The sequence below is a fragment of the Tenrec ecaudatus genome, chromosome 15, assembly GCF_050624435.1.
Source record: "Tenrec ecaudatus isolate mTenEca1 chromosome 15, mTenEca1.hap1, whole genome shotgun sequence".
In the NCBI taxonomy this organism is placed as follows: Eukaryota; Metazoa; Chordata; class Mammalia; order Afrosoricida; family Tenrecidae; genus Tenrec; species Tenrec ecaudatus.
This window is the reverse complement of record NC_134544.1, coordinates 66,333,210-66,471,852: the sequence shown is the minus strand read 5'-3', so window position 1 is coordinate 66,471,852 and position 138,643 is coordinate 66,333,210. Positions and strand designations below refer to the sequence as shown.

General features: G+C 40.6%; 3 protein-coding genes across 4 annotated transcripts; 1 reads left to right on the top strand and 2 right to left on the bottom strand.

Annotated features, from left to right (window-relative positions):
- Positions 1 to 24,234: 24,234 nt before the first annotated feature.
- On the top strand, positions 24,235 to 97,748 carry AFG3L2 (AFG3 like matrix AAA peptidase subunit 2). 2 transcript variants are annotated; one of them, XM_075532579.1, is made up of 17 exons: positions 24,235 to 24,430; positions 29,948 to 30,047; positions 30,393 to 30,470; positions 32,124 to 32,227; positions 32,379 to 32,531; positions 36,733 to 36,807; positions 43,392 to 43,513; positions 62,363 to 62,636; positions 65,755 to 65,892; positions 73,966 to 74,119; positions 76,692 to 76,799; positions 76,895 to 77,020; positions 80,254 to 80,364; positions 83,443 to 83,558; positions 88,995 to 89,195; positions 90,566 to 90,760; positions 94,367 to 97,748. In XM_075532579.1, the coding sequence occupies exons 1-17, from the start codon at positions 24,314 to 24,316 to the stop codon at positions 94,607 to 94,609; spliced, it is 2,415 nt and encodes an 804-aa protein (XP_075388694.1). In that variant the 5' UTR covers positions 24,235 to 24,313; the 3' UTR covers positions 94,610 to 97,748. The 2 variants fall into 2 exon arrangements, with proteins under 2 accessions (XP_075388694.1, XP_075388693.1); XM_075532578.1 differs by having other exon boundaries at positions 24,236 to 24,430; positions 43,389 to 43,513.
- Positions 97,749 to 100,588: 2,840 nt separating this feature from the next.
- LOC142427327 (tubulin beta-5 chain) lies at positions 100,589 to 121,755 on the bottom strand. Its single transcript, XM_075532580.1, has 4 exons — positions 121,603 to 121,755; positions 121,006 to 121,114; positions 119,127 to 119,237; positions 100,589 to 101,838 (listed from the first exon to the last, which is right to left on the bottom strand). Exons 1-4 carry the CDS (start codon positions 121,657 to 121,659, stop codon positions 100,772 to 100,774), a joined length of 1,344 nt encoding a protein of 447 aa, XP_075388695.1. The 5' UTR covers positions 121,660 to 121,755; the 3' UTR covers positions 100,589 to 100,771.
- Positions 121,756 to 127,406: 5,651 nt separating this feature from the next.
- Positions 127,407 to 127,766, bottom strand: LOC142427488 (small ribosomal subunit protein uS10-like). The gene has a single exon (XM_075532735.1). It carries the CDS (start codon positions 127,764 to 127,766, stop codon positions 127,407 to 127,409), a length of 360 nt encoding a protein of 119 aa, XP_075388850.1.
- Positions 127,767 to 138,643: the final 10,877 nt, after the last annotated feature.

The following is a 138,643-nucleotide window of genomic DNA, read 5'->3' as shown; positions in this document are numbered from 1 at the left end:
ATTCAAACCATCATGGGAGGCAAAAAGTCCAAATTCATAGCACCATTTGTAGGAGATTTTCTCTGTGTGTTGGCTGTTTAGACAGAACATCCTTGTTGCCATTCAGTTTCTGTGGACATTGTATTCTTTGGAGATTTCCTGCATCCACCAACCTTCTCCTGGGCCTTGGAGATTCCCAGTGCAGGAACTGAAAGTTGACTCACAGTTGCCAGGGGCTAAGAGGGGTATGAAGATTAGTGGAGAATATCTAAGGATATGGATTGATTCCTGGGCAGATGGAAATGTTCTAAAATGGACTGCAGTGATGTCTGCAGAGTTTTGTGAACTCCTTAAAATAATGGAATGTTATACTTTAAGATTAAATTCTCTTTCAATAGAGTTGTCAAAAATGGGCAGAAAGAGCATGATGAGAAGCTGGTAGCATGCCACAGCATGGGGCATGGTAGTAAATGGTGTAATATAAAAAATTACTCACATTTGGGGAATATATCAAAGGTAGACTGGAGACTCGCCTGTAAGACATAGCAAGAGGTTATTTTCACAGCCCTGCCACTATCATTGTCAGCTGCCCCACCCCCTGTCCCACCCCTCACACCACCTCCAAGCCTCACTCTATCTGTGTAGGTCTCATCGCAGGAAACCCAGAGCCAGAACACGTAGCTGAAAGAAACACCATCACCTCACCTCAAGTGGTAGACATTTGGGTGAAGAAGCCTGAGATACTGGCACCATCATGGGAGCATCAGGCAGGTGAGAGGCCTTGTGCTAGAGGAGCTGGATCACGTGGAAGGGCCTACTCCACAGCCTGTTCTCATTTGCATTGCCTACCTGCTAGGCTTTCACCGCCTGACACTTGCCTCAGCTGCGGACACAAAGGAGAAGAAGCTTAAATGGCTGGTGCTTGCTTCCACAAGACATGGTGACTCGATGAAAGAATATTACACTACTATGTGGGAAACCTAAACTGCCACTGCTTTCTCCCTCAGAAAAGCTGGTAGGTTTGAACCGTCAACCTTTTGGTTAGCAGCCACGCTGTAATGTCTTATCCACATAAATTCTAACCATCGTGGGAGGCTAAAAGTCCAAATTCATAGCACCATTTGTAGGAGATTTTCTCTGTGTGTTGGCTGTTTAGACAGAACATCCTTGTTGCCATTCAGTTTCTGAGGGAGAAAGCAGTGGCAGTTTAGTTCCGTAACGATGACAGCTTGGGACCCCTATGGGCAGTTGGACTCTGCCTTATGGGGTCACTCACTACAAGCTGGGCTCCGTGACAGTGTTTTTATGTTTTTGTTGTTTCATGGGAGAGACCTAGGACGGTTTTCCTCATGCCCAGCTATAGCACTTGTTTGGCATTCAAGGTTTGTGTTGTTTAAATTGTTGTGAGCATTTAGACTAGGGCGGACTAGAAAGAAAGGAGGCCTGACAATCTACTTCTGAAAAGCAGGTCATGAAAACCATCTGAATCACCATGATCCAATCCACTGCTAGGCATAGGGATGGTGCAGGATCCGGCAGCATTCCCTTTGTGCACGAGGCTACCATAAATTGGTGTTAGCTTCATGGCAGTTAACAGCCAGCGGCCATCATTTTGGGTGTTCTTTCTGCAGTACTACACATACACCCACACAGAAGGTTGATCAGAAATTGTTCCTGACCTAGTATGCAAGGTGAGGTAACATTCTTTACTCATAAATTGGATGGGTGGCTATTTCCAGGCTAATGAAGGGTGTGAGACTGGAAGAGATTTGGTGACAATCCAGAACTAGCTGAGCTAGATTCAAACCCAGGCTTCCAGGTATCGCAACTCAGGCTTATGACCAAGAACTTTCACAGAGCAGGCTTGAGTGGAGTCCCAAAAATTGGAGGGGGATGAGGCAGAGGCATACTAGCCCTAGTTCACAAGGATGAGCAAAGTCCAGGAGAATGGTAGTGCAAAGCAAACTGGGGAAGGGCAAAGCCAGGTGGTTCCGGGAGGCATAGAGCTGGTAGAAGCCCGGACTCCAGACCCAGATATTTGATTCACTTAAGCCAAGGGAATAGAAGTCCTGGTACTCCAGTGTTTAAGAGCTCAGTTGCTAACTGAGCAAGGTCAGCAAGGCTGCAGACTTAGAAACACTTTGGAGCAATTATCTATCCCAGGGGCTGACAAACTGCAGCTCAAGAGCCATAAGCTGCTCTTTCGGTACATACATGTGGCTCTGAAATTAAATTGAAAAAATTTAAAGGACATTATTCAGATAATGGTGATTTTGTTTGTAAAAATATATTTATGGCTCTTGAATAATTTTTAAATTGTTGTGAAGGACAGGATTGGCTCTTGTGCTCAGCAGTTTGCTGCCCTTCTAGTCTGTCCCATAGGGTCACTATGAATCAAAAGGGACACAATAGCCAGTGGACATTAAGGAGGCCTCTGTGTGAGAGAAGATGTGGCATGAGAGACCCTTGGAAAGAGATCTGAGTTCGGGCAAATGACTGTATTAAAGGATTACTGGTAGGAGGCACACAACGTGTTGAACTTTATAAGGGATTCTGTGGGAGCTAGTGCTGGAGAGGTTTTCGGCTGTCACAAGAAAGGAAAAAAATTGCTTCTGTTGTCCTATTTTGGGAAGTGAAAGGGTGAGTTTGACTTGTTCTGGGATTCATTATCAAAGCAGATTTTTATCTCTCATTCTTGCACTTTGACCATTTAAGGAAAAAGGGTAACATTCATCTCCAGCTGCTTCAGGATGAGTTGGGGTGACATCATCATAGGGGGCAGCATAGGAGAGGTACTAAGTAGCAAGTAGTAGATTTTAGAATTGGGTAGAAGCACTTGAGAAGCTAAAGAAGTGGCTGCTGCCACAAGCGGTTAGTAATGAAAGAAAGTAAAGGAGTTGTAGTATGCAAAGGGTGACTTAATGTTACAAAAAAGATTGCAAGGGGGCTGAGGATGGTCATGAGCCCATATCCCCATGGGAGCTTGCTGATCCAGGAAGAGTACTTGCATTCACAAAGGTGAGTGGGCTCATTCTCAAAGCTGGGCCATTCTTCTCTGTATACATCCAGATAATGTCCCTTGAATAGGCCTTGGAGGAAGGAGGGTTGGGCTAAACCTGTTCCTAGGTTGTTGTAGGACAGCTTTAGCTGTCTTCTGGTAGTTGCTTGGAAATTCGTTGTACTAAACATGGGACAGAGATGTGAAGGCTGGCTCTAGGTTGAAAGAATAAGACAAGGTTTCTAGGAACGGAAGTCCAAGTTAGGACTGGGACTAGGGCTATGTATGAGATGATCTTGTGCTGAGGTTAAGGTTGGGTTAGAATTGTTGAGTGGCGTTTATGTGATGGAAAGGGAATTGTTAAGGTAAAAAGGCAGAGCGGAAGAGGAATAGAGTAATGTTAGCAGGTTACTCACAAGTCACCAGATAGCAGCAGAACAAGTAAGGAAAACATTCCTGGCACGGGTAGTCCTGCAAGAGCCCTTGGAGGAATTCATCTAAGAGAATTTCAAGGAAATGTGTGCTGAGCACTGAGGCAGCATACGGTCTTGATATATGAGTGGGTACAAAAAAAATACAGAATCCTCCCCCCCAAACTCTGTATATGGACTTGATATACAAAGGGGAACTCCCCCAAAATAGAATTCTTTTTCAAAGCTGTGTATTTACATTTTTTTATAAAACAAACTTGTCACTATCAAAGTATTCTCCATTACGCTTAATACGTTTGTCAAATCAGCAATTCCACTCTTGGAAACATTTTTGTTTGGATGGCTGGCAACACCTTCCTCATTTATTTTTCTTCACTTCTTCTCCATCGTCAAATCACTGTCCCTCTGTGGTAGTTATGTAATCATTTGTCAATTTGAGGATTAAGAATGTAGGAGTGGAGTCTAGCCTGTCAATCAGATCATAGCCAATAAGGCCTCTGTGTGGGCATGGCCTTCTCCTGAGAATTCTGGGAAATCTGGTATTTCTTCCTTGGAGGAGGGAGATTCTCTGTCACACCCTGGGAGACATAGCAGCTGACAAGACACCTGGGCCCACCTTGATGCAGCCCTGGGTGCTGGAGAAGCCATGCAAAGACTCCGGCCAGCGCTGAGATGTTTCAAATGCCACTGGATCAAAAGACTTTTCACCCACTGGCCTGTGATCCTCTACATTCAACATCATTGCATGTGTTTCCTGAGTCCGAAGAAGACTTTATAGATTGGTATCGGACAAATGGGCTAATATTGGACTTATGGACTTGATCTGGACTGGGCTGGGATGTTTTCTCAATGTTCAATTGCTCTTGTATATACATCTCTTTCTTATATACATGTGTGTCCATGGATTTGTTTCTCTAGTCTACGTAGACTAACACACCATTCATGTCCCTCTTCATTTGAGAAAACAAACAGAAGTCACATGGAGCAAGGTCAGGTGAATAAGGTGCATGGGGCAAGAGAGGCATGCTGTTTGGGGGCAAAAACTGGCACACTAAGAAGGCTGCATGAGCAGATGTATTGTCGTGGTGGCAAATCTACTCCTCCGTCTGCCACAAATCAGGACTCTTTTTGTCACATGCTGTCATTCACTCTTTCCAGAGCCTCTAAATAGAACGCTTGCTTAACAGTCTGACCTGGTGGGAAGGACTCCAAATGCATTACTAGTCGACATGTTTGTCCTTTCGGGAAGTTGATGGGCAACCTGTGCGAGATTTTTGTCATCAATTGACATTTCACCTTTTTTGAAAAAAAAATCACTCGTACACTTGATTTCCCCCCACCTCCCCAACACTGTCCTTGGAAGTTGTGTTCAATAGCACAACCGTTTCTGTGGCATTTTTCCCATATGATGGCCAATGGACCACAGACCTTGGGCAGTGTCAGTCCTTTGCTATGAACCCAAGTTGATCTGTAGTGGAGGAGGGCTGGGAGGGTTCTAGGAACTTAGATGTTTGGACAATTCATTTTCCAGTGTTCTTTTCACCCAAAGGTCAGTCAGTCGAGATGGAGGTCTAAGGTTGGGACATTACTTGACCCAATGTATAGTTACTTTAAACGATTTTTTAAAATATCAATTGTTTGCCAACAATCTTTTTGTGGAGTCACTCCTTGGTCTCTCTAAATATAGAATCATGTCATCTGCAAATAGTGACAGTTTCACTTCTTTGCTTCTTTGTATACCTTTGATTTATTTCTGTTGTCTAATGGCTCTGCCTAGAACCTCCAGCACAATGTTGAATATTCTTAGTAATAAGTTAGGCGTAGGGGAATTTGGCCTGAAAAGTGGTGTCTATGTTATGAAAGCAAACTAGTTGCCATTAGCCAAGGCTTTCTAAAGAAACTAATAGTCTTAAAAAAAATTTTTTTAAGTAACAAGAAGTTGTAATAAAACCTACTGATTTGCATCCTAAGAATCCCCCAGGAAAAGATAGCATTAAAAGATAAGTTCGCACTCCAATCTAGTTTACAGATCTGCTTCCAGACATTAAAAAAGGAAAAAGAAAGACATTACAAGAGTTGGGGATAGTTCCGGAAACTTAATGGGTTTTGAGAAATCAGGGGGAAGTGGTCTGCTCACAAGAAAGAAATTTAATAGAACTTTGTGGTTTCTCATCATTAAATCTGGTCCTTATAAATTAAGGGAGCTAAAATAATTCCTTAAATTTTTAAGGTTGAAATGCCTACAACAGACAAAAACAAGGATATTCCAAAATCCTCAAAAGTCATTAGACTCTGGCAACTTTGAATATCATACATTTGGTACTTGTGACAATCTTTGCTTATCATCTTTTGCCAGAATCTTACAAGTTATGTTTGTCTTAGTGAATAAGAACAAAATGTCTAAAATGCTGCAAAAGTACTAGGCACAAAATCTTAGTACATTTGAAAGGTGGTTAGAGTAGGGACAAAGAAGGGTTGTCTTCCCGAAGGCTGCACTAAATGAAAATTACCTGTCCATGTCACAATAAAGGGGTTGGAAAGAAATCAGGGACATCAATTAGATACCTATGGGGAAAGCCAAACAGCATGCACAGACTAGGGCCACCTACGCGCAGGTGAAGCTAAACCTGGCCACAACCTGGGCACATGATATCACACAGGTGAGCTTAAACTCAGCCTATAAATAAGGTCGACCAATATCCTCAACCAGGCCTCCCTAGCCAGTGAGTCTAAAAGCCAGCCACGGGCAGGCCACAGCCTCTCTTCCCTTTCTGGTGTGCTCTGTAAGCAGAGGGTCGGGGGCAGCTTCCTCCTTGGCCTCTGGGCATTTCCTGCTTCCACCTTTGTGGTTTCATGCTCCTGTTGCAGTATTATTTTTTTTTTCTGCAAAGACTTTATTTTGGGGGTGGGGAGAGGGGGGCACGGCACTCAGTCCTTCTTGGCAGCGGCCTTCCTCATGGCGGCCAGCACGTTGCTCAGCTCCTCTCTCTTCCTCTTGGCCCGGATATGTGTGGCCACCCGCTTCTTGATGAACTTCAGTGCCTGCTTGCCCTTGGAGACCTTGAGCAGCTCCATGGCCCTTCGCTCGTAGGGTGCGAAGCCGCACACCTCCCGGATCATGTCCCGCGCGAACTTGGTGTGCTTGGTGAGGCGCCCGCGGCGGCGGGTGTGCCTCGGCTTGCTCACGTTCTTGGTCACCTTGTGGCCCTTGGCGAGGCCCACGGCCACAGGGTAGCGCACAGCCATAGCTGCGACTCTTCGGTGGGTGCCGCGGGGGAAGCTGTTCCAGTATTCTTTCCACGTGTTTCTTCGAGTTCAGTGAGAACTCCTTCATGGTCCCCACCCAGCCTTGTGTGCTTTCCAGAAACCACGTGTACTTTTTGAGATTTAATACCTGAAATTTCCTTTTTCTCCAAAAAAGTCACTTGGATTACAAAAGTGCTTCTGCTGCAGGAATTCTTTTGGCATTGCCAAGCAAGAACTGAAGTAGACCACTCCAGGAACCTAACATATCTTTCTCACCTAAAGAAAGTTCCTGACTTGGTGGCCAAAGCGGCCTGACAACTGAACCTGGAATCTGTGTGCTCCTCTAAATCAGCTACCAATCAGCCCCTCCTCGATGGATGACTCACTTGCAAGTGCAATTTGATTATCCTCATATGGACTACTTGCTATATATTTTTTATCTAAATTAAGAATGCCTCGGCGACACTGTCACAATCCATGACAAGTTCCTATCATCTAATGCAATGTGGGATTTAAAACCCCCATTTGAAATTGTCACTTAATTCTTCCTCCCACTTTCAACTTTCACAAGTTGTATGTCATGCAATTAAGATTAAATTATGGACTAACATTCAGTAACCTCACTACTTCTAATATCTCATTGTAATCTCTCTTGGAGTCTAGTTAACTGATTACTAATGTGACACTCAGTCATTAAAACAATATGCTACTTACTTTTCAGAGAAAATAGGTGTTTCGTAGCAACGTGCCAAGCCTTTCCTTGAAATTTAGGTTGGTGGTAGGTGGTGCCGAGAGGGTTATGACAAGCTAGTTGAAACGGTTTTACATGTTGTAAAATGAAAGTAAGGAGGAAACCCCTCAGTTCAACATTCAGGTTGGGTTTTGTCCTTTTATAGAGCTGTAGTCTCTAGTTGTGCAATAGTTGAATTGGAACAGTTTTTGAGAAATCTATAAGTCATCATGGGACAAATAGACAAAGGTGCTAAGGAATGAGAACACGGTAAAGTTGCTTAAACTCTTTGGCCAATGTGTCCCCAAACAATAGCTGCTTAGGACTTTCGTTTTACCAGCCCAGCAAAGTAGTCTGTAGTCAATACTTCCTGCACACAGATAAATAATACAGGAAAGGTAATGCAGGACCTACTCTCAATGTGTCGGTTAGATTGTATATCCATTTGAAGCTTGAAGTGTCGAGGTGCAGTCCAACCTGTCAATCAGGTTACAGCCTGATGATGCTTCCTTGGGAGCATGGCCTTTTCTGTAGAAGAGACTGTGAGATCTTCGCTCTCTGCTCCATGGCACTTCCCATTTGCTGAGACTCTGTCTACCTCAAGGGATAGCCCCATGTGAGCAGGTAACCCTAGAAGTGGAAAAACCACCTGGGAGCCATTGGCACCCTACCATATTTCCACCAACCTTGGATCCATGGGACTCTGCACCCACCAGCCTATGATCTCCCTGATTCCTGCTTCACCCTTCTGTGTCATCTGCCGACAGCTATGTGAGTCTGAAGAAGGCCCCCAGCAAATATTGGACCCATACACTTGAATTAGAATGGACTTGGATGCCTTTATCATATAGTAAATTGACTTCTTGATATATGGTTTTTCTTTCTTATATATGGATAAGTGTCACTAGCTTTGTTTTTCTAGACAACCCAGGCTCAGATACTCGGAATCAGACAATAGCTACAATAGACACAGCTACACACTATAACACCCCTACAGGCACCAACGTTTTTGAATAGCTACCATCAGGAACTGACACATAAGCTATATCAACTTTTACAAGGGATAATAATTATTTTAATCTTTTTTCTTCTCATAGGATTATCTTGCACTGCTGCCTCACATATAGTCGAGGAAAAATTATTTGGACCAAGGTGATAAACAGAGGCAGTGAATCAACACTACAAACTCTCCTGGTGACTGCAGACAAGATGGTATCCAGTGAAAAATCACCACTGTGAGTTGAAAGCACCATCCTGAGCTCTGCTAAACCCTGGTCAGTTTTTAAGGCACTGCTTTCAGCTTCTAATCAAGAGGGGAAAATGCATAATTGCCAGAAAATCAAAGGCACCTGTTCTTCAGAACACTGCAGTCTGCACCCAGAGACTTGTCTCCAGCCTATGTTTTGGGTCAATCCCAAAACCTTTTTCAATACTCTTATCTACACAAATATTTCTAACCATGAAACTACACAAGTGAGCAAGAAAAATCCTAGAAAAAAACTTAAGAAATAATGTGCTTATAGAAAGAAACATGGATATGGATAGACAGACCGATACACATGAATTAAAAAGTGTGGTTTAAAAGTGTCCTCAGAAGACAAAGATAAGCAAATGTGAAGAAAGCTGATGGTGCCTGGCTATCAAAAGATATAGCATCTGGGGTCTTAAAGGCTTGAAGATAAACAAGCGGCCATCTAGCTGAAAAGCAACAAAGCCCACATGGAAGAAGCACACCAGCCTTTGTGATCAGGAAGTGTCGAAGGGATCAGGTATCAGGCATCATAGAACAAAAAATGAAAGGGAATGCAGAGTGGAGACCCAAAGCTCATTGGTGGGTAACTGGACATCCCCTTACAGAAGGGTCACAGGGAGGAGATGAGCCAGTCAGGGTGCAGTATAGCAACAATGAAACACACAACTTTCCTCTAGTTCCTAAATGCTTCCTCCCCCCAACTATCATGGTCCCAATTCTACCTTATAAATCTGACTAGACCAGAGGATGTACACTGGTACAGATAGGAACTGGAAACACAGGGAATCCAGGACGGATGAACCCCTCAGGACCAGTGGTGAAAGTGGTGAAGGGAAGGTGGGGTAGAAAGGGTGAACAGATTACAAGGATCTACATATAACCCCCTCCCTGGGGGACAGACAATGGAAAAGTGGGTTACCGGAGACAGATAGTGCAAGACAAGACAAAATAACAATAATTTATAAATTATCAAGGGTTTGTGAGGGAGGGAGCTGGGGAGGGAGGGGAAGGGGTGAGGAGCTGATACCAGGGGCTCAAGTAGAAAGTAAATGTTTTGAGAATGATGATGATGGTGGCAACAAATGTACAAATGTGCTTGAAACAATGGATGTGTGTATGGATTGTGTTAAGAGTTGTACAAGCCTCCAATAAAATTATTTACAAAAAAGAAAAAGTGTCCTCAGAGTTACAATATATAGAAAAGAGGAGTTATCTTTTGTTGCCCTCTCATTTCAGTCTGTTGGACCAACTGTGGGATTATAAAGAGACTTTATCCCAGCTGTGTCTCCCCCAAAGACATGCAACATTAGGGCTCTTTTGCCAGCATATGGGCGGAGGTCAGATGCTTAGAGACATCCTCCCTGAAGGCATTCAATTGCCAAACAGGTAGGCCCTGCTCCCTACTGTTAAGAACAATGGGCTACTCCCTAAAGGTTTGAGATTAGCTTGGTTCCTGTAGGTGGGGTTCACACCCTACTGATAATGGTTTCTATGGAGATCCAGAGAACAGATCAAACCGGCTCAGTGACCTCCAAAGTTAGGCTGCCATCCTGAATCTAGGATCCGCCCATGTTGTCACATGTATACCCCCAATCCCTCCTCTTCCCATTGTGTGTATATCCCTAGATTGTCCCCCTCTCATTGCTGTATAACCTATAGTGCAATCCCTTCCTGTGACTTATGTCTTTACCTGTAATTAGTGGGCTTGCACTCCCCGCCAAAGATAAATAGGCCTGCATTAGCAATAAAGAGCTCTCCTCCCTTGACCTCTAGCCGCTCCCCCTCTCCTCTCCAGTCCTTGCTCCCCTGTTCCCTTTCCCTTTGTCCTCCTAGCTCCCTGTTCCTTTCCCCCTTGTCCTCCTTCCCCTCCTGGTCCTCTCTCCACGTGGACCACCAAGCAGAGCCGAGGTGAGCATGCTACCATGAAATGTGTCTGACTCCATTATTTCAATCTCTTTTATCTCTCATGCTCTCTATGACTTTAATATAATCTTTATATATCTCAATGGTACAATTGTGCCTATCCAATCCATGATTAGTGGCGGCAGTCTGGTACCCCTACCAACCACAGACCAACCAACCCCTTCCTATTATAATAAATCTTTAATTAAGAATCTTTGAGGGGGGAAAAAAGAATCTTTGAGAATAAAGTAGGAGAGGAAGAATGTTTAGTAAAATGGTCAGTTAGTCTTGACCTTGCCCAACATAACACTGATGGGTTGTGTATCTGTTCCTCACCCCTCTTTTGTTTTGTCTCATCATGACTGAGAATTTCCCTAGGACAACCTTTGATATGACGATCCAATAAGTTTTGAAACCACAGACCCAGCTGATTCCACGGAACCCTAGACTGCAGACCATGAACAAGTCTATGCCTTTGAATGACTTAGCTTCAAGTATCTCCACTTACTGTAGAGTAGTTTGGGAGAGATGTCTACTCATATAGGCAGGGTGAGGATACTCTATGTCCCATATAAATAAGAACCAGCTACAAAAGGAGAAACATCCACCCCTGATCCCATGACTATGAGTGTGAAATGAGACAAAACAAGGGAGTGAAGGTGGCTATTTGGACCAAGCATATGCAGAGTACATGATAACACTTTGGGACTATATTTTCCAGAAACTTGCAGCCCCAATGGATGTTCCTGGGATCTCGTGCATGTGCAGGAGTCCTTAAAAATGCTTGGTATGCATGAGGGGGACAAGAAATATGGAATCAATTTTCTATTTTCTAGGAGTCCCTAAATAAAATTCCCTTGCAATGACTTACGTCTTCCATAAGTAAATATTTCACTTTGTAAGACAAGAGCTCAATTTTTGTAACAGTAGTGCTTATTAAAAAGGCATATTTCTAGGTGTCAATTCCTAACTTGGCGTCCCTGGTGTGAAACTCAAAAATTTACATGTTTAATGAATAATCTAGGTAATTGTAATTCTTAGGAAAAAAGTTTGTGAAAAAGTACTGCACTCAGTACTCAGTGCTCTGAGAAAATAGGGACTAAAAGTTATTCATCTTTATTTACCCTGGATCTGTTTCAGTACCTGGCAAATAGTAGTCACTTGATAGTGCTTGTTCAAGGCGTCAAGAATGACTCTGAAGGAGTTATGAACCTAAGAGAGGTTTAGTCTTCTGGCAGATTGAAAAAAACCCCAATATATCTACAAACTCAGACAACAAGTCCACTGTATTTTGAACCATTTGTCCAGGAAGCTCTATTGCCCTATAGGGGAATTTCGACCAGTGCATTTTTATCCATTCAGATTCTATATATTGAAAGTCCATGTCAAAACTCCATTTTTACAAGACTCTACTGCAATAAATAGATAAGGTTGAAAATGATGAGACCACAGTAGGTTTTTAATTAAGAAAAAATTCCATCTCAAAAAATTAATTAAAATTAAATTAAATCTCCCAATAAGTGGAAAGTTTTTAAAAGGCTTATAAGCTGTTTCTTTCCCACTTGCCATTGTTGATGTTTCATTATTCCAAGACTGGAATCAAAGTGAGATTCCATGTTAATTGCTCTTCAGAAACAGTGGCTCAAGCTCTATTCTGCAGACTTTACCTATCACACAGTCAGACTAAGAAGGCAGGCGGTAGAGATTCAGTCTCATGTCACTAGGATCTAGGTCTTCTAAGATCTGATGTATAGAATATTATTGAAATTCAAGCACATGTTTTCTAATTATTGAAACAAAGTATATCAGTGTGACCTTTTACTTGCCATGATAGATGCTTTTATATAATTCTCCCCAAACCCTAAGTCCAATTTCTGAAGCAAGTCTCTTCAACGTATATCTTAAACGTCCTTCAATATGGATTTCTTTTTGGCATTTCATTATAGCACACACAGCTTTTCATCAGAACTTTAGCAAATTATTTCCTTACCAACTTGCAGGTCTTCTCATCACGTCCCCGGCACTGCAGCAGTCTACTCAGAGTGTCTGTGACTTACGGGTCTATTGATCAAAGCAATCATCATTTTTCTTGCCAGAAGACATGATTGAAACATTCTAAGAACTTGTCTTGAATGCATACACTGTGAACTTGTCTTGAATGCGTACACTGTGAACTTGTCTTGAATGCGTACACTTGAATGCGTACACTGAATGCGTACTTTTAGAAGAGTATCTGATAATTATGAAATGACTTAGTGATTGAAAATAGTAAAAATCCACTGCTCTTGACATTAACACAAATTGAATCATTAGCAACCTCGTGCCAGTGTCACAATCCATTCTTTATTCATTTCAAAGAAGATATTAAGGGGGCAAATTTTCTTTAAAAATTCCTTACCTGATGGTCATCACCTGGAACATCAGCCCAAACCAGGGGTCATCGAACTTTTAAACAGGGGGCCAGTTTTCTGTCCCTCAGACCCGGACAATCGTCTTTTTAAAAAACTATGAACAAATTCCTATACACACTGAACATATCTTATTTTGAAGTAAAAAAAACCAAAAACGGGACAAAAACACCCAGTGGGCCAGATATTTATCCTCGGCGGGCTGCATGTGGCCCACGGGGCTGTAGTTTGAGGACCCCTTGCCCAAACCATGACCACCATTGGAAAATAACATACTAACTTAACTTTATAAGAAACATGACATGAAGAGTGTTAGAGATGAGCTGTGAGAAATACTGAAATCATTAAAAAGCAAACAAAACCCAAGACTATCCTTGTTAATGTGTTTGAAGATTTTTAAAATGCACTCTGCACTATTGTCTTAATGATTTACCAGCTTCTCCTGCCACCAAGTGGGAAAAGTAGATATAGCACAGCTCTGTATCACCTACTTCAATGACCTAGTCTGGAAAATGCTGGTACAAAATGACCCTTAAACAACACATATGTGAATTGCACGAACACAGGCCTGCTTACTATTTATGACGAGCTCTAATGTTACTGGAATCTGCTACCAATTGAGCGCACAGTCACATCCACTCCCATCAAGTTGATTCTGATCCCCACAGGGTTTAAACTGTTACTCAAGGGACAACTTTTTTTTAATTTATGTTGAGATTAGCAAATAGCTTTCTTTTAATTATTTTTAACTTTTTATTGTCGTTTTTGTCAAAGTTCATAGAGCACATTCAATTTTTATTCAACATTTTGAGCCCTGGTGGCATAGTAGCTACCAGTTGGGCTTTGATCCCCATGGTTGGCAGTTCCAAACCACCAGCAGCTCTGCAGGAGAAAGACTGGGTTTCTACTCCTGTAAATAGTTAAAGTCTTGGAAACCCAAAAGAGCTTCCTATGAATCAGCATTGACTCGATGGCAGTGAGTGAGTATTCAACAATTTATACACATTTTATTTCATGACACTAGTTGCAATCCTTAATGTAGTAACACTTTTCCAACTTTGCCACCATTTTCAGTCCTCCTTATTTTCCATTCCTTCCTGCCCTTTGAGCTTTTTTTCTTTCTTTTCCCCACTCTTAGATATTTGCTATATTTCCCCCCCACTAAATGAAAATGTAAGTCAAGATACTTAAATATCTTAATTTTCAAATACATAACTCAAATAAAATGGCACATTAGATAACAGAAAAATAAGTAGAATATGAGAAATCAGAGTTTTTATGCAATTTTTTACACTAAATCTGGCTAGCCCAGAGGATGTACACTGGTACAGATAGGAACTGGAAACACAGGGAATCCAGGGCGGATGATCCCTTCAAGACCAGTGGTGTGAGTGGCGATATGGGTAGGGTGGAGGGAGGTTGGCTTGGAAAAGGGGAACCGATTACAGGGATCTACACATAACCTCCTCCCTGGGGGATGGACAACAGAAAAGTAGGTGAAGGGAGACTTTGGACAATGCAAGATATGACAAAATAATAATTTGTAAATTATCAAAGGTTCATGAAGGAGAGAGGAGGGAGCAGGAGGGAGGGGAAACAATGAGGAGCTGATGCCAGGGGCTTAAGTTGAGAGCAAGTGTTTTGAGAATGATGAGGGCAATGAATATACAAATGTGCTTTACACAACTGATATATGTATGGATTGTGATAAGAGTTGTATGAGGCCCTAATGAAATGATTTTTAAAATTTTGGGACTAATAATTCATACAAAATGTTACATGTAATCCTTTCTATTGGTCTAATTGTTTTTCCCTCAATAGTTTTATATATCATACAATTCAATAGTTCAATCCTTCAATCATATAAAGGAGAACTGTACAATCATTACTACATCAATTTTAGAATACCCCCCGGCCCTTGGTTAATTCACCTTTAAACTGAGTTGTACAATCGCAATCAGTTCTAGTGTTCCTTCCCCCCTCCCGCCTTCATTATTTATTCCCCTCTTTGTCACCCACCACCCATCCCTGCATCCCCTATAAAACTTGTATCAGTTATTACCACTATGCATCCACTCCTTCTGTGCTTCACAAGTGAGAAAACAAACAAAACAATAAAAAAACTCTAACTAAGGAGGTAAGGATAAGACAATAATAATATAAAGATATAAATATAAATAATGAGTAATAAGAAAAAGACCCCCATCAACATTTAAGAAATTTCTGTCATGGAACGAGTAAAAGATCCTTACACCCAGAACAAATTCGGGTCATATCTATAAGGAGGTCAACTGGCCAAGTATTGAGTCTGAGACAGCATAATCAAGATCCTAAGGCTGTTTGAGACTCTTGCCGGTGACTAGAATGGATCTACCAGTGGTTGTCTGGTTAGATACTCTGAAGATGGGTTTTGGTCTCCCACTGTCCTCCATAGCCATCTAAAAATTGGGTGTTCATAATTTTAGCTTTGGTACTTTTCTCTTCATCATATTTGAATTTTGTAATTGTCATCTTTGGATCACACAAGCTGGTGTGCTTCTTCCATGTGGATTTATTTGACTCCTCACTTAGATGGATGTTTGTTTGAATACAAGCTGTTAAGATCCCCAAACTCTATTCTGATTAATAACCTGGCACCGACTGCTTTCTTCACCACACTTTGTTGTGGCATCTTTATCTTCGGTGATCATTTCATGATGGTGAGTGTCGAGCAGAGCCATGTTATCAGAACTAATTGTTCTTGAATTAGGTCTAGAGTTAGCAAGGAACCTAGACTCCATCTGCTTGTCCATGAAATTTATATGTCTCAGGTTTACTTTCGTGGTCTTAATATGACCAACTATAAGACCAACTGCACCAATAGTAGCCATAAGCCAACCAACAATCAAACAGAACACACACACACACACACACACACACAGGAAAAAATTTTATCTCAGACAGCATTGCCCTTCAAGATAGATCTTAAAATGTCCTTTTTTTCAATAATATGATGCCATTCCTCTTGAATTTGACCTTCTTGGCATAGTAAACTGTATATTGTCTGATTCAAAATGGCCAATATCAGTCCAATTCAGTTCACTAATGATTAGGATATCTTTATGTAGTCCATTTTATTTTTCACAACTTTTAATCTTCCTAGATTCATACTCTGTATATTCCAAGTTCCAATTAATGGATATTTGGTGCTGTTTATTTTCATGTGAGTTATGCCTCTTCTGCAAATGAAGGTCCTGAAAGAAAGCTTCGTGTCATTCTGGTTGAATCTTCTTGGGGAAGGCAGAACTTCCTCAATCATATTGTGAGCACCCTCCAATATGACGTGAGAGGCTCATCTTCTTGCACTGTATCTGCCAATATGCTGCTGCTTCTCTTAAGATTTTCACTTTCTAATTCCTCAAAAGTGGACAGCTTATTCCTTATTCATAATCTGTTAATTTTACTCAAGCCTGGTCATCTTGGATGATCCTGCTGGTTTTTTTAAATACCAGAGACAGTTTTCAGTATCACAGTAACATGCAAGTTACCACAGTATGACAAACTGACAGACAAGTCAATAGGTGGATATCATAAATCAAAGTAGATGGCACAGTTAAAGCTGACCTATATAAAATGACAATCACAACAATCTTTAAAGTACTCCCCGGATCAATCTGAGGGTCCAACAGAAGCAATCAGTTGTACAAAGATTTCCATGTGTGTATGACCTGCATCCATTATAAATGAATCCTGGCAAAACACGTTCTCTCTCTCTCTCTCTCTCTCTCTCTGATTCCTGCATTTGTCCTATTTGGTATTCTGTTCTTGGGATATGAGAAGCTTCAGCTTGTTGTCTGACCTGCAGATTTTATATTCAACAATCCCCACAAATCCATGAGCCAGTAATCTACTGTCTGACCCGTAGTTTCAAGGCTTCCCAGTATCGTAATTGTGTGAACCATTTACTTGAAACAAATGTCTGTCTTATATACTTAAATATACGCTTCACTGACTTTGCTTCTCTGGAAAACTCAGCTTAAAACATTTGGTACTGACTGATTTTTAGAGGAGGAAAATCTTAAGTATGAATCTTTCCTTATGGTTATTACTATGACTAGTCTTAAAGACATTAATGACTCTCTTTACAGTAGTAAAGAGGGTACTTCTAATCCATAGGACGCAAAATATCTCTACCACTGAGTGAAATAATGCTCATTGGAGCAACAGAAAAGACTTGGGATAAGCAAAGAACTTCTTAAGAAGAAGAATAAAATAGGAGGCTCTCACTCTCTGTTCTTAAGACCTGTTACAAAGCCACAGAGTCAAAACAGCCTGGTATTGCTACAATAATAGGTAGTAGACCAATAGAACAAAATAGAAAACCAGCAATCAATCCATCCACCTCTAGACAATTGATATTTGACTATGGACCAAAAACATTAAATGGGAAAGAGAAAGTCTCTTCAACAAATGATGCTGGAAAAATTGGATCTCCAACTGCAGAAAAATCAAACACATCCCATACCGCACCCATGTTTACAAACGAGCTCAAGATGGGTCAAAGACCAGAGCCCCGAACATCATCAATGAGAAAATAGGGACAAACTGAAGGGTCCTATTGCAGGGCATAGGCATCTTTTCAAATATAATGAAGGAAACACACACCGCAGAAGGCAAAATATGTGTATCAAGAGACTTCATCAAAAGAGTAAAAAGAGAACCCATGGGATGGGGAAAAAAGTTGTTGAGAACAACACAACAGACAAACTTTGCTACAGCACCCATATCTTCAGTGACCTCTTTAGAAAGAGGAGCATCAGCAGGACCATAGGAGAAGAACTAGTTGCTTTGTATTTTTTAATATTGTTTGTAGTGGTCTTTCATTTTTTTATTCCGTCTTTGTGTCTTTGTTATTATTACTTCACTCTTTTTCATTTTATTTTTGTTTTTTGCTTATGTTAGAGTTCCCAGTGTATGAAACAACAGTTGCCTGTAGGTAATGCATTTACTTTTCAGCTGCTTGTTATGATCTATCACAGTACCAGTATACTAGGCAGTTTTGACTACAGTGGCTAAGTAGTAGGTTTTTAGGTCAGGTAGTGCAAGGCCTTGTCAGAATATCCAGCCTTTGACAATCATGGTGTGTCCATAGGCGCAATTGTAGGGCAATAATATATTAAAATTATAGTCAAGTCAGAGAATAGGGAAGGTAGGAGAGAAGAGAAAATAAAGGAGTCAGACACATTTTATAGTAGCATGCTCATCTCCAGGATGGCCATGATCTCAGCAGCCAGGTCTGCACAAAGTGTGGGGAGGAGAAGAGAGAGAGTATATTTCTGATCAAGGCTTATATATGCTAAGGGTGTGCAAGCTCCCCTGATTATAAGTGACCCCACACATCACAGGAAGGGGTTGTACCATAGGCAAGACAGCAGTGGGAGGGGGACGATCTAGGGGTGTACACACAATAGGAAGATGAGGAATTAGGGGTACACATGTGACAAGATGGGCGAATTCTAGATTCAAGATGGCAGCCTAACCTTGATCTGGCCTGACTTATTCTGAGCACCACTTCAGGGAAGCAAGCTACTATCCTTATCAGCTGGGAGTGAGTCCCATCTATGGTGGGACATGTAACAGGTGGGGTCTGATTGCTCTATATGGCTGAATGCCTTCAGGGAGAATACCTCCAAGCAGTTAACCTTCCAATGCATTGGCAAACAGCATGACAACCTAGGAATAAACCTTTCTGTACCCCACAAGGTCTCACCTGGTTTTTCTTTTAAAGTAGCTATTTGCTTATCCTGGATCTCTTCCCTCCCCATGCAAAGTTGATAATTAGTTTTTCCATTTCTTTAAAGAATGAATCTGTTTTGGGTCTTCTGGTGCCTGTTACCTGATTCCGTTGACACCTCATGATCACACAGGCGGGTGTGCTTCTTCCATGTGGGCTTGTTGCTTCTCTGCTAGATGGCATCTTGTTTAATGTCAAGCCTTTTAGACTCTAGACACTATATCTTTTGATATCCAGACACCATTGGCTTTCTTCATCACATTTGCTCATGAACCCAACCTGTCCTCAGCAATTGCGCTGGGAGAATGCCACAGAATGCCAGGTTGTTAGAACAAAGTGTACTTGTTTGAGGAGGGCTTAAGCAGAGTCCCAAAGTCCAGCCACTTCTTCAATATATTGCCATATACATATATGTACATAAGCCAATATCTCTATTTTTATGAATTAATATATTTACATAGGTGCACATCTATGTTCATACCTCTATCCATAGCTTTGCTTCCTAGATCTTTCTTGTTTCCTTTTACCTTCCTCAAGCCCCATCATCACGCAAAAAATATATTGTTGAAAACTGGGGGGTCGGAGCAAAGACTCAAAGCCCATCTGGAGACAATAGGACATCCCCTCACAGAAGGATCACAAGGAGAGATGAGTCAACCAAGGAGCAGTACAGCACCAATGACACACAATATTCCTCTGGTTCTTTGAGGCGTCCTCACCCCCCACTATCATGACCCCAGTTCTGCCTTTTTGTTCTGGCTAGACCGGAGCACGTACACTGGTACAGATGAGAGCTCAGGACACACAGAATCCAGGTCAGATAAACCCCTCAGGAACAGAAATGGGAGTAGCAATACTAGGAGGGTAGGGGAAAGGTAGGGGTAGGAGGGGAGGAAGGGGGGGACCAATTGCAGTGATTGTTGGGTAACCTGCTCCCCTAGGGGGATGAACGACAGAAACATGGATGAAGATATTAAAATAGTAGCAATTTATAATTTATCAAGGGGTAATCCCAATAACTTGTGAGACATTCCTGTCGATAAGACACAGAGTTATGCTATAGTCCTGGAGCTCAAGGAGCCACATGAAAACACACGCCAGCTCTGAGATGCTTAGACTGCCACTGGATCCACAAGACTTTCCACCCACTGACCTGTGATCTTCCTGCATTTGGTGTCATTGCATGTGTTTTGTGAGTCTGATTGGTATTGGACATATGGGCTAATATAGGATTTATAGATTTGATCTGGACTGGGCTGGGATGTTTTCTCGATATATAATTGCTCTTCTATATAAAGCTCTTATATACATATGCATGTCCATGACTTTGTTTCTCTAGTCTACCCTAACACAGTCCCCTTGGGAGCAAACACTGAGGAACTGCCGATCTTAGCAGATACTACCAAGCCTTACAACAGGCACTTTCTACCAGGAAACTTTCTCTCTTTCCAGATCCCCATTTTGGAATCAACCACTTCTCTCCTTTGTCTCTCAGAGACTAAATTACACAGGAGACTTTTGCAAAGGGGACTTTTATATGCACATGTTCACATCTTATGACCAATTCTTCCTGGGGAGGCATGGAGACAGAACATTGTTCTGGTACAGTGAGTTCTTGTGGCATGGCCCTGCTTTATACTTGCCTTCATGACGAGATCTCTGAAGATAAGCAAAGGGTGCTGCAGCAAAGTCTGAAGAAAGCAGATGGTGCCTGGCTATCAATTAGAATATTGTCTGGGGTCTTGAAGACTGGTATTCAAACAAGCAGCCACCTAAGTGAGGCATCAACTAAGTCCACATCCAAGAAGCGCACCAGCCTGTGTGATCCAAAGATGACAATAACAAAATCAAACTCTGATGAAGGGGGAAGTACCAGAGTTCAATTTGTGAACGCCAAATTTGTAGAAGGCTATGAGGGACAGCGAGGGCTCAAAATCCACCTGCAGAGGATCGAGTCAGATTAAGACTCTGGCAGATCCCTTTTGCCACAGGCAAGGGACTTGAACAACTTTACTATCAGACAGAGATTACTGTAAACTTGATTATGGTATCTCAAACCATGGTATAATATGATACTTAGTTACCTTTCTCTTGACCCAATCTGAATTTGCTCTAGGCTTAATAGTTCTCAATTGTTCCATGACAGAAACTTCTCCGGCTTTTAAAATATTATTGGTTGTCCTTTCTTACTATTAATTTTTATCTTTGTATTATTACTTTCTTTGTTTCATTTTTTTAAAATTGTTTCTGTTAGGTTTCCCAGTTTATGAAGCAGAGGAGTGGCTGCAATAACTGATGAAGTTTATTGGGGATGGGAGTTGGGGTAGGGGTGGGGGTAGGGTGAAAGGAATTGGGGCCCAAACAGTAAATGCAGGAGTGGGGAGGGAGCTCTAGAATTGTGATGATGATATACATATATATTTAATTTTAAATATATATTTAATATATATTAAATATATATATATATTTAAAGCGCCTTAACTATGGAAGTGTATGATATGTGAAATTTATATCAAGAAAACTACTGAAAGGTAGGATGATTAGGGATAGAGAGTTTTGTCTCCACCAAATGCCTTCGTTAAACGAAAATTAGCAGCCCATGCCACAGTAAAGGGGTTGGGAAGAAATCAGGCACACATTAGACACCTATGGGGTGATCTAAAGCTGTGCCCAGTTAAATCTCCACCTGCACCTATATGACCTTAGTCTGAGCATGTGCAGCTTTAGATATTCCACCCACCCCACACCCCACCTGACAGAGTGGCCTGCTCTCACTCAGTCTGTGCTATTTATCCCTTCCTATCCCCATGATGGGGGTAGGGGGTGGGGGAGGGCGCAGTGAGGTTAGTGGCCGTTATTAGTAGTTGAATTCAGGTGCACCTATGACACAATGCACGTGTGCCCTCTTGGGCTTTATACTCTCTCTTCTTATTTTGGTGCCAGGACACCTGAGGGCTCCTCTTAATGGCCATTTTCCACGTGGTTTTTCATGCTCCTCCAAAGTGGCCATCTTCAATCATGTGGCCTTGCATGCTTTCCCGAGGTAGTGTGTACTACCTGAAACTGTAGTACCCCGAATTCCCCTTTTTCTTAGAAATGTTACTTGAACTTACAAAAGTGCTTCTGCCACGTGAATTCTTTTAGTGTTGAGGAGCAAGAATTGAGGAAACCCATCCCAGAAACCTAACACTATTTAAAAAAAGAGAGAGAAACCAATGTTGATCAAAGGTTACCATGGGTGAGAGAAGGAGTTTTTCATCAGGGGGCATTGAGTTTATGTTAATAGTGGTGGAATAATTTGGAAAATGATATCAATAATAGTTTCACAACAGAGTATAATCAGTGGCACTAAATTATACATTTAGAGATGTTGAATTGGAAAATGTTTTGTTGTGTATATTTTTGCCACAATTTAAAAAACACACTGCTAACAATGAGTACAAGGGAGAAGAAAATGTTCTAAAATTGATCGTGGCAATGATTGTACAACTCTTCTTGATATGACTGGACTATTGAATTGTATGCTATATGGAAGAAGTGCCAATAAAATGGTTTTTAAAAATGTTCTGTTATTTCTAATAGCTCAGAAAGGAAAAGCCTTCATTTATACTGCTTGGACATGTCATGTTTTGGAAAGATTTACTCATAACAATACTCTGCTTTAGCTCTCAACTACATCATCTTTCACTAACACCCCGGGAAGTATACTTCTGGGTCTCGAGACAAATAAGCAGGATCTACTGAGACACATACTAAGGGTCAGGATGTCTCCCCAGATAAGAATTTCTTTTGTCTTTGGAAACTCTGTATATCAGTGTTTACCAACCAACGGGACAGGACTTTGCACTCTAGGATATGTTAAACCTACAATATCTGTAGTCAATGCCACAATCTTTATGCCTACTCCCTTAAGCAACACACATGACAAGCCCAAAAGAGCTGGGCCACTAACCTCTCTTCATTTGGAGTCAGTACTATAGCGGGAACAGTAGGACAAATGTATGTTAACTTTTCTTACAGTGCAGGCTGATTGGCTGATCTTCCAACAGGTCTTGTGCAATTGGCTGGCTTTCCCCTCCTTCCCTTTTCAGGTATGAACTCTCCTGTACCCCAGTGATCATGGTGTTTTTGTGTGTGTGGTCAGCAACACCCCCCCCCCCCCAAAGCCACACTCATTGCATCGAGCCAATTCAAATTCACAGCAACACTATAGGACTGGATAGAACTGGCCACAAAACTAAGGGCCAATTCAGTCAGTGTGGGGAGTGTGAATGTTCCATTGTTAGCTAGATGAAGCTGGCAAAAAAAAAAGGTGATGATGTCAGGAATCTGGCAAAAATTGTTACACAAAGGAGAGGTGGATACATGTTCCACACATACCTACCTCTCCAGCACAAAAGATGGTGAAAGGTAGATAAGTCATATTTTCTTATCAATGGATATAGGAAAGGCTGGCAGAAGAAAAACAGGGTGTTCACTCTACCCTCAGAATAACTGAATGGGCTCTTGGGTTTGGGATCTGAGACAGGAGTGCAGTATGAAGTATAGGGTGCTAGAATGCACATATCTGGAAAGAGGGGGTCCACTACAGAGGACCAGCCAATAGCAGAAGATCCACCAGAAAGCCAGCTTATGGTGGGAGGTGCCAATTGGCAGAATATAACTTTTGCCCGGCCTTTTAGAGTAGCCAAGGGCCCTTTGAACTGTTTTTCTGAAGTATCCCCTTCAATAAACTCACTCTTTCTACTCAAACGTTTTCTCTGATTCTGAATTTTCTCCCTTGCGTGAAAGGAAGAAATGAGGGGGCTTGAAACTTTGAACCTCCTCCGCGTGACAGTCTTTGCCTGGCCCCACCCTTCACTATTTCTCACTTCCATTGACAAGGAACAGTGTCTCATATGCCCTTCACCTTTTTTTGTACTGGACAGTCTATCCTGACACAGCGACCCCACAGGATGAGAAGAACTGGCCCTGTGGGTTTCTCGTAGACGAACTGGTTAGAGGAGTAGAAAGCCCAATCTTTCATCCCCAAACTGTGGATGATTTCAAAGTGCTGATCTTGGGGATCCCAGCCCCACACGTAACCACTCCGTCACCAGCGTTCCTTCCGCATTTGGATAGGCACTCTGTTATTTATTTAACAAGAAACTGAGCGAAAGCCAAACTCTCAGAAGCGACTTCCCATTGCCGAGACCAAAAAAATCCCGATCGTGTAAGGTACAACGACCTTCACTCGGTAGGCTCCACCCGCTAGCCCCGCCCCGGGTTCCCGCCCCAAGGAGGGTGGGCCTGGGAAAGCTACCGCCTCGGAAGGAGAGCCGCAACCTGGACTTCCGCGCCTGCGCTCCAATCTGCAGGAGCCGACATTTCTGAAGCTGAAGAGGGCTGTGGGTTCGGAAACGTGCCCTTCTGGTGGCGTCATCACGCTGGGCCCGCGTTGCGTCCTCACGCTGGGCCCGCGCTGCGTCATCACGTTGGGCCCGTGCCGCGTCCAAAGGACCCAGGCTTGGGTTTGCCGGTGGCGCCAAAAGTTCCCGGCGTGCCTTCCTCCGCACGCAGCACGCCTGCGCAGCGCTCCAGGCAGCAAAGGAGCCATGGCGCTCCGGCGTCTGTTGCTTCCCGGCCGGGGCGGCTGCTGGCCCCGCGGACTCCCGCTGCTCTTGCTACCTGGCGGCTGCGCGGGCCTACACGAGAGGCCCTGCCTCCGGACGGTGAGTCCCTTCGCCTGTGCCCAGCGCCCAGGCCGAGCGGTGCGCCAGCGCCAAGGTCACCGCACCGCTTTTCCGTCCACCCCCCCCTCCCGCCGCCGCCGCCGCGCCTACTTTTTGCACTAGTGAGGGCCCTTTTTCGTGGCAGTCGAGCCCAGGATCCTCCGACCTGATTCTTTACCGGACTGTTTCCAAAAGCGCACTTGCACTTGTCAAATGGAGTTGTCAAGGTTTGGAATCACTCCTCTCCAACGCACTCGATTCTTGGTGTTTCAAGTGTCTTCTTGCCAGCGCCTTCTAACATCACCCAGGATGAACATGTCCTACAAATAGGGTAGCTAAGGCCTGAAATGTTAACGGGCATGCCTATTTCGGCCATTGGTCAACACGCTGGCAAAGTGTGTATGTGCATCAAGAGTGGGCATCTTGAGCATGAGGTTGGAGCACAGATTTTGCGCTCTAACTGTGGTTGTTAGGTTGTGTTTAGATGCCCGTGCCCATTTGGTTCCGAATCAGAGCAACCATACGTACATCTCACAATCCAACTGCCCAGGCTTGCACCATCCTCACAGTTATGATTGATTTCTCGTGTTGCAGCCACTGGATCAATCGTTGTTGAGGGTCTTCCTCTTGCTTGCTCACTGACCTTTAACCAAGCATGATGCCCTTCTTAGGTCCTGGTCTCTTCTGATGACATGTCCAAAGTATATGAGAACAACTTTTACCATCCTTGCTTCTAAGGAGGATTCTGGTTATACATCCTCCAAGACAGATTGTTTTCTTTTGTCGGTCTTTTGTATATTCAGTATTTATCACCAGTGCTATGATTAAGGCATCAAGTCTTAAAGCTCCCTGTTACTATACTACTGCAATTACTTTAGGATTATCATGCACAGTTATCTGTATTCGGGGCTTTGCTTTAGCATCTGCGAAGTGATTGAAAATGCCGTGGCTTGGATCAGGTGATCCTGAGTCTTCAGTGACATATTTGCTCTTTAATACTTTTACAGCAGATTTGCTCAGTGCAATACATAGTTTGATTTATTGACTGTAGCTTACGTGGATGTTGATCGTGGATCTAAGTATGTAAAAAATCCTTGACAATTTCGAGCTTTTCTCCGCTTGTGATATTTGTTGCGAGAATTTTTTATTTAACATTAAGATATAATCCATATTGAAGGCTGTAGATTTTGATCATCAGTGTGTGAGTTGGATCATATCTCAACTAGACACTCAAGACTAGGGGTGGAATGAAACCTGTGAATCAAGTGGTAGCTTGATGATCCCTCCCTGGGTGTGTCCTTTTGTATAAAAGTGATGGACTCTGGGAACCGCTCTCTTTCTGTCCCTCCATCTTCCTGCCTGCTGGAACTCTGCTTGCCACAAGGAGTGACCCCATATGGACCCATTGACCTGAGAACTGGGGGTGCCCTGCCAAGTTTCCACTGACTTTGGATCCATTCAACTCTGCAACCACCAGCCTGTGATCTTTCTGCTTCCCAGTTAATCATTCTGCATCACCAGCATGTGGCTACTGAGTTTGAAGAGGAACTTAGTGGACTAGCATTATACTTAGGGACTTGAGGTGGACTGGGCTGGGATTCCTCCTTGATTAAACAAATTACTTTTTGCTCTTCCTTTTGCATAGATCAGTGTCACCGATTTATTTCTCTAGACAACCTGGCCCAAAACAATAAGTGTTTCAAGTCTTCAGTTTACAATAAGCAAGGCTGTTTATCAGCATATAGCATGTTGATATTGAGCCTACCTGTAATCTTAATGTTGCATTCTTTATATAATCCATCTCAGAGTATTTGTTCAGTGTACAGATTAAGTAAGTATGGTGACAAAAAGACAACCTTGATGATTCCCTTGTCATGTCGGAACAAACACTTCATCATGCATAGGTTCTATATGAGCACAATTCAGTGTTTCGTCTTCCCATTCTTCTCACTGTAACTTGTTATGATCTCCACAGTAAATTCCTTTAAAACACAAGTAAACATCTTCCTGATATCCAGTGCTTTCGAACAAGATCCATCAGATGTTAGCAACACTCTCCCTCATTCCTATAGGGTTGCTGTGAGCCAGAGTTGACTCCACTGTTGGCTTGGTTGATAACCTTATAGTGTCCTGTGATACCGCAAACTAGCACAGTGGTTCAGACTCTGGAACCAGTCAGACAGTGTCTGGCTTGGCCATTTTGCTAGCGGATTCTAGTGGAAGTTAGCTTAGTCTCTTCACTGAAAACCTACTACCATTGACTCAGAGTGACCCTGTATGGCAGAGCAGGACACCATAGGGTGTCTGAGGCTCTATTTTTTTCCACTTGATCATAGCCAGAAGGCCGAGAAGTGATGGGGCTCTAAATTTTTAAGGAAGCCGACTGAGTGGCTCCCTCAGAGTGGCTTGTGGGTTTAAACTACCTACCCATTGGTTATCAGCCCCAAACTTAATACACTGCACCACCGAGAGATCCTTTCTTCACTTGAAAGATGCAGTAATGGTACCTGCATTTGCTTATTATCTTGACTCTTTGAAGCTCCACAGCCATTCTCAGATTGAGTCCTTAATTATCTTCAGCTCTTATTCCTTGCACAAATCCCTTAGAAGATTCTTGTTTCACATCCATTATCTTGCTCTAATCGTTTTCCCCCTATCGGTGTATGTTGAAGGAGCCCTAGTGGTGTGGAAGTTAAGCACTCAGCTGGTGCTAAGTAAGGATTTTTTGCTCTGTAAAACTCTAGGAGCTAATGTAAGTAACGGAGAGGAATTACTGAAATCCAAATGAAGGCTGAGCATGATAGTAGGACAAGAGCAAAGTAAAAGGAAATAGAGGAGAGAAGCAAGAGCAAAGGGCATTTATAGAAGTTTAAATAATAGCATGTACATATGTAAATATGTTTATGAGGATGGGGAAATAGATCTATGTGCATATATGTATAGGTTTCGTATTAAGGTAGCAGATGGACATTGGGCCGCCACTCTAGTACTCCCTCAATGCAAGAAGACTTTGTTCTATTAAACTGGCATTCCGTGATGCTCACCTTCCCGACACAATCGCTGAAGAAAAAGTGTTCTGACTACCTTGACCGTTAGCAGCTTTTGAGGTCGGGAACTAAAAGCCCTCCTACTTTGCTCTGCTTATCCTGTGTCTCTTTCCACATATAAAGTTGATTTTATTTTCCATTTATTTAAACAAAGAGCTGGGCTCCTAGAATTTATTTTAATCTTTTTATTAGGGGCTCATACAACTCTTATCACAATCCATACATACATCCATGTGTCAAGCACATTTGTACATTTGTTGCCATCATCATTCTCAAACATTTGATTTCTGCTTGAGCCCTTTGAATCAGCTCATTTTCCCCCTCCCTTCCTACACCCCCCTCCCTCATGAACCCTTGATAATTTATAAATTATTATTTTGTCATATCTTATACTGTCCGACGTTTCCCATCACCCACTTTTCTGTTGCCAGTCCCCCAGGGAGGAGGTTATATGTAGATCCTTATAATCGGTTTCCCCTTTCCACCCCACCCTCCCTCCACCCACATGATTTTGCAACTCTTCACCACTGGTCCTGAAGGGATCATCTGTCCTGGATTCCGTGTTTCTGGTTCCTATCTGTATCACTGAACATCTTCTGGTCTAGTACAGCCAAACATGTAACCCACTACAGCACCAGGACTCTAGCGATTTCTTTACTTTGTTCATACCCTAAAGAAGTCAGAGCTGTGGTACAAACAGACATAAGCACACCCGGGTTCATCAACCACTATTCATAATAGCAAGCAGATGAAAGCAACTTAAATGCCCACTAGTAAAATGGATAAGTACTGTTGAAATTGAAAGACCTCATGATACATTATGTTGCGGCATTTTTACTGAGTGAGGTTTGTTATAAGAGAAAAAAACCCCGGCTTTCAGGTATTCTCGGCAGGTGGAGGGTGGGAATATCTCCTACGTGTACTGTGCTGCGAGGCGTGTAAGCTCCCATGGGCCCTCTTGGCAACATTCTCTTGTCCTCTGGCGCATTCCTGCTCTTGGTTCGGTTCTGAGTGCTTGGATCAGGATCCTGTTCCAGTATTTTTTAAAAAAGAATTTTTTTATCAGGATAAAGATTTTTCTTAAAAAAAATTTTTTTTAAATAAAGATTTGTCATACCAAAACAGAAACATACTTTGAGGATTCCCAGGCCTGGGAGGGCAGGAGAGAGCAGGGAAGTATACTGTGACTCTGACGTAAAATGGAAAGTTTAAAACAATATTATTCAGATAATGGTGGTTTCATTTGTTTGCAAAAGTATATTTCTGGCTCTTGAATAATGTTTAGATTATTGTGAGGTTTAAATGATTGGTTTGCCAGCCCCTTGGTTGGAGAATAGACAGGTGTCAGCCAAGGCGAAAGGGAAGGTAATATTCCAAGATGAAGGAAAGGAAAAAGGGGGAGGGGTTTACGGCAAGATATTGAGAGGTTTGAAAAGTTATTTAATTATTAAATCCAAAAATGATTCTCTGAAACCCCCATCTAGTCATTATAAAAAAGGTTGGTTTTTTAAAAAAAAGTTTACTTGAACTTTATTTCTGCCAAATTGGATATATCTTCTCAGTGTGTCTTGCCAGTGATTGCTTTTAACTGATCAACTAAAGATTTAATAAGGCTCTTTGTTGGTTCACATTATACTAGAGCAGGGGTTAGCAAACTGCAATTCGTGGCCCATATGTGGCACTTTTGGTATTTTCATGTGGCTCTGCAGTGAAATTTAAAATGAAATTTCATAGATTCTTAAAGGAATATTACTCAGATAATGGTGATATCATTTGTAAAAACAAATTTATGAATCTAACAATTTTTAAATTGCTGTGAGGGACAGGAATGGCATTTCCATCTCAAAAGTTTGCCGGCATCTGACCTAGACCATATACAAACAACCTTTCAGCAGCATATGTTATATAAAGGAAGGAGACATTGATAATGGGGCTTCTATAACTAAGGTTATCGGGAAGACTACTCAGATGCCTTTAACAAATATTGCTAATATAAGGATAATTAGTGATGTTGGTTGAGAACTTATTTTTGAATCAAAGTAAGTTTATATTTATAAGCAGAATTATAATTATGCTTGCAAGCTACGTTTTTGTAATTTCTGGTCAATGTCTTACAATGTCATAGACCTTGCAGGCAAATCAGTATGAAGCAGCAGTTTTCCTGTGGCAGAGTTTGGCTTTTGGTTGCTAACTCAGTATATGTAAATGTGTTGTTAGATAATTGTATTGGAGTTGCATTTCTAAAATTTATATGATGTTGAGGTATTCTTCTCTTCTGGATAATGTCCTGTGGTTTTGTTGCTAGACTTAGAGTAGAAGTGAGTCCATCGTAAAAATGTCCCTCATCTTATGCTAGTCTGTAACCATTTGTTGAAGGAGGACACAGTTCATCCCTTCACATCGGAAAGTCTCTTTTTAATGTTGTGCTGTGATGTAATCTTCATGCTTTCGTTTACGTGTCCTGTTTCAGCTCTATCGGTATGCTATAGCTCAAGCAGCAACCCGCAGAAATTCTCTTCTTAGCGATGTCATTGCAGCTTATCAACGAGTCTGCTCTCGACCTCCGAAAGGTAAGTGCTTCAGCATGACCGTAACATGAAGACTTGTGCTTCAGATCTCTTCATTTCTGCCTCCTTTTGTAATCTGCTCGTCTACCTCCACTTTGTCTGATTGCTATGACAAAAATGGGTCGCTATAACTATAGTAATGACACACTTAAAATGGCATGAAATTGATGTGCACGGATCTTTTTTAATTTAATACCCTTGGGTTTTAAATTAAACTCTTTAGACACTGATGTATTCCTATAATGTACTTTTGTTATTATATTTCAATGATGTAACTGTTTTAAAAACAAACATAAACACTGATGAATTTTAGTTTGAGGGTGTGTACATTTTCTCTTTTTCTAACAGGATTTGAGAAATACTTTCCTAATGGAAAAAATGGGGAAAAACCTAGTGAACCTAAAGAATTTATGGGAGAAAAAAAAGGTACTGGTTAAACAGATTATGTTTGGATTTCATTTTTCCCCTAATATATGCTATTGATAATTATGTTAAGTCAGTTGTGAAACTGTAAGTTACAAGTACATTAAAATTCCAGAACTTGTGTTTCATTGTATCTTATTACTCTGTTTATATTGCCATTTTTCAAATTGGCGTAATTCAATCTGTGAAGTCATGTGAGAGGTACTGTTTGATTAGACTAAAGTATTTGTCACAAAATATAAACCATTAAAGAAATCTCAGAAGTCTAACATATATGAATTATTAGACACATGTTGTAAATTTATGCACTATTTTTCTAACTGTTCCTCTGAGGATTTCTTAGGATTGGAGGCCATGTGGGGCACACCAGGCTTCCTGTCCCCCATTTCACACATGTGATAGTACTTAGCACAATACCTGCACACGTAGCATTCGGTTGTCATTTTCAGTTTGTTTTTGTTCTTAGGGAAGTGTAAGGAAAATTATAATGCAGCTTTTTTTAAATGTATTTGTATACAGAGGATCAAAAGCAAAGCAAGGGAAAGGAGAAGAACTGTCATCCATGATTCTAGATTGGAATATTGGTGTAATAGTGGTTTTTTTCCCCCTAACAGAATTGAAGGTAGTTTTTAAATCTTGGTTTTGGGGTAGATTAATGATATTTGGTTCTAAAATCCAAATGTTCGGTCCCCTTTGCCTGTGTGTTGTTCCCTTATGGAGTAAGTGGCTCCTCTGTGATTCCTGATCCTGAAATTTGTCTGGGCTTATCCACTGTGTGCTTCTCTGCAACGCCGGGCTGCACAGAGGTGCAGAAGCTTCTTGCTTGTTTCACAGTGGGGAGCCCTCTCATGAGGCTGTAGTGCCATGCAGTCATGAATGATGGCTTGGTGCCTGGAGCCACCATGCTGCTGCAGTAGGAAGGCTTTCTCCATGGTAGTTGAAGTTAGGTGATTAGTGTTTGTGGGTCACAGTGAGGATAGAAAAGTAAGAAAAGAAGGAAGAGGGTAGGAACCGTTTCCAGATTCTTGCAAACTGTTACTCTTTGCCATGGTCTTTATTCGACCCATAGCTACCCTATAACTATCCAGGGTAAGTCTGTACAGGGAGCCCATAGCTCTTGTGAGGAGGTTTTGGACTGCTGACCTTAACAGTCCATTCCTTGCCTAACAGCGCCACTAGTGCTACTTTGCAAACTACAGAGGGCTAGCTAATTTTCAGAGTATGTCTTTCTTACAGAAGAAACTGTTAGCAATGTTACTTTGTAGGCATGTAAGAGGGGAACCTGGACTTTCTAACTACAGATTGGGCTCAGGAATTCACTTTACTCGTTCAAATATGGACAGTGTCATTTAACCTGCAACAAGCTATTCAACGAGTTACTTAACCTCCGTAAGCTACAATTTCTTTGTCTAAATAGTAGGTATAGTAATAGTGAGCATACAGAATTGTTAGGTTATTGTACAGATTGACTGAGAGACTGTATGTGAAGGACTTTTAAGCCCTCCTTGAATGTTGTTTGTATTCGTACCATGCATTATTGTACTTTATTAGTTGTCATTTTGTACTTTGCAGGATCTTGAACTGTATTAGTAAAAACATTTTTGAAAGATAAAAAGTCTTGCTGTGCTTTTATGTATGTTGCTTCTTTATGAACAGAATCAAAGCCAACTAGTACACCGAATTCTTCTGGAGGAGGAGTTGGTGGTGGAAAGCGAGGTGGCAAGAAAGATGATTCTCACTGGTGGTCCAGGTTCCAGAAGGTGTGATTCCAAACTGTGTGTTAATGTTGAGGGTACATTGATGGCTATGTGAAAGATTGGAGGACACCAATAATATTGGGAGGGATTTGTGTCTTACAGATCACATTTAGAAATTTTTTCTTCATAGAAAATTTCTTATCTTTTGTTCCAGGGTGATTTTCCATGGGATGACAAAGAATTCAGGATGTATTTTCTTTGGACTGCTGTATTTTGGGGCAGTGTCATGATTTATTTTCTGTTCAGGAGTTCTGGGAGAGAAATTACTTGGAAGGACTTTGTCAATAACTATCTTTCCAAAGGAGTAGTAAGTATTTTATTGTATTGGTGGCTATAGTTGTTCAAAAGGTGACGTTCAGTAGATAAATGAAGTTTGTTCATTTTAAAGTTAATTTTTCACACTGGAATTTTAAAAGTTCTGAAAAGTACTACAACCAAAACCCTTCTTGTTTTGATCCAATAGTCCCCATACTTACTACATAATCATTTATTTCCACCTACACGTAATAATTTTGGAAATATGGCTTCAGATTGCTCTTCTTGGCAGTTTTCCATGTGCTGTTGCCATTTTTTTCCTTATGCCTCAGCTTTGCTGCAGCCTGCCCACCTCCTCCTTAGTGCTCTGTGTCTTTTTTTGAATTAGACCCCTGGCCTTGGAAATGGACGCACAATAGGATTAGGACTGTGTAAAGGAACACCAAATGGCTCTGAGCGAGGGTCTGAGGAAAGCCCTTGGACTGATAGGTTTGTCTCCTGTGAAACGTAGTTTTGGCTTTTACCGAAGGTGGTTGCATAGTTCATCATATTTTAGATGCATGGTGATCAAAGATTCTATAGAAGAACCTTTATCAATAGGAGAGAAAGACAGAACATAATTTCATATTCTCAAAGACTTCAGGCAATATGAGCCCCTAAAACTATTGCCCCAAGATAATCATTAAACCTTAAATTAAACATTTTCTCGAAGTCTTCTTCAAACTGTAGAGGAACTTAGCTTAGTGAAAAAAAAAAAGTCTGCATTATGCTCTGTTAAGAACTATCTACGGTGGAATCTTAACAAGTTAATGGCAACTCAAAAAATTAGATAAGAGATTTAGGGAGCACTGTGTTTCTGTTAATGAGAGAGGAACAACTCAGGATAGGACCATAGCGGTTGTTACGTAACTTGAAGAATGTAATTCATTGTCACTGAATTGTACATCAGAAATTGTTGGTGTTTTCCTGTGTTAATGTGATCCCACCATCAGTTGACTATTCCTGGCAGTTCCCCATCTGCTGTTGCCATTTTTCTCAGGTGCCTCAGCTTCTTATCCCTCCTGCTCCTTCTCCAACAGCAGTGTAATTTTTTTTTATGATGATGTTATGCTGTTGATTGTAAAACACATTCTTTTATATACAAATAGGAAAATTTAAAGTTGCTGAAGAAATTAAGATATGCTTTGAATGGAAAACGTATCCCAATTTTTGAGATATTAAAATGTGAAAAGCGAACATCTTAGAATTATGAAGTAGAATAGGAGTAAGAGAATGAGGATTAGGCCTCCTCTGGAACCGGGAGTAAATTACTTAACCTCTCAGTACTTTGATTTTTAATTAATGAAATGGGTAGCTCAAAGATGAGATAAAAGTACTTACCAAAGTATTGTAAAGAACCCACATTTTGGTTTCAAAGGTCATACAATAATGTGAGAATGGAAAAAATGGAAATGGTAATACTAAAGAAACGAAACAAACCAAACCTCTATTCTGATAAAATATGTAACAGGTTTGTCATTTTAAGTGTATTTCAATATGGGATTCCCTGATGTTATTGCCTTCACCATGCTGTGCTACCCCCACTACTTTCCATTTTCTACAATGCTGACATCACCTCACACTGACGGTCTTTGTTCTGTCCCCAAAACTCCTCTCCCTCTTCCAACTCCTGTTTACTGTTGGGTCATTGGGTCGGTTCTGTTCATTGGACACCATAGTTTCCATGATTCTGTGCATTTGCTTTTTAAGAAAATATATTTTATGTTTGTGGGATCATACACTGCCCTTTTGTTTCTGGCTTATTTCATTCAGCATAGTGTTTTTAGGAAGACTTAGGAATGTAACACATATCAGAATTTCATTTCTTTTCAATGACTGAATAATATTTCATTGGTTATGTATGTCACTTGTGCTTCAACCTTTTGCTCATTGTCAACAGTATTGCAGTGAACATTGGTGTAGTAATGGTCACATTTTTTGTCAAATGTTCATCTTCGGGGAGCCAGGATTTTGTATCCATAATTCCTAGGTGTTGTGGGGGAGGGGCTCAGCAGCAGCACCATCCATGCGAGGCGGGCAGCAGCAGTTCCTTCTGAGAATGCTAATAGACACTCTAGCTCCATTTTCCCCCTGATCCACGAGCTTCTTTGAAACAATTTACTATTGTGTCAACCACTTTGGGGGTGTGGGGGTATGGTGGGGAGAAGACCGAGAACTTCTAGACGTGCCTTTTCAGATGGGACTACCTTTAAGAACGGTTAATTCTCTACTCCTAATGGAGCACCCTTGCTTTCCATCTTTCACTGCTGCCTCGAGACTTCTTTTCTTATGTTATTATTCTGATGTATCCCTTAACCCACAGTTCTGTTATTCGTCCCCCTCCAAGGGGGTTATGCATCCATCATTGCTATTAGTTGTCCCTTCCCCTTCCCATGCCCACATGGAATCCTTTCTCCCATTACTATTTCACTTCTGCGGGCTCTCAGACAGACTGACAAAGTAGACTAACAGCGACCACCTAATACAGAGGGACAAACAGGTCAAAGGAGTCTTGTTCCTGAATCAGAATCCTTGGGATGAGGTTTTTAAGGATTCTATTAAGAATCCTTTCATCTTGAGAGTAGAGTGCTTGGCTACCCATACTAAAAGTTCTGATCCGGAACATAACAGCTGAATCTTTGTAAAAATGAGAATAATGTGAACTAGAACCTCAAGTTTGTAAAGAATCCAGGTTTTCAAGACTTTTTGTGGTTGTAGGAGTCCCTGAGACTATAGCGCGAACCTTGAAATGAGTCCCTGCGGTTACCTTTAAGTAAAGTAACAGTTTAGCCATAGAGTAAAGATTATTACTCTTGAGTATTAAGTTATTTTTTAAAAAATTATTAAGACCAAAGGCTCAACAGCTACTTTTAAGCACAGATGAGAAAGTTGGGATCAGAGAGATTAAATAAATGAATGTGAAATAACTAGAACAGAAATAATGAGACTTAACACAATGTGAAGAATGTAACCAATGTGACTGATATCTAGAAACCCGAATGGGAGCAGTTTTGCAGTGTATGTGATCACCAACAAAAGGGGGGAAAATAATTTTGTACAGTTGGGAAGTTATAGAAAAAAAACAAACAAATTAAAACCGTTTTATGCCCCAAACTGGCAAAAATGAAACCATTTTGTAATACTAATTGAGAGTAGAGATGTAGAACAACGGGCATATTTTCTTGCTGAAAATTCATTTAAACAACCACTTTGGAGAGAAGTTTGGCGATATCTAATGACACTGAAGATGTGTATACCCTCCAATCCAGTGTTAGAATATCTATGTATAGTTCTGTATCCTAGATAAATTTTTGAAGATGTATCCGAGAAAATATACATGGGAACATTCCTAACAGCATTGTTTGTGATCGTGAAAACCTGAATGTCTGGTTTCAGGTAGATAAAAACTTGGTATGTGTTCATGAAGTAGGATACCATGCAGAATTGGCATGCCAACACAATAAACCTGGTAAGAGTTAAAGAAAGAAGTGGTTAAAGAATACATACAAAATGAGACTGATTTTAATGGTTAAGAGCTGGCAAATGTAAGTATTTGTGTTAGGCCAGGTTGACTAGACACTCATATATGTGTAAGAAGGATTTTTATATCAAGAAGTAATTATATATCAAACAAACAACCCAGCCCAGTCCAGCTGAAGTCCTAAGTCCAGTGCTAGTCCCTGAGTCAGATCTTAGTCCGTAAGTCCCTCTTCAGACTTTTGTAGCCACATGCAATGATGCAGAATGCAGGAACATCACCGGTGGGTGCAAAGTGCGGTGAATCCAGGGGCAGGAACTCCGACAGCTCTCCGAGTGACTCCATAACAGGAGTGAAGGCAGAGAGACAGAGCGGCCCACTGACAGTGAGCCATTTACCTCAGGGGCCGTTCCAGTGAGGTCATGAAGCTCTGCGACCTGATTGACAAGCTAAACTCTACCCATATCTTCATACAGGTGCCATGTTGGTGCAAAAAAACCCTAACCGTCACAGTATTGCTTAGGGTTGCATATGTAGTGTACAGTGTCAGGACGTGCTCTGAGCTGGTTGGCTCACACCTGAGAGAGGAGGGAGCGTTAGTGGGACACTTGGACAGCTTTTATTTGCAATGGTCTTGATAATAGTGTTTGTTCTCTTTTGTATTTCTAACATACCATGTGCTTTTAAAATGATTGTTTCAAATATTTCCAGTAAATTTATATTATTAAAATTCTAGGTGGACAGGCTGGAAGTCGTCAATAAACGTTTTGTTCGAGTGACTTTTACACCAGGAAAAACTCCCGTTGATGGGGTAAATTATTTTAATTATTTAATTGATATGAATTAACATTTCCAGTTTTAAAACTGAAAAGATAGCGTTCACACACATTGCCATAGATCTATACCAAAATAGACAGAGCAGTCGCGTTACGGTCATTAATGTGGGTGAGTGAGAATGACTTGCTTCGTACGTGTTAGTGATGCCGGGATTGAGTCGGTGGAGTTTTTGTTGTTTTATTTGTGGTTGAATATTCGACTGTACACGTAGGCAACAGTGAATAAAAGCCCAATTTTCAATATTCAATATATTCTGATTTTTCAAGACTGAAATGCAGTGTTTTGTTTAGGGGAAAGTACTTTTAAATCCTCATTGCATGTCTTGAGGCAGATATTTTCAAATTAATTCAAGTAGCATTCTGATAGCATATCTCTCCCAATTCTTTTATGATATGTTAATATTGATTTCTTTTCCTATTTAAAAAATATTTTCTGTCCAACTAATTTGGCCCCTCTCTACTTCCTGATCTAATTGAGTAGGTTGCGGGGATTATGGGGGGCGGAAAGGAAAGGCGGGCTAGAACGACTCCCAGGTGGTGTCCACTCCTCCTTCCTTTGCGTGTTATCACCCCATCCTTGTCACCTAGATGTCCTTTGGTGGCCACTGTATCTTCCCCACCCCTCCCCACTCCCCCAGCCCCCACACCAGATCGCAGCCAGACTGAATGTGTCCTCCTCTAGGATAACTGGTTTAATCATTTCCTCATGGTCTGTTTTGAAAGAGCAACATTTGAGGCCAAATAAGAATTAAGGGTAACAAGAGCTATTTTTAGCATTCTGTCAATAAGTTTTTCAATACAGTCATATAGCACTGGTATTACTATTACTTTTGCCAAAATTATTTTAATTTTCTTGCTCCCCCCACCAACCTACCTTATGATGAAATGTTTGTTAATAATTATGATACCTGTTTTTTCTGTTTCCCCAATATTTGGTGCCAGGAATTTAATAGTCAATTCCTTTGAAGACGTTCATTTGACAGTGTGTGTATCAGCAGTTTTAGACGCATGCGTATATCCAGTAATTTTACTTCTATAACTATATGCTAGGGAAATAAAATTAAGTGTTTATGTAGATTTCAATTCAGGCTTGTTCTTAAACATTTTTCACCAAGTAGATATAATGTAATATTGGTACCATGGTTAATATGTGGGCAGGGAGCAGGCGATGATTCTTGTTTTGCTTTAAGCTTCCATGCTGGAGCAGTGGTTCTCAATAGGGCAGTACTGTTCCCAGGGGGAAAGTGCATATTTCAGGTAACCTTGTCTTCTAGTAGAGGAGCCCTGGTGGTATACTGGATACTCACTGAGCTGCCAAGGTTAGCAGTTCAAAATCACCAGCCACTCCTCAGGAGAAAGAGTAGGCTTTCTCTCCCTGTAAAGAGTTAGTCTCAGAAACCCACAGGGCCAGTTATACCCTGTCCTATAAGGTCTGTCTGTGAATCAGAATCTACATGTTGACTTTGAAATTGGCTTGGTTTTCTAGTGTAAGCATGCATGATTATATACATATTAAAGTTAACCCCGTGTTTAAATTACTTTTATGTTTCTCTATCGGTTTTGTATTGCTTTCTTTTTGAAATTGTACGTGTGTTTCAAGATCATTACACCAATGTAGGCCTCACAGTGCTAGTAGTGTTCATCTCTTGGTGTTAATGTTGTGGTTACTTTTTATTGCCTTTGTATTTCCTTAGTTGGGTACAGAGAACATGTATTGCTTAATAAATGAAAACTTTTATTTTGAACTTTCAGAAATGTTTATTGAAATTTTAGTGTTTCACTGCCTATAGAGTAGTGATTTTAATGATTCCTGATTCTGATAGACTAGACTTCAAATTGGTTCTACTAGTTACTAACTAAAATAACCAAACTCACTGCCATTGAATTAACTTCAACTCTTAGTGATCCCATATAACAGGGTAGAACTGTGTTTGTGAGTTTCTGATGCTGTGATTTTTTGTTTTAAATTTCATTGGCATATAATTTACATGCCATGCAATTCAGTAGTTCAGTCATATTAAGAAGAGTTGTACAATCACCACCACAATAAATTTTACATTTTATTCTTTTTTGTACTCATTGTTATTAGCTCCCCAGCTTCCCTCCCCAACCTCACCTGCCAAAGCACTCCAAAACATTAATCCAGTTACTGTCTCTATAGACTTACCTATTCTTGAATGCATATACAGAAATTTTTAAAAAATAATCTCTAAACTAATACCAGTAAAACAGAGGAAAACTTCAATAGAAAAGAAAGAAAAAAATCATTTAAAAAAAGAACAGATTGAAAATGGGTCAAAAGGGAGATCAAATGATAAGATATTACATGATAGCCTAACTATAATTGCCAGAATTGACTTTACAATGATCTTTGTGATAGCAAGGCTGTTGACATCCCTCGACTATATTCAGAGCGGATTCAATGGAGACTTAGTTCATGTCTGGATCCTGCAAATGGTGGGCTTCCACTGTCACCCATAGCCTTTTGCAAACAGGTGTCCTTAATTTGAGTCTGAGACCATTTCCTTCTTTGGATTTGGGTTTAATTATAGTCCTTGGATAACACAGGCTGGTATGCCTATTTCATGTGGATTTAGTTGATGCCACACTTAACTGGCTGCTGGTTTTAAGATAAGCCTTTAAGATCCCAGACAATAGTCTTTCTGGTATCAGGCTCCATGTGGTTTCTTCAGCGTACTTTGCTATGGCACCCATCTTCAGTGATCTTTCCATGAGGGTAGCATCAAGTGGGTCCATGTCATAAGAACCAATTGTTCTTAGATTAGGGCTAGAATTAAGGGTGAGTCCCAAATCCATTCGTATATCTATGGTTTAAATATGTCTCTGGTTCATTTTAGAAATTTCATTGTAGTTTTATTTTACAGAACTTTAGGGATCATCCCATTGGGGCCTAAACTAATTCTACTGGTAATATCATTAATTTAATCACTGAGAATTTAAAATACTGTTGAGAAAAGAAAATTACATAAGTATTGGCCAGCTATGAACTGAAGTACATGAATTGCTGACTTATATGAACAGAATGTGACTTTTTTTTGAAAGAAAGAGCTTTATATATAGAGTAATTCGACATTAAGAAAACATCCGAGTCCAGCCCAGATCAAGTCCATAAGTCCGTTATTAGCTCATATGTCCGGTACCAATCTACAAAGTCCTCTTCAGACTCACGAAACACATGCAATGAGGCCGAATGCTGGAAGATCACAGGCCAGTGGGTGGGAAGTCTTGTGGATCCAGTGGTGTTATACGCATCTCAACACTGGCAGGGGTATTCACGTGACTCCTTCAGCTCTATCAGCATAGAGCATTTCTCAGGGAGTGAGTGTATGTCCTACCTCCAACAAGCTATTTATCTCCTTAGCGGCTCCAAATGAGGTCATCAAGCTGCAATCTGATTGACAGGCTAAACTCCACCCCTTCAATTTTTTAAAAAATCATTTTATTAGTGGCTCATACCACTCTTAATCCATACATACATCAATTGTGCAAAGCACATTTGTACCTTCAATGCCTTCATCATTCTCAAAACATTTGCTCTCCACTTAAGCCCCTGTCATCAGCTCCTCATTTTCCCCCTCCCCCCCCTCCCTCATGAACCCTTGATAATTTATAAATTATTATTTTGTCATATCTTACACTATCCGAAGTCTCCCTTCACCCACTTTTCTGTTGTCTGTCCCCCAGGGAGGAGGTAATTTGTAGATCTTTGTAATTGGTTCCCCCTTTCCACCCCACCCTCCTACCCTACAGTATCGCTACTCTCCCCACTGGTCCTGAAGGGATTATCTGCCCTGAATTCCCTGTGTTTCCAGTTCCTATTTGTACCAGTGTACATCCTTGGGTCTAGCCAGATTTGTATGGTAGAATTGGGGTCATGATAGTGGTGGGGGAGGAAGCATTTAGGAACTAGAGGAGAGTTTTATGTTTCATCATTGCTACACTGTACCCTGACTGGCTCGTCTCCTCCCCACGACCCTTCTGTAAGGGGATGTCTAATTGCCTACGGATGGGCTTCGGGTCTCCACTCCACACTCTCTCTCATTCACAATGATAAGATATTTTGTTCTGATGATGCCTGATACCTGATCCCTTTGACACCTCATGATGACATAGGCTGGTGTGCTTCCTCCATGTGGGCTCTGTTGCTTCTCAGCTAGATGGCCACTTGTTTACCTTCAAGCCTTTAAGACCCTAGGTGCTGTATCTTTTGATAGCCGGGCACCATCAGCTTTCTTCACCAGAATGTGACTTTTTACAGGAGTAGAAAGCCTTACTTGCTCCTGTGGAGTAGCTGATGGTTTTGAGCTGATGACCTTTGGGGTAGCGCAGATGAGATGTGCTTGAATGAGTCAGTAAACAATCATGATTATGTCATGCCCCATTTTTTTTCTTGAAGTTTTTGCCGATTGGACTTAGGGGATCTGACTACATTTGCACTTGTTTAAGAGGCTGCAGTAATGGGCTCAAATATAACCACTGTGAGAGTGGTGCAGTACTGAGTTAGGTTTTATTCCATTGTGCACAGGGTTCCTGTGAATCAAATCTCTGATACCTTAGAACAAGTACTGCCTGGCTATTTCGGAAAGCAAAGCTACCTTGATTTCTCACAAATTTCAAAGGTGGTTTTCGGAACTGTGAGCTAAACCAAGTTCTTTGACAGCTATTATTAGGGTCTTCATTGGTTCTCTAAGAAGGCAGTATCTCAGTGATTTGGATCTCTTGCTCTGGTGCCAACTGCCTGAGATTTCAACCCCTGCACTTTGAGAAAGCCACCTCACTAGATCTTGTCCTTTGAAAATGCAAACAGTAAGATTTGGGCCTCAGCTAGTGAGCATTAACATGGAACTCTTATTTTATTGGTTAATAATGTTTTTTAATTTAAAAAAACCTCTTAATTATTTTATTAGGGGCTCATACAACTCATCACAGTCCATACATACATCCATTGTGTCAAGCACATTTGTACATTTGTTGCCATCATCATTCTCAAAACATTTGCTTTCTACTTGAGCCCTTGGTATCAGCTCCTCATTTTCCCCTCCCTCCCCGCTCACCCCTCCCTTATAAAGCCTTGATAATTTATAAATTGTTATTATTTTGCATTGTCTTGCACTGTCTGATGTCTCCCTTCACACACTTTTCTGTTGTCCGCTCCCCAGGGAGGAGGTAATATGTAGATCCTTGTAATCAGTTCCCCCTTTTTCAACCCTACCCTCCCTCCACCATCCCAGTATCGCCACTCTCCCTTCTGGTCCTGAAGGGATCATTCACCCTGGATTCCCCGTGTTTCCAGTTCCTCTCAGTACCAGTGTACATCCTCTGGTCTAGCCAGATTTGTGTGGTGAAATTGAGGTCATGATAGTGGGGGGCAAGGGGAAGCATTCAGAAATTAGAAGAAAGTTATATGTTTCATCATGGAACTTCTTTACTGAATGGTAACATGGGACTTTGATGCCTAATGGGTTATACATTGGGTTGTTAACCAAAGGGTCAGTTGGAATCCCCAGGTATAGGATTGCTTTTAGTGGAATTGATTTGATGACAGTGAATTTGGTTTTGGTGTTTTTAATATAGCCATTGTTCAAAGTCCATCACCTTTCCCACTCTGACTCGTAGTTGTAAAATGGAGCACAGCAGAGATCGTCTCTTCTGATTAGATGCTGGTAGTTTTTTTACACAGCCCTTGGGTGGTACAGGTGGTCAATGTACGGAGCAAAAGGCAGAGGCTTGAATCTACCCTTTAGAGAACTGAATAACCAGCTACTGAAAATCCTTTGGAGCACAGTTTTGACTGCTGAGCGAGTGGTGCATCATATTGAGTCAACCTGCAACTTATTTGGTGCCTTCCTAAGAGTTGCGATTGAATGAGCTAACACTTGTAAAGGACTGAGAATGCCTGACATTTAGCAAGTACTCAACAAATTTTAGCTGCAGTTACTGTGTCATACTAGTTTTTTTAATTTCGAAAACTGCAGCTGAAAATACTAAAATAGAGAAAAGAACACATATTTCTCTATAAAAAGGATTATCTTCCCAAATAGCATTTTAGTGTTGTTTACTAATAATTACCGCATCAGTAAAACCAGACTTAAGAAAAAGAATGCAGTATTCTTCACTATCTGAAACATTCTTAAGAAGTTGAACTCTATTTGTGGGAATTACATAGAAAATTGTCCATAACAGAGGGGTGGGAGGAAACAGATGCAGAGTTGGAGAGAGGACTAAAGAAAATCAAAAGGGTAAACTTGACTTTCCTAAGACTGATGAATTTATAGGGACAGCACGTAGAGTAAGTGTTCTTTGAGGGTACAGTGGGCCGGGGCGGAGGGGAGGTTAAAAGGGATCCAATGTCAATGAGTCCCGAAGGAAAAGAATGTTCGGAAGCTGATTGTGGTAGCGATCAATAATACTGCTTGATGTGATTGAACTGTGAATGATACATGTATAAACTCCCGATTTCCAAAAGGAAACCGAACTGTTGGTAATTGAGCCTTTTGTGTTTTCACTCTTAGAATGTTGTTTTCTGTTTTTATAGCAGTATGTGTGGTTTAATATTGGTAGTGTGGATACCTTTGAGCGGAATCTGGAAACATTACAGCAAGAATTGGGCATTGAAGGGGAGAATCGCGTCCCTGTTGTCTACATTGCCGAAAGTGATGGGTAAGCAGTGGTTTTTTTGTCTTAAACAGCACTATATACGTTTTGAATTAGACTCTCATTCATTGCAGTAGTAACACAGAACTAACAGTATTAATAATTACAGGGTTTTTAAAAGAAAGTTAGTTGGAAGTTTTTAAGAACGCTAACCTGACAGCAAGGTGACATTCCAATGAATCCTGTTCATTTATTATCAGTATCTTCTCACTTCTTACCCAGTAAGAGACTTTGACTAAAAAAACCACATTAAATAATTATGCTTTTCCCTCTGCGCTCAGATATAATGATAATATATCACTTGGGTATTTAGTGTACATACATGGTGATTTTTTGTTACATTGTATTAGGGGCTCATACAACTCTTTATCACAATCTGTACATATAGATACATCACATCTGCACATTCTCTGCCCCAATCATTCTCAAATCATTTGCTCTCCACTTAAGACCTTTGCATCAGGTCCTCTTTTTTTTTCTCCCCTCCCTTCCCGCTCACCCCCCGCTCACCCCTCCCCCCTCCCTCATGAGCCCTTGATAATTTATAGATAGTTATTTTGTCATATCTTGCCCTATCTGGAGTCTCCCTTCACCCCCTTCTCTGCCGTCCATCTCCCAGGGAGGAGGTCATATGTGGATCCTTGTAATTGGTTCCCCCTTTCCAACCCACTCACCCTGCACGCTCCCAGCACCGCCCCTCACACCCCTGGTCCTGAAGGTATCATCCAAAATGGTGATTCTTGGAAGAGGAATTAAACGGTTGCCAGCATAAGTGGTTTTTTAAAAATCATTTCATTGGGGGCACATACAACTCTTATCACAATCCATACATCAATTGTATAAAGCACATTAGTACATTCATTGCCCTCATTTTTCTCAAAACATTTGTTCTCCACTTAAGCCCCTGGCATCAGCTCCTCATTCTCCCCCTCCCTCAAGAACCCTTGATAATTTATAAATTATTATTTTGTCATATCTTAACACTGTCCAACATCTCCCTTCACCCACTTTTCTGGGAGATTTTATGTAGATCCTTGTAATCGGTTCCCTCTCTTGACCCCACCCTCTCAGCATTGCCACCCTCACTCCTAGTCCTAAAGGGATCATCAGTCCTGGAGTCACTGTGTTTCCACTTGCTATCTGTACCAGTGCACATCCCCTGGTCTAGCCAGATTTGTAAGGTAGAATTTGGATCATGATAGTGGGTGGGGGAAGGAAGCATTCAAGAACTAGAGGAAAGTTGTATGTTTCATCGTTCTTACACTGCACCCTGACTGGGTCCTTTCCTCCCTGTGACCTTTTGTAAGGGGATATCCGATTTTTTGTTCTGATTGATGCCTGATACCTGATCCCTTTGACACCTTGTGATCGCACAGGCTGGTGTGCTTCCTCCATGTGGGCTTTGTTGCTTCTGAGCTAGATGGCCGCTTGTTTGCCTTCAAGAGCATATGTGGTTTGTTATTGTGTGTGTGTGTGTGTGTGTGTGTGTGTGTGTGTGTGTGTGTGTGTTGTTTGAAAAAAGTTTTATTAACATGTAATTCACATACCATACATTTTAATGGTTTAAGTATATTAAAAAGTATAACCAATGCCAAGATCAATTTTAGATCTTTTTCTTTATTCTTGTACTCATTATTAACTCTCCATTGCTCCCCCTTCCCATGCCCCTTCTCATAACTCTTAAGCTTTTAATCCAGGTACTGTCTCTGTAGATTTACCTATGCTGGATTTCCTATTAAGGAAAACATACAAACACTCCCCTACCCTGCCAACCAATAATTACAAAATAAACACAGAAAGACCTCAACCTGAAAGCAAGCACAAAATAATAAAATCTAGAACAAACTTTAGATGAGTCAAATGGGAGAACAAATGATAAGGTGTTAAATTTTAACCTAACTACATCAACCTCTGACCAGTTTGCAGTGTCCTCTGTCTGACAGTGAGGTTGCTCATATCCCTGGTCAGTGGTCAGAGGAGTTTCTCCAGAGGTTTTATCCTCATGAGAATGCTGTCAGTGAATTTGGGGCTTTCACTGTCATTCACGGCTTTCTGTAAACAGGTCTCCAGTTTTGGAATTTATTGTGTACAGTCCTTGGATCACACAAGATTGTCTACTTCTTCTGTGTGGTCTTACTGGCTGCTTGTTTTAAAACAAGCCTTTAAGACCCCAAACTGTTCTTTCTGAAAGCTGGGCAAGTAAGAACTCACTGTTTTTAGATTAGGGCTTCTGATTATGTGAGACCTCAAAATCCATTCATATATTAATACTTTAGATCCATTCAGATATTTATACTTTATATTCCTGGTCCACTTTAAGTATATCAATCCTGGTTAATATTATAAATCATCCCCATGTGGTAATTCTATTGATAGTTTCATGGGATAGAATTTAAAATACTGCATAGAAAAGGTATACAGCTGATTTTTAGACTGAAATGCATGGATTATTGACTTTTTCAGATTTAAAACTCAAATGACTGGACACCATTACAAATAATGAGTGTTGGGGCTGGAGCAAACCTTTCAATAGCATTTATTAATGTAGACCTGTGCCTGTCGGCCTAACACATCATCATAAAACAAAGAGGGTATGAAGATAAGCAAATACATGGTAGTCTTAGGTTGCCATTTATTGGGCACCCTCAAAACAAAAGATTTGAACCACAGTCTAATGACTTCCAACTCCATAGCTTGCTTTCTTTTCACACTAGGACATTTCAGCCTTAAAGTCCAAGGGAGTATGTCAGTTCTGTTAACCTGCTACAAATGTGTTTAAGGTGTTTGCTTAGTGGGACTTCCAAATCAAATCCTTTCTGGTGTGGTCAATAAAAATTATTGTTCACTTTAAAAGAAATAAGTCCTGGTTGTCTATAGCACAGTCTTGGTCGCCCAGGACTGGATAGAAACTCAGTCAAAATACCTAATTAAGATGACCCCTTCAGGACCATAGGTGAGAATGGTGATACCTGGAGGGTGGAGGGAAGGTGGGGTAGATAGGGGGAACCGATTACAAGGATCTACATATAACCGCCTCCCTGGGAGATGGGCAACAGAAAAGTGGGTGAAGGGAGACGTCGGCAGAAAAATTATTATATATATATATATATTATATATATATGACATATTATCCCTTGGGTAGGAGAGGTATCTTTGTGAATACTACTATTTTTATCTCCAGTGGTGGGTTGGTTTACCTACCTACAGAGGTAAAATCACTTCCTCTGAGACAGATCACCGTTCTACCCTATACCTCTGAAATAGAATTTCCATTAAAGTTCACTGAATACCCTTGTATTTGTTGATTTGGGGTGTCAATAGAGCAATGCTATATGGCAAGAAGTGATTCGTTTTCTTCTTCCCTTTCTTCCCCCACCTATGAAATTGATCCCAGCTGAGGTGAGGCCCCTCTGACAAAGTAGCTGTTAAACTATACCAGTTATGTACAATGATGGGGGAATAGAGCTATGCACATGTATTTATTTATAAAGTATTACCCTAGCAGATGGACATTGGCCTTCCATTCAGTTACTCCCTCAATGCAAGAACGATTTGTTCTACTAACACGGCATTCTGTGATGTTCACCTTCCCTCACATGATCGCTGAGGACAAATGAGTGCATAAGCAAATGTGGTGAAGAAAGCTGATGGTGCCCAGCTATCAATAGATACAGTGTCTGGGGCCTTAAAGGCTTGAAGATAAACAAGCAGCCATTAACAGAGAAGCAACAGAGCCCACATGGAAGAAGCATGCACACCAGCCTACGTGATCGCAAGGTGTCCAAGGGATCAGGTATCAGGCTTCAAAAACCCAAAACAAAACAAACAAGAAGCATATCAATGGGAATGAGGGGAAAGCAGAGTGGAGAACCAAAGCCCATCAGTAGTCAATTGGACATCCCCTCACAGAAGGGTCACAAGGAAATGAAGAGCCAGTCAGGGTGCAGTATAGCATTAATGAAAACACAATCTTCCTCTAGTTCTTTAATGCTTCCTCGCCACACCCTCCCCCCCTACGCCCCCACTTTCATGACCCCAATTCTGTCTTACCAATGGTATAGATAAGAGCTTGAAACACAGTGAATCCAAAACAGATAAAGCCCTCAGGACCAATAAGGGGGAGCAGCGATACTAGGAGGGTTAGAGTGGGGTGGAGAGGAACCAAGGGGAAAGAGAGCAGGATGGGTGAAATGGGATGCCAGTCAGTGTAAAACTTGAGGGGCGGGGAATTTATAGATTGTTAGGGCCTTGGGGTGGGAAGGAGGGTAGGGGATGGAGGGGAAAAAAGAGCTGATGCCAGGAGCTCAAGTAGAAAATGTTTTGAAAAAGATGATGACAACATATGTAAAGATGTGTTTGACAAAATGGATATATGTATGGATTGTGATAAGAGCTGTAAGAGTTCCCAGTTTTAAAAGAAGTACCAATTATGAAGTGATACATGGGTCATGGCAGGAACCCTGGTGATGTAGTGATTACAAGCAGGGATGCTAACTGCAAGGTCAGCAGTTTAACCACCAACTACTTTGAGGAAGAGACAAACTTTGTACTGCTGTAAAAAGTTACAGTCTTATAAACCTACAGGAGCGATCTACCCTGTCCAAAATTTCTGAATCAACTGAGTATCAATGGGTTTGGTTTTGGTTTTATGGGTCATGAGCATTAAGCAGGCACACAACTTCATTGCTTAAGAAACTGGACTAGAAGATTACATGACCTGAGATCAGATGCCTGTCATTATCTTGATGTTTATCCCTTTGTTAGTGGTCTCATGTAATAGCTGCCCTTTTGTGTTTGCCTAATTTTTCTCAGCTTAATGGTTTCCAGGCCCATCTAGATCATGAAGTTCTTCATGGTCTCATGACATTTGTGTATGTGTGTGTACCAAAATTTCTGTATCCATTCCTCTTTTGATGGGTTTTGTGCTATTTATAGCTCCTTAATTGTGTGAACTATGCTGCAGTAAACCTGAGAGAGCATCCATTAATGTGTTTTTTATTTCCTTGGACTCTCTACCCAGCAGAGGTATTGCTTTGTTGTATAGAATTTCTATTCCCAGTTTTAGATAGACTTCATATTTCTTTCCACAATGTTTTCGCATATCTAAAAGCACACTAGAAGTATTTGTGTTCCTGTGTCTCCGTACCCTATCTATCATTTGATGTTTTTGTATTTTTGTATTGTATAAGGTGACAACTCATAGTTGTTTTGATTTACAACTCCTGGATGGCTAGGGATCGTGAGTATTTTTCATGTGTTGTTAGCTATTTGAATGTCATAATTAGTGAAATGTTTGCTCGTGTGTTTTATTGTTTTAATCTTATTGAGGTGTTGCAGATAGTGTTGTTAGGTGCCGGCAAGTCAGTTCTAACTCTTAACAACCCTACGCACAGTAGAATGAAGCTGCTCAGTCCTGCACCATCCTCAAAATTGGTCCTATGCTTGAGCCCATCTTTGCAGCCCTTTGTCAAGCCCTATCTCATTGAGGGCCTTCATCTCTACCGTGGCCCCTCTAGGCTACCAAACATGGTGTCCTTTTTCAGAGACTGGTGCCTCTTGAAGTATGTAAGATGAAGCCTTGCCATCCTTGCTTTTAAGGAGCCCTCTGGCCTTCATCCAAAACACATGGGGTTGTCCTTTTAGCAGTCTATGGTACTTGCAACATTCTTTAGCACCGCAGTTCAAATGCATCGATTCTTCTTCGGACTTCCTTATTCAATGGCCAACTTTCACAAGCATATGAGGCAATGAAAAGTACCATGGCTTGGGTCAGGTGCACCTTAGTCCTCAAAGTAACATCCTTGCTATCAGTACTCTAAAGATGTGTTGTGCAGCAGATTTACCTTATGCAGTGTGTCGTTGGAGTTTGACTACTGCTTCTATGAGCATTGATTGTGGATCCAAGCAAGATGAAATCTTTTAACACCTTCAAACTTTTCTCCATTTATCATGTTGTTACTTCTTGGTCCAGTTGTGGAGATTTGGGTCTTTTTATATATTATATTTAATCCATATGGAAGGTTGCAATTCTTGATCTTCATGAGCAAGTGCTTCAAGTCCTAACTTTCAGCAACTAAGGTTTCATCATCTACATAGCTCAGGATGTTAATAAGCCTTCCTCTAATCCTGATGTCACGTTCTTCTCATATACTCCATCTTTCTGATGACTCGATCAGCATATAGATTGAACAGTTGTGGTGAGAGGATATACATGATGCACCCTTTTCCAGATTTTAAACCATGCAATATTCCCTTCTTTTCACACAACTGCCTCGTGATCCGTATACTAATTGTGCATAAGCAAAATGAAGTTTCCTAGAATTCCCATTCTTTTTAAGATTATCCATAGTTTGGTATGGTCCACACAGTCCAATGCCTTTGCATAATCAATAAAATACAAGTAAACATCTTTCTGGTATTCTGTGCTTTGAGCCACGATTCATCTGAAATCAACCATGATGTCCCATGTTGCGTGTTCTCCTGAACCTCTGGCAGTTCCCTGTCAATATACTGCTTCAATTGTTGGATGATCTTCAGCAAAATTTTTCTTGGCATGTGATATCATTGATATTGTTGTATAATTTGAGCAGAATGTAGATTTTAAAATCTAGTCCCTTATCTTTTGTCTTATTGATAAAGATTTCTTTCCCAACTAGTGGACTTTCTTTTTACTCTCTTGATGAAGTCTTTTCGTGCATATGAGTAGCTTATTTCAGCCTTTGTATGTACTTCTTTCTTATATTTTGTAGTTTGGGTATCCCCTGAAAGAGGGCCTTTAAAGTTTGTTCACTTTTCTTACTGATGATCTTTATGACACTGGGATTTACATTTGGATTTGTGATTCATCTTGTGTTTATTTTTGTACATGGTGCAAGGTGTGGGTCCTGTTCTGTAACTGGAGGTCCAATTTTTCCAGCACCATTTATTGAAGAAGCTGTCTTTTTCTAATTAGCAAAATTACAGTTATAAAATAGCAACGAGAATGTTATGGTTGGCGGGAGGCGGGGGGGCCGCCGGGGTCACCACAACATGAACTGCATTAGAAAGGTTGAGAACCACTGCTTTAGAAAATAAAGTTGGGATTTGGGTCAGAATTGTTTTGCATATTGGAGAATGGGAGGTAGGATTGACATTTTTACAATTTTGTCTTCCTATCCATGAACATGGAATGTTTTTACATGTGTATAGGTCTTTTATGTTTTGGGAGTGCTTTTTTTGTAGTAGTAATAGTATGTAGTTTTCTTTGTACAGGTCTGCTGTTTCTTTGGTTAGGTTTATTCTAAGCATTTCATCTTTTGTGTGGTTATTGTAAATGGTACAGTTTTCTTGATGTCTTTTTTCAGATCTCTCTTTGCTGGTATATCAGAATCCAATTAATGTCTGCTTGTTAATCTTGTGTCCTGCTGCTTTACTAAATGCCTTAATTTTTTCCAACAATCTTTTTGTGGAGTGTTTGGGATTTTCTACATATAAAATTATGCCATCTGCAAATCGTGAGAGTTTCCCTCTTTTGCCCAATTGTATTCCCTTGATTTCCTTTTGTTGTCTACTGATTCTGGCTAAGCTTTGATTAGTAGTGATAAGGTATTTCTTGTCTGGTTCCTGTTCTCAGGGGAAATGCTTTAGTTGATCTATGTTGAATGTGATGTTGACTCTTGGATATATAGCCTTTATTGTGTTGAAGAATTTCCTTTCTATTTCTATTTTATTGAGTGCTTGTACCAGGAATTAGTGCTTGATTTTGCCAAATAGCTTTTCTTTGTCTATTAATGTGATCATGCGATTCTTATTTTTTGCCTCGATTATGTGGTTGACTTTTTAATGTTGAACCAGCCATGCATTCCTACTGGGGAACCTACTTAATAATAATGGATAGACTTTTTGATATATTGCTGGATTCTGTTGGCCAGAATTTAGATGTCGTTTTCTGCCCTTTGGGGGTTTTGCCCAGGGTTTTTTGCGGGGGAAGAGGGGGGTTAGTGCCAGGGTTATTACGCTCAATTCACAGAGTGAGTTTGCCGTCTCTTTCTATATTCTGGAATCGTCTTTGTAGAATTGGTCAGAGCTCTTCTCTGAATACTTGGTAGAATTCCCCCATGAAACCATTTGGTCCTGAGTTTTTGGTTAACAACCTTTTATATTTTTCCATTTATTATTGATCTATTGAGGTTTTGTACCTCAGTCTATGTTAATTTGGGTAGATGTTGTATTTCTAGATACTTCTCCATATATTCAAGGTTATCAAACTTATTGGAGTACAAGTCTTTTATAGCAATGTGTTATTCTGTTTATGTCATTTGAATATGTTATTCTTCCCTTTTCCTTTGTTAAGTTTGCCGGTGGTTTGTCGGTTTTTGTTAATCCTTTCAAAGATCAACTTGTTTTGATTTTTTAAATTGTTTTTCTGTTTCATTTTTTATTTTGTTTTACCTGTAATTTGGAGGAGTTATGTTGTTTCACTTTTTCTAGTTATTAAAGGTTTTGTTAAGGTGCTGGTTTTGGATCTCTCCTTTTTTCATGTTTGTTAATTGTTATAAATTACTCTTGTTGTGTCCCAAAGGTTTTGGCATGTGGTGCTATTGTTCACATTTGTTTTAAGGAGTTTCTTTCTTAATTTCATCCCTTAATTAGTGTATTTTCCAGTCTTTTTTTTAGTCATTTTTAAGTATTGTGTTGTTCAGTATATATGTGCATGGCTTTATGTTCTTTCTGTTGTTCATTTCTAGTTTTATTGCATTGTGGTTTGAGAAAATACATGGTAGGATCTACCTACTGTGTTGTTCAGTAGAGTGCTTTGTATATGTCTAGGAAATCAAACTGGTTGATTGTATTGTTTCTTTCCTGATGATATGCCTTTCCTTGCAGTCTAGTATTATTACTGGCCTGTCTATTTTTTCTCTTCAACTCTAAGGATTTGAATGATATATTTTGATGGTCTTTCATTTAGGTCATGTATATTTACTATGCTTATGTCTTCTTGTTCACTTGGTCCTTTAATCATTATGAAGTATCCATTTTAGTCTCATTATGCTATTTTATTTGAAGTCAATTTCATGAGAGATTAAATTATCACTCCTGATTTTTGATGTTTACAATTGGCTTGGTAAATTTTTCTCCATTCTCTGATTTTTAGGCTGTTTTGGCATAATGCTTATGTGTTGGGCTGTTAACCATAAAGTCAGTAGTTCAAATCCACCAGTTACTCTGTAAGAGAAAGGGGAATCTTTATTTTCTCATAAACAGTTAGTTTCAGTAACCCACAGATGCAGTTGTACACTGTCCTGTGAGGGTCACGAGTCAGAATTAACTTGATTGCAGTGAGTTTCGTTGGATTTTTTTTTTAATGTTTGAGGTTAAGGTGTGTTCCTTGTAGGCGGCATGTAGATGGGGTTTGTTTTCTAATCTAGTCTGCTACTCTGCCTCTTGGTTGGTGCATTTAATTCACTGACATTCATTTTCATTCATTATTGATATATGTTGCTCTTATTTTGCTGTGTTTCCTTTTTTCTTTTTGGTGGTTTCATGGATTTGCTGTTATATCCTGTAATACTGTATTATTTGGTGATGGTATTTTCATTGTATTGGTTTCTGGTTGTTAGTGTCTTGTATGTTATTCTCAGGTTCTCGGCTATTGTTGATTCTTTGTCCATAGTCATTTCATTAGTATTTTTTCCTTTTGCTAGTCTTGTTTTCACAAATTCTTTTATTTTTTCCTTGTCTAGAAATATCTTTATTTCTCTCTCGCATTTGAAAGTTAATTTTGCTGGATATAGAATTCTTAGGTGGCAGTTATTTTCTTTCAAATTTTATATATGCCATTCCACTGTTTTTGTTCTTGTACAGTTCTTTCTGAAAAAAATCCAAGTTTCTCCTTACTCCTTTGTCGGAATAGTTATTTTATCTGTTGTGATGTTGGGGAAATTTTCTTCCATGATTTTTTTTAACAATTTATTAGGGGCTCATACAATTCTTATCACAGTCCATACATATACATACATCAATTGTATAAAGCACATCTGTACATTCTTTGCCCTAATCATTTTTTTCTCCTCTTTTCTTTTTTTACATTTTATTAGGGACTCATACAACTCTTATCACAATCAATACATATACATACATCAATTGTATAAAGCACATCCATACATTCCCTGCCCCAATCATTCTCAAAGCATTTGCTCTCCACTTAAGCCCTTTGCATCACGTCCTCTTTTTTTTTTTTCCTCTCTCCCCTCTCCCCCCTCCTTCATGTGCCCTTGGTAATTTATACATTGTTATTTTGTCATATCTTGCCCTATCCGGAGTCTCCCCTCCCCCCCTTCTCTGCTGTCCCTCTCCTAGGGAAGAGGTCACATGTGGATCCTTGTAATCAGTTCCCCCTTTCCAACCCACTCACCCTCCACTCTCCCAGCATCGCCCCTCACACCCTTGGTCCTGAAGGTATCATCCACCCTGGATTCCCTGTGTCTCCAGCCCTCATATGTACCAGTGTACAGCCTCTGTCCTATCCAGCCCTGCAAGGTAGAATTCGGATCATGGTACTTGGGGGGAGGAAGCATCCAGGATCTGGGGGAAAGCTGTGTTCTTCATCGGTACTACCTCGCACTCTAATTAACCCATCTCCTCTCCTAAACCCCTCTATGAGGGGATCTCCATTGGCCGACACTTGGGCCTTGGGTCTCCACTCTGCACTCCCCCCTTCATTTAATATGGTATATATATATACATATATGTATACATATACACATACATACACACACATATATCTTTTTTTTTTTTCCATGATGCCTATGCCTGGTCCCTTGGCACCTCGTGATCGCACTGGCCGGTGTGCTTCTTCCATGTGGGCTTTTTTGCTTCTGAGCTAGCTGGCTGCTTGTTCATCTTCAAGCCTTTAAGACCCCAGACACTATCTCTTTTGATAGCTGGGCACGATCAGCTTTCTTCACCACATTTGCTTATGCACCCATTTGTCTTCAGCGATCCTATCTTGGAGGTGTGCAGCCAATGATATGATGATTTTTTTTTTTCTTTGATGCCTGGTAACTGATCCCTTCGAAACCACTCGATCACACAGGCTGGTGTGTACTTCCATATGGACTTTGTTGCTTCTGAGCTAGATGGCCGCTTGTTTATCTTCAAGCCTTTAAGACCCCAGGCACTATCTCTTTTGATAGCCGGGCACCATCAGCTTTCTTCACCACATTTACTTGTTCACCCACTTTGGCTCCAGCAGTTGTGTCGGGAGAGTGAGCATCATAGAGTTCCAATTTAATAGAAGAAAGTATTCATGCTTTGAGGGAGTGTTTGAGTAGAGGCCCAAGGTCCTTCCGCCACCTTAATACTTAACCTATAAATATAGACACATAGATCTCTTTCCCCATCCTCCTATATATATTTGCATGTACATGTCTTTGTCTAGACCTCCATAAATGCCCTTTGACCCTTGCTCTTTCCTCCATCTCCCTTGACTTTCCTCCTGCCCTACTACCATGCTTCATCGCCACCTGGGCTAGAGTATACCTCTTTTCTAAGCAACCTTACCCTTGATCATTCCCACCAGGCCTGCCACTCCCCCCTCTCTACCATTTGGGGTCCCATGTTTTTCCCTTGTCCCTGTGTTTGTTAACACCACTTCCTTACACCCCCCCCCCCTAACCCACCACCCCAAGTCCCCCCGGAGCTGTCAGTCCCGTTTTTTTTCCTCCAGGTAGTTCATCCAGCCTGTCCTATTCAGACAGACCTGTGGAGACACTAACATGCACGAAAACAAGACAGAGGAAAACAAAGCAACAGTATACAACCAGACAACAAAACAACAAAAACAAACCACTGACAAAGAACAGAACAATACAGTTCACAAGAAAAAAGCTTGTAGTTAGTTCAGGGATCGTTTGCTGGCCCTTAGGAGCATTTTCCAGTCCAGTCTGTTGGGGCACTACGCCCTGGCCCCAAAGTCCACTTTCAGCATTCCCTGGGGACCTTGCCACTCCATTCCCTTGCTGTTCCGCTGCACTCCCCCAGTGCTTTGCCTCAGTGTGGTGGGATCAGCTCAGGTGCAATTCCCACACTGTGTCTCCGGTGCTGTCCCCTGTATCGCCCTTAGTCACTGATTGGCATAATTTCTCATAATGGGGCCAGCCATGTTGTTCTCTCTGTGGACTGGCTGCTCTACTCAGGAACATCATCCTCATGGCCTGGTGGGCCAGGCTTTGCTCCACTCTCTCCTCCTGCCCCTTCATCTGCTCCCGTGTGCTCTGATCAGATATGTTCATCTCCCGGAGCTGCAGAGTCAATGTCCTTTGGAACAAAATCTTTTCGGGGGAGGGGCAGGACTTCCATGATTTTTTATGCTATCTCTCTGTAGATCTTTGGTTCTTTTTACTGTGGAGAACGATAAAATGTAGGTTATTTCTTTTGATAGTGTCCCACATCATTCTTAGGATTTCTGCAGATTCTTTTGCCTTTTTTTGTTGATTCTTTCTCTCATCCATTGTAGTTAGAGTAATTGTCCTCCTGCTACTCAGTGGCTGAGTTTTCTTTTCTTCTAACTCAGGTCTTTTGCCAAGTTGAATAATTCTATTACTTTATTGTTTCTTTTCTAGAAGCAGAACATTGTCAGAAATCAGTTAATTTCAGTGGGTAAATCTAATGAACAAGTCTTTTTAAAGTGTTGAAAATCAAGAAGTTTACTTTGTTAACTAAGGTATGCCTGGCTCAACCCATGGTATTTTCAATCGCCTATTATGCATGTGAAAGTTGAGCATTGAATAAGGAAGACTGACAAAGAATCACAAAGAGTATTGAGTTCCCATGGACTGCCAATGAACAGTGAATCTGTCTTGAAAGAAGTACAGCCATAATGCTCTTTAGAGGGAAAAATGTCAAGACTTTGTTGTCCGTTCTTTGGACACATTGTCAGGAGAGACCAGTTCCTGTAGAACAGTGGTTCTCAACCTTCCTAATGCCATGACCCTTTAATACATCATGTTGTGGTGACCCCCAACCATAAAATTATTTTTGTTCCTATTTCATACTAATTTTGCTACTGTTATGAATTGTAATGTAAATATCTGATCTGTGGGGTGTATTTTCAGTGTTAACAAATTGAGCATAATTAAAGCATAGTGATTAGTCACCAAAATAATATGTAATTATTATTGTGAAATATTTATTTCTAATTACAAATAAAATTTTGTCTTGAAGCATGGTATAATATAACAACAGTAAGCTATATTGTTAATATAACAGTCTTAATACAACAACAGTAAACTACATTTCTACATTTTGTGACAGTATGTGTAAAAAGCCATCATCAGTGTGACAGTTGAGATCGCTTCTTTCTTACCACATCCAAAATACTCGGGGCAGTCTTTGCAAGAGCACAACGAAGATCATCTCCCACAAGTCTACTTCTGTATTTAGACTTGATAACCAACAAGATGGAAAACCCTGTTTCACAAAGCTATGTTGTTGGAAATGGAAGAAGAAGGTGCAACACAGTCTCAGACAGAACAGGATATCACTGCAAACACTTGATCCAGAATTTTGTAACTGGCATTGTAGAGACATTAGTTGTCGCTGCATTGCTGTTAATAAGTTCAATGAACTCCTCTTGTGCTGTCTCAGGAACATCTTCAACTTTGACTGTGAATGGGCTTCTGGCAAGTGCAAATGGAGTGTCAGGTAGATTTGGAAAGTGTGAAATTTCATCTGCAAGCATGTGCAAGGTTTCTTTCAGAGAAATTATCATCATAATCCTTTGTCTGGTTCAATATCATGTTCCTCAAAGAAAGCAGATAGGTAGGCAACATGTAAATTTTATTTTCACCAGTGGAGAGGGCTGAGGGGCTGGCCCCAAACCCAATTATGTGGACCCCTGCCCCTGTAGAGGAGAACACTGAAGCTGCAGCTCAAGGAGAGGGACATGTCTGATCAGAGAACATGGGAACAAGTGAAGAGGAAGGAAGAGAGAGTGGAGCACATCTTGGCCCACCAAGCCTTGATGATGATATTCCCGCTCAGAGCAGCCAATCCACAGAGAAGACAATATGGCCGGCCCCACTATGAGACACGACATCCCTCACTGACCCATAGCCCCACAGGAGACAACACTGGAGAAACAGTGTGGGAATTGCGCCCCATCTGGTTCCACCACATTGAGGCAAAACACTAAGGAAGTGCAACAGAACAGCAAGGGGAAAAGAGTAAGGAAATCCCCAGGTAATACTAAAAATAGACTTTGTGTCCAAGGCGTGGCACCCTATCTGACTCAACTGGAGAACACGCCTAAAGGCCAATAAACAGTCCTTGAACTAACTACAGGCTTTTCTTTCTTTTTTTTTTTTTACATTGGCTTTTTGTTATTTTGTTTTCTTTTGTTGCTTGGTTTTGCTCTGTCTTATATTTGTGCATCTTATTATCTCCCCAGGTTTGTCTGAATAAGATAGGCTGGATGAACAATGTGGAGGAGAAAACAATGGTACCACACTTCTGAGGGGACATGGGAAAGGTGGAGGTGGGGGGAAAGAAGTTGTGTTAACAAACCCAGGGACAAGGGAACAACAAATGATCCAAATTGGTGGTGAGGAACGTGTAGGAGGCTTGGTAGGGCTTGATCAAGGGTAATGTAACCTTGAGGAATTACTGAAACCCAAGTGAAGGCTGAACATGATAGTCGGACAAGGGGAAAGTAAAAGGATATAGAGGAAAGAACTAGGAAGCAACGGGCATTTATAGAGGTCTAAATACAGGCATGTGTATATGTAAATTATATATATGTGGATGGGGAAATAGATCTATGCATATATTTATAGGTTTACTATTAAGGTAATAGGTGGACTCCCTCAATACAAGAATACTTTGTTCTAGTAAACTGGCATTCATGATGCTCACCATCCCAACACGGTTGCTGAAGACAAAGCAGTTACACAAGCAAATGTGGTAAAGAAAGCTGATGGTGCCCAGTTATCAAAAGATACAGCATCTAGGGTCTTAAAGACTTGAAGGTAAACAAGCGGCCATCTAGCTCTGAAGCAATAAAGCCCACATGGAAGAAGCACACCAGCATGTGTGATCACAAGATGTTGAACGTATCAGTTATCAGGCTTCAAAGAACAAAAAAATCACACTTTCCTGATATGATCCCTGGAGACAAATGGATGCATAAGCAAATGTGAAGAAAGTTGATGGTGCCCAGCTATCAAAAGATATAGCATCTGGGGTCTTAAAGACTTGAAGATAAAACAAGCAGCCATCTAACTCAGAAGCAACAAAGCCCACATGGAAGAAGCACACTAGTCTGTGTGATCACAAGGTGTAAAAGGGATCAGGTATCAGGCATCAAAGAACAAAAAATGAAATCATTGTGAATGAGGGGGAGTGCAAATTGGGGACCCAAGACCCATTTGTAGGCAACTGGACATCCCCTTACAGAAGGATCGCAGAGAGGAGATGGGGCAATCAGGATATAATTAGCAATGATGAACATACAAGTTTCTTCTAGTTCTTAAATACTTCCTCCTCACCCCCACCCAGTGTCATGATTCCAATTCTACCTTACAAATTCAGCTAGACCAGAGGATGTACACTGGTACAGATAGGAACTGGAAACACAGGGAATCCAGAACAGATGAAACCTTGGGGACCAGTGGTGAGAGTGGCAATACTAGGAGGGTGGGGTGGAAAGGGGAAACCGATTACAAGGATCTACATATAGCCTCCTCCCTGGGGAATGAACAGCAAAAGTGGGTGAAAGGAGACGTCAGACAGTGCAAGATGTGACAAATTAATAATTCATAAATTATCAAGGGTTCATAAGGGAGGGGGATGGGAGGGGAAAATAAATGAGCTGATACCAAGGGCTCAAGTAGAAAGCAAATATTTTGAGAATGATGACAACAAATATACAAATGTGCTTGGCACAATGTATGTATGCATAGATTGTGATAAGAGTTGTACGAACCCCAAATGAAATTATTAAACTTTTTAGAAAAAATAAAAATTTTATTTTCATCCGATTTTTTTTTTTTTTTTTTTTGGCCAAAGCTGAAGTTTCATTTGGGATGATCGGATTGTTTCAGGCAAATCTAGGCATATTGCATTTGGTCCTTGCCGTTAAAAATTTAACTCATGTAAGATGGCAACAAGTAAGCTATGTTCTGGGCTTTACTTTTATCACTGAAAGTGCTTTCTGATTAAAAAGCATTTTGAGTTCATCACAAAGCTTAAAAACACGTTAGAAAACTTTTCCTCTCAACAACCATCTCACTTCAGTATGAAATAGCAGAGCATTATTAAGTACATCCAACTCATTGCACAGTTGCAAAACATTCAGCTGTTTAAAGTGCTCACCTTTACAAAATTGACAAAACTTATGATGCTTTTCATTACTTGTAACTCTTTTGGCAGCATCTTCATTGCTAATATTTGCCAATTAATCGTACAGTGAGTTCCGATGACTTGGTGACTCATACAGTACCAAACATTGAAATCCAGATCAACATCCTAGTATAGCTGGAGCACCATCTGTAAACACCACAAACCTTGTGCCAAGAGATCTTATGCTCTTTCAGAAATGAACCAACTGTGTCAAATACATCACGTGCAGTACTTGTTGTTTCAAGAGATTTGCCAAAAAGAAACTAATCTTTTAAGTCGCCATCATCAGTATACCTCACGTAAACCAGTAACTGAACATTTGGCAATGTCTGTAGATTCATCCAACTGCATGCTAAATATTGGAAATAGAGCAGATTTCATTTTCCTGGATTGCCTGATCAAGAATATCAGCAGACATGTCATCTATTCTTTTCTGTGGACAGTGTCGTTAGATAAGGAAATTGCAGTCAGTTTCATAAATTCATCTCTGAGCATAACTCGAACAATGTCATTGGCCCCTGGCCACAGCAAATCCTCAGCAATGCTGTGAGGTTTCACAGCTCTGACGATTCTGAGTGCCACCAAATATGAAGCTTCAACGGCTGCTATGTTTTGTTTGTGGTACTTGCCACCAGTGTCAAGCCTGGCTTTCTTGAGTCCATCAGCTTTGCTTATAAAATAGTTGGTATCCTTGCTAGCAAAGCTCGGATGCTTGCTATCAAAATGGCATTTTAAATTGTTCGACTTCATTGATTCGGCTGATATAACTTTCCCAACAAATAACACATTGTGGCTTCTCAATTCCTGCTGTAAGTGAGGTAAAACCATACTGTAAAAAATCCTCACTATATTTTCTTAAGGTTCTTCTCTACAAGATCCATTGTTATGGGATGGCTTGCTAATGAAAATAATATATGACAATAGCTTTAATAATACAAAAGATGATAGATTCCATAGTTTAGTCACTACAGTTCATTAAAGTTTTCCATGATTTTAACATGCCTGTAATTGTCATAGGGAGCAGTATTCACATCAACCACAGCTGAATACAAAAAGACTGATCAGCATCCAGATTAAGTTCCCATGGTACAGATACTTTTTTTCCAGTGGTTGATGAATTTATAGTACATGATTTTACCTTTGCCCAGTACTTATAATTCATGAAATGTCGTTTTACTTCCAATGCTTTTGCTTTCAACACAGCAGCTGCTTTCTACACCGTAGCTGCTCTCTACACTTGCGTGACTGGTCTGCATAAGTACATTATGGTGCCAAGCCTGTCATATAAACCTGTGTTTGTATGGGTTATATGTGATGGGGTTGGCAGGATGATGTCATCACGCTGGGTACTCGTGGGCATATCTGCATGTGAGTGGACCCGCCTGGAGACAGATAGAGGAAGGGTGTTTGGTTCCTAAGACCATTGGAAATATGTTTTCCAGTCGTCTTAGATGACTCCTGTGAAAGGGTTATTTGACCCCCAGAGGGGTTGCGGCCCACAGGTTGAGAACCGCTGCTGTAGAAGGACATCGTACTTGGTAAAGTGGAGGGGCAGTGAATAAGAGCATGTCCCTCAATAAGATGGATTGACAACAGTGGCTGCAGCAAAGGATGGCACAGAACTAGGCAGTGTTTTGTTTTGTTTTGTTGTACTTAGGGTTGTTGTGAGTTAGAACGGACTCTGCAGCACGTAACAACCACTTTCCTGCCCTGATAACATCAACAATATTGTTTATCTTCAGGTACTCCTTTTCCCATAGAGTTGTTAGTTTTTTATTATTCTCTTGTTCTCACATGCATTTCCTGCATTCCTTGAAAGTACGTAAGCACCGTTCTTCTGAATTCTCATTCCTAGAAATTCTAGGCTGTTTTTAATCGGTCCACTGCAGTGGGTGAGTTTCAGTTTTTTGTGATTGTTTTTCTGTGTTGTTTGGAAGTATTGCAGCTCACTGCAGTGTCCAGGGCATCATGGTGCACCTGTTAGTGGTATGTGCTGGGCTGTGTAGGGGTGGTGGAGTCTGTCAAGTGGTATGTGAAGTGGCGAGTGCTTTGGGTGGATGTATATAGATCTGTGGTAGTGTTGGCCTGCAGCCTGTGTCTGCCTTGAAGGTACTGGAATCTTAGGACAGTGGAGCTGTATGGAGGGAGGGAGGAAGATGGGGGAGGGGGAAACAGCTTCCCCAAATCCTGTTTTGATTGGGTATGCTTTGATATATGGTGATGTTGGCCTGCTACTTGTGTCTGTCTCAGAAGTCTGGGAATCCACAGACTCCAGCATATGTGTTCAGAACAGATTTTCGTTGATCTTTTGTGATTCTGCTTCAGTGACATAACACACTAAAAAATCCTTTGTGCCTCAAAGTATTAGAATGCTCATTTGTAAAAGTAGAATATATGTGCATTTACATCCCAACGGTTGTCAGAAATTATCTTTAAAATATTAACAATCTTAAAAATAATGTGTATTTTCCCCTTTAGTTCATTTCTGCTGAGCATGTTACCTACAGTTCTCATAATTGCATTTTTACTGTACACCATAAGAAGAGGGCCTGCTGGCCTTGGTCGAACAGGCCGCGGAATGGGTGGACTCTTCAGTGTTGGAGAAACCACTGCTAAAGTCTTGAAAGATGAAATAGATGTGAAATTTAAAGATGTAGCTGGTTGTGAAGAGGCCAAGTTAGAAATAATGGAATTTGTGAATTTCTTGAAAAACCCAAAGCAGTATCAAGACCTAGGAGCAAAAATTCCAAAGGTAAGAACTTTCACAATGTTTTAAATTTATTAGTGCAAAAGTCTTTTGAACTGTATCTAAAGTTTAATTACTTATTACAGATGACTCCCCTACCACCTGTTTCATAACCAACTAGTCTCTACTTAATTTAATATCTTTGCGGACTACTTATTTTGAGTATGTCTTCTGCCAGGTAGTTTGTAGATTTCTGAGAAGATTTGTGCTAGTCCCTCTTGCAAGCCATCCAGAATCTTTACCCTCTCTGTAGTCTGATTTAGATACCATGATATCTTGATTATATCACACACTATTGTCTTTCATTCAGTCACTCACTGCTCCAAGAGATTTCTGAAGACTACCTATCTGTGCTTTCACTGTTCACAGAACAAGGGATGCAATGGAGAAAAGATCATATAGAACTCACCAATTGTCACCTTCTCTTTCCTTCAGGCACAGATCCATAACCTACTCTGCTAGCCATGGGCCCATGCCCTCCTTCTATAGACAGAATAACAACTTGCTATTTCTTGTATGGCTTGGTTGTTAAATGAATGTATGAATTGAAAAATATTTGTCTTTTTAAAAATTTCACAGTTCAAATAATAGTAAAACTTGAAGTAAAGTTAAATGTTAATGAAGTTTACTTTAAGTCAATCCTTGTAGAAAGGAGTCATCATTTCCTTAATATTTAAATTTCATTTTTATGGGTAAAGTCACTTTATAATTTTTAAATTTACTCTTATATATGTTATACCTGTTTATATATTAAATAATTTTATACTGTTTCATCAAACATAATTTTTCTTTTTGACTAAGTTCTTCATGGGTCATTAGATTTTTTGCTTCATTTCTGAAAACTTTAAAAAGAAGAAAATTAAAAGTCTTAGAGTTTTATTAGGAAGCCTGGGGAAAATATCTTGAATTTCAGCTCTTCACATCCAGAATTTGTGGTAGTATATTTATGGAAAGTAGAGGACACTGTTTATGGCTAGTCACTTAATGGAAAATAAATCTAAAATCAAAGTAGAGTTAGATATAATGTTCAGTAATGCTAAAAATCACTAACCTATGTATGACAGTAGAAATGAGAGATTGACTTTATAAATAAATGGACTAAAAATAATTTTACATGAAATATTATTAATACATGTCAAAGAATTAAGCAAATTCGTGTAGTTGTGTCTCCTTGAATTATTTTAGTAAACAATGTCACATTTATGTAATATTAAACTAAAGAGCTGAGAAGCAACTCTAAAACCTGGATAAAATAAAAAGTAATCAAGATTTCACATTAAGATGAGGTACTCCCAAAAAAATATGGGGGAAAAAGCTCTGATGGACAGAGCTTTCATAGTACGTATTTCCCCTGCTTGGCAAGCATTGAGCAACTCCTTGAAGTAATGCAGCCAGTGGCATCCCTTGGGGAGGTTCTCTCTGGTCACAGTGAATTTTTTCATAAAAGCAGTTTCATTCAAACCTCATTTTTTTGTGATGACTTACTTAAGAGAACAGTGTCTGGTTGTGAAATTTTGTTTCCTGCTTGGGAAAAATGCCGCAGAAACTGTTGTGATGTTGAACACAGTTTACAAGGATAGTGCTACGGGGAAAATTTTTTTTCTTTTTTTTTAATCGTTTTATTAGGGGCTCATACAACTCTTATCACAATCCATGCATACATCAATTGTGTAAAGCACTTTTGCACATTCATTGCCCTCATTATTCTCAAAACATTTGCTCACCCCTTAAGCCCCCGACGTCAGGTCCTCATTTTTCCCCTCTCTACTCCCTCTCCCCTACCTCATAAACTTGATAATTTATAAATTATTATTTTGTCATATCTTGACCTTTCCGATGTCTCCCTTCACCCACTTTTCTGTTGTCCGTCCCCCGGGAGGAGGTCACATGTAGATTCTTGTGATCTGTTCACTCTGGGGAAAACTTTTACAAGGGATTTTCTCATTTCAAAAAGTTGAAATGTCCATTGATGATAAACCTTGTTTTAGATGTGCATCAACTTCCCAAACAAACGAAAATGTCAACAGAACTTGTGTACTTGTGCTTCAAAACTGACAACAGACTATGAAAGAGCTGTGGAAGTTATCTGGGTTATCTTGGAGCTCGGTTCAGTGAATTTTAATGGAAATTTGGGATTGAGAAGGGTCGCTGTGAAATTTGTACACAGGGTTCTGACTGACCAGGAAAAAGAGCATCGAGTGGAATCATGCAGTACTTTGAAAGAACAGCTCCAAAGTGACCCAGACCTTTTTTTCCAAGGTTATAATTGGTGACGAGACATGGTGCTATTCTTAAGACCCCAAATGCAGCCATGCATTAAGCCAGTGAAAAACGCCATTGTCACTTGACCCCAAAAAGCTTGTCAAGTAAAATCAAAGATCAAGATCATCCTCATTTGTTTGATATGTGGGGGATAGTGCATTTCAAGTTTGTTCCACTAGGTCAGACTGTTAATCAAGCTTTATATTTAGAGGTTCTTAAAAGAGTGCATAACAATGCGACAAAAAAAGGCTTGATTTGTGGCAGAAGGGAGTCTGGTTTTGCTACAGGAAAATGCACCTGCTCATGCAGCCATTTCAGTGCACCGATTTGGGGCAAAAAAACAGCATGTCTCTCTTGCCCCACATACCTGAGTCACCTGACGACGCTCCATGTGACTTCTTTTTGTTTTTGCAAATGAAGAGGGACATGAAAGGACAATAATAGGAGGACTTAGGTGAAGAAAAAAACAGGAAATGCTGTCAGCCATCCAAACAGATGAGTTTGAAAAATGTTTCCAAGTATTGAATTATAGATTTAACAAATGTATTAGGTGTATTGAAAGTGATACGGTTATTTTATAAAATAAATAAATACACAAATAAAAAAATAAAATTATTTTTTAAATTTTTTCCTAATAGTTTAAAAATGTTCTATATAGTTCAAATGTTTGAGAAATATGAAGATGCTTTGAAAAGTATGTGGGGGGGGGAAGATACAAAAAGTTTACACAAAATCTGTGAAGCCCCTCTAGTATATTTCAGTAAGATTTGTAGAGATATTAATATGTTGGAATTATTAGGGAATGTACAGTTTGCTATTCTGAAATTCTAATTAATGTCATTTCTCTTTTGTATATTTGAAGGGTGCCATTCTCACGGGTCCTCCAGGCACTGGGAAAACACTTTTAGCTAAAGCAACAGCAGGAGAAGCCAATGTCCCTTTCATCACAGTTAGTGGATCTGAGTTTTTGGAGATGTTTGTTGGTGTGGGTCCAGCTAGAGTAAGTCTTCTATTTTATTCTGGTTATGCATCTACCTCTATATCCTCCAAAGCCCTGTTTAACAGGTTGCTGCCTTGGGATCTTTCGATCCAAGCTGACTTCATGCTTTTTATTACTACCTACATGCCGCCACCTCTGCCATCCCTGTGGTCTTTTATATAGTGTAATTTTAATTTAGCTATTTCAAGAAATGGCTTTAATTTGTAGATTTTTAAAGTACAGATTTATTCAGATATAATTTCCATATGAGAGTGTATAATTCAATGGATTTTATTATAGTCACAGTTTTGTGCAACCATTACCATAGTCAACTCCGTCCTGCTAATGCCTGGAAAACCACTTTCTATGGATTTGTCTCTTGTGGACATCTCATGTAAATGAATCATACAATATATGGCTTCTTTGGGCCTTGGTAATGTAGTGAGGTATGCATTGGGCATAACGCAGTTAGCAAAGTGAGCAGTTCGAATCCCCCAGCCAGCTCCCCAGGAGAAAGATATGGCTTTCTATTCCTGTAAAGAATTACAGTTTTGGAAACCCACAGGGGCAGTTCTACCCTGTCCTTAAGGTCATTGTAAGTCGGAATTGACTCAAGGGTAGTGAGTCTGGTTTATGAGTCTTTCACTTAGTTCATATTGTAGTATGTGTTAGTATTTCATTCCACTTACTACCAAATAATATTCCACTGTATGGATATCACTTTTTATTTGTACGTTCTGTTGATGAACATTTGGGTTGCTTCTGCCTTTTGCCTATGGTGAATAATGCTTCTGTGAACATTGTTGTACAAGTTTTTCTGTGAACGTATGTTTTCATTTTTCCGGTGTATGTGTGTAGAAGTGGAATTTTGGGCTCATATTATAGTTATTTAGTTTTTTTGAAGACCTGCCAAACTCTTTTCGCAGTAAATGCATTTCCCATTCCCACCAGCAGGGTGTGTAGGTTTTAATTTTTTAATGCTCACCAATACATGCTATTTGGTGTTGAATGTTTTTCATTGTTGCTTGCGCTTTGATGTCCCATCTAAGACTATTGCCAAATCCAGTCATGAATATTTACCACTATGTTGTCTTCTGTTTTGTCCCTTAACATTTACATCTGTGATTCACTGTAAATTAACCTTTATATATGATGTGAGTTAAGGTTATAATTTCATTTTTTTTAATAATATGTTGTTTTGTGAATTTACCCAGAAATTTAGGTGCCTAATTCAACAATTTTTACAGAAATTCTTCAATGACATTGGTTAAATTGTTTACAATGTATGAATATTCTCATTATTTCTTCCCTGATTGTTCCAATTCCATTCATCTATCGACTATAATCCGACCCGAGGATCAGCCAAGGCCCCTGGTTTTACCACAAAAATTGCATTACAAATATGCTGGAAAACTCGGCTTATACACAAGTATATACGGTACTTTCCCTGACCACTTTGCCTGTCAGTTTATTGTATTATGGTAATGCATGTTGCCGTGTTTGCTGAAAGCTATGGTACTGGTATTTCAAATGCCAGCAGCATCACTCAAAGTGAACAGGCTTCAGTGGAGCTCCCAGACTAAGAACCTACTATGAAGAAGGAATATGCTTACATATATCTTCTGAGGAATTAGCCGCAGAAAGTCTTATGGACAGAATCAAAACATTGTCAGATACTAACAACTTCAGGAAAAGAAGCAGAAGATTGTCAGAGGTAGAGCCAGAAGGTGAGCTATGCAGATCAGAAGGCACTCAAAATGAAAGCAGCCTTGTCAAAGTAGAGTAGACCGTGATGCAGACGTAGAAAAGCCTGTGGAAGTAAAGCCTTTGGACCTCCAAATGAAGGTGGCACAACTGATGTGGCACAACTCAAAATGAGAAGAAACAGGTGCAAAAATATGCTAATAGATATTTGGAACTTGGAATATGACTTAAAAATTGGACATTGTCAAAATGGAATGAATAAAAATCAACATTCTAGGTTTTAGCGAGCTGAAATGGACTGGTATTGGCCATTTTAAATCAGAAGATCTTATGGTTCACTATGCTGCTAATGACAGTCAAGAGAAATGGTGCTGTGCTCAAATGGCTGCATTCATTGTCCAAAAGGACATTTCAAGACGTCTTTTAAATGCAGTACTCTCTCTGATAGGATATTTACCCACCTTAATGAAAAATCCAATCAATATAACTCTTGTTCAAATTTATTCACCAACCACAAAAGCTAGTGATGAAAATGTTGGAGGCTTCTACCAATGTCTGTACTCTAAACGTGATCAAACATGCAATTAAGATGCTTTGATAATTATTGTAAATTCTAATACAAAAGTTAGAAACAGAGGAAGGAGCAGTATTTGAAAATATGATACTGGTCCTAGAAATGAAGCTGGAGATCGCATGATAGAATGTTGCAAGACCAGTGACTTCTTCGTTAACAAATAAATTTTTTCCACCACAAAAGGAAGCTACAATGTAGTCTTTTCCAGAAAGAATACACAAAAATCAAATTGACTATATCTCTAGGAATAGAAAATGAAGTTCAATATCAGCAGCTAAGATCAGGCCAGGGGTTGACTATGGAACAGACCATTAATTGCTCATAAGTAAGTTCAGGTTGAAGCTAAAGAGAATTAAAACAAGTGTTTCAGAGCCAAAATATGACCTTGAGTCTTTCCCACCTGAATTGAGGACATCTCAACAGGTTTGGGGCATCAAGCCCTGATGACAGAAGACCTGATGAGCTGTGGCAGGACATCAGGAAAGCAAAGGGTTATTAAAAACATTAGAAAGAAGGAAAAGATTAAAGTGAATGTTGTCATAAGAGACACTGAAACTTGCTCTTAATCACAGAGTAGCTGAAACGTGGCAGAATTGATGAAGTCAAAGAGCTGAATAAAAAATTTCAAACAACTCTAGAAGACAAAGTCAAACATTATGTAGAAATGTGCAGTGACCTAGAAAAACAAAACACGTTCAGCATATCTTAAGCTTAAAGAATCCAAGAACACTGCAGGCCTTGAATTGCTGTATTGAAAGATTCAATGGGCAAATTATTGATATATGCAAGAGGCATCAAAAGAAGATGGAAAGAATACACAGTCACTGAACCAAAAGAACTGACCCAACATTCCACCATTGCAAGAGGCAGCATATGAGCGGGAACCAACGGTGCGGAAGGAAGAAGTGTAAGATGCTCTGAAAGCATTAGCCAAAAACAAGGCTCCAGGAATTGATGGAATACACATGGAAATGTTTGAACAAATTGTTGAAGCACTGGAAGCATTTACTCATTTATGCCAGGAAATTAGAAAGCAGCTACTTGTTCATCTGACTGGAGGAGATTCATATTTGTACCTATCCAAAGAAAGGTGACCTATGGAAATACTCAAAGTATTTCAAAATATCAGTAATATCACATGCAACTAAAAGTTTGCTGAAGAGTATCAAACAATGGTTGCAGCAATACATTGACAGGGAACTGCCAGAGGTTCAAGCCAGATTCAGAAGAGGAAATGGAACAAGGGCTATCGTTGCTGGTGTCAGATGTATCTTGGCTGGAAGCAGAGCATATTAAAAAAAAAAGACATTTGTGTTGTATTTACTGTTTGTTCTATTGACTATCTTAAGGCATTGACTGTGTGGACTATTACAAATATGCTTGAGAAGAATGGGACTTCCAGAACACTACATGGATCAAGAAACAGTTGTGTGAACAGAACAAGAACATCCTAGATGGTTTTAAATCAGGAAAAGTATGTTGAGGTTGTATGCTCACAATCTACTTACTCAATCTATATTATTGAGCATATCGTCAGAGAAGCTGTATTAGGTGAGGACGATTGGAGGAAGATTGATTAACTTATTAGCACCTGTGACTTGCAGCTGTCACAACCTTCCTTGCTGAAAGTGAGGAGGACTTGAAGCACTTGCTGACGAAGATCAAGGATTGCAGCCTTCAGTATGGATTACAACTCAGTGTAAAGAAAACCAAATCTGCATAACTGCATCCGTAGGTAGCGTCGTGATAAATGGAGAAAAGGTTGAAGTTGTCAAGGGATTTTTTCTTGCTTGGATCCACAATCAATGCTCACAGAAGCAGCAGTCAGGAGATCAAAATATGAGTTACATTAAGTAAATCTGCACAAGACCTCTTTAGAGTAATGAAAAGTAAGAATGTTAACTTTGAGGAATATGGTGTACCTGACAGAAGCCATTGTATAATCGATCACGTGGTATGCATATGAAAGTTGGACATTAAATAAGCAAGACTGAAGAAAAATTGGTGCATTTGGATTAAGGTGCTAGCTAAGAATATTGAAAACACCAGACACTACCAAAAGAACAAACAAATCTGTCTTGAAGGAAGTACAGCTAGAATGTTCCCTAGAGGTCAAGAGTGCAAGACCGTCTCATGTGCTTTGGGCGTGTTGTTAGGAAAAGCCAGTCTCTGGAGAAGGACATCATACTCGGTAGAGTACCAGGGCAACCAAAATGAGGAAGACCTTCGACAAGATGGATTGATAGAGTGGGGAGTGATGCATCGTTGGGCATAAACATAAGAGTAATCGTGAGGATGGTACAAATCTGGGCTTCATTTCATTTTGTTCTACAAGGGGTCACTATGAGTCAGAACCGGTTCAGTGGTACCTAACAACATCAACAAGATAACAGTTTCCCTGCCCAGTTATAGTCTCATCTTTTAAAATTATCACTGACTACAACTTTTTCCTTTCACAGGTGGCTCTTCACTTATTCTAATTCCATTTATAATATATGTGCCGCCGAAGCAAGCACGCTCCATTTATAATAGACTACTTCCTCTTTACCTCCCCGGTAGATGTTCCTGACAAGCTGGTAGAAAATCAGTTGTTGACTGTAGAGAAACACAAAAGTTTAGTTCTGTATTTTTAGTTTTTTCTCATTGCAATATTATAGTGTCTTAAGTAGCATCTTTTGAATTCAGGAAGTGTGAGTGTGAATTAATTTTGAATAAATGCTTAAGTTGCTTACTCCTTTATATTTTACCTGTATTTAAAATGTTGCTTTTTTCCCTGTCATTGAATTGCAGAGTATTATTACAGTTACTGTAGTGCATAGTATTACAATATCAAGATACAACTTGTAGCCAATAAGAAATCATTGTATTATAAATTGGCAGTGTTTTTTTGTTTTGTTTTTCTTTCTGGCATATAGTAATAATGGCTCTTACAATCAATACCATCTTTACTAATTGGCTAACCACAAGGTCAGCCACTTGAAAGAAAGCAGCAGCCGCACTCGGGTAGAAAGATGAGGCTTTCGACTCCTTTAAGATGTTACTGTCTCAGAAACACACAGGTACTTCGACCCTATCCTGTAGGGTTGCTATGTGTTGGAATCCACTCTGTGGCAGTGAGTTCGGGTTTTTGAGTTTAGACTGAAATAAAGTAGGTTAATTCATATGGGTTTTTCCAGGCAAATAAGTGTTAAGAAAGGAGAGCATGGAGGAGTTAATGTTTATAAGGATGGGCCAAATGCTTGAGTCTGAAAAAAAAAAAAAACCAAATGCTTGAGTCTGTAAGACGATGGTCAGAGGGGGTCATGGTCAGAGGGGCATGCTTTTCAGGCTGATTTGCTTAGAACAGACTTTGGTGGCAGTGGTGTACTAGAAGAGAGATAAAGATTGTAGAAGAAGTGGATGAAGGAGTTGGGAGAGCAAGAATCCCAAAAGCGTGGCAATCAAGAAGATAGGGAGTGGATCACAGAGAGGAACGTCACATTCTTAGAGGCAGGCTGCACTGAGGGAGTGGGACCAGACTGCTGCATTGAGCAGGGGAAAAGTACCTGCCAGCAGCAAGGCTTCAGGAGTAGGCGGTTTATTTCTCAACCTGATTATTTAGTGGTAGTAATTGGGGTGGTAGATTAAAACCCCTGCTATTTATTTGAGAGGGTTGCAGGTATATAGCCAAGTGTCATTTCTAATAAGAAATTGAAGAAATATTCTAATACAAGCTTGATGGATATTCAGTGATCAGACATCTGGAATGCAGAGAGGAACATGACATATTAGAGGTATGTTCAGAGTAGTGTAGGAATGAAAATCCAGAAACCCTAGCTTTAGGGATGCTGAGTTAGATGTGACTTGGTGGTGACTGACGTGAAAAGGGTAGTGAAGCCACAAAAACCTTGACTCGAAGTCTCTTAGAAGGGAGCAGAAGAGCCTGGCTTCATAAGTGATGAAGAGGTGCTCGAATAGATAATCCTTAAGTTTAACTGTGTTATTATTTTATTTTTTATGGATTACATTTTTCCAACAGCTTTACTGGGACATAATTTACATAGCAAACAATTCAATAGTTCAATTGTTTGATCATATCAAGGGGCATTGAACAGTCACCACCACATCACTCTTAGAGGACCCCCCCCCCCTTCCATTGGATAATCGCCTTTAACGTGAGTTGTGCAATCACAGTCAGTTCTAGTGCTTCCTCTCCCTTACCACTTCCATCATTTACTCCGGAAATCTCCTTTCCCAACCTCTGCCTTCCCGAGAACCCCTTGTGTCAGTCCTTCTCTTAGGTCCAGAAACCCAACAGAAAATAATTTTTTTTAAAAATCGTACTACAGTGGTAAGGCTAAAATCATAGTAGTATACAAATACAAATAATGCTTTAGACACCATGCCAAGACACAAATACAAATAATGCTTTAGAAGGAAAAGACCGCCATCAGCATTCAAAGGGGCAGGGAGGAAGTTTCTGTTGTGGGACAAGTAAGACAAACCTGACCCCAGTACAAATTCAGTGCATGTTTGTAGCGGGGTCAACTGCCCAAGTATTTAGGTCGATCAAGCAGATCACGATTGCATTGGTTTCTGCTTGATAGTCAGGCTGCTTGAGGTTCTTGCCTTAGGCTAGAATGGATCTGCCAGTGGCTCAGACTAAGTACTCTGGATTTTGGGCTCCCTTTGTCCTCCATTCCCTTCTGCAAATTGTGTTCAGAACTTTAGCTCTTCTATTTTCCTTCTCACCATACCTAAATATTGTAATTATCATCTTTGGACAGCACAGCTGGTGTGCTGCTTCCGTGTGGACTTAGTTGACTCCTCGCTTAGATGGCTGCTTGTTTGAATACAAGCCTTTAAGACTGCAGACACAATTCCGATTGATAGCAGGGGCACCATCTGCTTTATCCCACACTGTGCTGCCAGGACCCTTTTCTTCAGTGCTCTTTTCATGAAGGTGTGTACTGAGCAGGGCTATGATGGAAGAACTAACGTTTTTAATTAAGTTAGAGCTAATATTTAGTGGCAACCCCCAAACCATGCCTTCTGTGCACTTTTTTTAATTTACTCAACCTTGGGAGTTAATGCACATGTCATATCATTCCATGGTTCCGTCAAACATGAGAGTACAATTGCTTCCATAGTCAGTCTCCAAACGTATTTTTTCTTTCCTTCGCTTCTTTATATCACCTCTTCCTTCCCCCTAAACCACCCACTTGAAGCTGTGTTACTGGTTTCTATGTTTTCAGCAAGTGAGTCATTCTTGAGAGTGGTGGACTCAGCAGGGCAATAGGTGGCTGCTAAGACCTAATCATCAGCTCTGGATTACAGGGTGATACCGTTGCCCTCTTTGGGTGGGTGATGAGCCCTCTGACAAACCGTGTGGGTTTTGAGTAACTATTGCATAGATGTACTAGCCTGTTCTTAACTGCTTAGGCATAAGACATGCGCCTCGGGGTAGTTCACACTGTTAAACTGAATATGAAGTTTACAGCTCTGTTATATTGCCTTTTTGTAGGGCAAAAAGATATGCTATTGAATTTTGTGCTGTAATAATATCAGATATTGTTAATATTTATTACATATAGTTGTAGTTATAGGATTCTATAAATAACATTTGCTCACCTTCAGTTAACTTCAATAAGTCAGTCATTTGCTGCTACTTTATACTCATTATTTCACTCTTTACTCCCTCAAATATGTACCTTTACAGTGTATGCTACTAAGATTCCCTTCATCTGGGACAGGAACACTGATAGTCTATTTCTTACTTGAAGAATGAATGTTGCTCACTAGTCAAGCTTGACTCTAGTGTTTATACTTTTGTTAAGGTTCGAGACTTATTTGCCCTTGCTCGGAAGAATGCCCCCTGTATTCTTTTCATTGATGAAATAGATGCTGTGGGAAGGAAGAGAGGAAGAGGCAATTTTGGAGGGCAGAGTGAACAGGAAAATACACTCAACCAACTGCTTGTGGAAATGGATGGTGAATATTCAAGTCTTTTGTATTTTAAATGTTTTATATTGCTTTATATGTCCCTAAAACGACAGTCCTCATGCCACTGGTGAGTACGAAAGAAGAAAAGGCATACTCGAAAACAAAACCCTTTTCCAAGTCAGTGCTGCAGATTCGGTATTTTGATGCTAACCATAAGGTTGGTGTCCAAACCTAGCCAGCCAAACCGTAGGAAAATATTGATGATCTTCAAAACCCAATACACGCTTACTGTCAGTTGTAATTAACTCAGTGGCAGTGGGTTGGGTTTATTCAGTTTGTTGTTGGTACCATACCAATATAGATGACAGCAAAATATGAGGGGGTACAGAAAACAACACAAAATATTCTCTCCCCCCAAAAAGCTATGTATTTAAATTCTTTACAATAAAAGCTATATATTTAAATTTTTTTACAAAATAACCTTATCACCTTCAAAGTACTCTCCATTACACTTAATACATTAGTCAAATCTGTGATTCTATTCTTGGAAATATTTTTCAAAAATAATCTATATAGATAGCTGGCAGCATATCCCTCATTTTTTTCTTTACCTCTTCCATGTTGTCAAATTGCTCTCCTTTCATGTCCCTCTTCATTGATGGAAACAAAAAGTAGTGGCATGGAGCGAGGTTAGGTGAGTAAGATGCAGGGAGCAAGAGAGGCATGCTGTTTTTTGTCAAAAACTGGCACACAGCGATAGTTGTGTGAGCAGGTGCACTGTTGTGGTGGCAAAACCAGTCTCCTGTCTGCTGCAAATCAGGCCTTTTTGTCTCACACTGTTACACGATCTATCCAAAACCTCTAAATACAAAGCTTGATTAACAGTCTGGCCAGATGTGGAATGAACTCCAAATGTACTATCCACCTCACAACAAGAAAACAAATGAGCATTGGTGTTTTAGGGGTACCCCCTTGGGTTCTCATATGGCTGTAACTTTATTATTGGTGTTAAGATGGTGTTTATATCTGATGTTGAATGAGAACAATTGAAGTCATTTAGAAAATAATTTTAGTCTCATTCTCAAAATCATTTATGATTCTGAAACATTTTAAAAAAAGCCCATGCATAATCAAGTGTGAAATTGGCAATTTTAGAACGTGGCAATCTTTTCCTTGTAGTCCCATTTTTCTCCTGTTATTTAGTAAGATCTATTTGTCAGCTGAGCTTCATCCTCCTGTTAATGCATGTGGACACTTGACTGTGTGCAGAAATGTTGAACTGCTTTAGATTACTAAACCTGGTGTAACCCCCAAAGTGAGAAGTCCCCTACACATTCTGACGGTCAGTCTCTAAGAGTGATCTGTTAGAACGAACGGAACACAACATTTTAGAGAAGTCAGCAAGTGAACTTCCCTAGTTAAGGGTGTCCTGATGGCGGAGGGTCTGGAGCAGTGACATTATTGAGACATGTCTAATAAAACTACCTCTTGAGTCTGGAAAAGAGATTGCTTATCTGGAGGTTAGCATATTTCTCCAAATTTGTGTTGTGTTGTCCTGTGGCCCGAGGAGTTTATTTAGACACAGCTTTTTCAAATTGACTATTAGTATTTTTAAACCTTAAAAAAAATGATCAACATCTTCTAAGTTTGTAGTTGAATAACATTTTTGGTTAGTTGTTTTTAGAAACTTGATTCTTAATGGTTTGAATCAAATATATGACTGTTATCAATAAAAATAATATAAGTAGTAAGTAAAATAGAACCATTTCTTACATGTTGGCATATTTTGGTTCACTGACGAGGTCATTGTGTGAAAATTAGTCTTAGTGAATTTGGAGGATAACGACATCAGATCCCAAATTGAAAGTTGACTACGTCATTATGTCAGTGCTGTTACATGATGATATGCCTGTCAAACTGTATCATTACATGACTGCCAAACCACTGAGAGTATGACCCAGGCAAATTGACGCACAACTTTATCCCTCTATCATTACTCTTAGACTCCCACTTCTGTGTTTGCTGCTGCCAAATGGATCATTAATGGGCAAAATAGTTGGGTAGTAGATCTTTCCCTAGTGTTGTAAATACAAAAAAAAGTTTGATAATGATGTTTGAATAATAGGTGCCATTCAAATTTGTGACTTGAAAAATCACTGGAAAACCAATAGGAAAACATATTTAGTGTAGTAATATGTTTATTTGTTTGTGAGCTGCAAAATGATTCGGATTCATGATGACCCTATAGGACGGAGTTGAACTGCCCTGTAGTGCTTCCTGCGCTATAATTCTTGCACGGCAGATTGCCAGGGTCTGTCTCCTGCAGAGCCACTGAAAGGTTTCAAACTGCCAACTTTCTGGTTCACAGCTGAATGTTTAACTTTTGCACCACCAGGACTTCTGAATGTATTTGTACTCCTCATAAAACATCTGCTCGTCAATGTTTCTAGTGAGATTATGTTCATTATACTGTATAGCCGTCACCACTGCAAACATTTTCCCATCACCCCTAACAGATGCTTCAAGTCCCCTGAGCAATAATGCTCACTTATAAACTCTTGATGGACACACTTTCTTCCTTGATTTACTAATGGTTAAATCTTTGTTACTGTCTTTTCAGGATTTAACACAACGACAAATGTAGTCATTTTGGCTGGCACCAACAGGCCAGACATTCTGGACCCTGCCCTGATGAGGCCAGGGCGTTTTGATAGACAGATCTTTATTGGTGAGATGATGTTCACTAGAGTCACTTTAGTTTTCATGGTGATAGATGTAACTGTTTCATAGTGATATTTTCCCCCCTTAAAAATAATTCTAAAGGACCACCAGACATAAAAGGAAGAGCCTCTATTTTCAAAGTTCACCTCAGACCGCTAAAACTGGACAGTACCCTGGAAAAGGAGAAACTGGCGAGAAAACTGGCATCCTTAACTCCAGGATTTTCCGGTGAGTAGAAATAACCTACTGGGCTGCTTGTAAGTCTGCTTCACACCTATGTTCATTGCAGCATTATTCATACTCACAAAACGATGGAGACATCCTAAGTGCCTATTAGCAGGTCAATTAATGGACAAATTATGGCACATGCACCCAAGAGAATACCATGCAACATTAAAGAAATCTTCAAAATATTTCACAACATTATGCTGAGGGACATTTAGTCAGTCACCAAAGGACAAATATTCTGTGGGACCATTGCTGTAAAACGTCAAGAAAAGGTTTACACACAAAGAAGCATTCATTGAAGGTTTCCTGGGGCAGGGGAGAGTAAATCAGTAATAAATGGAAGGTAGATACATATTAATTTGGGAGAAGGAAAGGGCAATATATAATAAAAAGGTCAGTATAAAATGATCGGGGCAAAGAAAAATGCTGGGAATAGCACAAGAATTCAATTCAATGAAAATAAAGACTATTGCATACATAATCCTGCGAAGACTAATAGCAATCTGTGAGTCGATATATAGCTAATCCAGCTGAACAGAGGTGGGAAGGAAATTGAGACAACATCCACAAATATGTACAAGGGGGCTTCAAAAAGTTTGTGAAGAAATTTCCTTATGGAAGATTGTAACTTCCATGTACTGCTGGTGAGTCTGTAAATAGGTAAAACTATTACGGAAAGCAAGGAGCCCTGATGACATGGTGGTTACATGTTGGGCTGCTAGACCCAAGATCAGCAGTTCAAACTCACCAGATACTCCATTGGAGAAAGACAGGACTTTTTATACCCATAAAAAATTATAGTCTCAGAAACTGAGTTACCATGAGTTGGAATCAGCTCGGTGGCAGTGAGTTGTTATTTTTTTTATTATGGAAAATGATGTGGCACTATCAACTGCAATCAGAAATTCCAGCCATACCTCCAGTGGGTATGCTCGCTGAAGGCACTGTTCACAAAAGCAAGAACTTGGAAATAACCCATCAGTAGAAGACAGAAGAAAGAAATTTTGGTACGTATGCTCTATGGAATACTGTACATTTCTTCAAAAAAAGAGTAAGAAAAACTAAGGTGCCTCATGACATGATGGCCTCGGAGAACATTATGTTGCATAAAGTTGTCAGTCATAAAAGAACAAATAGTGTATGGGACTATAAAGACAAAGACTTTCATACCAAAGGGAATAGGCTTTGGAAATTCCCACAGGAGGAGACATTAAGCAGCAAAGTAGAAGGTTGACAGATACTGACATTGTGAAAAAAGAGGATGGAGGTTCCTAACATGGAGGGAAAAAATTGGGGATGGTGGGTGGGTTTGATGAATGGCTAGAAAACTTGCATCCTGTTGAATGCAAAGTTGTTAATGTGACATGTAAACCCCATCCGTAATTCACAATAAATTCATTTTTAAAAATCCATTTTTTCATGATCTTTTTGAAGCCCCTTGTATAGCTCTTGACACGATAGCTCTTCAGGAGCTCGTGGTATGAGTTGTGCTACAAGCTGTATTATCAGCAGTTTGAAACCACCAGCAGCTTCTATGGGAGAAAGACTGGGCTCTCTACTCCTATAGACAAAGTCTCAGACGCCCAGAGTGGGTCACTATGAGTCAACATTGACTTGAAGACAGCGAGGTTATGTGCTATGTATGCTTGAATGTACCGGAGCATATAGGGAGCGAACTTGTGAAACATCATAGCCAGGACTTTTAGGGAATACGCTACTTGGAATTTCACAGACTTGTGGAAACAATTAGTCCAAAAGACTAAGCTTATGGGTCTGATAGAGATTGGTGGAACTCCAAAGCCCTTAGACACTTTTTAAGCCTGGAGCTGAACTCATCCAGTGGCTCCGCTTTCAGCCAAACAGTAGACCTAAAGATGAACAGTAACACTTGATGCACATACTCTTGAGAACAATCAACTAGGTGGGATGAAAATTGGCAGTATTTGCCTGGGATACAGCTCAGAAGCTTGGAAGGGAGATGAAAGAACGATGATTGCAAGCAGTAACCATGGTATTACATTGTAGAGATTGTAGTCAATGTCACAAAATGTATATGAATTATTGAGTGGAACATCAGGTTGATCTGTAAATGTTCATCCAATTCATAAAAAGCTAGCAAGAACCCACAAAAAACACCAATGACAAATGTGAGGTACCAGTTCTCTTTGTTACTTCTCACCTTGAGTCTCCCTGAGTTTATGTTTTTAACTTCTTATCACACATCATCAAAAGGGAGGAAATAAAGAACCCCACCTTATTTTGTCTCTAACCCTTCCCACTTTTCCTTTGCCTCCTGATTATTTTGTCACGTACCTTTGACAAGTGCTTATTATCTATAAATAGCTCCTGGATTCAAATATACTAAAAATAACTTAATACTGTTACCACAAAAGAGACCTGTGCTCATTAACAGCCATTCCTCTTCTCTGCATTTCCTTAGCAACCACTAACTGACCTTATTTTTTGTCTCCATGGACTTGGCTGTTTTGGACATTTCATATAAATGGAATCACGTGGTGCGATCTGCTATGCCGGCTTAGGTTCATTCAGGTGGTAGCATATATCAGAACTTCATTCCATTGATTGCCAAGCAATATTTCATTGGGGATACTGAATTTTATTTACTCGTTCATTATCTGATAGAGTTTTAGATTATTTCTACTTCAAGGCTATTATGAATAATGATGGTCTTAGCATCATACCTGTAAAAATTACACTTGTTTAAATTTTGTTGTTCAACCAAATGTACTAAATAAAAAAAAACAAATGTACCTGATTAATCTTGTTTCATATGAGCTTTATTAACTATTACTTATTTATGTTTAATAAGTATTAAATACTTACTATTTTTCACAAATAATATAGCATACATAAAATGCTTTGTGTGTGGTTGGAAAAACGTTATTTGTGTAAAAAGGATGGTTACCTGATAGCTGTTAATTTTTTAAATATTTGTATAGGTACTTTACCCACATATACCATTCAATAGTTCAGTCATATCAAGAAGAGCTTTACAATCTCTTTGTTTAATTATCTATTTAATAACTCATTTTCGTTTCAATTCAGGGGGCTAGAGTTGTGCCAGGCTCTTGCTAAATTATATTTACATTAAACCCTTATGTAATCTGTATCTGATTGAGAAAGTGACTCTTAGGTTTGGAATCCCATGACGTGTGGGTCATCAATTTGAGTACATTGTGGTCTGTAAGCTCTTCTGCCTGTTTTTCTTGTAGGAGCTGATGTTGCTAATGTCTGTAATGAGGCTGCTTTGATTGCTGCGAGGCACCTTTCAGACTCCATAAATCAGAAACACTTTGAACAAGCAATAGAACGAGTGATTGGTGGTAAGGAAATTCAGTGTTATTCAGGTCATGAAGCTGATGAGATGAATGTGAGGCAAGAGAGTTCTGTGTTTTCTAATTATGTAGAAGTAAATAGTGAATTAGTGCTGGGGCTCACCATACTTGACTGAGGCCTTCCGTGAGCAAGCTTTTCTCTGATTTGAGTAGATATAAGTGATGTCAGAATGGTTCTGATGGGCTACATGGGGTTTGAGGTGCTGGTTCACATTCCAGCTTTGCTCTCTCTGGCAGCCCGTGTGAAGAGTGGCCCTAGATTTACCAACCTAGTTTTTAAAGAAGACGCTCACAATTTTCCAATTTCAAAACACTTCATGCCATGAGTTAATTTTGCTCTGCTGGATATTGGTGATGGATATAAAAGTTTACCAACAAGAGCTTACACTCTGCCAGCAAAGTGGGACATGCATGGTGTGTGCATTCCTTGCTGTCTAAAGCCCTGACTATAAAAATTCTCAGAGTGACCCAATCAAAGACTTATGAGGTTATAACTCTAAGGACGCAGATAGCCTCCTCCTCTTCTGAGGAATAGCTGGCTAGCAGGCCCCAACAGTTGATCTTGCAGTTAGCAGTCCACTGCTTACCCAGCACCACCACCGAGGCTCCTTTTTCCTCCCTAACAAGCTTCTACTTGAACCCTCATGGCCGAAGAATGGCAATTTAACTGGGAACTCGGTAGCGGGAAAGCTCTGTGGAATGCAGTGACTAACAGAACTTTAGAAGAAGTGGGATTTGAACTGAGTTCATAGGAAAATGGAATGTGGCATGCAGGAGCATGCGCAGAAGAGGCTGAAGGTAGCATTGCACACCTGTGCTTGAGGAAGAAACATCTACCTTTCAGACTCAGCTCCTGTGGGCATGTCTCAGAAAGGTTGCTTAATTCTAGATTTTGGGAAACCTTGAATGCTAAGCCCCAAGGCTTCGACGACAGATTGTCTTCTAGCCAATGTGGAACTAATTGGGTGTTTTCCTGAGCCACTAAGATAATCAGTGTTATTTTAAGGGAGAGAGTCTGGCGTTGACCAGAGCAGAAACATCTGGATGCAGACACCTTGGAGTTATTACTGAAAAACACACTGCTGTCTATTTGATTCTGACTCATAGCGGCCCTATCGCACAAGGTAGAACTGCCCCTGTGAGTTGCTGAGAATTTTAACTATGTATGGGAGTAGAAAGCCATTTCTTTCTCCCCTGGAGTCAGTAGTGTGAGGTAAAATGAAAGCAGGCAGTTTTCTGTCATACAGGGTAGCTGTGAGTAGGTTTTCTGGTTCAGTTCTACGGTAGGCACATAACCTCTCATAAGAGTTCTTCTGGACACTGCATCTCTAAGAAATAGGTCTTATAATCAAACTTGACTTATGGGTACCATGGGTGATGGAGGAAGAGTATTTGCTTAGGGAACATTGAATTTATATTGATGGTGGTAGAATCATTTGGAAAAGGATATTGGTAATGGTTGTGCATAGTGAAGAGTATAATCAGGCACTGAGTTATACATGTAGAAGTTGGAGAATGTTTTGTGGTATATATTTTTGCCACAATTAAATAATTTCATGGGGGAAAAGAAGAAATATGTCTTCTTAAGGCTACCCTTTTGCTTCCCTGGCTGGCCTCTTGTGCTTCTGGGACTGGCTGGTTAGTATCCCAGATGTTCCAGCATTGTTGTAGCTTACTCTTTGGAGGTATTTCCAAATCCTTAACTAGCTCATTGCTTTCGCAAACTATTAAGTGCCTTCTGTTAGGAACATAGAACAGTTAAATCTTTGGGGGAAGCATCTTTTTTTGCCCAGTACTTGATAATTCTGTATTCTCATACCGGCAGTGAAGAACATTCCAAGTTCTTAGTGTTATATGAGTGAGGTTTAAACTTGTTAAAATTGAGGTAAATCCTGGATTGTACTTTGCATTTCTGTTTACTTTCCAAAGGCAGCATATATGATTGTGATAAACAACATGGAAGGTAATGACTGGCTTCCCTATCGTCATGAAGCAGGAGTCAGAAAAGCTGTGGTCCAACACCGACCATTCTGCCTGCACCACTACTTCTCTAATGTGTTCGATAATTTATTGCAGTGGCCACACAGAACTCACAGACAATCCTCAAAATATTTAGCGGGTCTATTAGTTGGCATTGACTCTGTGTCAATGAGTTTTGAGTTGCAGATTACAGAAGTTAGTAGGTTACCACAAGTCAGGATCAACACACTGTAAAGATACAATCATTGGTCCCTTTAGCCAGTAGTTGTTCAACCTCTCGGCCACGTGGTAAACAAGTCTCTCAAACATGTGGTCCTTGGCCTTTGCCTCCATGACCCAGAAAGCCAATCCACCTGTCACTCTGTCCCACATTTCCATAGTTTTGAGTCAGGAGAAAAATACCCCCAAAAAAACTCAACTACCATCAAGTCGATGCCAATGCACAATGACCCTATGACAGGATAGAACTGCCCCTGTGAGTTTCGGAGACTGTAACTTTTTATGGGAGTGGAAAGTCCTGTTTTGAACTGCTGGCCCTGCAGTTGGCAGCCTAATGCATAATCCACTAGACCAGCAAGACTCTAGATAAGGAGAAGGTACTCCATAGTCTTTGTGCTGCTCCTCTGTTTCTCAGTGCCACAATTTGTGATGCTTCTCCCGTCTCAGACAGCTCTCCTGAATGTGCTCTTCCAAGTTTCTTTAGGTTTCTCTCTTCTCCCACGCCTTCACAGATGGTTCATCATCCTGGCCAAGGGGATGTTAATAAAAACTGACCAAACGCCACTTAGTGTTACACACACCCCATTTGCAGTCTTACCTAATTGTTTGGTTGAGTTACAGAGACTTGGGTAGAAGCCATATGAAGAAATTTCATTCCACCCAGTGACTAGTAGAGGAGTGGGCCTGGGAGCAGGAGGGGTGAGTGTGCTTATACTTAAAATGGGGTGCACTTTGAAGTTAGCCATTGCTTTGTTCTACCTCTGGGAATTCTGAGATTGTCGTAGGTAGTTATGTCTCTAGATGTATTTTTGTGTTTGTATGACATTACTGTCAATGCCCTTGAAGTAGGTCTTGGTTTTTTTTTAGGTTTGGAGAAAAAAACCCAGGTTCTGCAGCCAGAGGAAAAAAAGACTGTGGCGTACCATGAAGCAGGGCATGCCGTTGCAGGCTGGTACCTGGAGCATGCAGACCCACTTTTGAAGGTAAAGCAATGTGTGTTACGCCTAAGAAAGTCAACTGAGCATGCAAACAATTACTCAGTTGCAATTACTTGAGAAGAAAATGGCACATCACAAAGGATAAACCGAAAACGATGATTAAATGTAAACAAATATGGCAAGAACTTCTGGTGATGGCAGTAAAATGAAATAGTCATGCGCCTCTCCCTTAGGTAAGTTATGGAATTACAAGGAAAACTACTTTTTTAAGGAACCAAAAATATTCAAAAGTAAACCAAAGCTCGAAGATCATTGACTCAAAGAAGCAGAAAGTAACTCTTGTGGCTTTCTTGCATGAAGGTTTTACGTGGCCTCCTCAGCTACAGTGGTGGAAAATATTGACTTTATTTTCTTGTGATGGCAAAGGATTTGAGGAATACTGGAAATTTATCAGGTAAATCCTGGAAGCAGTAAAACTACAGGAGAGATTCAAATTTGAGTAAAACGTCCCCTATCCCTGGGTGACTAGTAAATTACACATGCATCGATGAGACCAAAGAACAATGTACTTTGAGAAGACAGTATACCAACGAGACTGAGTGTATTCCTCAGACTGGTCCAGTGTGGACAGCAGAAAGCATAATGCTGATGATATGAGATGCCAGAAGAGAACTGCAAATTGAAGGGGGGAGTTCCCCTGAAGCAAGGGAACCGTAGAGAAGACAATGTTCGAGTGCTCACTAACCATCCTAAGGAACTTACAAAATGCCACAAAAACTAGTAAGTTGATTTAGCAAGGTGGCTAGCGTTAAGGTCCATAAAGATTGGTTGTATTTTTATATGTGAACGATGAATAATTAGTGGAATTCTAAAATTCTATTCCATTTATAGTAGCACTCCAAATTAACGATGCTAGGAAAAGTTTTAACATAACACTTGTAGGACTTGTGCAGTGACTAGAGGAAGACCTGAATAATCAGAGTGATATTCCGTGTTCCTGGAATGTGTCAGGTCTTTCCAACTTGATTTTTGTTTTAACATAAATTTTATCATAATTACAAGACTTTTTATTTTGTAGAAATTTACTCACTGTATCTAAAGTTTATATGAAAAACACAGTCAAACTAAAAGATTTAAGTTGAAGCTCTTAAAGTGTTTATAAGTGAACATATATAGATCATTGGATTAAAGTAAAGTCCAAAAATAGACCTATATGTGTGTTTGTTTAACAGATTTTCAACAGAGATTCCATGGTAATTTAAAAAAAAGGATTTTCATAGAACAAATTTCTGGAACAACTGAACTCATATTTTTTAAGTGAATGGAGGAAGTATATGAGAATTCTATATTCTCTGCACAATTTTTCTGTAAGCCTAGAAATGCTCTAAAAAAATAATGTGTGGTGGGAAAAACAGAGGAGCAAGCATTGACTCTGGTCTCTCCACATATCCAAAAAAATATTTTTATTTAAAGCCTGTCCAAAAAAAAGCTAACTTCTACAAGTTGTAGAAGTTGTAGGAGGGAAAATCTTTGTGACTTCAAGTAGGCAAAAATTGCTTAAGACACAAGTATGAACTGTGAAAGAAAAAATTGGTAAGTAAAATTCCATCAAACTAAAAACACCCGAAAAGGTTAGCTGTACACTAAGTGAAAGAGGTCTGTTGGAGTAGTGCTTATACTGTGAATCTCCAAGGTTGGCGATTCAAAACCACCAACCTCTCCGCGTAAGAAAGATGGGCTTTCTACTCGTGAATCTTTACGATCTCAGCAACTAACAAGATTGCTATGAATCAGCATCGACTCCATGGCTGTGATTGAGTACACTGAGAAACAGTTACAAAACAGAAACAAAAGAGCTATATCTAGGATATATAAAACACCCTTAAAACTCAGTAATAAAATAAGAAACCAGTAAGATGTGAGCAGGCACATCATAATAGGGTTTATGTACATGAGTCATCAGGGAAATACAGATTAAAGCTATAATGAGTTAGCACCGCACATCCACTGGAATCGTTAAAATGAAAACGCACCAGGAATTGGTAAAAATGTAGAGTAATTGGAATTCCTGTTTTGCTGACAGAAATAGTGCAACTCTTGCTGAAGTGGTGCAACTCTCATCAGAAAGATGTTTCTTACAGTGAGCATTTCCATACCACTAAGCATATGTAAGTTCAAGTTCTAGCTGAAGAAAAATTAAAACAAGACCACAGAGACAAAATATGACTTCGTCTATCCCACCCAAGTTTGGGGACTATCTCAAGAACAGATTTAATGCATTGAACACTCATGACTGGAGACCTGATGAACTATAGGAAGACATCAAGAATATTCTGTTTTAAGAAAGCCAAAGGTCATTGAAGACACAGGCGGGGGGAGATCAAAGTGGAGGTCAGAAGAGACTGAAACTTGCTCTTAATCATAGAGGAGCTAAAGCTAATGGAAGAAAGGATGAAGAGCTGAATAGAAAATTTCAAAGGGCAGCTTGAGGAAACAAAGTCACATAATGAAGTGTACAAAGACGTTGATTAGAAGAGGACGGGGGAGATGTCGGACAGTGTAACATGACAAAATAATAATAATTTATGAATTATGAAGGGTTCATGAGGTAGGGGGGAGTGGGGAGGGAGGGGGAAAACTAGCAGCTGATATTAAGGGCTCAAGTGGAAGGCAGATGTTTTGAGAATGATGTTGGCAACAAATGTACATATGCGTTTGACACAATGAATGTATGTATGGATAGTGATAAGAATTGTACGAGCCCCCAATAAAATGATTTTTTTAAAAGACGTTGATTAGAAAACTACAAAGGAAGAGCATGTCAGCATATCTGAAACCGAAATAACTCAAGAAGAGATCAAGCCTTGAATTACAATATTGAGAAAGATTCTGTGGGTGAACTAATTAAATGATGCTGGAGGTATCAAGAGGAGATGGAAAGTACGCACAGAGTCACTGTAACAAAAATCTAGTAAACATTCCACCATTTAGGAGATGGTGGATGAGCAAGAACCATGATACTGAAGGAAGATGTTCAAGCTGCACTGAAAACATCAACCCAAAAACAAGGCTCCAGAAATTAATGGAACGCCAACTGAAATGGTTGAGCAAGATAATAAAGCACTATGCCGGAACATGTGGAAGACATCTACATGGTCAGCTGCCTGGAGGAGACCATATTTGTACCTATTCCAAAGAAAAGTAAAGCAACAGACTGTTCAAACTATAGAACAATATCACTGATATAAAATGCAAGTAAAATTTTGCTGAAGATCATCCAACAATGGTTGCAGCAGTACATTGACATGGAACTGCCAGAGATTCAGGCCAGATTCTGTAGAGAACATGGAACAGGAGATACCATTGCTGATGTCAGATAGATATTGGCTGAAAGCACAGAATACCAGCACAATAAAACACAAGTTTTATTGACTATGCCAGGCATTCCTATAGGTAATCTTGAGAAGAATGGTAATTCCAGAACATTTCATTGTACTCGAGTGGAACTTATACATGCATCACAAAGCAGTTGTGTGACTAGAACAAGGGAATGCTTTGCATGGTTTAAAGTCAGAAAAGGTGTGCATCAGAGTCGTATCTTCTCACCATGTTGAGCAAATCATCAGAGAAGATGGATTATCTGAAGAAAAATGTGGCATCTAGATTGGAGGAAGACTTATTAACGTGATATACAGAGGACAACACTGCTTGCTGAAAATGAGGAGGACTTGAAATACTTGATGAAGTTGGAGGATTGCAGCCATCAGTATGGATTATGACTCAATGTAAACAAGACCAAAATGCTCACAACTGGACAATAGTAATGAAGTTGTCAAGGTTTTTGTCTTGTTTGGATCCGCATTCAATGCTCATGGAAGGAACAGCCAAGTGATAAAAAGATGTGTTGGATTAGGTAAATCTTTTGCACAAGTTCTCTTTAGAGTACTGAAAAAGCAAAGAGGTTACTTTGAGGACTAAGGTGGGTGGGCCTGACCCAATTCATGGTATTTTTAGTTGCCTCATAAGCATGTGAAAGTTGGATATTGAAAAAAGATGGCTATGAAGAAGAATTGATGCATTTGAATTGCGGTACTGGTGAAGAATATTGAAAATGCCATGGACTGTTAAAAGGACAAACATCTGTTTGTCAGAAGTACAACCAGAGGGATCCTGAGACTGGTACCTAGAGGAGGACATGACGTCATGGTCAAGTGCAGGGAAGCAGAAAGGAGGAAGGCCCTCAAAGAGATGGATTGGTACAGTGGCAGCCACATGGACTCCGGCAGAGGAACGGTTGTGAGAATGGCGTGGGACTGGGCAGGCTTTTATCCGCTGTGCATAGGGTCCCTAAGATTTATAAAAACAACTCGATGGCACCTCGCAGCGACAGCAAGTAATCTCTTCCTAAAGAAATGAAACTATATCCACACTAAGATTTATGCTTCATTCCTAGTAGTAAAAAACTGAAAGCATTCCTGATATTTATCAATAAAAATAAATGGACTGTTAATATGCACAGCCCTATCGATAATCTCTGAAAGTTAAACCAAACACAAACAAGTAGATTTTGTGCAAGTTAAAATTCTATTTACATGCTGTTCTACAAATTTTGAACGAAGCTATAGGTGTCCTATAGTTGCCTAGAGTTTGACATGTGGGGGAGATTGACACAAATGGGTATGAAGGAACTTTTGGAGACGATCAAAATGTTACCTCTTTGTTGTAATATAGGATTATATTTGTTAAAAATAATAAAGCAATCTCAATCTTTGAGAAATGAACTGCGCAGTGGGCATATTAATGGTTTGTAACTCATTCCTCTTTTTTTCCCCCAAAAGGAGAAAACATGAAGGCAGGTAAAAGCTGCCGTCGCATCTTGGTCTGCTGTTTCTTTTCTGTAAAGCATTGCGTCCCATTGGGCGGGGCCGGGGGGGGGGCGGGGGCGGAAGTGGGGCTAGAATGATTCAGGCAGGGCACTGTCAAAGCAAATACCTACACTTTTCCTCGACTAAGACCTGTAGTACAAAAGTTGTTATTTGCCAGGGTGGTTCTGAAATGGGCACAGTAGGCCAAATTAGTTTTGGAACTTATGCTCTATAAAACGTGTACCCCGAGGCCTGAGACCAAGATTAAATCTGTCTGCACAGGGTGTGATGTGTTGTCAGAACGGGCTGCCACCTTGATCAGGCAGTGCTCACCAGTGATCCCATTGCCAACACTGAGTAGTTTCAATTGAGTTTTCTAAAAAGACAAGAAATACATTTTAGAGCTCTTAAAGTTGTCGCAAGAGAAAACACTCCTCTCTAACAGTTGCTACTGCTAGATCTCATCTAGCCAGGGCTGGTGGATTGCAAAGTTATTGTGGCAAGCTGAATCTACTGCCAAACAGATTCACGGAGTTTTTCTGTAGAAAACAAAAATGTCTTCATTAAATGTACATTTGATAGTGAAACCTTCATTTTGTGTGCTTTGTGTTACCAGGTATCTATCATCCCACGCGGCAAAGGATTAGGCTATGCTCAGTATTTACCAAAGGAACAATACCTGTATACCAAAGAGCAGCTCTTAGATAGGATGTGTATGACTCTCGGTGGTCGTGTGTCAGAAGAAATCTTCTTTGGAAGAATTACTACCGGTGCTCAAGATGACTTGAGAAAAGTAACTCAGAGTGCATATGCCCAAGTAAGTGTATGAGACGGTGTTTCTTCTGCACGTTAGCACATTTCCATGAGAAATTGACATTCTTGAAATGGCCCTAGAACAATAGAATTGTGCTTAACTCGTTTAGACTTTTTAGGCAGATTATTTTATAGATATTTGTGTGTATCATTCCAAACAGAAATTCAGCACCCTGTTCAGCAATAATTCCTATTCCCTCCTCCCCCTACCTTTTGATGTTAGATGTCATCGGGTTGGTTCTCACCCATAGCAACCTCATGCACAACAGAATGAACCACTACCTGGCCCTGCACCGACCTCACAATCGTTCCTATGCAAGGGCCCAATGTTGCAGCCGCGGTGTCAGGCAGACTCCTTGAGTACCTTCCTCTGTTTGCTCTCCCTCTACTCTACCAACATGATGTCCTTTTTCAGAGACTGATGTCTCTTGACAGCATGTCCAAAGTAGTATGTAAAATGAGGTCTCACCATCCTTGCCTTTAAAGAACATTGTAATTATACTTCCAACACAGATCGATTTATCCTTTTAACGATTCATAGTACTTTAAATATTCTTCTCTAGCACGACAGCTCATAAGCATTGATCTTCTACTGTCTTCTTTATTCAATGTCAATTTTTCTGATCTCGTAAGATGTAGAAGTGATTAGCACTGAGTTTTTTAATTTCATTATTGTAGAATTCCTTCTTTTGTTTTCATCAAGTATTTAAAAGCCATAACCAACGTCATGGCTTTCTACTTCGTTCTGGTCTTGTTCTCCTTTCATCTGGGTTTTTGTTCTTATCTAATTCACTTTTTATTTCCAGCAATTCCTTCTTAATGGGAGGCTTGGCCCAGAAAAGAGCTTGTCTGGTTTGTTTTTTGGGGGGCAATCAGTCTTTCCAGACCTTCCTCTGGACTCAGGGAACTAGAGGATTCAAATGATTTTTTAGCTCTCACATGGCCATGCCACACTTTCTAGCAAGAACCTGTTGGACATTTTAGGGTCTGCCTCCTCAGGCCCATCTGGTCTTTCTCCTCTCTTTTCCCTCTTACAAATAGCATTCTCATATAGGTATTGTAGCTCTCGGTAACTTCTCCCCGCCTTTTTGTCACTGAATTTTGTTCCAGATGTTTGTAGTTTTCTGGCTTTGTTTCCTAGTTGAGTTTAAAATACTCTGCCATCGCTGTTACCCTATGTACAGGATACCCTTCTCTATGAGCTGACTCAAGGCTCCCGTGTTAATATCCAAGTTAGAGAGCAATAGTACCATAAAATGTGTACATTTTTGCCACTATAAAAATTCAGTGCCATTTTATAAAAATAATATTGATCAGTCAAGAAAAATGGATGACTACCACTATCTATCTGTCTATCTAAATTTTTTCTGTCAGATTGTTCAATTCGGCATGAATGAAAAAGTGGGACAAATTTCCTTTGACCTTCCACGTCAAGGGGACATGGTATTGGAGAAACCTTACAGTGAAGCCACTGCACGACTAATAGATGATGAAGTACGATTACTTATTAATGATGCTTATAAAAGAACAGTAGCTCTTCTCACAGAAAAGAAAGCTGATGTGGAGAAGGTAGGTACCAGTCATATGACTAATTTCCCATCAAGTTTGCAAGAAAAGAATAAAGTGATAGATTGGAGTGTATATTGGTTTATAAAGTTCTGAGGTTCTCCTTTCTGGTAAGCTTTTGTTCTCATTCATCCTGGCTATTTAGTGCCAGCTCTGTCTGGATGAGGCAGTTTGATAGAGTGGCGAGCAGAAGCAGACACAGCCCCACCTCTTAGAGCTCTTACTTTCTAACTAGGAATATGAATAAGAGGTCAGTGAAGTATGCGAATAAGTATACCATAAACAATAATGAAATTAGCATTCCCCACCAAGTGATTTACCAGAGCTTTCAAGGAGCACAATGATTGATTGGATTTACAATTGTTTTTCACCGCCAGAATCAAAAGGTAATGAAAGATGAAAGAACAAAAAAAGAATTTACCACAAACAAGGCAACTAGGAAATTGGTACATGGAAGTTAAATGTAGCTTGATTATAGACTAACAGCAATAAACACGCTTGGTGAATCCTGTCGTTGCACCTCACTTGATAGTACCTATTGAAAGGGAGAGACACATTCTCTCCAAACCATAAATTTCATGCATCCAGTAAACCAACTCTTCCAAGACCTATGCAGCCAGCATTGAGAATTTTTTTTGTTCATTCAACATTCCCTACTCTAATGAGAAAGCCACAATTGGAAAAGCCTTTTGAGGCAATTAAAGGCTTTTCTCAGATAGGCTTTTCAGTTAGCAAGTCTTCAGAGACACCTGTGTGTACCTGCCTTGGTGCCAGTCCTTCCTCCGCAGTCCTTGTCTAAGTGGGGGGAGAACTGGAGGGCGCGAATCATGGAGCCAGAGAAGGGTTTATATGAACGGGTAAAAAGGAGTTTAAATTTTAAATGAATCAGGGTAGAATATGAGGAGCCCCCCCCCAAAAAAAAAAAACCCCTCTGCTCATATGTTTTTTTGATTTGAGAGGGATAGTGCATTTCGAGTTTGTTCCACCAGGTCACACTGTTATACAAGTTTTCCATTTAGAGGTTCTGGAAAGATTACATAACAGTGTGTGGCCCAAAAAGACCTAATTTGTGACAAAGTAGTTTGCCACCACGACAGTACATCTGTTCACGCAGTCATCTCATTGTGTCAGTTTTGGCAAAAACAGCATGCCTCTCTTGCCCCGTGCATCTTACCTGACCTTGCAATGTGTGACATCTTTCTGTTTCGTGAATGTAAAGGGACATGAAAGGACAGCAATTTGATTACTTAGAAGAGGTGAAGAAGAAAACGAGGCAAGTCCTGCCAGTTATCCAGACAGATGAGTTTGAAAAAATGTTTCCCAGAATGAAATTGCAGATGTGACAAATGTATTAGGTATAATGGAGAGTAGTTTGAAGGTGATACTTTGGGGGGAAATTCCAGTTTGGGGAGAGGGATGGAGGTACCCCCTTGTACTTAAAAGAAAGGAGGACGATGTACTATGGAACCCCGAGAGCAACATGTGTACAAAGGGCTTGAGGAAGTTTTGCAGAAATTAGAATGAAAAGATAATGCATTTTTTTTCCCACTCTTTGAAGTCACCTCAGATAGTGTAGAGAAGAGGCTGGGGTTGAAGGGGTAGACAGTGAAGGGTTACAGGACTAGATGTGAAGGGCCTCAAAAGTGACACAGAAAATGTGGAACATACTTTTAGAAATAGATGTGACCTAAAAACGATCTAATCTAGCTCCCTTGTCAGTCTAATTGGGGTCTTTGAAGGATGGTAAGCAGAAATGATCATTATATAAAAAGATGGGTATGGCAGCAGAGTGGAAGACCACAAGACAGCTCACATTCCTGAGATGATGCCAGTGGGAGCAGGCAAGGAAGAATTCTAAAAACAAGATTTATTAATTAGCTGCAGAAAATGAAAGGGAAGAAAATCTCGAACAGACTTCAGTGATGACAGACAGGAGCTGGTGGAAGGCATTGAGGTGCAGTTTCATACTCAGGAGTGTGAGTGATGGGTAGTTGCACGTTGAGTGTGGACAGGTGTTCTTGGCTGGAGGTAAGGGTTTGTCATTTCATATAGCAGCTTGTGGGAACCAAGGGAAGAAGCTGTAAGAGACGATGGAAAGCAGAATTCGCTCTGGATTACCAGCTCCATGAGAGCAGAGCATGTGTGGCAGTTTCCAGGAGTAAGGATTCCATTTGCACTGAGCAGGTGCTCAAATGCATCCAGGGGATAAGTCTATCTACTATCTCACTCCTTCATCTGTGCCATATATATATACTCGTGTGTAAGCCGAGTTTTTCAGCACATTTTCAAGGCAGTTTTTGTGGTAAAATCAGGTGCCTCAGCTGATAGTTGGGTCAGCTCATACTCAAGTATATACGGTACATAGAACATGTTATGACAATAATTTGATAGAAAAAATCAGTTGAAAGAGAATTGGTTTAATGTGGTGATATATATACACACATATATATGCAAATTGAGGATTAAGATGTCTAGGAAAAGGAATTAAAATAATGTTTATTTCTCCAGCACTTATATCTGCAAACTGTATTTTAAAACCATAGCTTTTGAATATTCTGATTGTTTTCTTATAGATATATAAAAACACATATGGATAAAATATGACATCTAGTTTTGTTTTTGTATTTTTTTAAAAATACTTCAAGGAATAGGTCAAACAAAATTGACTTTAAGTTGATAATTTTTTATCATGGTTACATGGGGATTGGTTAACCATTCTATTTCTATATGTATTGAAATACTCTACAGTTTTGAAAAAATCAAAACGAGAAAGTTTATTTCATATCTTTTAAAACCATACCATTTAATATAAACTATAGATATATTAAAACCCATTTTGACTCATAATGATCTAATTAGTTAGGGTAGAACTTCCCCTCTGGGTTTCTGAGACTCAATTTTTCCTGGGAGTAGTAAGCCTTGTCTTTTGCCAGCAGTTTATAATTTAAGCAGCTTAATTTTCTTTTGCAACAGTCAGACGGCCTAACATGAACCCCATCCTCTACTCTCCTGACACAGTCACTTCCTTCCACAACGTAACTAGTCAGGTCTCCCTTTTCTGTGACCCTTTTCTGTATAGTGACAAAGTCAGAGGTCAGCAATAGCAAATGATTAAAACTTCAAGACAATATATTTGGGTGTTAACCTTGTTTTCATTTTGTACCTTTGCCCCAGCCTACCTCTAGTAACCACTTTAAGCTATTTATCCTTCTAGCATTTCTTTATGTACAAAGATATCTTATTTTCTACATTAAAATCAAATGTAGCTCCTTATATAGTGCATTTTGCTGTTTTCATTTATGTATCCTTGAGATATATATAGAACAAAGAGAACTTCCACTTTTCTTTATTACAGATTCATAATTACTCATTCTGTGTATGTACTGTCCCATGCTGGTGGACATTTTTGCTTCTAATACTTTAAAACATGTTTCTAACACTTTTCGTTGCTTATATTTGCCTCTTTAAAATCATGTTACCTTCTATATAAGACTTTTTTTAAGTGGCCTTAAATCTTTATTTTAAATGGTTTAGGCTGAGTAAGAATGTTACCACTTTTAAGTAGATACTTACTGGGTCACTGTATTTAATGGAAATTGTTTATTTCAGGTTGCTCTCCTATTGTTAGAAAAAGAAGTATTAGATAAGAGTGATATGGTTGAACTTTTGGGTCCCAGACCTTTTGTGGAAAAATCTACCTATGAGGAATTTGTGGAAGGGACTGGCAGCTTGGACGAGGACACATCACTTCCAGATGGCTTGAAGGATTGGAACAAAGAGCGTGAGAAGAAGACAGAGGAGCCCACGGATCACAAAGTGGCGAACCAGATCAAAGGACAGATGCCATTCTAATTGCCTGTGTGTGGTTGCAATTTACACATTATTTCAAGTAGGCTTTCTCGGGAGAATGAGAATACTGCTAAGTTGATTTTTAAATCAACTTAAAAGTGAACTTAGCCAGGTGAAATGGTGAGAAGAGTAGTTTTTAATCTTCTACCTCAGAGTTGTGGTGGGAATGGCAGTGTGACATTCTGAAGCTGTTGAGGGAAATGCAGACTGTCTCAGAGCTTCATTGGACAGTGCAAGGCCAGTCAGGGCCTGGAGTGCTGCTTTCGCCTGGACCCTCAGGAAGGTGTGCTGACCGTGTGCTGGGGTGATGAGTGTATGAAATCTTGACAAAAGTTGAGAGCTACTTTTCTCTTTGCATTGTCCACGTCCTTATTTCCCTTTACCTTCCCACTGTAGATGCAGGTTGCCCATGAGCAGTGAAATCAGAGTCAAATTCAGATAATATTTTCATTTGACCTAATTTAACAATCAAATTCTGATTACTTGTTGCTGTTTAATGGAATGGTTTTCTACAAAGAGCTGTAATATTTTAAAATATTAATGTATTGTGTAATTATGGCTTCTTTACATCAAGAAAAAAATAAACACTGTACTTTTTTTTCTCTGAATACAAAAAAGGTCTTTATTTTAAAGAGCAGTAATGGCTTAGGAATTAAATGTTCTTGCTTTTTCTCATCAGCTGATGTATTTTTAGACAAATGTCACACACATTATGAGGTTTTGTTTGTTTTGTTTTTTTTTTAATTTGGCCAACCTTGATTTCCCATCTTCTCTTCAGGGCATTTTTGTAATAATGCTCTTTTTTTAATCAGCAACATGTTTAACAAATTAAAGTTAGCATGTTTACAGAAATACCTTGGAGAGGGAGTGGTTGGCAGAAACCATATAATGCACATATTTTTATGTAAGAAAAATCTAGATTTGTGTCTTCTGGGCTGACATACTGGATTTTGTATGAAATATAGACAAAGTATACTCTGAGACAGTGGGTTTTAGGATCTGGGTGATGATGTCAGCATAATAATCATCATTAGCTAGCCTTGAGCCAACTTTGGCCACACTGTCAGGGTCTAGGGGTGGATCAGGATGGTGGACTGAGACAGGCTGTTGCAGATCATCCTCTTCTCGTTCAGGAATAACGACGCTAGCTGTCAAGGACTGGTAACAATTGTTTTCTGTGGTTTGTCAATAAAGTGGTTCAAATCATTAACTACCACTCCTTTCTATTTGAAGAGAGTTAGGTAGTTTATGGTCACAGAGATACTGCAGCACCCACACAATGTTTTGGATTTTTGTTGTTATTATCTGTAAGGCTTCCAAGAGTCAGAGTTGACTTGACAGAAGTAGCCTCAAGTAATTAATGTATTTTGCAGTGTTGCAGAAAAAATGCTATCGGAAGTGTCGTAGCCCTATATCAGAGTTCTTATAAGTTCATTTGGTTTTCAAGCACCATGATTTGGATTTGGAGCTACCAAACATTTTTTAGCAGCCTCCTTATATGGTATTCCAACTTGCCTTCATATTTACCTAATTGTGTTGTGAGAGCAGGGGTTTCAGGCTTGAGATGTAACATTATATGGTGTTTCTGGAGACAGAAGGCAGGACTTGTGTCTTCAAGTGACATAAAATTGGCTAAACATTATGACCCACTGAGCATCACTTGGGAACGGGCACCCTTCCCCCAGAACACCATCATTACACTTCTCCTAAATGCTCTGCCAGCAGTCTACTGAGGAAGCACACTGCCTATCTTCCTACTTTTAGGAAGTAGGTTTTGAAAGAGTTGTTTTAAAGCTGTAAGATTCACCTATTCCTAATGGGGATTCAGCAAGGGCAATGTAACAGAGAGAAATTACTGAAACCCAAGTGAAGGCTGAGCATGATAGTGGGACAAGAGGAAAGTAAAAGGAAATAGAGGAAAGAACTAGGAGGATAAGGGTATTTTTAGAGGTCTAAATACAGGCATGTACATATGTAAATATATTTATATAGGATGGTGGGGAAATAGATCTATGTGCATATATTTATAGTTGACATTGGACCCCCACTCAAGTACTTACTCAATGCAAGAACACTGTGTTCTATTAAATTGGCATTCCATGATGTGCACCTTCCCGACACGATCGCTGAAGACAAATGTGTGCATAAGCATATGTGGTGAAGAAAGCTGATGATGCCAGGCTATCAAAAGATACAGCGTCTGAGGTCTTAAAGGCTTGAAGGTAAACACGCAGCCATCTAGCTCAGAAGCATCAAAGCCCACATGGAAGAAGCACACCAAACTGTGTGACCACGAGGTGTAGAAGGGACCAGGTATCAGGCATCAAAGGACAAAAAATCATCAGTGGGTGCCCACCTGCCCATATGATCACTGAAGACAAATATGTGCATAAGCAAATGTGAAGAAAGCAGATGGTGCCCATCTAATAAAAGATATAGCGTCTGGGGTCTAAAAGGCTTGAAGATAAACAAGTGGTCATCTAGCTCAGAAGTAAAAAAGCCCACATGGAAGAAGCATACCAGCCTGTATAATCACAAGGTGTCGAGGGGATCAGGTATCAAAGAACAAAAAATCATATCATTGTAAATGAGGGAGAGTGCAGATTGGAGACCCAAAGAGCTTATGTAGACAACTGGACACCCCCTTACAGAAGGGTTATGGGGAGGAGATGAGCCAGTCAGGGTACAGGGTATCGATGAAATATACAACTTTCCTCTAGTACTTAAATGGTTCCTCCCCCAACTATCCTGATCCCAATTCTACTTTACAAATCTGTCTAGACCAGAGGATGTACATTGGTAACTAGAAACATGGAATCCAGGACAGATGATCCCTTCAGGACCAATGGTGAGAGTGGCGATACAGGGAGGGTGGAGGTAAGGTGGGGTAAAAAGGGGGAACTGATTACAAGGATCTACATATAACCTCCTCCCTGGAGGACAACAGTAAAGTGAGTGAAGGGAGACGTCTGGCAGTGTAAGAAATGACAAAATAGTTTATAAGTTATCAAGGGTTCATGGGGGAGGGGGAAAATGAACTGATATCAAGAGCTCAAGTAGAAAGTGTTTTGAGAATAATGTTGGCAACAATGTACAAAAGTGCTTGACGATGTATGTATGGATTGTGATAAGAATTGTACAAGCCCCCAATAAAATGTTTCTTAAAACAAGATTCACCTAGTTAGATGAGGGATTGGTGATTTATTTATAAAATTCTTGTCTTCCATGTACCAGACCCAGGTTCAATTTCTAGCCATTTCTCCACCTGTCCTATCAATCATTCGAGGCTTGCATGGTACTATGGTGCTAACCAGGTTTCACTGGATGCTTGCAGACTAAGAAGAAAGACCTCATGATCTGTTCGCTAAAATCAGGTAATTACAGCCAGTAATGGTGGGGCAGGATCGGGCAGTGTTTTGTTTTCCTTGTGGCAGGAGTCACCATGAGTTGGGCTAGAGGCCCCGACTCTGTCAGCTAACAATGAAATTACAGTTGCTCTTGCTCCTTATGCACCTCTTCGGGGAAAGGGTGCTGGGCTGAACTCGGCTGGGCCTGCCGTGGAATTGGTGGCTTTTGCCCACAAGTCCCATTTGATCCAGCACACTACACATGAGACTTGGTGGTGACTCAACTCGTGCTCTGGCACCTTTAAACAAAAGACAAACCCAGGTGCCATCTCGTCGACTCCTTAGTAACCCTCTGAACAGAACTGCTCTTAGGGGGTCCCAAGACTATGACTTTTCAGAGGTGTTTCACTTTATTCTCACAGCATGGCTGGTGGGATGGGCCCACCAAACCTGTAGTGGTTAACAGCCCAACCCTTAGCCCAGTGTGCCACCAAGACGCCATAGACACTACTCAAATGGCCTGAAATTGTTGCTTAGCCTCAATGGTTCACCTTGGTTCTGCAAAGAGATCTGTCATAGCCTCATCCAGCCCTTTGAGAGGGCCATGTGTTATTATACAGCACGCACTCTACTCATCTTTTCATATTCTTCGAGATCAAGCTGGAATCTTGGTTGAAATCTTTATGGCAAGTTGGGGGTTTTTTTTACACACCATACCCTCAAAGAATAGCTTAGAATTCTTTCTGCCAGGGGGACTTGCTTGCACATCTGTCAAATCTTACTGTGTTCCAATCTTGCCCTGGTCGGGGGCCTGGAATGCTTGTGGTCATTGTACACTAGGCAGGACGGAAAGCAGTGGTTCCAGGCAAGAGTGGTGCCGTGGGCAGCATGGACTCTGACTCCTCACAAAGTTTCCCCCCTTTGTGCAGCACAGGCTGCAAGGGCTCTGCGCAGTGCCAACTCGGCACTGGTGCCAACGGCCACCATCTCCACCAGAGACTTTGGTGTACAGCAAAGGAGTTACCACTCCCATCCCTACACTCCTGTGGCTTCACCACATTGGAAATGAACACCACTCACTTTTTATTTGATAAAGCAGATGTTAATAACTAACTTCTAGAGACAATAGGAAAACCCTGAAGGGAACAGCAGTCTACTTGCTACCTAGTATAGTATGGCAGGGGTATGTGTTTTCCAAAGCTTTAAAAAATACTGTTATTAAAACTATAGTTATATTAGGAAAACTAGTATATTGTAGCTAGCCCCAATCTGGGTTTCCTCAGTGAAGTTCCAGAAGCACATCTCAGGAACTGTAAGCTTCAGGGTGCTCCCATTTACCCCTCTTGATCCCACCCGCCCCATGCTGTCTGTGCCTGGAAGACTGAAAGCTGCTGCTTGTGGATTCATTGGCCAACCAGAGCTGTGCAGTTACAGAAGGCTAGAGATATGCCTGCCTAAATATGATGGCCTATGACGAGATAGCAAGATGGAAGATTATGCAGGACTAGCTAATTTGTTGCAAATGAGACAAACCAGTAGTCATTAAGTTGACTGACTCTCAGCAGCCTCAAGTGAGTCAACGTTGCATTTTCTGTGGCTGCTTTGATAGAAGTAAACTCATGCCTTTTTCCAGCGGCACCTTGGGTGGACTTTATATTGCTGGCCATACATGCTTACCTTTTGTTCCACCAAGGGAAGGAGAGGCGAGGTTTTTTGTTTGTTTTCATGTTTGCACTACTTATAAGTTCAGCAAAAATAATCTCACTCATCACTATCAAATCAGTTTTTACTTACAGTAATGCTAGAAGACAGTAAAACTGCCCCTGTGAATTTCCGAGATTGGAACTCCACGGAAGAGAAAACCTCCTTTGCCTCCTGCAGGGCCACTGGTGGTTTTGAACTGCTGGCCTTGCCGTTAGCAGGTCAGCAGCTCAATGCATAACTACTGTGCCACCAGGGCTCCATGCAGGAAACTGATAGTCACTACTTTTAAGACCTTCAGTTTAAGAGAAGTGCTTTCAGTTCCTTTTTTAGAGAGCTGCAGGGGCAATTTACCCTAAGAAGAAACCAAAAGGACAGGCATAACCACTCGAAACCCCAGGGAAGGGAGCAGCAAGAGAAAAAGGAACTATGTTCAATGGTTTTTTGCTTATTCAGACAAGGTAACACATACTTCAGGTTTCATCACAAAAGATGAAAACAGCTGTGTAAACTCTAGGTTGATTCTCAGACTCGGTAAGAACTTAATGGAAGAAGGTAAGGTCTGTCTAGCCCACTGTGGCCTCAGAAGGACTTCCAGTGTATTAACTGGTCCACGGAAGTGAGCTGAATGGAGCCCTCTATACTGCTGTGTGGACTAACTAGCTATTCCTTTGTGCGCTGTCTATACATTCATACGTACATCTAATCCTAAGTGTCCTGGTTTTGTTTCTCTAGAGAACCTAACACATTTGGTACCAGGAATGGTTCTAGAGAAACAAGCTCATGAATATGGGCTTCTCAAATTGGCTCTCCGGTCTGATTAGGCTTAATGCTATCTCTCCCCCTAAAGGCATGGGCAGGTCTGCCACTCTTACTAGAGTGGGTGGTGGTACTTAATCCATGGTGTGAAGTAGCAAAGCGAATGGCCACCGTATTTGTAGATCTTCACAGCTGATCTGCTATTTTAATATATTTTTTGTTATTCCACATGACAGATAACACCGTTCTGCATTTGTGAAGGGCCTACACCAACAAATTTAGGCAACCGCACAGGGTCAGGATAGACGGGGTAAAGACTTAACATCTGTTATTTAGCATTTGAAATGGGGAAGCTCCTTTAATCGTTGATCTCTTCATCATCATCATCCCCAAAAGCTTCTTCTCCATCATTAGCTGTAGCTTCTTGATACTGCTGGTATTCTGACACCAGGTCATTCATGTTGCTCTCGGCCTCGGTGAACTCCATCTCATCCATGCCCTCTCCAGTGAACCAGTGCAAGAAGGCCTTGCGGCGGAACATGGCTGAGAACTGCTCTGAGATACGCTTGAAAAGCTCTTGTATGGCTGTGCTGTTGCCGATAAAGGTGGAGGCCATTTTGAGACCCTGGGGTGGGATGTCACACACAGCTACCTTGACGTTGTTGGGGATCCACTCCACGAAGTAGCTACTATTCTTGTTCTGGATGGCCAGCATCTGCTCGTCCACCTCCTTCATGGACATGGGTCCCCGGAAGACGGTGGCCACCGTGAGGTAGCGCCCATGCCTTGGGTCACAGGCGGCCATCATGTTCTTGGCATCAAACATCTGCTGAGTCAGTTCTGGGACTGTGAGGGCCCGGTATTGCTGACTACCTCTGGCCGTCAGTGGTGCGAAGCCAGGCATGAAGAAGTGGAGACGGGGGAAAGGGACCATGTTCACGGCCAGTTTTCGGAGATCAGCATTGAGCTGGCCTGGGAAGCGCAGGGAGGTGGTGACCCCGCTCATAGTGGCAGACACTAGGTGGTTCAGGTCTCCATAGGTGGGGGTGGTTAACTTCAGGGTACGGAAGCAAATGTCATACAAAGCTTCATTATCAATGCAGTAGGTTTCATCTGTGTTTTCAACTAGCTGGTGGACAGATAGGGTGGCGTTATAGGGCTCCACCACAGTGTCAGAAACTTTGGGGGAAGGCATGACACTGAAGGTATTCATGATCCTATCAGGATATTCCTCTCGGATCTTGCTAATGAGCAGAGTACCCATGCCAGAGCCTGTTCCTCCCCCCAGGGAGTGGGTGAGCTGAAACCCCTGCAGGCGATCACAGTGCTCACACTCTTTCCTCACTACGTCCAGCACTGAATCCATCAACTCGGCTCCTTCTGTGTAGTGCCCCTTCGCCCAATTGTTTCCTGCTCCAGTTTGACCTGGAATTAAAAAAAAAAAAAAGCTCATCATGTGATTTAAATAGGATGACTCAAGAAGGAAGTATTGATTAAGTACTTTAAGGAATGGTAATAGAAAAAGATGAACAATGGGATGCTCTCTGCCAGGTCATATCCACCAGCCACTCTAGGAGAAAGATGAGCTGTCTACCTAATAAAGAGTTAGTCTTGGGAACACACAGGAAGGAGCAGTTTTCTGCCCTAGAGGTTCACTATGAGTCAGAAACTACTGGAAGGCAGTAGAGTTAGTAAGTTTTTATCCAACAATATATTGTACAAAGTTTAAGGGTAAGAGAAACAGGCACTCATCAAAACTTCTTTACGTAAGCGAAATTACTGAATTTTAAAGGTGTGCGTTATCTTCTGACCTGGTTATGTACATGCTTAATTTTTAATATGTAATTCTTGCACATGATAAGAGTTACAGGGGACAAAATATACACATTTAAAATTAAGTCACCTTTCCCTCTCTAAGCATTCTGAATATTGTAATATGTACAAATAGTTTCAAAACAATAATTCTTTTCAATGTTATTAGAGTTCTCATTCATTATCCAGAAGCACTGTTGCAAGTTTCTGAAACCAATTCTTTTTCTTAAGGTTTCTTGATATACTACACATATCATACACTTCCATTGTTAAGTCACTTTTTATTGTATTATATTAAATCATTTTATTGTGGGCTCTTACAGATATTTAACAATCCATAAATCAATTACATCAAGCGGACTTGCCCATATGTTGCCATCATCGTTTTCAAAACATTTTTGTTCTACTTGAGCCCTTTGTTATCAGCTCTTTTTCCCCAGCCTCCCCCACCCTACTACTCTCACAAACCTTTAATAAATTATGTTATTATTTTTCATATCTTACACCAACTGCTGAATCACTACACCCACATTTGTTACTTGTCCCCTTGTGAGGGGTGGGGGGAATTATACATCCATCATTGATAGCAATCCCTCCCCCACCACCCTCATAGAATCGCTACTCCCATTACTGTTTCTGTGGGGTTTATCTGTCCTGGATTCCGTCTGTCACCATCTTTTATCTGTATCAATGTACATATGCCAGTCTAGCAGGATTTGTGAGGTCAAACGGAGGGCATGATTGTGGGGAAGAAGCAATAAAGAACTAAAGGAATATCGTGTATTTCATCAGTGCTGTGCTGCACCCTGAATGAATTGTCCTTTCCGTGTGTCCCTTCTGTGAGGGATTGTCCAATTATTAACAGATGTGCTTTGGGTCTCCACTCTGACCCCTCTCCACATCAATATAATTGGTTGTTTTTTTTTTAAGTCTCTGATACCTGATCCCATTGGCACCTTGTCACACAATCTGGTGTGCTTCTTCCATGTGGGCATGTTGCTTCCCTGCTAAGAGGCCACTTATTTAACTTTAAGCCTTTAATACCCAGGCGCCATTAGCTTTCTCCACCACATTTGCTTATGCACCCATTTTTCCTTCAGCGATCATAAGGTAAGTGAGTATCACAGTGCCAGGTTATAGAACAAAGTGTTCTTGTGTTGAGAGAAAACTTAAGTAGAGGCCCAAAGTCCATCTGCTAGCTTAATACTTTAACATATAAATATACATATATAGACCAATACCCATCTTTACATATTAATGTATTTATGTATATACATGTCTACACACCTATATAGCTTTTGCCTCTTAGTTATTTTCTGTATTTCCTTTTATTTTCCTTCTGCCCTGCTATCATATTCACCCTTCATTTGGCTAGGCTACATTACAATTGATCCAACATCACCAGGTACTCTGCATCCTCCTTGTCATCAATTTTGGATCCCTTGTTCTCCTGTCCCAGAGTTTATTGGCTCCCAGATCCCTTCCCCTTGCATCCTCCTAAGACCTCCCACCCCCATCCCCAACACACACACACACACAGACCAACATCCGTCCATTGTTTTCCCCTCAAGATTGTTTATCCTACCCATCTTAAAGAGATAGACATATTAAGTCACTTTTTAAAAGAGTTGTATATACATCACAATCCATTCTAGTGTTTCCCACCCACCCACCCACATTCATTGTTCCCTCATTCCTCTCCCCCACCCCCACCCATCTCCTCCCTGGTAAAACATTGCACTGGTTATTGCCTCTATTCATCCATTCCTTTCAAGTTTCATAAACTGGGAAACCTAACAAATAATTAAAAATATAAACAAAACAAAGAAGAAAATAATAATACAAAAAAGAAAGACCACCAACAATCTTTAAAAAGAGAAGAAATTTCTGTTGTGGGACAAGCGAGAAATACTTCAGCCCAGAGCAAATTTAAGTTGGGTGAAGAGGGAGGTCAACTGGCCAAGTGTACTGTAGTTTGAGGCACTGACATCGCTGTCAGGTCCCTAGCCTGTGGCCAGAAGTGATCTGCCAGCTCTGACTAGATACGCTGCAGATAGACTTTGGGTTCCCACTGTCTTCCACAGCCTAAAACCCATTCTTGATATTGTTCCTATAATTAAAGACATAGTTGGCTTCAGGAAGTTCATAAATAAATGGAAGTAAAAAATCCATGAAAATGTCCCTTGAAATATTTAGGTAGGAAAACTTTACCTACCTAAAATATTTCATATTGTTACCCCAACAACTCAGGTACCTTACAAAAAAAGAAAATCTTACTGTAGATATAAGCACATTTTTCGCTGAATATGTTTGTTATTTCACAGAGAAAACTTGAATGAGTTGTTAGCTCCTAAATATAAAATTCTATTTTTAAATTTACTTCATTAGAGCTTTGAAAAAAATTAGAGCTTCATCACTAGAGAAAGGATTTTTTTCCAAGTTGTAAAAATAATTTAGGCCTATATATACACAATGCAAAAGGTAAAAAAAAGATTTACACCATATCAAAATAGCAAAAACCCTATGCTTTAGGGACTCGGATGGTGTTCCTTTTCAGTTTTCTGACAGTTTTTTAAGCTGATCTCTCTGGCTTGAATTGATTTTTGAGATTTTCCCAATGTTCCTTTAAGAGCTTGATTCAAACATCAATCTCCACAAACCTGAGAGCAGAAGTAGATGGTGCCTGGCTATCACTGCCAACTGCTCTTAAAGAGCATTGGAAAGCTCTGTATGGAGTGGAAGGAAATCACCTTGACATTTTTGAAAAGACCAAGCCTACTGGTCTCATAGAGACTGATGGAACCCTTGAGCCTTTAGTCGCCTTTCACATTTAGGAATGAACTCATCCTCATGGTTCAAGTTTCAAACAATAAATAGGTTTGTAAAGGGAACAATAACACTAATGAGGTATGCACTTAGAACCATCGGCCATTTGAGATCCAAAGGGCAGCATTTACTCAAGGACAAAGTTCAGACAGAAGGCTTAAGAAAGAAGGAGGAATAAAAACGGAACAGGGAGGAAGTAGGATAAGTGATGTTGTATTGCGAAAATTACAATCAATGAGATAAAAAGAAAATGAAAAACCCATCTGCTTTGAAAACCTTTACCCAAGTCATAAGAGAAAAGTACAATCAGAATGCTCCTTAGACATGAAGATGGCAAACCTTAGAGACATGTTATCAGGAGAGACCAGTCCCTGAAGAAGGACATGATGCTTTATAAAGCAGCCAGTAAAAAGTAAGCGCCTCAGTTAGATGAATTATCGTAGAGGCTGCAACATTGACTCAAGCAGGAAGAGACACTGTTCTTCTGTTGTATATAGGGTTGCTATGCATGGGAACCAACTTAATGGCACCGAACAACAACTGACCCTAGCCCAAACCTTTTAATTAGCTTAAGAGGAAAAAAAGAAAATATAAAACAAAACCCAACCAACCCACTGCAATCAAGGAGATGCCAACTGAAAACATTTCCTTTACAGAGAAGACAGCCTCATCTTTCTCCCAAGCTGCTTGGACTGAACTGCAGACTTTTAGCTAGTAGCCCAATGCCTAGCCCACAGCACACCAGGCTCCTCTCAATTAACTTCATTGGAAAACAAATTCCAAGAAAGCAAAACCATCAGGACATGTACTGCTTTTAGTCTGAAGTACACCACGCACTCCACCTCCATTCAAGGCAAGGGGGGGGGGGGGAATATTTAAAAAACAAACACTAGTGCATATCTTTATAGGATTAGTACTAAGGCAGCAGAGGGACATTGGGCCTCCACTCAAGCACTTACTCAATGCAAGAACACTTTGTTCTATTAAATTGCCATTCCAGGATGCACACCTCCCCAACACGATTGCTGAAGAAAAATGTGTGCATAAGCAAATGTGGTGAAGAAAGCTGACGGTGCCAGGCTATCAAAAGATATAGCATCTGGGGTCTTAAAGGCTTGAAGATTAAACAAGCGGCCATCTAGCTGAGAAGTGTCAAAGCCCACATGGAAGAAGCACACCAGCTTGGCTGATCACAAGGTGTAGAAGAGACCAGTTATCAGACATCAAAGAACTAAAAATCCTATCAATGCGTGCCCACCTCCCTGATATGATCAATGAAGACAAACGTGTGCATAAGCAAATGTGAAGAAAGCTGATGGTGCCCAGCTATCAAAAGATACAGTGTTTGGGGTCTTAAAGGCTCGAAGATAAACAAGTGACCATCTAGCTCAGAAGCAACAAAGACCACATGGAAGAAGCACACCAGCCTGTGTGATCTCGAGTTGTCGAAGGAATCAGGTATCAAGCATCAAGGAACAAAAAATCATATTGAAAATGTGGGTGAGTGCAGAGTAGAGACTCAAAGCCCAATGGTAGCCAACCAGACACCCCTTACTGAAGGGTTGTGGGGAGATAAACCAGTCAGGGTGCAGGGTAGCAACGATGAAACATATAACTTTCCTCTAGTTCTTAAATACTTCCTCCCCCCCCCACACTCTCATAATCCCAATTCTACCTTACAAATCTGACTAGACCAGAGGATGTACATAGGCGCAGAGAATCCAGGACAGATGACTCCTTCAGGACCAGTGGTTGAGGGGCAATGCCTGGAGGGTGGAGAGAATGTTGGGTAGAAGAGGGGAACTGATTACAAGAATCTACATATAGCCTCCTCTCTGGGGGAGGGACAGCAGAGAAGAAGGTGGGGGAGACGTCGGACAGTGTAATATATGACAAAATAATAATTTATAAATGATGAATGGTTCACGAGGTTGGGGGTTGTGGGGAGGGAGGGGGGAAAATGAGCATCAGATATTAAGGGCTCAAGTAGAAGGCAACTGTTTTGAGAATGATGATGGCAACAAATGTACATATGTTCTTGACATGATGTATGTATGGATTGTGATAAGAATTGTACGAGCCCCCAATAAAATGATTAAAATAATAATAATAATTAAAAGAAGGTGGAGCAAGTAAACAAACACTAAAAATTTTTAAAACTCCACATATCCATCTTTTTTTAATGTAAGGCAACATTCTTGTATACTTGCTGCAAAGTTACAATGATTTGGGAAGATGTCCATTTGAGTTTTGTTATAATTTTAATATTAGCCTTGACCAATCATTTTATTCCGTGGCTCACAAAGTATCCTTTTTGGAAGGCATCCTAAGGAGACAAGTGTTTGTTACAGAGGTAACTGCAGCCGTCCACTGATCACAGAGACATGCTTAGACACATTGTACCTGGAATCAACCTGGTCATGGATGAACTGGAGACCCAGCAGCCATACTTTTTTACTTGTCCTGTCTTTGCAGACTATATACTCTCACAGGAACCCAGGTGGCGGAGTAGGTTATGAATCAGCAGTTTGAAACCATACCTAATTTTTCTTTATTAATTCAAATAGTTACAAATAGTATAGCTTTAATTTCTGGGGCACTATATTTGAAGAAACAAAATTTTTACCATTCTGTTAAATATATTCAATGGAATATAAAAATCAGAAATAATCCATTAATTAAATTTTATTATTTTAAATTTCCCATTATCACAAAAAGCCTAGTGGCCTACCATATTTACTCGTGTATAAGCTGAGTTTTTCAGCACAAAAAATGTGCTGAAAAACAGGGGTTCAGCTTATACAGGAGTCAGTGGTACCCCAGCGAGGTGTAACATCCCGCTGCCCTCCCCCCCCCCAGGTAACGGGACAAGTGCCCATATGTCGCGGGTGATTGCTGTTTCTCCGCTGTTTACTCAAAGCCCTGCTGACACTGAAAGGCTTTGAATTTGACTGTTTGTTTACTCACATCTAACCAATCAGAGCCGTCCTATGATGTGGACGGCTCCAATTCGCAGAAGCACCCATAGTGATTCACTTACACTGGCAGCTGAACTGGTAAGGATGTGTCTGTGGCTGCGCTCCATCTTAGCCCTCTGGTGTTTGTGTTAATTCACATCCTGCATCCCCCGCCCACACGGACTCCCCTCCTCCCGGCTAACACTTAGCAGGGGGCAGGGGAGGGGGAGGGCATTACCATGAAAGTTCTTTTTCAAAGGCTTGTTTTTTTATCCTATTAGAAATGGATACTCTTGAACCAAAACAAAAACGCCGGTCATATGAGGCTGGTTTCAAAATGAGGTTGTGTCAAGAGCAGAAGAGAGCAATAACAGTATTGCAAGGAGGGAATTCTGTGTTGACGAAAAGCAAGTGAGGGAGTGGTGGAAAATGAAGGCTGACTTGGAACAGATTCCAAAAGCTAAAAAAGCTCGTCGTGGTTTAACGTCTTTTTATGGGGCTCTAGAGAGTGAATTAAATAAATGGGTTATGGAGTGTCGTCAAATGGTTACTGCATAACATGCATGGGAATCTGTATATGTGCTCTACAAATGGCTAAGGATGACAAATATAAAGCACCAGGCATGGAAAAATTTGTTGCAGCAGGATGGTGTACCTGCTTCATGAACAGGTTTGGCCTACTATGTTTGAGACAAAGAACAAAGATTTCCCAGAAATTGCCACAAGGCCTTGAAGAAAAAATTATGTCATTCCAATCATTTATTATAAAACAAAGAAGGATTTATAATTATGACCTGGCAGATATTGGGAATATGGATGAAACTGCCATGACTTTTGATCTTCCAGGCAACAGAACTGTGGCAAGTTTAGGAGAAAAAAAACATTTTTCTCAAAACCACAGGAAATGAAAAAAAAAACACTTTAGAGTTGTTCTATCATGTTTGGCTAATGGAACTAAGCTATGTTCTGTCATTATTTTTATAGAAAGACCTTACCTAAAAAGATCAATTTGCCATCAAGAATTACTGTGCGTGCACATGTTAAAGGCTGGATGGATGAAGACGGAACAAAAAAATGGCTGGTATAAATTTGGAACCAACGACCAGGAGCAGCCTTAAAGAAAAAAACATCATTACTTGTTTGGGATATGTTCACAGCCTACCTATCGGATGACATAAAAAAAAATTGGCAAAATCTAGTAGTTACTTTAGCCATTATTCCAGGTGGGCTTACATCTGTACTGCAGCCTCTGGATGTATGTTTAAATAAGCCTTTTAAAGACCATGTGCAAAGGATGTGGCATGAATGTATGTCATCCAGTCAAGCCCGACTAACAAAATGGGGAAATCTCATGAAGCCTGACATAGAATTAATAGCAAAGTGGGTTCAAGATGTATGGGAAGACATTCCAGAAGACATGGTGCGACGTGCCTTCCAGAAATGTAGTATTAGCAATGCTATGGATGGCAGTGAAGACTGAGCTTTGTATGAAAATGACAGCACTGATGGTGATGACAGCAATCTCAGTGGGGGACAGCATCTATGATGACCTCACACCAGCTGAAGCTCTGCATTGGGATATGGATGATGATGCGGAATCCAGTTTGAAGGATTTTAACTCTTTACATTTTAGCTTGGTTGTTGATTGAGCTCAGGGAATAGTACTCATTGTTGATACCATATTGTTTTTGTTGAACCTATTTTCCATTTACTGTGCTGGTTTACTAATGTTAAATTACTTGTCCTTTTATTTATGTTTTTTATTTAAAATAGATATTTAAATACATTACCCACTGATGTCTCCATTTTTAGTAATTTTATTTTCATTTGATTTGATTATTGAAACTCACCAAGAGCTTCTGCATTTTCCACCCTAGGCTTATACTTGAGTCAATCCGTTTTTCTGGTTTCCCAGGTATAATTAGGTATCTAGGCTTACACTCGGGTCAGTTTATATTCGAGTATATATGGTAGGTGGCTTTAGGCAAACTGGATTAGTCTTTAGTGAACAGAGACTCTGAACTTGACCTTTCCCCTTGTTCCACTTCATACTATTCACTCTGCTTCCTAAATATTTATAACTGACTGATAAATCATGAAATTTCCCTATGCTCTTACCAAAAAAAGTAGCTAGTAATTTCTGAATATATTGTGCATTCTCACAGCAAGGTTCCCAGTTAAATGATTGGGGGGGGGGGGATTGTGTCATTGGTTGAACACCACTATAATGATAAGTTGTGACATTAAAAAACAAACACAAAAAAAGCCCTCCAGATGGTAAACCAGAGGCTGCAATTTCTAAGCTGTGGCAGCAGGGCTGCTGTAGGCTCCAGACATCCTCAGAGCCCAAAGTCAGTTTAGGTGCTACATGTTTCAGGAGCGCAATGAGGCAGAATTGATTCAACAGCAGTGAGTTCATTTGTTTGAGCCTCCTTCTAGCCCTGATTGGGGGCACGGGGTGGGGGTAAAGAAGGAGGCATGACAGAAATTTTACCTTCCTGATGCTTAATTTTCCCCATGAAATTCCTTCCCATAATCTTACAGGCTTGACAGCTATGCAACCCCCAATTAAGAAAAGATTATTTTAAAAAGTATATTCGTACATGAAAAACTCAAAAGGCAGGAAAGTTTTGTTATATATTATTTCAAAGCAATAGTTTTCAGTGCCATTTCAAATTACAACTGAAGGTGGAATGACAAGTGGTTTATTTTAATTTACCAATTGTTACTGCAATGATGAATTATTAGACCATCGGGGGATGAACCATCTCCATTTCAGGTAGCTATTGTCTCTTTTGGAAGCCCTAGTGGTTGTAATGGTTGGGCTGCTAACCACAAGGTCACCAGTTTGAAACTAATCACTCCACGGGAGAAAGATGAGGCTTTCTACTTTTGTATACGTACACTCTTGGAAGCCCACATTACTTCTTTGTACCCTCTCCCATCAGGTCAGTATGAGTCAAAAATTGACCTGATGGTAGTGAGTTTTTTAGCTTTGGTTATTTCTTTTATTAGTAAATAACTTGGAAACAGCTGCATAGCCAAACACTCTAATGTATTCATAGAGTTTGGATATTTCTACATTGGATATTTCTAACTCATAGAGACCCTATAGGAGAGGGTAGAACTGCCCCTGTGGGCTTTCCCGTGTTGCATTAAAATTCAATGTAAATCATTGTTCATTATATTGTGAAATAGATTTTTAAATCACTTTATTGAGGGCTCGTACAACGCATCACAAGCCATACACGCATCCATCGTGTCAAGCACATTTGTACATTTGTCGTCATCATCAATCTAACATTTCCATTTTGCTCATCCAATCGTCTTGAGGAGATTAGCCACAGAAATGCCTTCAGAGGAATTTCTTACAGCGTAAAGAAGAGATGGCTTGAAAACTACCTTTCTAGGGGCAAGAAAACGAAATGAAGAGCAGATTTGACCTGTGAACTGAGAGTAGAAAACCCCCTCTCTCCTACAGAGAGGTTGGTGTGCTTGAATTGCTGACCTTGTGGTTAGCAGCCCTATGGGTAATACACTATACCACCAGGGCTCCCTGGGATAGGGCCAGGGCTGGGAGTGGGGCCCTAACTTCATAATGTTGTCTGTTTCAATTCTGTTTGTTGGTGTTAGGTGCTGTGGAGTTGGTTCTGACTCATAGTGAGCCTATGCTTATGTTTATTAACTGATAAAAAAAAAGATAAGACCAGACTTTTTATATTCTCCTTTTTTGGTTCTAAATTATGGTTCAATTTACTGAAGAAACATCTAGTATTGCTGAAGCTGCTGCTGTGAAAAATGAGCATACTAGTACACACTTTAGTAGGTTTTGACAGATCCAGGTTTACAAAAATCAGAGCATGATTGGATGCTTCTACAGGGGTGGGAAACATCCAGCCTCTAAGTCCTATAAGACCTGCAAAATTATCAATACCAATTAACATTACATGCCTCCCCAACTGAGGAGCCATTCTGCTATTACATCAGAGGTGAGTTGATTAAATATTTGACCAGTATAGCCTATGAATTACATTCCAATTATCCAAATGGCCCTTGGCAGAAAAAAGGTTCCCCACTCATTTTAGAACCATAACAGGATGTACAGAGAATTCATTTAAATGCTGGCTACACTGATCTGACAGTGTATAAGTAGTTAACTGGTTCCTGGGCATCAGGGCAGAGTAGGGTCAGTTCATTTCCACAGCCATGGGCTAACGTCAGGGCAGAGCCCTGGCTCCTGCAAGGGAGGCTAACCGCAAGTTCAGCAGTCCATGCCCTGCTCTGTTCCTTGAGAGAAATGCCTGCTCCCACAGGCATGAGACAGGGTCACCATGAATCAGAATGAACTTGATGGCAGTGGGCTAACTGCCTCATCTTTTTCCTACAGAGCAGTTAGTAGGTTTTAACTGTCGACACCTGTGGGCGGCAGCCACTGCATAACCAGCTACGTCTCCAAAGCTCCTTGTGTCTCATAATCAATCAAAAATACTTTCACCAGCAACTGAAAATATAGCTTCATTGATGGAGGACTTTCGGTTGATGAGTAACATCTTTTCACCCCTAGGCACAAATCTTACTCAACAGTTGCAGTAGCTATTTTTTTAAAAGTAATATTGATTTGTAGTGTCTAACATTAAGATAAAATTGTCAGATGGGAAATGTTTAAATCTGTCACCCTTCCCTTGGGACACTTTAGAGAAATGGCTGTAAATATCACATGTTTATGTATTGGCTGTTCACATCCTCTCTTTATTCCTCTAATATGGGAGAGTATCTCTTTTCAGGCCTTGATCACTGCTGTCTAATAGAACTTTCTGCCATCATGGAACTATTGTATACCTGTAATGTCCAATAAGCAAGCTACTGAGTGCTTGAAATGAGGTTGCTGCGGATCAAGGAACTAAATTGTTATTTTATTTCATTTAAAGTTATTTCTTTTTAACATTTTATTTTGGATTGGGTGAAGGGCAAATCAGTTTTAATTCAACAATCCATACAAATTTGTTTCATGTCATTAATTGTAAATCCTACAACATCATTCATATTTCTCATTTCCATTCGGAATGCATTCTTTCTTAACCCTTCCTGTCATTTGAGCTTTGTTCTTGGGCAAATACAGCTCTTTATAGCTCAAATCGTGTTTTTTTTTTTAATTTAAACAACCACACGTGGTTCCAAACCAAACTCACTGCCTAGAAAGTTGATTCTGACTCAGAGAAAGTGGGTTATGTGTTGGGCTGCTAACCACAAGGACAGTAGTTCAAACCCATCAGGGAAACCCAGCCCCTCCAACAGAGGAAAATAACGTTTTCTGCTTCTTTAAAGGTCTCTAGTCTTGGAAACCCAAAGGGATAGTTCTCCTCTGCCCTGTGGGATCACTATGAGTCACTCTTGGCTAATGATTATCAAATTATCAGAGGTTTTCTTGGGGATAAGTGCGGTCTCCAGTAAAGTCACTAGAGATTTCTGGTGGTATCGTGGTGATTTATACTGCTCGGCAGCTAACTGAGAGGGTCGAAGTTTAAACCCATCTGCTTCTCTATGTAGAAATTTGTCCATTAGCTTCCATAAATATTACAGCCTTGGAAACCTCGGGGAGTGATTTGTCCTCTGTCATAGTTGGAATTAGCTCAACGGGAAACCACAACAGGAAAGAAATATCTCTATTTGTGGACTATAAAACTATTCGTAATTTGGTTTTCCTGATGTACAAAAAAGGACATTAGAGTCTAGTCTTGGTCTCTTCAAAATATCAAAGGGGGCAAAACCCAGGAAAAATTATCAAAAAGGTTGCCTGTCCACTTATTTTGTGGATTATTATGGTAATGGCAAAATGGATATTTAGAGAACTTAGAAAATGCTTGTGAAAACTTGCTTTTTTGAGTCGTCTTTATAACAGATCATTGCCTGATTTCTCTACAAGTACATCAAACCCTATGCCAATAAATTATCCCAGGGTTTTGCTTCTTTTATAATTTGAAGTATACTAGTACTTCTTTTATGCTGTGACCCTAAAAGTCACTGTTGCAGTGCGATGGAGCCTGTTATTGTGGGTTACTTATTTGTATCTGTTTGAAACTAGTTACAAAAGCACTGAAGTCCATTCCAATGGGACTCTTCCTTTTTTGTATCCATTCAGAGCATTATTTAAATCTGATGGGAAAGGAAAGGAGAGGATTTCAAAGGGTTTTCACGACCATGACCTCATGGTTTCCTTTTTTATTTGTGTAAAACGCCTTTTCTTCCTCCCCCCTCCCTTCTTTTTTTTTTTAAATTGTGGAATATAAATAACACGGGGAGTGACTTTACATAGTGTTTCATTTATCCTGGGTTTCTTTCCTTGCCATATGAAGTTGGTGAATAGACTTTCCATTTCTTTGAAAAACTGGGCTGGGATTTGCCTTGGAATTGCATTGAATTTATAGAATGATTTAAGTAATAGTGACATTTTCACTATTTTAAGTCTTCTTGTACATGATCATAGGACATTAATTTATTTATGTAAGTCTCTTTGTTTCATCTAGAAATGTTTTATTAGAGTTTTCTTTGTATGTCTTTTGTTTCTCTGGTTAGATTTTTTCTTAGGTATTTTCTCTTCTGACAGGTTATAATAAATTGTATTTTTTTAATTTACATTTCAGAGGCCTCTTTATATACAAGACTCCAATGGATTATTGTATATTGGTTAACAAATTTTCCATAATTCCTGAAATTTTTCATTTGAGCTTTTAGGGTTTTCTATAAATACAGTCGTGTATGATCAGATGTTCAAATAGAGAGTTTTGCTTTTTCTTTGCCAACTTAGATGCTTTCGATTTTATTTTGGTGTCTAATAGCTCTGGCTAAGCCTTCCAGAATTATATTAAATAAGAATGGTGATAAGGGGCAACCCTTTCTTGTTCTCATATAGAAAGGGAATGTTTTAAGTTTTTCTCATTGTATTAAATGCTGGCCATTGATACTACATGTACATTGGTATTACACTGATATTACAGATAGGGTCTTTATTACATTAAAAAATTTTCCCTTTGATTTCTATTTTATTGAGTATTTTTATCAGGAACAGGAATGGATATAGGATCTTATTAAATTATTTTCCTGTAGCAATTAATATGATTATTTTTCATTTATATGGTGGGTTACATTATTGTTTTTTCTAACATAGAACCATCCTTGCACACCTCATATAGCTCCCACTTGATTATATTAAAAAACTGTTTTACTGAATTCTGTTGGCTAGAACTTCACTGAAAATTTTAGCATTATTAGTTTCATAAGGGGTATCGATCTATAGTTTTCTATCTAGTGAGCTCTCTGCTTGCTTTATAGTATCATGGGTTATAACTGCTTAATAAAACAAGTTTGGTCGTATGCTGTACTTTTCTGTATTGTGAAATAGTTTAAGTATAATTGGTGCTTAATCCTTCTCTGTTTGGTAGAATTTCCTAATAAAACCATCTGGTCCTCATGTTTTTGAAGTTGGAAACTTTTTAATGATTTTTTTATATCATTCTCTTTTAATTTAGGTAGGTAATATGCTTCTAAAGGTGTGTCCATTTCTTCTAGAGTATTGAATTTGTAGTAGCCTTTTATAACATTGTGTATCTTTTTTATTTCATTTGTAATATCAGCTTTTCCTTTCTTAGGTTTGCCAGTGCCTAATTAATACTGTTAATCTTTTCAAAGAACCAACTTCTTGGTTCTTTTTTTTTTTTTTATGTGAGCACTTATTGCTACAAATTACTATATTTTGCTGTGTCCCAAGGGTTCTGCTGTTTTTCATTTTCATTTGTTTCAATGAATTTTTTAAATTGCACTCTTTATTTCTTCCATTAGTGTTTTTTTAAGTAAGGTGTTCGATTTCCACGCAGCGGATTTTTTCTTGATTTTCCTATTATTGATTTCTAATTTTATAGTATTATAATCTGAAAAGATAGTTTTCTTTCTGGACTCATTATAGTAACTGTTTTTGTGTTTTAAGTTTCTTAATGTTTTTAAATTTATTGATGTTTGCCTTCGGGTCCAACATAATTTATTCCAGAATATGTTCCATGTGCACTGGAAAAAAATGTATATTGTGTTGTTGTTAATAAAAGAATGTCTAAGACATCAAGTTGTTTAATTGTGTTTAGTTCTTCAGTGTCTGTTGATTTACAGTTAACCTGTTTTTCCTTGGAAATAGTACATTAAATTATCCTACAGCAAATATTGTAGTAGATTCTATTTGTCTATTTGACTCTTCAACTCTAGCAAATTTAATATATTTTGAGGCTCTTTCATTAGGTGCATATATGTTTATTGTGGTTATGTCTTCAATTTCAATTTTGGCTTTCATTATTATATAATGGCCTTCTTTGTCTCTCATGAAGCCTTTTTTTAAAAACACTATCATTTTATTGGGGCTCATACAGTTCTTATCACAATCCATCCATCCATTGTGTCAAACACATTTGTACATATGTTGCCAACATCATTTTAAAAACATTTTCTTTCTGCTTGAGCCCTTGGTATCAGCTTCTCTTTTTTCCCTTTATCCCCCAAGTATTCTTGATAATGGTGTCTTAGATGTTGATTTTAAGTTGTGTTGCTGTTAATTCTCTTGTGTTGCTGTTAATTCTCTGTCCAAAGAACTTCCTTTAGTGTTTTTTATAAAATAAGTTTGATCTTGTTCTTACAAATTCTTTTAGCTTTTCTTTGTCTAAAAATTTCTTTATTTGTCCCTTGTATTTGAGGGATAGTTTTGCTTGATATAAGAGCTGTGGTTAGCAGGGTTTTTTTCCTTTCTTTCTTTCAAGGTTTTATATATATCATTGCATTGCATTCTTGCCTACAAAATTTCCATGGGAAAAAATTTTTAGGTTGGTCTTATTGGATGGCCTTCTTTTTTCTTTTTTTTTTTGGTCAGTTACTTTTAGGATACTTTCATTTTATTTGAAGTTAGTAAGTTGACAATGATGTGTCACAGGAATTTTCTTTTGAGGTCAATTCTTTTTGGGGTTCTTGAATATTTTCTGTTAACTTATTTGTTAGGGAAGTTTTCTAATATTTCTTTAACTACTTTTTCTGTCGTTATTTTTTTCTTCTTTTTGGCTGGATCATTTATCAAATGTAAGTTGTTCTTTTTGAAAGTGTCCCATAAAATTCTTATGTTTTCTTCAGCTATTTTGGTCTTTTTTTAATAGGCTGATCTTTATCTTCGAGATCACTGATTTGTGCTTTTATTATTTGATGTCTACTTTTGTTCTTTAAGAGTGTTAAGCAGTTTTAATATCTTAGTGTGTGTCTTCTGGATTTCTATTTGTGGTTGTTGAATTATACCTAGTTCACAATTTATCTTGTCAGATTGTTCATATCGTGCTTTCCTTGGTTCTTCTTTTATTTCTGTAGAATTTTTTCCTCTATCAATTTAAAGCAGCTGGAGTTCATTTTTCTAAACTCCCTTATGGGAAGATTCAAAGTCTTTTAATCATATGGAATATATCCTGAGTCTAGTTCTACTTGCATGTCACTCAATTCAATTTAATTTTTCTTAGTTTCTCGTGTGCACAGAAACTGACTCATGTTGCTGAGACTTGGTGTTGTTTCAATGTTTATCTGCTCAGATAATACTAGAATGGTTGTTTGCTCGATGCAATTGCTACAGTTCTTCTAGATTCAAGGATAGCATGGTTGTGTGGCAAGTATATTCTGGGCAGGGGTCAATGACAGGAAAAGTTAAATACTCTGTTGTCAAGATCCCAGTTTTGAGGGAAGCTCTTATGTGGTACAGGCCAGTGGCCAGTATAACTGTCATGAGAGGTATGAGAAGGCAATATTCCAGACTTTTCCAGCCCACCTAAGCTGTCTTTACTGAATCTGACCCAGGGTCTCTTTTAAATTAATCCCTCTGATAGTGAGCTGTAATTCAGGCTGTGCTTCTTTAAGCCCCAGGACTGCAGCTAATTGGTGAGTTTCCCATTCACCCACATTCTCCCTGCACTGGTTAAATAAAGTTCACTTCTTTCCAACACAGTATCACCTAATCTCACCCTCTTCCGGGGCAATTTCATCCAGCTATGCTGAGGAATGGGTAGATCCACCATCTGTGGGATTGGATCAAGTCTCAGGGCCCAGGTGGGTGAGAGAAGAAAGTCATCAACTCACCTTCTCCCCTGACTCTGGACCAATCACTGAGGAGAGCGCTCACTTGGGGCCCTATCACTTGTGGAGAGAACGCTGTCAGCTCCTCTGTGCAGCCCATCACATCCCCTCTCAATGCTGTGGACCCAAGCAGTCTGGAGGTGGCTCATTTGGGACCCAGGCAGGAGTGCAGAGCAAGTCAGCTCACCTCTTCCCAGCTTCCAGTGTGGCAGGGACTGAATCAATGGAAGGGGTTTCTCAGCCATAACTTTTCAGGGCAATCAAGCATCCACTATCTTTTAGGGCTTCTTGCATCTGAATTGCCATATTGTATCTGGCCTAGACCTTTATTTTCCAGAGGGTGGGGAGGGGGTGTTCAGAAATCAGGCTGGCTTATTTTCCTCTTACTTCCAAACTTTGTTCAGAGACAATAACTATAGAATTCTTGGCATGGTGGCCATGTTCCTCCTAATTCCAGAGCCTGTTAACAGTAATAGCACTTCTTCATTCGATTTTGTGTAATTTTATTTAGGAGTTTGTGGATGGGCATGTGCTGTCATCATTTATTTATGTGAAAGATGGGAAGAAAAGGATTGAGTGATTCTTTTAAAATAAGCCTCACATAAAAGAAACATAGGTGATAACATTCAAGTCAAAGACCAACAAAGAAGTCACAAATGGTGAAAAGATTTTCTCCTGAAGGAAAGAGGTTCATGGCTAACATTGTTATGTTTTTTTTAATCGAGATCTGTTATTTTTCTAATGAGATGTCATTGAAGAATACAGAGGTTATTTTCCTGAAGAAAAAGTTGTCTTAAAAGAAGCTCCTCATGAGGAGTTCAGCTGGAGGTGGGGATGAGGACAGTTGACTTCTATTTTAAATTTTTCTAAGGCACTTGATGTTTCTAATCTTGCACACACATGAATTTGATTTTTAAAAAGAGGGGGGAGGGAGAGGAGGAGGATAAGAAGAAGAAGGTAGTATAAGACTGAACCTACCAAAGATGAAGTTGTCTGGTCGGAAGAGCTGACCGAAAGGCCCAGATCTCACACTGTCCATGGTTCCTGGTTCCAAATCCACAAGGATGGCCCTAGGCACGTACTTCTGAGCTGGATGAGACCAAAAAAAAAAAAAAACAAGCCCAACCACAAGGGTTACACTCTGGTTTATAATCTTCCCCATAAGAAATGCATTCTCTATATCAAATCCCAGAAGCCTAGAATATATAAGTCAAGACCCTTCCAAGAAGGACCATTACTTCTTAGAACCACAGTGTTTTAACCTTGGGAGAGATGCTGAAAACATCAGCCCATTCCTGAATTTTACACGAAAAAACTAGTGGAAGGGGCACCATGTGTGGTGTGAGGAGAAGCAAGATAAGAGACAGTTCTGACTTGTCCCATGGCATATTTTCCAGTAAACTCTGTCACCTCTTTATTGTTGGGGAGTCTTACTGTTTTAGTGTCATGGTGATAAACCGAACTTGTAACAATTGACATGACATTGTTTTGGAACCTCCCTCATGCAGTACCTAACTGTAACTCAGCTACAATCTGAGCACCTGTATGGACATCACCCATTGTCTCTGTCTCCCCCAGAGACATTCATTGAGGGGGAAAGTGTAGCATTTTCCTTTGTAAGCCACTTTTATGACAAGTAGGCAAGAAACTGTCCTAAACCCGGTTTTGAAGACAGGATTAAAAAGGATTCCGTTCTACTGTGGTCTGAGAAGGGATGGGTGGAGAGAAGGGTTATCTTCTTACTATTTCTGTCAGTGTCGTCTTCTGTGTCCTACTGGTGCACCAGACATTCTGTCTGCTTAATAAACAATAAACCCAGTGATTTAAGTATGCCTATTACTCTTCCTAAGTGCTCGCGTGTATGAGCAGCCAAGTGACTCCCAAGAGTCTCCAACCGAACTCATTGCCATCGAGTTAATTTGACGCATAGCAACCATATAGGACAGAGTGGAACTGCTCCTATGGGTTTCTGAGATGCACCTCTATATGGGAATAGAAAGCAGAACTGCTGATGGTTTTGAACTACCGTCCTTGCAGTTAGCAGCATAACCACTTTGCCAAGAGTGTGCTACAGGCTCCCAAGACTCACTTGCTGCCATTGAGTCGGTGCAGACTCAGCGACCCTAGGCCAGGGTCGAGCTGCCCCCTGTGAGTTTCCAAGACTGGCCCTCTTTACTGGAGGAGAAAGCCCAGGGTTTCTCTCGCAGAGCCACTGGTATTTTGGAACTGCTGAGCTTGTAGTTAGCAGCCAAAAGCTTGGAAGGGAGGGTAAGAGCTGTCACTTTGTGTTTTCCAAGCGGTTTTATCTCATGTGAAGGCAAAGTCACACTTTTGTAAAACAAACAAACACAAAAGCTGTTCTGAAAGTACTGTGTCTAGGTGGAATGTATGTATCTGGAATTTTTACAAAATTCTGCAAAGTGACCAGGATGGTCTGTAGTTTGTACTTAAAGGGAGTGAGAATATTTTTGGTGCTCTGCAAAGGTCAAAAAAAGTCTTCTAAGAGAGTACCTTTCAAATTGTTAATCAAGCCCCACCCCCATGCACACACATAATATACATTTTAAAGTGAAAGTAAAGTATCTGTTGAAATAGTGAACTAGTTCTAAGCATCCTCGAGAAGCACTGTGATTTATTCCGAAGTTCCATTTCATTCCCATTTCCTTTCTATCTCTTTTCCTGATGACCTAAACTGATTTTCCAATTCGAATGCGTTGTCTTAATTCCAGAGCTCAGAGCCCCGCGATAGGCGGAATCCTGCCTTTTGAAACAAACAGGATTTCCTGGCCCCAGAGGCGCGGGGACGGGGCCTGCAGGCCCGCTCAGCTGGGCGGGGCGGCCCGCCGGAGATACTCACAGGATGACTCATTGTAGTAGACGCTGATCCTCTCCAGCTGCAGAGCCGAGTCTCCCACGTAGCCTCCGGCCGGGTCGATGCCGTGTTCATCACTGATTACTTCCCAAAACTAGGGCGGGGCAGGCGGCACGGGGGCCAGCGGTCAGAACGCCGGGCCTCCGATACTTCGCCCCACCTTCCCCCCTCCCCTCGGGGTGGCCAGCGCGACGGGAGGCGTCCCGGGAGCCGAGGGTGGGAAACTGGGATGCAGGAAGCCCGAGGGAAGAAAGTACCCGCGAGCAGCGGCAGAGTGGGGGAGCAAAAGTCAAAGTCGGGCACTTTCCGAGACTGCTGCGAGGCCTCGCAGCTCGGGTGGTGGGAGTGAGAGCAAGGAGGTCCGGACCCCGCCGCGCCCCAGCTGGGCACTCCGGGTTGCTGGGAGGCCCACCGGGATTGGGGGCACGTCCCGGCGGGGCTGGTGCGGCCACACCGACCGACGGCCATCAGAATCCCGGGCGCCACGCCGTCCACCCCGCTAGGCTAGCGGCGCCGGGAACCCACTCGTCCAGCGCCGTGGCCCACGTCCCCGGGCAGGAGGATTTGCACCCTGGGACCCACCTTCGTGCCGATCTGATTTCCGCACTGCCCTGCCTGGATGTGCACGATCTCCCTCATTGCGGGTGGGCGGGCGGGCGACGCGCTGGCTGCTGCACAGGCCGACGGACGCTCGGGACGACGACTGCGCCGCGGGGGCACTCTGCGAGCACCGAGCGCCCGGAGGCCGCCAGCTTCCCGCCCACCCCGGCCGCGCCCTACCAATGGAGGCCCCCGGCCGGCCCCGCCCCGCCCCGCCGCGCCCGGCCCGGCCTCCCTTTTTGGGTGCCGGGTCGGAGCCTCCCGAGAAAGCGGGTCTGGAGCGGCCGTGGGAAGTCGGCCAGGAGAGCTGGGCTGGAAGCGCCCGCGGTCCCTGCCTTCTCCATCCGATCGGACTCCGAGTCGAAGCCGGACTCGGGGTAGGGACCCAACAGATCGGGAGCGAAGGGGAAGGAAAGACGGCGCCCGGCGCCCAACTCCACCCTGCGGAAAGAACCCCGAGTCCTAAGGGACCGAGGACCGCAGTCTGGGGCTGAGTTTTTTAGCGCCCGCTCCGCCGGGCCGACGAGCGGGGCGCGCTCGGAGCAGGCTGGGCGGACGCTCCCGGGAGCCTGGGCCCTCTTCCCGGGCAGGCTCCTGCCTCCTTTACCCCGGGCAGCGCCTTCTGATCCGAAAGCAACGGACCGATGGCTTTGGGGGGGACTAAAGTGGATTTTTGCAGTGTTGTCTGCGTCGGACCGTTGCTCTCCGCGCTCCCCCCAACTCTCTCTCTCTCTCTCTCTCTCTCTCTCTCTCTCTCTCTCTCTCTCTCTCTCTCTCTCTCTCTCTCTCTCTCTCTCTCTCTCTCCCTCCCTCCCTCCCTCCCTCCCTCCCTCCCTCTCTCTCTCTCTCTCTCTCTCTCTCTCATCTTGCCCACCTGTTCCCGTACCCTCACCCTCCTGCCTCTGAATCGCCTCTGAATCGAATTAGTGAAAGTGAACATAGAATTTGAAATGAGCACCTCTGTTGCTTCTGTCATACCGTTTCGCGGTTTGGATGTGCGTGGAAGAGGCCCGTGTGAAGTAAAGAGTGTTGGAGCCTAAAAGGAAAGCGTTGGTGATTTACCTCTAGTCTGTCTTTCAGCGTCACTTCTCTGAAGTCTGCGTTTAGCACTTTAAGGCTCAGAGACGGTTAGGCAAAGTACAGCTCCTTCCTTTCCTATAAGATGGTTCCTGATCTCTCTCTGTAGTCCCCACCTCCCATTTCCAGTGTTCGCTGGACATCACCCTGCTCCTGCTCCTCCTTGCCCCACCCTGGTCCAGTCAGCCCCTCAAGTAGGTGAACTAATTCTGGGGATTGCTTGCTCTTTGTAACTAGGGCTTTGCCACTGCCAGCTTGTCCACAGAATGCCCACCTGGAACACTCTTTAGTGCATTCACACGTCAAACGTTAATTAATTCTAGATATGTATCAGGTTATATATTGGTCCTGTACTCTTGGTCTTGCAACCCAATCTAGTGTAAAGAAGGTAATGGACACTGTAGCCAAGCCAATTCAAATTTTAATTCTCTCTTTCTAATTAGCTCTGTTTTACTCCTCCATTTGACCAATCTGTATAATGAAAGGGTTTTCTTAGGTAACCACTAAGAAGCTCTTAACTTCAATGCTGAATGTACACCCACCAAATTCTTCTGCATGAGTTCCTCCTGTGAACACTTCTAGCACAGAAGATCCTGAGCCCCTTGAAGGCCAAACCAGAAAGCCACTGATTTGCACATGTTTCTTGTTTGTTTTTCAGATATATGAAAAAAGAAGCAATGTGTCTTGGAAAAAGTACAGCCAGAATAATCCTTAGAGGCAAGGATGGCGAGCCTTTGTCTCACTACTGGTCATGTCAGGAGAGACCAGTCCCTGGAGGACATCATGCTTGCTAAAGTAGCAGGTGGTGAAAAGAGGAAACCATTCGACAAGCTAGACTGAAACAGTGACGGCATCAGTAGGCTCGAACCCAAGAGCAGTGAGGATGGTACAGGGCTGGTTTCTAGGAGTTGACCGGTCTCCACTGGCACCGAACATCAAGAGAACATGAAAGTTTGGGATCCAATCCTAAATCCTGTGTGTATGCAATTTGAAGTGAAGGGAGAATTAAAAAAATAAACTCTAGATTAATTTTTTTTATTTTAAAATTTTTACAGAAAAAAAAAAACAAAATAAAATTTTTACAAAATTTTTTTTAACCCACTGGAGCTCTGCCCTCACCTTACCCCAATGCTGCTTTCTCTTCCTCCTCTTTAGTCTGCTTGTTGTGATGCTGACTGTAGTTATTGACATTAAGTTAATGTCTGCATTCTAGAATCTGGTGGGCCAAATGGAGTGTCCCAGACAGTTCCTTGGGAAAGAAAGCCATTAAATTGTTTAAAAGCAAGTATCTATTTTTGAAGCTTCAGAGACTGGCTGACATAGCACCTTTTCTAGTGCTGGTCCTTGCTCTAGCATTTAAGTCTGAGATAATCCAGTTTTGTCAGAGAGTAGGTATGAGTGTGGATTCAGGAACTCAGCTATAATCTCTGTAGATGTTCATTAGCTCCTCAGTCTAGCATCCACACCAGATGGGAGGAGGTGGAGACTAACCAATATTTATTAGGCTAATGATACATTAGTATTCAACCCCCAATCTGCAAAGCTGCCCTTAATTTTGTGTGGAGCAAAACACACGCAGGGAAGTCAAATACCTTGTGTGTAAATACACAGGAATCACAGAGAATACATTTTATTAGATCTGACAGCCCAGAGTGGTTTTTCCAGAGACCTAATACCCAAATTGTTGGAATAGTTGTTAGGAGCTCTCCGGTTGGTTCCCAAGCAAAAAGACCCTATGCACAACAAAAGGAAACACTGCGTGATCTTGTCCTGTCCTCACAATTGTTACTGTGTTTGAGTCCATTGTTGCAGCTGGTGTCAGTTCATTGCCTCCAAGGTCTTCCTCTGCTTTATCAAGCAGGATGTCCTTTTCCAGGGTCAGTTCTCTCCCGATAATATGCCCAAAGTATGCGAGACAAGATTTTGGCATATTCCCTTGTAAGGTGCTTTCTGACATCTTCCAAGACAGATTTGTTTGTTTTTCTGTCTGTCCATGGTACTTTCAATATTCTTTGCCAACACTATAGTTCGAATGCTTCAACTCTTCTTTGATCTTCCTTTTTCAGATGCATACGAGGCAATTGAAAATACAATATCTTGGTCAGGTCATTTTTTTTCTCCAGGGGATATCCTTGTTCATCAACACTTTAATAAAGATATCTTGTAAGGTAGGTTTGCCAAATGTGAATCCCTGTTTGATTTTTAGTATTATTATTAGTTGGGATTTAATACATAAAACATATTCCATATTTCAATCACATCAGTAGAATTGTACTATTACTACCACAATCAGTTTCCAGTCATTCTTTTTCAATATGGACTCCTTGACATCATCTACCTTTTACACCCCCACCCCACCCCATCACCAACATTGTACGTCTGAACCCCGAACCCCTTGTTGTACTTGCTGTCCCTCTAGTTTCATCAATCCTGGTTTCATACTGAAAAACAGAAAAGCATATAACACAGCTTCAAGACCTCTGTGTTAGTCTGGGTACTTTAAAGAAACAAATCCACAGAAACTCATGTATAAGAAAGAGTCTTAGATAAAGGTTAAGTGCACATCAAGAAAACATCCCAACCCAGTGCTACCCAAGCCCACAAGTACAACATTAACCCATATGTCCAACACCAATCCACAAAGTCCTCCTCCATCGCACAAATACACACTGACACGGACTACAGGAGGAAAGCCAAATCAGTGAATGTGTAAGCTTCTCAGCGCTGGCAGGGGTCTCCACATGGCTGCTCCAGCACCCAGGGCTGCATCAGGGTAGGTCCATGTGGCTTCTCCTTGGGGATGTCTTGCAGGAAGTGAGCCTTGCCAGCTGAAGCAGAGAACTGGCTAAGGCAGCTGCACCCTGGTCCGAACATCAGAAAGCAAGACAACCAAGACCTCCAAAGGCATAGCTCACTGAGATATTTATCTTTCTGCCCTTCAATTAACCCCACATGTGTTTATTTGCCAGTTTGGTACAATAAACTAACTCAACTTCCATTGACATAACACTTCTGAGATGTTCTACAATTAAGAAACAAAATCCAAATAAAACAATACAAATCAAAAGTACAGAAAAAATTTGGAAACCAGATCAGGTCCAGCCTGCAAATGTTTTAACTGTTCAGGTCAGATTTATGCCTTTGATCTATACATCTCTTTCCCAAGCACTTTCCTCCCATCACTCAATAGGGGGATCTCTGAAGGAGTATTTCCTGTGCAGTTCCACAAATCTTGGGCTTCCACTGTCATCCGTCGCCTTCTGCACACCGAATTCTCAGTTTAACTCTGATACTGATCTTGTTTGATTTCTTTTTTGTTGTTGTTTGATTTCTTGACTGCTGCTTCCATGAGTAGTATTTGGGGATTCAAGAAAATCAAACCCTTAACAACGTCAATCTTTTTCCCGTTTATTATGATATAGTCTACTGGCCCAGATGTAGGATTTGGGTCTTCTTTACATTGAGCTGTGATCCACACTGAAGGCTGCAGGCCTCATCTTCATCACCAAGTGCTTCCAGTCCTCCGTGCGTTCAGCAAGCAAGTTGTTTCACCTGCATATGTTAATGAGCCATTCTGTACTCCTGATACTAGATTCTTTTTCACATAGGCCAACTTCTCATATTCTCTGCTCAACACACAGATTAAATAAGTATGGTAAAAGCATGCAACCCCGATGCACACCTTTCCTGATTTTAAAAACTGCAGTATTCTGTTCTGTTCAGGAGCACAATGAATAAGTGAACAATTAATTCCACAGGTTGGTCAGGATCCCAGTGGTAGGTGCTTTGAGTGAACTCTCAAGAAATGTTCGTGTGTATGCCTGTGTACGACTAGAAAGTGATGTATTCCCTTTAATATAGGACATACTTATGAAATGCATACCATTTGCCCACACGATGCTCCTTGCTACAAAGATAGTTCCAGAAGAGAAGGAAAGATTCAAGGGGTGTCCAGAGAGTCCCAGATGAGTTGGTGTGACATGAAGTGACCTGGAGCTATATTTTAAAAGATAAAATTGGGAAGAAAAGAGTAGGGAGTGCGTAGGAAGGACACTTCTGGAGAGAGAAAACTATGAATAATGGACCAGAGCTCTGAAGAGGCCTATAGTTTGGAAATCATTTGGAGGCCTCTCCTAGCCAGTTAAGGAGTTTGCACTGTACCACAGAGATGGGAGCTGCAGTAGAAAGTTGCTCTTCCATCTGCACAGAAAAAGCCAGATGACCTACAAAGTCAAACTTTTCTTGAGTTATTATGGAGCTGAAGTGGCAAACAGGTGAATCCAGTTTCAAAGAGTGAGAGCGCTTTTAAGGATAGATGAGATACATTGACAGTTTAATTTATACTAAGGATTGAGGGGAAAGGTATGTGCCATAAAGGGGGCGCCACCACCCTCATTTTCCCACAGGCACAAGGCAAAAGTGGACTGCCGTTGGAGGAAGTGCCTGGAGACTTGTGAAACCTTATTTCCATGTTGCAGGCTCCCAGGCCCCTAACCCAAGAGGGGGATGGGACCTTGAGAACTGGGCATTTCCCCTGCCCCACCATAAGCATATCCAAATGAGCAAGACTGGGGGATAGGGCCCTCTGTGGCACGGCTATGCAGAGACTCTACACGGTCAACAAATAAAAATCAGTTGCATACCCATATACCGGTGATGAGAAAATTTTTTTTTACCAACAAATAAATCAATTTATTAAAATAGTTGATTTAAGCATCTGCAATGGTGACTTCAACCTCTACTCCAGGCTCAATACTGATGGAAGTGATCTGCTTCACTATCTCAGACGGACTTTGCAAGTCAATGAGACGCTTGTGGGTCCTCATCTGGAATCGATCCCAGGTCTTAGAACCTTCCCCACAGGGAGTTTTCCTGGTCGTGATTCTCAGAGTCTTGGTAGGCATCCTAACTGGTCCCTTCACTTTCAGGTTCTTCTCCTTAGCCCCTCTGATCCAGTCAGCACACACTTTCTCTAAGGATTTCACGTTGCGGCTGGTCAGAGTAATTCTGATTCGGTGAATGGCCACCTCTGATTCCAGAGGTGTCTTTCCGGTGTCCTTAAATGCCATGGCGGCGGGGCACTTCCTGACCGACTTGTTCCTCTGACTTGAGTAAGAGCGAACAGTGAACAGCGGTGAGTCAGGAATGGGAGCGGGAGCACGGGCGGGATGACAGCCGCGTCTTCCTCAAAGAGCGAGAAATTTGAACGTGAAATAATTCCATATATAATAGCATTCAAGAGAACAACATATGTAAGAACAGATTTACCACAGATGTGACAGATTTTACAATGAAAAATATAACGCACAGCTAAAAGGATTAAAGAGAACTTGAATAAATGGAGAAATGTTCTTGTTAAATCATAACATATTAAGTTATGATTTCAATAGTACCCAATGGGGTCTATAGATTCAATGTAATCCCAATCCAAATCCCAATACAATCTTCACAGAAATGGAAAACACAAGCTTCAACTGTGTATAGAATGACATGAGGCCATGAATAGCTAAAGAAAGGCTGAAAGAAAACAAAATAGGAAGAATCACACTTCCTGATATTAAGACATGTTATGCAATTCCCTCATCTGTCAGCTAGTTGCACATAGTTACACTGTGGCTTTAATGTTCTTGTATCACTGGAAACTATGTTATTGGTGTTTTTAAAAAATCTGCAGAATCAGTCCTGGTTGACAGTTTTCAGCAGGTTTCCAGACTAAGACAGACTAATAAGAAGCGCCTGATATTCTTCTACTTCTGAAAACAATGCTTACTGAAAACACTCTGGGTAGCCTCAGAACATTGTCTGATCTAATGCCAAGAGACGACCCCTCAGGTTGAGAGATGCTTAAAATATGACTTGGGGACCTGTAATCTCGTTCCCCAAAGTAGTTACAACCCTTGGTTAGCAATAAAGTTAGGGCTCTCCTGCTCTTGCTCCCGGGCTCTCCCCACAAGGACCACCAAGCGGGGCTGAGCCATGGTATTTCAGTGGCCTTGCTGCAGAAGCTGGACAGTGACTAAGAAAGAGCAAAGACAGGACCAAAGCATTTGAATCAATGATATTGATGAAGAACATGGAACACACCATTAATTTCCAGAAGAAAGAACAAATCTGTCACAGAAGTACCATATAGCTAGAAGCTTCTCAGAATGGAGGATGAGCATGCGTCTAGGAAGGACCAACCAGTTCCTGGAGAAGGACATTGTGCTTGGACAGTAGAGGATCAATGAAAGGGGAAAGCCCTCCATGAGATGGCTTGACACGGTGGCTGCCACGTGGGCTCAGGCTTAGAAATGATTACGCGGCTGGAGCAGGACATAGGATCACAATAGCATCTGACTTTGACAGCACCTAACCACAACAGTTTGTTAACCTTCAGGTCATTTTCTGAAGAAACATGTCCAAACCGAAGCTCACTGCCATAGAGTCAGTGCTGACTCAGCAATTCCCTGGGTTTCCCAGGCTTTCTCCCTTGTTGCTGCTGGTGGCTTTGAACTGCCAACTATGTGGATTGCAGCCCAACTCCTAACCATTAAACCATTACACCACCAGGGCTCCTGGTAAAACTATAAAGAAAAAAAAATGACTTGGGAAGAGCTGTCTCCTCAAGATAGAGTAAACCTTAGTGATGTGGCTGGAATAAGACATTTGAGACCTTCATTTGCTGATATGGGATATCCATTTGCTGATGTCATACTAATTAGAGCATAGAATGTACACAATATTAATTTAGGAGAATTAGAAGTTGTGCTAGGCTGGGTTGTTTAGAGAAACAAAATCAGTGACACTCATATATGTATTAGAAAGAACTGTATATCAAGAAGTAATTATATATGAAGGCATTCCAGCCTGTACAACTCAAATCCATGGGTCTGATCTTAGCCAGACCCTCTGCAGACTCACGTAGTTGCAGGTCCATACTTAGAAGGGTCAAGTAGGAAGATCACAGTCAGGGGGTGCAGTCACGTAGGTCCAAGGTCTGGGGAACTTGGCAAGGTGTAAACAGTTTTTCAAGTTGGCAGCCAACAGGGGGCCTGCCCCTGGAGGCAGACATAGAATCCCAGGGAGTAGGAAGGCAAAGGGCAAGTGTGTTAATCTGGGTAAACAAATCCACAGAAACTCATATTTAGGAGAGAGTTTTATATAAAGGGTAAGTGTGCATCAAGAAAACATCCCAACCCAGTGCTGCCGCAGCCCACAAGTCCAACATTAGCCTCTATGTCAAATGCCAATCCACAAGTCCACCTCCATCTCATAAAACAAATGCAATGATGCCGACTGTAGGAGGAAAGCCGAGTCAGTGAACGTGTAAGCATCTCAGGGCTGGCAGGGGTCTCCACATGGCTGCTCCAGCACCCAGGGCTGCATCAGGGTAGGTCCATGTGGCTTCTGCTCAGGGATGTCTTGCAGGAAGTGAGCCTTACAAGCAAAAGCAGGGAACTGGCTAAGGCAGCTGCACGCTGGTCTGACCATCAGAGAGCAAGAGACCTGAGAGCTGGAAAGGCAAGGCTCACTGAACCATTTATCCCTCTGCCTTTCAATTAATCCCACATTTGTTTATTGGCCAGGCTGACACAGTAAACTAACTACCTCAGCTAGAGAGAGAAAATTTCTCACTGTCTCTGTTATGAAAAGGCGACACCCTAAAGAGGCACCACCAGCTGGTTGACAAGTTGGAGTCCACTCCTACCTTTCACAAAGTTTCAAGTTGACATAAAATCTAACCACTACAGAAGTTGTCAAAAATAAAATACATCAAGATTGATCCCATAGGCATAGGTGAGATAAGATGGATTGGTATTGGCAATTTTGAACTGTATAATCATACAGTTTGTCATGGATAATCTACAGACAATCATGGAAGCAACAGCCAAGAGATAAAAGGATGCATTGCATTGATCAAATCTGTTGCACAAGATCTCTTTACAGTGTTGAAAAGCAAGGAGGTTATTATTATTTTTAATGGTTTTATTTAATATAAAACTCACATATGATATACCTCCATAGTTAAATCACTTTTAAAAAGAGTATATATACATTATCACAATAAATTCAAGTCCTCCATCCCCACTCCTGGACTCATTGTTTGCACCCCCATTTTCCTCCCTCCCCATCTTTACCCCGATCCTTGATAAACCATTGCATCAGTTATTGTCTCTCAGCATTCCCTCTTCTTTCTGTGTTTCATAAATTGGGAAACCTAACATAAACAATCAAAATAAAAACAAATTAAAACAGAAAAAATGTATAGTATTAAAAAGATACAAATAAAAATAAAGAGTAAGAAAGAAAAGACTGCCAGCAATATTTAAAAAGCCAGAGGAAAAAAATTCTTATGTGGAACAAATGAGAAATATTTAAGCCTAGAACAAATTCAGGTTGGGTCAAGAGTGAAGTCAACTGACTATTATATTATTCTGTACTTTGATCCAACATAATCAAGTTTAAAACAATCTCTGTCTGATAGTAAAGCTGTTCCAGTCCCTTGGCTGTGGCCACAGGAGATCTGCCAGAAGCCTAATCTGACTCGATCCTCTGCAGTTGGATTTGGGGCTCACACTGTCCTCCATACAAATTAGCTGTTCACAATTTAAGCTCTGATACTCTTCCCTTCATTATATTTGGATTTTGTTATTGTCATCTTTGGATCACACAGGCTGGTGTGCTTCTTCCATATGGACTTAGTTGACGCCTCAGTTAGTTGGCTGCTTGTTTGAATAAAAGCCTTTAAGATCCCAGGCACTATCCCAATTGATAGCCAGGCACCATCCATCTACATTCTTCACCACATTTTCCTGTAGCGCTCTTATCTCCAGTGATCTCTTTCTGAAGGCAAGTATCAAGCAGGGCCATTTTAAAGAACTAAGTGTTCTGAAATTGGGGCTAGAGTTAAGTGAGAGCCTAGAATCCAACTGTTTGCTCATGGGTTCTGATCGACTCTGGTTAACTTGAGCGATCATATTATGAAAAACCAAACAAAAAACAACATATAAAAACGCCACTACCGAAAAATAAAAACATTGTCAATCAGTCCCCTGGGGTATAAGGTCATTGCATTGATGACATCGAAAATGTATCACATGGTATAGAATTTCAGGTTCTGTTGAGAAGACAAGTTTATGTGAGTATAGTCCAACGTCCAACTGCGAGCTGCAGTCCATGAGTTGGTGCTCTGTATAGATGCAATTCTTACATGATTGAGCTCTGTTTACACTGAGCATGGGGGTTGGCGCTAGGGGAAATTTTCCTGTAACATTCATTACAAGGGCAGAGCCTTGTCTATCAGATGAATACTTGTTATATTAATGCAAAGGGAACATTGAGGTACTAAATATCTAGTGGTCTGGGTCTCCTTTCAATGGACACTCACTAAGCCAGGGGTCCGAACCAAGGTCCAATGACCGCCATTTCCACAGTCTTGGGGAGGCCACACTTTGCTTCTTCTCCCATCAGGGAGTTTCAGCCCGGAGTCCAAAAGTGCAGATAGTTTTGAAGTAGGTCTCAGTTCATTCCTTCGGGCTTCCATGTTAAATCCTTCTGGTATGGCCCTTGGAGGATGCCATGTTCCCTGGAAGGCCAGCGCCTAAGGTCATCATAGTTCACCAATGGATGGGTAGAAATTTATCCCAAGTGTTTACCCAGGCACATATAACTGGGTTTATTCTCCCCTTAGGTTCCCTACAACTTTTGTTTAGCATCCCTTCCCAATGGGAGGGTGATTCTCCCCATTAAATCACCACACCCACCAGAGAAATATGAGTGTCTCTGCAGAAATGTAAATGCTCTTCTCCCCCGTCTTGGCTCGATTTGCCAGTAACGTTCTCTCTCATTCCTGTGGAGTGTCTGTTGACTGTTCACCTGGCTTGATACTTGCCTAGCAGGAAAATTGCGTACTACCAAAGAATATGTCCTTTCATGTCCCTCTTCTTTCGTGGAAACAAAAAGAAGTTTCACAGAGTGAGGTCAGGTGAGTAAGGTGTGTGGGGCAAGAGAGGCATGTTGTTTTTTTCCAAAAACCGGTGCCCTGAGATGACTACCTGAGCAGATGCACTGCTGTGGTGGCAAAACCAGTCCCCCATCTGCCACAAATCAGGCCCCTTTGGTCATACACTGTTACACAATCTTTTCAGAACCTCTAAATAGAAAGCTTGATTAACAGTCTGACCTGGTGGAATGAACTCCAAATGCACTACAAGTTGACATTTTCATCTGTTTTAAAAGTTGACTGATGCCCAAAGCAAGGTTTGTCATCAAACGACATTTCACCTTTTTTGAAATGAGAAAACCACTCAGACACCTGAGTTTTTGCCATAGTGCCATGTTCAACATCACAACAGTTTCTGTGGCATTTTTCCCAAGCAGGAAACAGAATTTCACAACATGAGGTTCTTTTAAATCGGCCATCACACACACACACACACACACACACACACACAAAACGAGGTTTGAGCGAAACTGCTTTTTTGAAAATTCTCTGTGTCCAGAGAGAACCTTCCCAGGTGACGCCACTGGGTGGAATAACTCAGAGCAATGTGCTCAATGCTTGCCTAGTGGGAAAATTGTGTATGCTGAAAGCTCTGCCAGTGGAGCTTTTTTCCTTTTTTTTTTTTTTAGGTACCCCCTATCAATTGAAAAATTTTACTTTCATGAATATCAATAATACTGTTTTATAATTTGAGGATTCTATTGGGTTACTTTTCCTTTGAATGGGCACAAATATGGACTTCTTCCATGTTTGGAAGTCAGTTGGCCAAGTTGCTGTCTTTGAATTTTCTTGGCATAGACTAGGAATTTTCCTTGCATAGATTTGCTGAAATATTTTGATTGGTAGCTCATTAATTCCTGGGGCTTTCTGTCAACTGCTTCTTTGTGGTCCAGTGACTGTATTTTTCCCATCCTCTTTTGAGGCTTCCTGCATCATTCAGTGTCTTGCCCATAGAATCTTGTAACTAAAGGCTTGAGTTTCTTTCTTGAGCTCTGTCCATTTCAGATAAAGCTGAGCATGTTCTTTTTTGGATTTCTATCTCTAGGTCTTTGCACATTTCATTATACTACTTGACTTTGTCTACTTGAATCGTCCTTTGAAAATCCCTGTTCAGCTCTTTGTCTTCATCATTTCTTTCATTTGCTTTAGCCACTCTACAAATAAGAGCAGGTTTCAAAGTTTCTTCTGACATCCACTTTGATGTTTTCTTTCTTTCCTGTCCTTTAAATGACCTTTTACTTTCTTCATGAATGACTATCTTGATGTCCTCCCACAGCTCATCGGCTTTTGTTATGAGTGCTCATGTGTCAAATCTTTCTCGAGATCTCAAAAATCAGGGGGGATAGACTCAAGGCCATATTTTGGTTCTCGTGGACTTGCTTTTATTTTCTTCAGCTTTATTCTGAACTTACATATGAGAAATTGATTATCTTTTCCACAGTCAGCCCCAAGGCCTAGTTTTAGCTGCTGATATTGAGCTTCTCCATTGTTTCTTCCCACACATGTAGTCAATTTGATTTCTGTGTGTTCCATCTACAGAAATTCATGTGTATACTCATTTTTTGTGTTGTTGAAAACAGGTATTTTCTATGAACAAGTCTTTGATTTTGTAACAATCAATTATGTAATCTCCAAGTTCATTTCTATCACCAAGTCCCTATTTTCCAACTACTGTTTCTTCCTGTTTGATTCCAACTTTTGCATTCCCATAGCCAATAATTATCAATGCATCTTTATTGCATGTTTGATCATTTTTCAACTGAAGATGTTGGTGAAATTCTTCAATTTCTTGTTCATTAGCTTTTGTGGTTGTTGCATAAATTTGAATAATAGTTATGTTGATTAGATTTCCTTGAAGGCAGATAGCTACAAGAACAGACATCATTGTACTTCATGATTGATTTTGCACTGTTCTTTCTGAGAATGAATGCCAAGCCATTCATCTTGATTGTGCTGTTCCCAGCATAGTAAATCAGATGATTTTCTGATTCGAAATGGCCCAAACCAGGCCATTTCTACTCACTAGGATATTGATCTATATATGTGTTCCATTTAATTTTTGATCATTTTCAATTTTCCTAGATTCATACTTTACACATTCTAAGATTTTTGAAGCTGTTTCTCATCAGCAAACGAAGATCAAGGAGGCTCAACTCCCACAGGCTTTACCTGACTCACATCACCATGGTTGACTCCACTCTGAGAAATTAGCTCCTTCTCAGTCACATTTCCAGTACTTCTTAACCTCAGGGACCCATCCTCCAGCACTATCTTCAGCAATCTTCTGTTTCCATTCATTGGATCTTCAGTATCTGACAACGTTTCAAAGCTATGTATAAGATTTTCAGTGGCATCTTCCTCCAAAGTGGGGATAACTTTCTTCCCTGTCTGATCTTGTCTGGAAGCTCCACTGAAACTTTTTCACTTTCGGTGACCTTGCAGGCATATGAAATACCAGTGACATAGTTTTCAGAATCACAACAACACACAATCTAACACGGTAGGACAAACTGATAGAAAATGGCAGAGTTGTATCCATAGGCCCAGGGAAATGACATTTCTCTGAGGAAGCTCAGGCATCTCTGCCTTCTCTTAACAGAGTCACGTTCTGAAAAAACTGAAAAACGAGAGTTTGTATGAATTCTAGTGTGATTCATTAGTTATCAAAGTCTTTTCTCAGGTGACATTGACCTTTGACCCTTAAGACCTTGTCTGGGGCTGACTGAACTGGGACTTCCAGTCTAATTACTGGAGATGGCCACTGCTGCCTTGCGCTTCTGTCCTGGTTCAGTCTTTCACCTCCGTTTTCTGCTTGCTTGAAGACAGGCTTGGACTACTGGTTCCAGTGAGTCTTATGCTCTTCTGGACTTATTAGTTTTTCTTTCTTCCCTTTTTACTTCTTATCTTTTTTTCCCTTTCAGTCCTTCCTACATCAGTGGAGCCATCTCATAAGGGAAGGCTGTCACTAACAATAGTTAAAACTTTGCTGCATTTTCACAACTAAAAGCACAAATGAGAATATTTGGGATTTTGAAGTTTATCTTTGTGCATTAGGTTAGATTAAGGTCATTCATATCTGCCCACTTCCCAAATAGAATGATCTAATCCACACTTTTCCAGATTCTAGTTCTAGATTCCAGCGATCTAACACATCACTATCCAAGTACATCAGACCTTTGTCTTCCCTTGTGTGTCTCTGCCAACCACAGTACCATGTGCTCACTAGGTGTGGCTTAGGATCAGATTGCCTGTTTCACGTGTAAGTCTTGACTCCCTATTAAATGTAACATTCCATAAGGCTAATGAGTAGTCTTCCCCGTCCATGGCATCAAGTCTATTTTGAGACAGCAGAATTTCCCTGTAGAGTTGCCTAAGCTGCATATATATTTTTTCCAGTTGATTCTGACTCATAGTCACCCTACAGGACAAAGCACAACTGCCCCTGTGGGTTTCTTTTTTTTTTAAATCATTTTATTAGGGGCTCATACAACTCATTACAATCCAGTTGTGTAAAGCACATTTGTACATTCATTGCCCTCATCATTCTAAAAACATTTGCTCTCCACTTAAGCCCCTGGTTTGAGGTCATAATTTTCCCCTCCCTCCCTGTACCCCCTCCCTCATGAACCCTTGATAATTTATAAATTCTTATTTTGCCATATCTTGCCCTGTCCGATGTCTCCCCTCACCCACTTTTCTGTTGTCTATCCCCCAGGGAGAAGGTCACATGTAGATCCTTGTAATTGATTCCCCCTTTCCAATCCACCCTCCCTAAGCTGCATTTTATTATGGAAGTGATACCTTTATCCTACGGAGGGGCTGATGGCTTTGAACCACTCACCTTTCCGTTAACATCCAAGCTCTTCACCATCACACCACCAGGACTCCTTATGTTCTCCAAAGCACTCAGGATTGTACTTCATTTAAAAAAAACAACAATGATTGTGAATGAAGAACATGGAATGGGAGAAGATTTGCACATATAGACTTTTCTGAAAGAAATTGTGATGGAAAAATTTTTTAAAAACATAATTTAAACAATAATTCAGATAGTTTAAAAATATATAAAGTCATAAAGATTCAACATTTGATATGATCAACCAGTTACTGTCATGTACCATTCATATTTAGGACTTTACCATCTATTTAGGAACTGAATTTTGTATTTAGTGTAGGTTGGGCCCTGAATTTTAATTTGTAGACATGAGGGAGATATGGGTGATGGTGGTAGTTATGCTGGTGAAGGGGTAGGATGGCGGCATATCCCTACCTGTACCTTGTGTTAACTGTGTTATTTGGCATCTCTGTGGCACAATGGATATACTCCCAGACTTATTGGAGCATATCTGTGATCATAGAGGACTTGGAAACTGTCCCATGCCACAAAAGTAATGCTAGAATCCTTATTTTCTCTACAGTAAAACAGTGGCTATCTAGAGAGTTTAACTCAATTTAAGTGAAAGTTCATATTTTCTCCCCAGCTGTCTCAGCTGTTCTCAGGAATTCTAGAAGTCATGCTAAGCTCTCAGCTGGGCCAGTGATTCTGGAAACAGCTTTCTTCATCTACCTCAACAAATTCAACCCTCATTCCTTAACCCTTTCCTATCACATTGTATTTGTGAATAATAACTCATTTGTTCAAAGAGCGGAGAAATAAAATTATCTGATAATGAGCACTCACAGGGCTCCAGGAATTGAGCTGGGTGCGCTCACCTATCATTTCACTTAAGTATCATTATTTCCAAAGCAGACCATACTCCTATTTTCACAACCCAGAATGACTAAGTAACTTGTCCTAACATATGTAGATTCCAATATCTTAACAAAAACTAGTCCTGAAAACTGCAGATGTATTTAGAACTGGCACCTACCAACAGAATGGGTTTCACTACAATAGAATTGACTTTAGAAATGGATCGAACAGGAACAAACATTTTTATCTAATACTCATTTCAAAGAGGGGGAAATTCTGCCAGACATGGAGATGATAGTTTTTTTCTCTGTATGATGGAAACTTCTTGCCACACCCTAACAACTCTCTACCTTCTATGGACAACAGCCCCCACTTACCCACCCCACATGAACACTGAGCAGCTAAGGGCACAAGCTCCTTCAGGGTTCTACTTCAGACATCTTACTCGCTTCCCTCTCATCTGCTTCTACTCAGTAAAACAGCTGGCTCAGTGGCATCTCAAGACCCACAGGCTATTTTTATGTGACCATCTGCCTTGAGACCAGCCTGGCAGGCAGCAACAGGTCATGGAATGGAATACCAGGTGGGTGGGGCCTGAACAGCTGCAGATGCCCAATCTGGTCTTTGTTGTTCTATTTATTGACCCTGGAACTTTTGAGTGTGGATAGCTAAAGGAAAAAATAAAGCTCTTGAAAAATCATAATTTGGAAAATGTGGGCAACCTTGTCCTCTTCCATGTTTATAAGACACTGAGAGCAGCTCTGTCCTGCTTTCACTAAGGTCTGGTTCTTAGGTGTGATGCCTGTTAGATGAGCAGATTTGGGCAAGCTCCCTAGATACTGCTGAAGTGTGTGTGTCAATTTCACTGCCTACAAAGAAGAGAGCCTTGGATATTCTCTGCAGAGGAAAATCATTCATAAGAAGCCTTTCATATCAATTGTGTGGCCCAACTTGGCTGAAAACAGCTTTAAGCAAGGTCACGCAGTCAGTTCCTCTGCCTAGAATATATAACCCCAAACTAAAATACCAGATTCTCTGCCATTCCCTCAATTTTGACTCTTAGTGACTTTATAGAACACAGTAGAATGGTCCCTGTGGGCTTCTGAGCCCGTAACAAGAGCAGAAAGCCTCATCTTTCTCCTGCAGAGCAGCTGTTGGTTTTGAACTGCTGACCTTCTTGTAAACAGCCTGACTTATAACCCACTTTGCACCAGGGCTCCTCAGGAAAATAAAAATACTCAAAAATGGAAAGACTTCATAGGCACTAG

Excerpts from the sequence above, each read along its gene's own strand:
- AFG3L2 (XM_075532578.1), top strand. The coding sequence starts at position 24,314 with ATGGCGCTCCGGCGTCTGTTGCTTCCCGGCCGGGGCGGCTGCTGGCCC. Across the intron at positions 24,431-29,947 it reads AGAGGCCCTGCCTCCGGACG|CTCTATCGGTATGCTATAGC; the intron begins GTGAGTCCCTTC and ends GTCCTGTTTCAG. Across the intron at positions 32,532-36,732 it reads ACTATCTTTCCAAAGGAGTA|GTGGACAGGCTGGAAGTCGT; the intron begins GTAAGTATTTTA and ends TTAAAATTCTAG.
- LOC142427327 (XM_075532580.1), bottom strand. The coding sequence starts at position 121,659 with ATGAGGGAGATCGTGCACATCCAGGCAGGGCAGTGCGGAAATCAGATC. Across the intron at positions 119,238-121,005 it reads CTACTACAATGAGTCATCCT|CTCAGAAGTACGTGCCTAGG; the intron begins GTGAGTATCTCC and ends GGTCTCATCCAG. Across the intron at positions 101,839-119,126 it reads ACCAGACAACTTCATCTTTG|GTCAAACTGGAGCAGGAAAC; the intron begins GTAGGTTCAGTC and ends TTTTAATTCCAG.
- LOC142427488 (XM_075532735.1), bottom strand. The coding sequence starts at position 127,766 with ATGGCATTTAAGGACACCGGAAAGACACCTCTGGAATCAGAGGTGGCC.